The 139262-nt window shown below is 47.5% G+C and overlaps 10 protein-coding genes, 2 long non-coding RNA genes, 10 other non-coding genes and 1 pseudogene across 23 annotated transcripts; 8 read left to right on the top strand and 15 right to left on the bottom strand.

Moving 5' to 3' along the window:
- The first annotated feature begins 21108 nt into the window (after window positions 1-21108).
- On the top strand, window positions 21109-24872 carry LOC117864866 (uncharacterized). 2 transcript variants are annotated; one of them, XM_034748948.2, is made up of 9 exons: window positions 21111-21560; window positions 21687-21796; window positions 22117-22185; window positions 22665-22780; window positions 22907-22961; window positions 23396-23516; window positions 23676-23723; window positions 24139-24233; window positions 24391-24872. In XM_034748948.2, the coding sequence occupies exons 1-9, from the start codon at window positions 21476-21478 to the stop codon at window positions 24490-24492; spliced, it is 801 nt and encodes a 266-aa protein (XP_034604839.1). In that variant the 5' UTR covers window positions 21111-21475; the 3' UTR covers window positions 24493-24872. The 2 variants fall into 2 exon arrangements, with proteins under 2 accessions (XP_034604835.1, XP_034604839.1); XM_034748944.2 differs by having other exon boundaries at window positions 21109-21796.
- Window positions 24873-32259: 7387 nt separating this feature from the next.
- Window positions 32260-36664, top strand: LOC117855458 (probable WRKY transcription factor 12). The gene is made up of 4 exons (XM_034737853.2): window positions 32260-32735; window positions 32831-32877; window positions 32963-33133; window positions 36198-36664. Exons 1-4 carry the CDS (start codon window positions 32436-32438, stop codon window positions 36364-36366), a joined length of 687 nt encoding a protein of 228 aa, XP_034593744.1. The 5' UTR covers window positions 32260-32435; the 3' UTR covers window positions 36367-36664.
- A 3534-nt stretch (window positions 36665-40198) lies between these two features.
- On the top strand, window positions 40199-42835 carry LOC117846436 (cyclin-P4-1). Its single transcript, XM_034727627.2, has 2 exons — window positions 40199-40779; window positions 42310-42835. Exons 1-2 carry the CDS (start codon window positions 40406-40408, stop codon window positions 42569-42571), a joined length of 636 nt encoding a protein of 211 aa, XP_034583518.1. The 5' UTR covers window positions 40199-40405; the 3' UTR covers window positions 42572-42835.
- Window positions 42836-61213: 18378 nt separating this feature from the next.
- On the top strand, window positions 61214-64072 carry LOC117864770 (histone-lysine N-methyltransferase, H3 lysine-9 specific SUVH5). The gene is made up of 2 exons (XM_034748869.2): window positions 61214-61370; window positions 61464-64072. The coding sequence occupies exon 2, from the start codon at window positions 61511-61513 to the stop codon at window positions 63854-63856; it is 2346 nt and encodes a 781-aa protein (XP_034604760.1). The 5' UTR covers window positions 61214-61370; window positions 61464-61510; the 3' UTR covers window positions 63857-64072.
- Window positions 64073-64857: 785 nt separating this feature from the next.
- Window positions 64858-66275, bottom strand: LOC117864779 (uncharacterized). Its single transcript, XM_034748877.2, has one exon. It carries the CDS (start codon window positions 66007-66009, stop codon window positions 65224-65226), a length of 786 nt encoding a protein of 261 aa, XP_034604768.1. The 5' UTR covers window positions 66010-66275; the 3' UTR covers window positions 64858-65223.
- Window positions 66276-70205: 3930 nt separating this feature from the next.
- On the bottom strand, window positions 70206-70324 carry LOC117841819 (small nucleolar RNA SNORD14). Its single transcript, XR_004637400.1, has one exon. It is a non-coding gene; the product is annotated as a small nucleolar RNA SNORD14 (small nucleolar RNA).
- A 96-nt stretch (window positions 70325-70420) lies between these two features.
- On the bottom strand, window positions 70421-70541 carry LOC117841815 (small nucleolar RNA SNORD14). Its single transcript, XR_004637396.1, has one exon. It is a non-coding gene; the product is annotated as a small nucleolar RNA SNORD14 (small nucleolar RNA).
- An 87-nt stretch (window positions 70542-70628) lies between these two features.
- On the bottom strand, window positions 70629-70747 carry LOC117841817 (small nucleolar RNA SNORD14). The gene has a single exon (XR_004637398.1). It is a non-coding gene; the product is annotated as a small nucleolar RNA SNORD14 (small nucleolar RNA).
- A 58-nt stretch (window positions 70748-70805) lies between these two features.
- LOC117841801 (small nucleolar RNA snoR2/U65) lies at window positions 70806-70956 on the bottom strand. The gene has a single exon (XR_004637383.1). It is a non-coding gene; the product is annotated as a small nucleolar RNA snoR2/U65 (small nucleolar RNA).
- A 54-nt stretch (window positions 70957-71010) lies between these two features.
- LOC117841783 (small nucleolar RNA Z112) lies at window positions 71011-71199 on the bottom strand. The gene has a single exon (XR_004637367.1). It is a non-coding gene; the product is annotated as a small nucleolar RNA Z112 (small nucleolar RNA).
- Window positions 71200-71280: 81 nt separating this feature from the next.
- Window positions 71281-71363, bottom strand: LOC117841798 (small nucleolar RNA snoR77Y). The gene has a single exon (XR_004637380.1). It is a non-coding gene; the product is annotated as a small nucleolar RNA snoR77Y (small nucleolar RNA).
- Window positions 71364-71496: 133 nt separating this feature from the next.
- LOC117841791 (small nucleolar RNA snoR31/Z110/Z27) lies at window positions 71497-71598 on the bottom strand. The gene has a single exon (XR_004637374.1). It is a non-coding gene; the product is annotated as a small nucleolar RNA snoR31/Z110/Z27 (small nucleolar RNA).
- A 58-nt stretch (window positions 71599-71656) lies between these two features.
- LOC117841800 (small nucleolar RNA snoR31) lies at window positions 71657-71751 on the bottom strand. The gene has a single exon (XR_004637382.1). It is a non-coding gene; the product is annotated as a small nucleolar RNA snoR31 (small nucleolar RNA).
- A 75-nt stretch (window positions 71752-71826) lies between these two features.
- LOC117841822 (small nucleolar RNA R30/Z108) lies at window positions 71827-71924 on the bottom strand. Its single transcript, XR_004637402.1, has one exon. It is a non-coding gene; the product is annotated as a small nucleolar RNA R30/Z108 (small nucleolar RNA).
- An 89-nt stretch (window positions 71925-72013) lies between these two features.
- LOC117841795 (small nucleolar RNA Z107/R87) lies at window positions 72014-72122 on the bottom strand. Its single transcript, XR_004637378.1, has one exon. It is a non-coding gene; the product is annotated as a small nucleolar RNA Z107/R87 (small nucleolar RNA).
- Window positions 72123-74952: 2830 nt separating this feature from the next.
- On the top strand, window positions 74953-78300 carry LOC117841637 (protein ORANGE, chloroplastic). Its single transcript, XM_034722088.2, has 8 exons — window positions 74953-75451; window positions 75852-75966; window positions 76599-76715; window positions 76800-76886; window positions 76992-77068; window positions 77188-77315; window positions 77672-77808; window positions 77951-78300. The coding sequence occupies exons 1-8, from the start codon at window positions 75222-75224 to the stop codon at window positions 78026-78028; spliced, it is 969 nt and encodes a 322-aa protein (XP_034577979.1). The 5' UTR covers window positions 74953-75221; the 3' UTR covers window positions 78029-78300.
- Window positions 78301-85190: 6890 nt separating this feature from the next.
- Window positions 85191-87217, top strand: LOC117844649 (uncharacterized). The gene is made up of 6 exons (XM_034725386.2): window positions 85191-85391; window positions 85472-85555; window positions 85871-86120; window positions 86282-86378; window positions 86468-86533; window positions 86910-87217. The coding sequence occupies exons 1-6, from the start codon at window positions 85241-85243 to the stop codon at window positions 87111-87113; spliced, it is 852 nt and encodes a 283-aa protein (XP_034581277.1). The 5' UTR covers window positions 85191-85240; the 3' UTR covers window positions 87114-87217.
- Window positions 87218-88906: 1689 nt separating this feature from the next.
- On the bottom strand, window positions 88907-94375 carry LOC117845339 (SNF2 domain-containing protein CLASSY 1). The gene is made up of 4 exons (XM_034726352.2): window positions 92079-94375; window positions 91759-91899; window positions 89791-91645; window positions 88907-89289 (listed from the first exon to the last, which is right to left on the bottom strand). The coding sequence occupies exons 1-4, from the start codon at window positions 94302-94304 to the stop codon at window positions 89252-89254; spliced, it is 4260 nt and encodes a 1419-aa protein (XP_034582243.1). The 5' UTR covers window positions 94305-94375; the 3' UTR covers window positions 88907-89251.
- A 23029-nt stretch (window positions 94376-117404) lies between these two features.
- On the bottom strand, window positions 117405-117941 carry LOC140223024 (uncharacterized). Its single transcript, XR_011898408.1, has 2 exons — window positions 117803-117941; window positions 117405-117627 (listed from the first exon to the last, which is right to left on the bottom strand). It is a non-coding gene; the product is annotated as an uncharacterized lncRNA (long non-coding RNA).
- On the top strand, window positions 117897-120764 carry LOC117864660 (probable serine/threonine-protein kinase PBL19). The gene is made up of 4 exons (XM_034748782.2): window positions 117897-118721; window positions 119180-119440; window positions 119720-119842; window positions 119963-120764. Exons 1-4 carry the CDS (start codon window positions 118257-118259, stop codon window positions 120515-120517), a joined length of 1404 nt encoding a protein of 467 aa, XP_034604673.1. The 5' UTR covers window positions 117897-118256; the 3' UTR covers window positions 120518-120764.
- Window positions 120765-121284: 520 nt separating this feature from the next.
- LOC117855918 (uncharacterized) lies at window positions 121285-126605 on the bottom strand (annotated as a pseudogene).
- A 740-nt stretch (window positions 126606-127345) lies between these two features.
- LOC117855908 (uncharacterized) lies at window positions 127346-128921 on the bottom strand. Its single transcript, XR_011897260.1, has 3 exons — window positions 128721-128921; window positions 128361-128606; window positions 127346-127934 (listed from the first exon to the last, which is right to left on the bottom strand). It is a non-coding gene; the product is annotated as an uncharacterized lncRNA (long non-coding RNA).
- A 1799-nt stretch (window positions 128922-130720) lies between these two features.
- LOC117864206 (iron-phytosiderophore transporter yellow stripe 1) lies at window positions 130721-134826 on the top strand. The gene is made up of 7 exons (XM_034748263.2): window positions 130721-131431; window positions 131526-131695; window positions 132246-132343; window positions 132458-132592; window positions 132685-132874; window positions 133351-133468; window positions 133570-134826. Exons 1-7 carry the CDS (start codon window positions 131041-131043, stop codon window positions 134505-134507), a joined length of 2040 nt encoding a protein of 679 aa, XP_034604154.1. The 5' UTR covers window positions 130721-131040; the 3' UTR covers window positions 134508-134826.
- Window positions 134827-139262: the final 4436 nt, after the last annotated feature.

Below are 139262 nucleotides of genomic sequence, written 5' to 3'. Positions count from 1 at the left end.
TCGAAATTGCTGACAAGTTTGTGCTGAACTTGGAAATAAGAGCTAGGGGTAAAAGCGCCTTAGCTGTTCTATGTTCCAGGCGTTGCTGAAGATCTGCCCGTCGGGAGTCGCCAGCTTGTAGGTTCCTGGCCGCAGTACCTGCGCGACGATGAAGGGGCCTTCCCACGGGGGAGTTAGCTTGTGCCGACCCCTGTTGTCCTGGACGAGGCGGAGCACCAAGTCGCCGATGTTGAAGGCTCGGCCTTGCACCTTACGGCTGTGGTAACGTCGTAGGGCCTGCTGATATTTAGCCGAGTGCAGCAGGGCTACGTCTCGTGCCTCATCGAGTTGATCTTGTGCGTCCTCGAGTGACGCTTGGTTTCCTTGTTCGTCGTATGCCTTGACCCTCGGCGATCCGTACTCTAGATCGGTGGGCAAGATGGCCTCGGACCCGTAAATCATGAAGAACGGGGTGAAGCCTATCGCCCGGCTGGGGGTCGTCCTCAGGCTCCAAAGGACTGCGGGGAGCTCAGCAACCCACCGTCCGCCAAACTTTCTGAGGCGGTCGAAGATCCGTGGCTTGAGGCCCTAGAGTATCATGCCGTTGGCTCGCTCGACTTGCCCGTTCGTGCGGGGGTGTGCCACGGCCGCCCAGTCCACTCGGATGTGGTGGTCGTCGCAGAACTGGAGGAATCTCTTCCCGGTGAACTGCATGCCGTTGTTGGTGATGATGGAATTTGGGATCCCGAAGCGGTGGATGATGTCGGTGAAGAACTGTACCGCCTGCTCGGACCTGATTTGCGCCACCGGTTTTGCCTTGATCCATTTGGAGAACTTGTTGACGGCGACAAGTAGGTGGGTGAAGCCCCCGGGCGCTTTCTTGAAGGGTCCGACGAGATCCAGCCCCCAGACCGCGAACAGCCACGTGATGGGGATGGTCTGTAGCGCCTGTGCGGGCAGGTGAGTCTGGCGCGCAAAGAATTGGCACCCCTCACAGGTGCCAACTACCTGAGTAGCGTCGGCGACCGCGATCGGCCAGTAGAAACCTTGTCGGAAGGCGTTGCCAACGAGGGTCCTTGGTGCGGCGTGGTGATCGCAGGCTCCGGCGTGGATATCCTGGATCAGCGCCTTTCCCTATTTGATCGGGATGCAGCGCTGGAGGATCCCAGTGTGGCTTCTCTTGTAGAGCTCCTGGTCGATGACGGCGAAGGACTTGGCGCGGCGCGCGATCCTACGGGCCTCCGTCTTGTCTGCCGGGAGCGCGTCGCGGACGAGGTAGTCGAGGTATGGGGCTCTCCAGTCGGCCGGGGAGTCGGCCCCCACCGTGGGGTCTGCCGCGATTTCCATGACCATGGGGCCGGAGGAATCGGCTCCCGAGGCCAAGTCAGGCAAAGCGGTGTCGACCCCCTCGGGACTGGCGCCCGGGCCTAGGATAGGTGGCGTGCTGCCGACCTCCCTTGAGTCGGGGCCCGACCCCGGGGCCGGGGGCGCTTCGTCGACCCCTGCCGGCTCTGGGTAACGGATTGAAGGCCTCAACTGGTCGCTAACGAAGACGCCGTCGGGGACGGGCATTCGGCCGGATGCCGCCTTCGCTAGCTCATCGGCGGCTTCGTTGAAGCGCCTTGCGACGTGGTTGAGCTTTAGCCCGTCGAACTTGTCTTCGAGCTTACGAACCTCGTTGCAGTAGGCTGCCATCTTGGGGTCATGGCAGCTCCACTCCTTCATGACTTGTTCGACGACTAGCTGGGAGTCGCCCCGGATGTCCAGCCGACGGATGCCCAGCTCGATGGCAATGCGGAGCCCGTTGAGGAGGGCTTCGTACTCGGCGACATTATTGGACGCAGGAAAATGGAGGCGGATCATGTACCTGATGCGCACACCTAGAGGAGAGACGAAGACGAGACTCGCTCCGGCGTGGGCCCTCATCAGCGACCCATCGAAGTACATTGTCCAGTACTCCTGCTTCTCCGGCGCCGATGGCGTTTGAATCTCCGTCCACTCCGCCACGAAGTCAGCGAGTACCTGGGACTTGATGGCGGTGCGGGGGGCGTAGGTGATGCCCTGGTCCATGAGCTCGAGCGCCCACTTCGCGATCCTTCCTGTGGCGTCCTGGTTCCGGATCACTTCGCCTAACGGGAATGACGAAACAACCGTTACCGGGTGGGAGGTGAAGTAGTGGCGCAACTTCCTCTTCGTGATGAGGACGGCGTAGATGAGCTTCTGGATCTGTGGGTAACGCGTCTTGGACTCGGACAAGACCTCGCTGATGAAATACACCGGGCGTTGCACCTTGAGTGTGTGTCCCTCCTCTTCTCGTTCCACCACCAGGGCCGCGCTAACCACTTGGGTGGTTGCCGTGATGTAGAGCAGGAGGGGCTCGCCGTTGGTAGGTGGGACTAGGACCGGGGCCTTCGTCAGGAGGTCAGTTGGTCGAGTGCCTCCTGGGCCTCGCTGGTCCATTCGAAGCGGTCAGTCTTTTTCAGGAGTCGATAGAGAGGAAGCCCTCGCTCACCGAGGCGCGAGATGAAGCGGCTCAGGGCCGCCAAGCATCCCGTGACGCGCTGGACTCCCTTTATGTTCCGGATTGGCCCCATGTCGCTGATGGCCGCTATCTTCTCCGGGTTCGCTTCGATGCCGCGCACGGAGACGATGAAGCCTAACAGCATGCCCCTTGGGATTCCGAATACACATTTTTCGGGATTGAGCTTAATACACTTATCCCTCAGCCTTTTGAAGGCTAGTTCAAGGTCGGGGACGAGCTGATCGCCCCTCTTGGATTTGACCACGATGTCATCGACGTACGCCTCAACGGTTCGCCCGATGAGGTCCCCGAAGCACTTTAACATGCATCGCTGAAAAGTAGCCCCCGCGTTTTTGAGACCGAATGGCATCTTAACGTAGTAGTAGGGGCCAAAGGGGGTGATGAAAGAGGTGGCGAGCTGGTCGGACTCTTTCATCGCGATCTGATGGTAGCCGGAATATGCGTCGAGGAAGCTGAGGGTTTCGCACGCGGCGGTTGAGTCGACTATTTGATCTATGCGTGGCAAAGGAAACGGATCCTTTGGACACGATTTGTTGAGACCGGTATAATCAACACACATCCTCCATTTTCCGTTCTTTTTTGGTACAAGGACATGATTAGCCAGCCACTCGGGGTGGTGCACTTCCTTGATGAACCCGGCCGTCAGAAGCTTCTGGAGCTCCTCGCCGATTGCCTTGCGCCTTTCCTCGTCGAAACGGCGTAGTCCTTGCTTCACTGGCTTGGAGCCGGCCTTGATGTTCAAGGAGTGCTCGGCGACTTCTCTCGGAATGCCAGGCATGTCCGAGGGCTTCCACGCGAAGACGTCGCTGTTCACGCGGAGGAAGTCGACGAGCGCGCTTTCCTATTTGGGGGACAAGGTCGCACTGATCCGCACGACTCCTCCGTTGGAACAGCTGGGATCGAGGGGGACCTCCTTGATGCCTTCGGTGGGCTCAAAGGAGGTGGTCGGCTGCTTGGAGTCGGGCCGGCCCTCGGTGGCCTCCGCGAGCTGGATCGCCAGGTCGCTCGTGACGGTGATGGCCGCGGCGTATTCGCAGCACTCTACGTCGCACTCATACGCCTTCTGAAAGGTCGTGCCGACGGTGATGACCCCGTTGGGCCCCGGCAGCTTGAGGTTAAGGTAGGTGTAGTTGGGGATGGCCATGAACTTTGCGTAGCATGGCCGTCCCAAGATGGCGTGGTAAGTGCCGCGAAACCCTACCACTTCGAAGGTGAGGACCTCCTTCCTGTAGTTGGAAGGGGTCCCGAAAGTAACGGGCAAGTCGATTTGCCCGAGAGGCATTGCCTGCTTCCCTGGCACGACGCCATGGAAAGGTGCCTTGTGTTGGGATACGAGGTAGGCTACGCTAGCGCAAATCAAAATTTCTACCGCGTATAACCAGGAAGAACTACCGTATAAGGATCACGGGATTACCACTCGACGCACTACTGGTGCGGAAGATGTAGATATGCGTCGATGCAGTGAAGACGATCACGTAGTCGTACGTAGTCGATCACGTCCAGCAGCTCCTCAGCAGCTCGTCCACGTGCACAGCAAGATCGCCTCCGGTACCGCGGCTCGTCGTCGGCTCGTCGTGGCTCGTCGGCGGCTCGTCGATGGCTCGTCCAAGTGCTGCAGGCGCAACACCTCCAAGGTATCCACACGTGCAGGGAGGAAGCATCGCAAGCCGGATTGCTAGATCCGCGAGTTGCAACAGGCGAGGGCGTGGGAGGCGCGGCAGGTGTGTTTCGCCAAAAAGGTGTAAACCCTAGGGCGCCCCCACCCCTCTATTTATAGGGGTTCCTGACGGGCCTCTGGATCCGAGGCCCATTAGTACTCCTAAACCTAATCCAACTCGGATCAGATCCGAATTGGGCTTCCAGCCCCTTAAGTGTGTGACCCTATGGGTTCAGATACGTATAGACATGGCCCGAGTACTCCTACTCGGCCCAATAGTCGGTAGCGGCCTCTAGCAAGACGTGCCAACTCCTATACGCACACGAAGATCATATCAGACGAACCATCACAACATAATATACATGCTATTCCCTTTGCCTCATGATATTTGGTCTAGCTTCAAGCCGACCGCTCTTTCTCGATCCTGTGATTCGGAATCCCTTTGTAGGTTAACTCTTAACCGTACGTAGCATGGCCATGCATTTTCGGATCCGATCACTCGAGGGGCCCAGAGATATCACTCTCAATTAGAGAGGGGCAAATCCCATCTTAATTGACCATGTCTCATAGCATGCTTCTTGACAAACTCGAAAGCTACCTTTATAACTACCCTGTTACGGCGTAGCGTTTGATAGCCCCTAAGTAGGTCGATCCACATCTAGAATACATGCGACAATCTCAGGTCTAAGGACAAAGCGTATATGTTGTTTAAAGAGAGAACTACTTCTCATGTTGGGTCAGTTCTAACACATGTCTTCACATGTGTCCACATTATTAGTTCAACATCTTCATGTCTATGACTTGTGAAACATAGTCATCAACTAATACATGTGCTAGTCTAATATTCATGTGTGTCCTCACATGAACTCCGACTAGGGACAACTTTAGAATAACCATACAAGTAAAGAGTTTCACATACAATTCACATAATTGCAAATCAATTCAAGTAGCCTTTAATGGATATTCAATGAACACAATATACAATTCATGGATACAAATGGAATATCATCATCTCTATGATTGCCTCTAGGGCATACCTCCAACACCTTGCTGGGACGTAGGCGGGAACGGTTGATCCCCATAGCGTCGAGGGTCTCGGCGTAGAGGATGTTGAGGCCGCTGCCCCCATCCATGAGCACCTCGGTGAGGCGCGTCGTGCCGACGATGGGGTCGACGACGAGGGGGTAGCATCCCGGATGCCGGACGCGTCCAGGGTGGTCGGACCGATCGAAGGTGACGGCTGGTCCCAACCAATCCAGGAAGGCCGGAGTTGCTGGCTCGGCCGCGTAGACCTCCCGACGCTCCAGCTTCTGCTGGCGCTTGGAGTCGTACGCCACGGAGCCGCCGAAGATCATGAAGCAGCCGTCCACCTTGGGAAAGCCATCTTCCTTCTCTTCGTCGCCCTTCTTTTCCTCATCGAGCTTTCGCTTCTGGTCGCCTTTCACCGGATTGCCCACGAAGTACCTCTTCATGAGGTTGCAGTCTTTGTAGGCATGCTTCGCGGGGAACTCGTGGTTCGAGCACGGTCCCTCGAGCAGTTTGTCGAAAAAGTCGGGAGCACCCTCAGGGGGCGGCTGCCGTCGCTTACGCTCGACAGCAGCCATGAGGGGAGCCTCGCGCCGCTGTTTGCCCTTCTTCTTCTGCTGGCGGTTGGAGGTGCCTTCGTTAGCATCCTCCTCCCGCTTTGCCTTGCCTTTGGAGCGGTCGAAGATCGCTCCAACAGCCTCTTCGCCCGAGGCGTAGCTGGTGGCGATGTTGAGGAGCTCCTCCGTGGTTCGCGGGCCTCGGCGCCCCAGCTCGTGGACGAGGGGCCGGCAGGAGGTTCCCGCTAGGAAAGCCCCTATGACGTCGGCGTCCGCGACGTTGGAGAGCTCGGTGCGCTTCCTGGAGAAGCGCCGGATATAATTCCGGAGGGACTCGTCCGCTCCTTGGCGACAGCTCCGGAGGTCCCAGGAATTGCCGGGGTGCGTGTACGTGCCTTGGAAGTTCCCTATGAAGACCTCCTTCAGGTCGTTCCAGCTGCGGATCCGTCCCGAAGGGATATGTTCCAGCCAAGCTCGCGTTGAGTCGGCTAGGAAGAGGGCTAGGTTGCGGATGATGAACAGGTCATCATCCGCCCCGCTGGCTTGACATGCAAGCCGGTAGTCGCTGAGCCATACCCCAGGGTTCGTTTCCCCTGAGTATTTGGCCATATTTGTGGGTTGCCTGAAGCGCGGCGGAAAAGGCGCGTTCAAGATACGCGCAGAGAAGGCCCGGGGCCCAGCCGGGCCGGGGCTCGGGCTGCGGTCTTCCCCGCTGTCGCAGCGCCCGCCGCGGTGAACGTGGTAGCCTCGATCTACCCCGTCCTCCCTGTCCGCGCGGGAGCGCCTCCGCGCGTTTAGGGTGTCGCGGGCGTCACGGACGGGGCCGATACGCTGGTGGACGGATCGAGCCTCGCCTCCCGCGGGTGGTGGCGTCCGTCGGGCGGACGCGGCCTGATTTGCCCTAGGAGGGGGTTGATCGACAGACTCCCCCCGTCTTTCCGGGGGCGCGTCGGGCATCGCCCTGCTGGCGTTCTGCCCGCGTCGCCGGGACGCGGAACTTTCCGCCTGCTGGACGGCGGCGCATTCGAGCAGGTTGCGCATCTCTCGGCGTGCCCGTCGCTCCTCGGGCGTCGCCGGTTCGAGGAGTTGCCGGAGCAAGACCGCCGCGGCTGCGACGTTTTGGCTGGCACGGGCGAAGAGCTGTGGACGCTCTTCATCCGCGCAAATGCGCTGCTGGACGTCGCGCGCCCGTTGTCGTGCTCCGCCCTCGTGGTGGGGATGCTCGATTTCTTGGCGCGCGCCTGCGCGCGCCTCCGGCTGCTGAGAGCACTCTGGTGCCCTTGGTAAGGCTCCGGTTGTAGCCGCGACGTGCGAGGGGGGAGTCCTCTGTCTCCCCTCGGCGCCGTTGCCGTTAGACCTCTCGGAGTGCGCATCAGCCATGAGACACTCACGCGAGGGGTGGGGGCTCCCGCTGCTGGAGCCAGTGTTGGAGATCGTCCTCGCCGCGCCTGCGAGCTCGTTGTTCGCGGGCGACGCGGTCATGGACCGTGTTAGGAGGTGGCCGTAAGCCCCCGTGGCGTTGCGTAGCCCAAAGGGCCGTCCTCCTGGTAAGGGCCTTCTGGTATGTGATCGGTCGCTCGCCGTTATCCTAGCGGCGGGGCCGAGGACAGCAGGACGAGCGGGCAAGATGAGGATAGGGATCAGCTCGATCCCTTCCCCGGTGGCGAGGAAGTCCAGGCTCCCGAAACGGATCAGGGAGCCCGGAGCGAAGCTGTTATCGTAATTGGCCATCTTTGGCCGGAGATGTACGCGCAAAGGTCCCCTACCTGGCGCGCTAACTGTCGTTGTCAAGATTTACGGATCAAGACTTAGACTAGTAAATTTGTTTTATGCGCGTAAGGCTTCAGATGGTGGCGTGGGAGACACGGGTTTAGACTGGTTCGGGCAAGGGAAGCCCTACGTCCAGTATCGAGGATGCTCGTATTGCCCACGCGGGGTTCTGTAGTAGGGGTTACAGATCGACGAGAAAGGGACTGGTCCCAAGTCTCTTTCGTGCTTGTGCTCTCAGGGAGAGTAGAAATGTGCTGTGGCTTGTGCGAGAAGAAGCCTCCCCCATCTCTGTCTCCCGATGCCCCCTTTTATATCGGAAGGGGGCTGCCGGGGTTACATCTTGAGACCGGGTGATGAGGGTAGTAAAATGTAGTACGGTAAAAATACGGCAAGAAGGGAGAAAACAAGTTCCTAGGCATCCGGCGCCTTCGCCGGCCCTTGACGAGCGCCGGCGTGCATGCTGGAGAAGGAGGACGGCCGTGTGCCAACTGTCGTTGCGCCCTACAAGTAGCCTCTTCGGTGTCCGTAGGCGTCGGGTTATGATGAAGGCGTTTCGTCGTCACTTCGGTGTCCGTTGGGAGGGACGGCGGATGCCACTGTCCTGATGATGGCTTGTGGAGAGAGGGCGTCACATCCCCGCTGCCGGGCGCGCGGGGCCCGAGGACGGGCGAGTCTTCCCTCTGCTCCGGTCGGCGCAGGCCATGAGTACCCTGCGGCGAATGGAAGGAAGCCGCCAGCACTGTAGCTTGTACAGTGTGGTCGTGCATGGGTACTTGTAGCGGGTTGCGTGAGGAGCGCGGTCATCCTTCTCCCTGCCAGGCCTGCGGCGCATTTATGACGAGGTCAACAAGGGGGGCCCACGGGATCGTTACCTTGTCCACCCGGTCCGCACCCGAGGGGGATGTCCGTCCTGGAAGCCCCAGTGAGTCCGACCCCTGTGCTCGGGGTCAGACGAGGTGGAACCTTGTGGCGAGGGGTCGGGCGCCCCCGGTCCCGGGGTCGCGGTCGGACAAGGGGGAGCCTCGTGGCGGGCGGTCGGACGCTCCCGACCCCGAGACCGCGGTCGGGCGAGGCGGAGCCTCGTGGCGGGAGGTCGGACGTTCCCGACCCTGGGACCGCGGTCGGGCGAGGCGGAGTTTTGCTCATGCTGGGCTTGATGGTGAGTTTGTTTATCCTGGATGGACCTGGGCCTTTGTGTTTGTTCTTTTAAGCGATATTTAGGAGATCGTTAATATTTCCCCCCAACACGACTGCAGGAGCTGAAGCCGAGAGCGTCGAAGATCAGTTTGCTTCCACCCCGCTCGAAGGCAAGCCCCGGAGCATAACCCAATCTTTCTAAACTTGCGCATGCCTTCATTTGTATGTATGTGCATTTACGTTATAGGAGTTGTTTGAAACCATAGATGCATGACTCAGTTCCCTTGATCTGAACACTAGTATGATAAGTCCGAGTAGTTGCAGTGCTTAACAGGACTCGGTAAAAGTCGAGTGATTACCTATCACTCGCGAGTTATAGGAGTTGCTTGCTCTCCTTCGAGTCACAACTATAAGGACGGTGGACGGGGCGGGGCAGGGCTCTGTGAACTATTTTGGTGGTCGGTGGATTGCCTCGTCTGTCTATATGAATCTGATTAAGGTCAGAAAGTGTTGGTGTTCGTGATCAAGTCTTTGAAAGTACTAATCTCATACCTAGTATGGGATGGGGAAGCCTAGTACCTGATTGAACCAGGACGTGAGCGGTTCGATCCACTGTCTTTGGAATAGAGTTTTCCCTTGCCGCTGCATGTGGTGACAAGTGTGGTCACATAACGGCAGACGCAGGGTCTGTGGAGCCTTGTACCAAGAGAAGTAGGCCCGACACGGGTCAGGGGATTGATGGGGACGGCCGACAAGGGAATCGACCCTCTGTGGTGCGCGGATGTCGTGAGGTTAGGTTCGCCATGCATGGTTAAGAAATTCGGATCGATTCGTCTGCCTCTCATAGCTTGAGACTGCTTGATCACTATGCTACACTGAGTAAAGATGGAACATGATGATGATGTGAACCTTGATGCTTGTTCTACACTTTGTTTGGAAACTATGTTTGTTTAGCATAAGTTGCCAATATAGATTGGTTAATGAACTTAGAATTGGAGCTAAAATATTGCAAGTAAGGACCTACTGTAGTCGCTTTTGCCAAAACAAACCCCTCAGCCAAAGAGCCTTGCATGTCTAGAAGTTGGTGGAGTAGATTCCCACCGGTCGGTTAAGTCTTGTTGAGCTTAGCAGCTCAGCCTTGCTTGTGGCACATCTTTCAGGTGATGTTGAAGCTCCCAAGTCGGCTGCTGTTGGCACTTGGCCTCCCCAGCATCCTCCTGGGTGGACGGTCGAGTGGGATCTCTCCTCGGACGGCGAGGATAGGGACCAATGATGTCAGGATCGGCCTCATCTGTGACATCCGACCCCGGCGCTAGCTTTTGCTGTTTATCTTTTCCGCTGCGTCTGAACTCTGTAAAACTTTGATTTCCGAACCAGTGTTGAAAGAAATTAATGTACTTGTTTAAGTGGATGATCTGTTGTATTCTCTGAAACCACTCACCTTCGCGTGAGCTATGCTAACTCGGTCCTGTATAGTAGTTTTATCGGATGAAATCCGACGGATTGCCGAGTTAACTTGATTAAAGCATATGATCGCATGTTAGGCGACTTAATTGTGCTTTACCTAAGTTAATCCGAGCGGTTTCGCCACACTCACGTCCCCACCCTATCTTCTTCTTCATCAGAATGCTAGTTGCGCTTGAACCCGGTGGACCTTTGCACGGGACGTGGCAGTGCTGGTCGGCGCGGGTTAGCGGTGGTCGGCACGGGTCGCACCTCGCTCCCAGCGGCTGCAGGCGACCAAGCAGCGGCGCATGGCTGGGTCTCGAGGTCAGTGCTTGGTCGTCGCAGGGAGGAAGAAGAGGGGTGAGAGCACGGCGAGGTGAGCTCACGCTTAGACCCGGCGGAACTTCGCCGGCGAAGTGGAGTGAGCGAGCTCAGGTAGCACACCGACGAGCTTGGGGCGGGCGGCGTCGGGTAGCAAAGCGACAAGCTTGGGGTGGGTGGCGTTGAGCAGCGGGGCAACGATATTGGGGCGGGTGCGTCGGGCTAGGGGACTACGAGCGTGGCGCGGGTGGCGTCGGGCAGCTGGATCTGGCAGCATCAAGGGTCCGGCCAGGGCCGGGGAGGGGGGGTGGGGGTGGGGTGGACAGCGGCGGGGGCCGGCAGTGGCGGCCTGCAGGCGAACAGAAGGAGGCACGGGGAAGGGAGTCACGGCGCGTGGGAGGGTCTCGGGAGAAAGAAGCGAACCGTTTGTTTAATCAGTGGTATCGGTGGGTAATTACCCACCAACTCTACGAGGAGGTTCATATTGGGTAGTTTTGGAGCTGTAAAAGAAATGCTCCAAAACTCCACCCTATTTGCACTACAGCTCCATAGAGTTGGTAGCTTCATGAAATTTTGGAGCTATAGTGTTTGATTGGAAAAATTAACTAAAGTTCAGCTCCAGAGCATGCCAAACACGTCCATAGTTAAAAGGAGGAAAGAGGAAAGCTACTGGAGATGCTCTCGCTACAATCGCCAATCCCTTGATTTGGAAAGCTGATATACGTGGATTTCTCGGCAAATCATTTTGTCAAAATCGTCTCGGTGCAAGAGCGGTTTTGTGTTTTGGCAAAACAATTTACGGCTTGTGCCAATCGGTCTCAGGCAACAGATTGGTTTTGTGTTTTGGCAAACAATTGCCTCATCGGATTACGTTTTCTGGCGGGAGAGACGGAAACATACTGCCGCCTCCTGGTGCTTGGAAAAAGGGCAAGGCGCGAAGCTTGCTTCTCGATCGAATTCTTGTCGGACTCGGAACCATCCGGCGCATCGGAAGCGCGTGGCGGCGACCATCTCCGACTCGAATCACTCGCCCGGGGACGATTAATAGCACCCCACCATGCCTCCACATCCATCCTCCCTCTCCCACCGGTCCTCTTCTCTGAGTTCTCCCTCCCGGCGTCCGGCGAGACCCGCGAGAGTTTGCTCGCCCATTCGACGTGCGGCCAACCATGGGCGCCCTTCGTCGCGCCGCTCCCGCTCCCGTCGCCCGCCCGTTCTCGAAGCGTTCGCGGGCCGCCGCACCCGCGGCTTGCGGCGCCATGGCGCGGCAGTCATCGTCGACGACCCGCGGAGTCGGCGGCGATCAGAAGCTCTCCGCGCCCTGCCCGAAGTACACCAAGGTCGTCCGTAATGGCGTCGTCGTCGAGATGGAGGTCATTCCTGTCGGCGGCGACGGCGAGGTGCCCAACGCCCGCCCGTTCGTCAAGCCGCCGCGGGTCGTCGAAACCGCTACTTGTGGCACGATGGTGCGCGAGAAGAAGTCGGCTCGCCGCGCCGGCGCAGACGAGCAGTTCTCGTTGCCCAGTCCGAAGCGTACCAAGGTGACCCGCGACGGCGTCAAGACGATCTCCGTCGAGCCTGCACTGGGAACCATTCGGAAGAGGATGGCCGCGGAGCTCGACGCCCTCCACGCCCTCCTGAGGAAGGCGGAGCTCTTGTCCAGCGGCAACAACGGGCGGTCCATGGCCGCCGCCGAGCCACGATCGGAAGCGCCGGCGGAGGCTTCCATCAAGACGCCACCGGCGCAGCGGACGAAGGTTTCTACTCCCGCGAAGATCGTTGAGTTCGAGAGCGCGGAGGACAAGAACGAGTTCGTCGACATCTGCGGCGGCGTCTCCCCTGCCGTTCCCGTTGAGAAGGCTGGCGAATCCGGCAATAGCCCGATCTCAAGCAGCGATTTTGGAAGCTCGTCTTCGAGCGATTCAGATTCAGACAGCGACTCCGGAAGCTCATCTTCGAGTGATTCAGATTCGGACAGCGAATCTGACAGCGATCCCGACGAGACCGTCGACGTCCCGGTTCCACTTCCACAGGCGGTCCTTCCCCAGGAGAACGGAACATCTGTGCAGCCGGCACCGGAACCGGCATCGGAGGTGGTGCAGAGTAAGGAACCAGAGAAGCACTCTAAGACCGATCTGATCGCCAAGGCGAAGATCCGACGGCAGCTTCTGGAGATGGAGAGGGCGGTGCTGCCCGACGAGAGCATCCACGCACGGGACCTGCGGCGCCTGTGCATAGCCGAGTATGGCCGTCCCGGCATCATGCAACGGCTCGGACTCTTCCTCAAGGCCGACGCGTAGAGCGGTGCAGATTGGGCTGGAGTAGGATAGTTTGTCTGAATGGACATGTCTGAAGTCTGCTGCAGTATGTGTTGTGGTGTCAAGCATGTAACCTGAATCAAATATCACCTGAGAGTAAATGTCTGATAGATGTATGTTGTGCCATGTAGCTTAAATCAGTTGTCACCTGATAGCAAAATGTGCTTCAGGGCTGGGTATGCCAATATTTCAGCATGTAACATGTAAACTTAATCTGTCCCTTTTAGTTCTGGGCAACTTTTGATGCTTTATTTGTAACTATAGATCGAGTTCTTGATGAAGTCTCATGTGACTCTCACTGATGCATAGATCTTTCATTGTGTATCATCAGTTCATCACAGTGGCTCTGAATGTGTCTGACGCCTCCGGACAGCAAATGTGTGTTATGGATGGGCACGTTAACTTTACTCGTTTCTTTCAGTTCTAGGCTTCCAGCCTTTCATGCAAGGTTTGATGCCTCATTTGTCTGCACTTTTAGCTACACTTCTTGTTCTTTCTTCATTCATTTTCTCGTACTGTAGCTCAGTTTCAATCGAGGGGAAACAAAGGTGCAGCCTTACACGTATTACAATCAGAATACAAAGACTTTTGCAGAATCATGCACTTTGTTTCCACTTCCCACACTGGATGCATCAACAGGTTCACATACAAGTTTCTTGGCACACGCACATGACAGCTCTGCCTAAGGGTCACTTATTAGAACACATATTTTGGCAACAATCAACCAAGCTCCTTCAGCCTTCGATCATGTTATTCCTATATCTAAGTTTTCAGTCCCCAACTTTTGCGACAAGGAGGAATAACCATTAGCAGCTACGGAGTAGTTGCTTGAGGTGAGCATGGCGCGGTGGGTTCGAAGTTCTCTTTTCTACTCAAGAGATGAAGAGAGGATTCTGTTTGACTGTTTCAGGCTTCACTGTTATGCACCAGAACCGTCATCACTACATATAGGCCTGGGGCTTGCACGATTTGGAAAGCTGATAGTTGGCTAAGGGGCTGACCGGTTTTTAACGTGGGCCTAAATAAGCATGTTTCGGCCACAAATCATATTCATAACTTCATGTGTGGGCCAAAACACTGGCGCACTTTGTTGTTGTACGCAGTTGTCTGTCAAGACTCGAGAGGAGCCCATATAGAAGTAACTTAAGCCCAGGAAGCACTGCCACTACCGCCACCAGGCTGACACTTGTTTTCTTCTCTCTTTTTTCATGTCCGTGTCGGTGGCACGACACACAAAAGCAATACGCAAACACAGACGCACGTGACAAAAGTGCTTGACCGTGTGATATACTTTAGGGTAGCAATATGGTTTAAGCCAAAATACCATCACCTTTATAGAAAAGGTGAAATCTGTAATGCAAGTACATACTCTCAGCATCCATACACATGTTAATGTTAGAGAAGAAGATTGGAGAGACTATCGCTCTCGTGGGAAACGTAACGCACACGTGTGTACCCATAGCAGCTTAGAAATAAATTCGGCCCACCAGGGATCGAACCTGCGGCCTCTTGAGCCAGGGGTGCTACTAAGATCCTGACGACCAGCCCGGTCACGGGCCCGTTCGCATTGTGGCTGCTTGTGAGTCTGACGAGTGACGAAAGCCCATGGAGTATACGCGAAAGCTGCGGAGCCCATGACAGAACCCCAGCAAGCCGGAATGCCGGATCGAACAGCCTGCTCAAACTCCCAGCCCAATGACGCGGTCGTCGTGTGCTCGGCGCGCACGAGTGCAGCTCCTCCGCTCCCATTGAGCTTGGCTGAACAACACACGCCTCGGTCAATTTTTGGTGAGCCAAGTGCGCGCCGCAGAAGCTTTGCCTGACGCCGGATGCTGGGCAGCGGACACCAGACCTGGAGCCGTCGTGTTCTGATCGCTGAATCATGAGATCGTTTCACCCGCCCGTCGGAGCTTGTTGGCACGGATGGCCAACGACGCTGCTGGGCCTAGGACCCTCCCTGGCGGTGGATTTCTGCTGGAACCACGGCAGCCTAGCTTTAGCTTCCACGGCCGCGCACCGGGTTCTAATCAACCTGATCAGTGGATGTATCTTCGTTGACGCAAAATTTAGACCTTCAGGCTTCTGCGTTGAACAATATGGCGGACCTAAGAGATCTGCTTAACTTCAGTGCAGGCTCCAAATTGACTCGTGAGTGGTGCAAGGCATACCAGTCAATTTGACCTGAAAATTGATAAGGTAGACATTAAATTCCTGAGCCGATCGACAACAAAGCCTCTCAAACTCATGTGTAGATGTTTTTGGAATAAACACCACAACAGATAGAATATTAAATGTAAACATGCAGTGTAAGTAAATAAAACCTTAATGACAAGACCATCGGCTACGTCAGCCGATGGGCTAAGATAAAGTATTGTAACACAACAGCTAAAAAGGTAGTCAGATAGGCCAACAGATCTAGCCAATGTTTTGATAAGTGTATTAAACTCAGACAAGATAACATGAATGAGAGGGTATTGGCATCAACCCATTATCTTAGAAGATTAGAACATAGCAACAAGGACCAGCTGATGATAACCGTATGCTAGCTAGATACGTTAATCAGATCTCATTTAATGTCCTGATAAGTGTATTGAACTTAGACAAGGTAACACGAATGAGAGGGCATTAATCACGATCTAACAACATAAAAGACTAGAGCACAATCACCAAAGACCTTTTGCCTACTGCTTACAAGTCTATTAAGGTAACAAAGTCTAATCATGTCATGAGCGTGTATTGAACTTAGACAAGGAAACACGGTGAGAGGGCATCAACTTTGACCCGTTAATCTTAACAGACAGGCTCGCGGCAGCAAGGCCTCATACGCGCCCCTATCGGCTCAATGACGTCATCGTACTCCCGTGAGATACAAATAAGACCCGACTGAATCATCGGCTCTCGATGGTAGCACGCCGACGTCAGATGCATGATGGTTAATAGTATGAGGGGTAGGAATAAAGATCTATTGGACCTAGCATATGTAAAGCATTAAAAGCATGCGAAGTCTATCAGCCGATACGATCTGATAACTATGAACGTTTAAACAAGGCAAGGGGGCCGATAAAGACAACGCTAACCAGATCTAAGCCGTTCGATAACTTGAGCACCATCGAAGACAAGCAGAATATTGAACAAAACCTAGAAAGTTCTACTTGCAATCTAAGATAACTCAATAACTAGCCACACAACCGAATATCAGAATATAAGACTTAACTTAAGAAGTTCCGATAGAGGTCGTAATGACCGGGTGATGGTACTTACAAGCTCACTCGAGATCGAAGTCGATGCAGCCTTGCGCGCTAGAAGGAACTCGTCGAATCTACTCTACTCCTACTTCTAAGGTTTTGACGGGGTTGCGCCGAAAGATTATATTGATTGATTGTTGATTATTCTATAATGACCGGGTACATATTTATATCCTGAACTAATGACTGGTTACATAGTACAAAACTTACCTAAAAAAATATCTAAACAAAAGGAAATACTAGATACATAGACTCTAATTTCTCTTGAGACCTTGCTAACACGTGTTGTCCTGCCATCCTTGCCTTTCTTTATTCTAATTGCCTTTCCTTGCTTAACCAATCCGATGAAGCCAGCCTTTGCATTAGAGCTCATCGATTCCATGTCTTGCACGAGGATGACTTCCTTCTTTGCTTATCTGGCCAAATAACCAATTCTTGTAGGCACGTACAGTTGATTCGGCAGCCCCGTCAATTACGCAGATCTTGCATGCTTGCCCTGAAGGAAAGAATTCACTGCACCTGACGGTCTTTGATCCTAACACCGCTTCGTATTCCCTCACTCCGAATTACTTGGATTTGTCGGCCAAAATCCGGCGTCAACAATGTTGCCTGACGCCGGATGCTGGGCAGCGGACACCAGACCTGGAGCCGTCGTGTTCTTATCGCTGAATCATGAGATCGTTTCACCCGCCGGTCGGAGCTTGTTGGCACGGGTGGCACGGGTGGCCAACGACGCTGCTGGGGCCTGGGACCCTCCCCGGCGGTGGATTTCTGCTGGAACCACGGCAGCCTAGCTTTAGCTTCCACGACCGCGCACCGGGTTCTAATCAGCCTCTGTGGACCGCAGGTGATAAGGATGGCATTTTTTTTCAAGCTCTGTGAAGTGAGGTGAGAGGAGCCAACTACGTTTGTTTAGCGAAAGGAATCAGGACCACAGCTGATTTCGGCTGCCTGCCGGAACACCATGATGCTCTGATTTTAGGCGCTCTGATGGGCGGCGGCGGCGGCAACGCTTAGCTGTTTCATACGCGCCGCCTGTCTTGCTGCACGCCAGACTGCCCTGCCCCGTACACTGCCACGTGCTCACGGGCCTGGAGATCGCCGCATGGAAGGTTTAGGAATGGAGGCACGATGCTCGGCTGCACACACACGGTCCATCGATCCCGATTCTCCACTGATTCAGTATCCCCATTGCATGGGAAGAAGTACTGACGTACTGTGTCAAACCGTGCTACACGCTACCAGCATCAGAATTGTGAAAATGGAAGCCTAGCCACCAACATGCATGTGACTCCGAATTCGTGATTACGATGTTCAGGTATACTCTGATATGCACATGTTCCCCCTCGCACCAAAAAGAAGAAGAAGAAGAAGATGATATGCACGCCGGCACGCCCGATAAGTCGATCGGTGACATGGAAAGGAGTTCCCATGCCTCGAAGAACAGTGACCGGCCGGCGCCGTGGTGCGTCGCACTTGCGCGCACTGCACGCGCACAGCGGCCACACCTAGGCATCTCTCCTCCCCTTTCCCTTTGCATGTGCGCTGCCAACAGATCCTGCGCCCTGGGATGGCTCAGCCGGGAGCAATAATTTAGGCCGATCCGCCATGGATTTGCACCTAGAATCTTTCGGAACACACGTCGCGCTACCTCTATGCATATCGAGATCTAGGAGGTCAACACCTATCTGTGATGACCTAGGTATGCGAATTAACAATGCCGTGCTCGCTTGGCGTTTCAGATGAAGTCGTCTTCTTTGTTTGCCTCGCCCTGTACTCTTGGACGAGATTTTCTTGTTGCCCAACTCAAGTAGGTGCAGAGCTCTTTGGCACACAGCACCGTTTCACACGAAATTCTCCGGTAGAATTGGAGTCTAGCCACAAACTAGCGACAGTACGTTGCGCTACAAACAGCAACGTTAACTGTTAAACAGTTAGGTTCGGCTCGTTGGGTTTCTCCAGAACGCATCACAATTCACACGTCACGTGAGGCGCACGTGCGAGGCACATCAATAATGCGAAAACATATAGGAACATCCATATAGTACGTGGATAATGCTACATGCATGATGATCTGGATTCTGAACTGATTATATTTTTCCAAAAATAAAAAAAACGAATTGATTCCTATTGCACCAACGGGGTATAAAAGATACCAGTCTTGCCACCTGTGTTGATAGGAATGAGGTTCCATGCTCAGCAATGGATTTGTTTTTGCAAAGGAGATGCGGCAATGCAGTTCCACTCCATTTTTTTTAAAAAAAAAATGTCGGATCCGCAATGCAGCTTTACACCAAGATCGTCTTTGTATTAAAATTTTCAGAGCGCAATCAATCGGATGCTTGCTTGGGCACCAATAATTAGCGCAATGCTTTTGTTCACTTAGGTTTGGTGTACGTAACAACTCGGACGTGCATATTTCTGACTTGAGCGATTGAGCGTGATAGGACAGTATCATTTGCGTCGCCTTTCAACCTTTGCCCGCTAAAAAAAAAACTTTGATGACTTCTTTTTGTAGGTTAATCGATCGCTATTGAGTCACTTTAGAGCTTTAAACCATGATCACACAGTACCGTAGCGTGGGTGATACTATGCTATGCTCCATCAAAAGAGGCGCCAAGCCGCCGAGCACGGTAAAGTTCTTATCATCCTACTTAATCCTGAAATGATTGACCCCCGTAGGATCTAATCATGCCGACTTACTCCTTAATGATACACACTTTTTTCACCAACCGTTCCAGCAAAAGATAATGGAATAGGACCATTAAGCACCGTCACCTACACTACTATACAATAATGTCATTCGGTCATGCCCACACCCCACATGTTATTAGATAGAAAAAGTTACTACGCACACTTCTTCGCTTCACGAGAGCGTTTACGCTTAACCTTCTTCTGTTGTGAGGATCTCCAAACGAAGTTACAAAAGGATCTGCATACGAAAAAATGATAGGAAATGAAAATTCAGCACTCATATGTCCTCGCTCGCCATTACTATCTGTTCCTTGGACTCAAAATGTTTCCGTTCCAACCGCAAAGCTAGCCCATACTTGATGCGGCGGCCCTACGATCTGGTGACCAACTTGCTCCGGTGCACCGGGACCGGGAGGCGCGCGCGTCCCGGCCGGCCCCGGCATCGGCCCGACACGCCGGACGCCTCGCGGCGACCTCACACAAAGGCTGCGTCCCCGCGCGCTCGCGCCCTCGCTCTCACGAGCCGAGGCGTAGCGCGCCGCGACACCGACCCATCCGATCCGCGTCCCCCCCTCCCCGCATGTGGGCGACCCGCCACGCCCCGAGCCCGACCCATCGTTTTCCGCCTCCCGCGATGGGGAGCGGCGGCCGCGGAAAGTGGGGGCACGCGGTGCCCCAGCGCGGCCGTGTCGGCCCGCGATTCGATCGTCTCCCCCACGCGGCAGCGCTCCTCCGCGCCTTTTCCCGGCCGGGGTCCGGGCGCTCGCCTAACCGTCGCGGGATTAGGACGGCTCACCGCACCGGCTCCCCTCGCTCTCGTATCGGCCGGTTTGCTCTGACTTCTGAGTTGGAGCGCGTACAGTGCCGGGAATCTGCTGCTGATACATTAATTAATTATTCGGCCATGTAGTCAGAACATCGGTGTAGAAGATGATTCGTTACTAGTCGTCTTTCGCTTGCAGGTGCAGCAGAGTTGCAGAAAATACCCGTCTCCATTTCATAGCTTTGTTCGCGGCGCATCGGTTTGCCCGGCGCTGGTTTGTTACTTTGTTCTGGCCGCCGCTGGGCGTACTACACCGCACCTCTACGGCTCTACCGTCTTATACGCTTCTTTTGTTTTCGACACGATCTAGGCTTTTACTTTGTCTGTAATTGTGAACAAATGGAGTAAAGAGGCCTCCCCTAAATTTAGCTCCTATCACATCAAATGTTTAGATACTAATTAGAAGTATTCAATATAGACTATTTACAAAACCCATTACACAGATGGAGGCTAAACAGCGAGACGAATCTATTAAGCCTAATTAGTCCATAATTTGACAATATGCTGCTACAGTAACTATTTGCTAATTATATATTAATTAGATTTAATAGATTTGTCTCACCGTTTAGCCTCCATCTGTGCAATTAGTTTTATAATTAACTCATATTTAGTCCTTCTAATTAGCCTCCGAATATTCGATGTGACACGGACTAAACTTTAGCTCAAGAAACCAAACGAACTGGTAGTATAGTATGTCGGATCCCTGCTACTAGCAAATATGAAAAGGTGCCGACGAATGAATGCATTACTTTAAGCAGATTGAACAGTGTTTAAGCAAATGATTAGCCTGACGACGAATTCCCTGCCTTTCGAAGGAAAAAGGGTGGGTAGGATTAGGTCAGTTGGACAGCGTATGATGCACCTGTTCGGTCCAGATCCACTGACCGGGTGGTGTTCGACTGCTAGTCACACCTGTCACCGGACCAAACTGCTGCCTCAAATCATCCTGATGCATTTGTGACAGCTGCGCCAGCTGAATCAGCCGACACATAAGAAAGTCATCGGTAACTTCAGAAAATGACAGCTCAAGTTATCGGATAGTACAGCCTGCCTGCTCTCCTTGATCTTTTCAGAAGCTCAAGAGGCTGAGGTGGTTCAACAGAAACAGATTGCCCACCACAGTTGACAGTCCACAGGAGGTGGATCATCTTTACCTTATTAAACTATAAAGATTGCGCCCCTCTGCCTGCTCCGGAATGCATTTGAGAATACCATACGAATGCCTCCCTTAACGACACATATTATCACTAAAACACGCCGATCAAACTCGTATAAATAAACATTAAGTTTCTCGCAATATAAAACCCATATATAGGCTCCAAATCAAATCAAAGGAAGTAAAAGGGAGTGTTCCCTCGGTCCCATAATAAGTGCATTTCTAAAGTTCAAAATTTATATTTAAATAGTTATCTTTTCTACTTTCTCCTCCCAATGTACAATGATTACATCTTTATAGAGTATATATGTAATTTTTCACTAATATTGATCTCTCCCCCAATTCTGGAGGGAGTAGAAAAAAAAGCGAATCGAGCAAGCAAAGCAAAGGCAAGTACGGCGGCATTCCCTATTGATTTATCTGCAGCGGAGCAGCAGCCCAGCGCAGCGCGGCGGCCAACCAGAAAGACGAAGCGTAGCGGAGCCAGCCAACCAAGAACCAACCAACTAACCAACAACGGACGGAAGAGGCAAGGCAAGGCTAGGCCGCTGCGAAGCCGAGCCAATCCGGCCACCCCCTGCCCTACCCCGCTCTGCTGTTCCTCTCCAGCCATCTCGGGATCCGCTCGCCGCCCGCCCGCTCGCCCGGTGTGACCTCGCCGCCCCGCCCGCGGTTGTGACTGCGGCTGCACGGCCATGGATCCCCGCGCGGATCGCCGCGCGTAGAGGCAGGCAGGGAGCGCGTGGGGGAGAGAGGGTTAAGGGGGGAAGCGAAGCCAGGGTAGGGTTGCCGTTCCGCGGCAAGATGGACGGGAGCGCGGGCTCCTTCGTCGCCGTCCGCCGGCTCTCCGGCTCCGACCGCGCCGCCGCCTTCCACCACTCCTCTTCGGGTGCCTCACCTCGCCTCCTGTTTGTATATCTGTTTGTTAGTTTTCTTCTGGAATCTGGATGCTGTTGCTGCTCCTGCCACGGGGATTGTGCTCATGGTCTGTGCTGTCCGTACGCTGGTGCTGCAGCGGAGGTCGTGACGGGGTCGACGGCGTGGATCGGGAGGGGGCTTTCCTGCGTCTGCGCGCAGAGGAGGGACAGCGATGCGCGCCTCTCCTTCGATTTAACGCCTATGCAGGTGGGATTGGCCTATTTCTCTTTGGATTGATCCCCAAATTTGCTTTAGCGGTTCTAAAGCTAAATTCTCGAGCCTGTCTGTGAAATTCGAAATTTCTCACTGTTTAGCCCCCGAATTCACCCTGAACTTCGGACCATCCTCTGATCTCGCATTGCTTCGCGCTGTCTGCATAAAATTTGCTACGTCTCTGTTAATTCACTTCAGTGCTATTCTGCACATGAGTATTTTTTCTTCTTAATTTCACGAATTTTGTAGTTTAACTGTATGCTGCGGGGATAGTGAAGTTTATGTGCAAACTAATTCTCAATTTCCTGTTTCAGGAAGAATGCCTACAGAGGTTACAGAACAGAATAGAAGTTCAGTATGATAGTTCAAACAGAGAGCATCAGGTACTTGTTTCGGTTGCTTTTGACAGCAAACTGTTCTTATAAGGTTCATCTTGTGGTACTTGTGGAATTCCATGTTCTCTTGCGAAGTGGGTGTGTGCTAGTGTTCCCATAATGTACATTCTAATTATTCAGTACAAGATGATGAACATGAGACGAGATGTTCAGTTGAGTGACCAAGAAATTTGACATGACTGTAAAATTGGAAATCTAGCGTGTCTACATATCTGAGCAAACCATAAGGAATTACTTGTTGTTAACTGTGCAGCAAATAGATAATCTCGTGTTCAAGGACTTGTTAAGATCAGTTGTTATGTTGCTGCTGCTGTTCCTTAATGAGTTAAAACTTAACCTGCTGAAATAGAAATCTCAATCCAGATCATCATTTTGATTTTTCTAGTTCTGTTCATTTGTCCTTTCAAATGAAATTTGAGAAAGCGTAGCTAGTTACTTAATGTGTTATCTCATTTATCTTCTATTAGGAAGCACTTCATGCTCTTTGGTGTGCTTCTTTTCCTGGAACCGAGCTTCGGGGTCTAATATCAGAACAATGGAAAGAGATGGGTTGGCAAGGGAAAGACCCATCTACAGATTTTAGGTAATTGATCCTTCTCCTATGTTCCAGTTGCTAACTGTTACCTGTTTTGTCAGTAGTATCCTTTTGACCTAGAGAAGTAGACAGTAGTGATTGATGATCCTCTGGTGTGGTGTGTTGGCATTACAGAGGTGGAGGCTTCATCTCCTTGGAGAATCTGTTGTTCTTTGCTAGGAATTATCCAGTGAGTGCAAACCCTTGTTTTCAGCGCTATTGCTCTTGTCACATGCTTTTCTGTTATGATTTATGGGAACTTATAGGCTTGACCGCTTGAGGCTATGATGTACTCCAGTCTTCATCACTTCTGTTTAGAGTATGACAAGCATAACCTAGATGGCTTGCTGAACTTACTATTTGCAGAGTTAATAAATAAAATGTGGCATATATTGCTATTTTCTGGCTATGGATGTCTAATATTTCGTTGTTAAACCCTGCAAAAAGGAGCGGGAAAAAAGAAAAACAATCACAGAGTATATCTTGTACTCTGATGAAACAGTACAAACCCATCTAACAGAACCAAATGCTGAAACAATCTGTTTACACATGTAATTTATTAAATCTAAATGTTCATCATGTCATAATTGCCACAAATCACTCTTAACAGACTTTTCTGTGCAGAAATCTTTTCAGGAACTTCTTCGCAAGCAGAATGGTGATCGTGCAATCTGGGAGTATCCATTTGCTGTAGCTGGTGTAAATATAACCTTCATGCTCATCCAGATGCTTGATCTTCAAGCAGGTTTGTCAACCATGAGTCTTTTGTGCATTAAATAGTGCATCTGTTTGCAAGATATTAACAGTTCCTGCAGAATTTCAGAAACTTTGGAAGAAATTTTTGACCTGGCCCCTTTTAGTTCATTTTTAATTTACATTCAATCTTGCTGTCGTGCCTATGCAGTTAAACCGAGGTCATTGTTTGGAGCGGTTTTCCTAAAGTTTCTTTCAGGTATAACCTTTATTTCAGAACTCTATTTTGGAATGGGGATGGTAATCTACAAGAGTTGTCTGCCGCTAATTTCTTTCATCTCAATTCTCAACTATTCCTTGTACTATTGAGGTGTTATCTATGTTTGGACTTAGGTTGTTTTCTTGTGATGATAGCTATGATTAAATAACAGAGTACAATAGTATGCATGATTTAAACAAGTTCTGTGTGTTTATGTGTCCAGAATGAACAGTTAATGGTCCATATTTGCTAAGTTCAACTCAATTATCTAATAAGACTATAATATAGCAATACAATCTTTTAGTTTTACACTTGTACTTCTGAGAGGTAGTAAACACTAAAAAATGTGAGCTAACTGAAAGATTTTGTTATTGCGCTCCCAAATATTAATTCAATGTTTTGACTTTTTGTTCAGAAAATGATCAAGCTTTTGACATTATCTACTGTATAACCTTCAAGCTGATGGATCAGCAATGGCTTGACATGCATGCTACTTACATGGACTTCAACGTATGTTCTTTTTCCTCTAAATCTTTAAATTCTCCGGGTAGCAACTTCTCCTTTCTTGACCTATTTATGAAAAATCCATAGATATTAAATAATCCACACATTGGCTCTTGTCCTCGTGGGAATCCTTGCTCACTTGTCTGTACTACTAAAACTGCAGACGGTCATGAAATCTACGAGGCGTCAGCTAGAAAGGGAGCTTTTGATCGAAGATATTCAGCGGATTGAGGACTTGCCATCATACAGGCTTCTGGCCCGGTAGCAGAAGAAACTGAAATCTTAACATGGTACATGTTGCAAGGCTCGAGTTGCTAATGGATTTGCAAATGGCACCCACAACTAGCGAGAATCTCGGAATGTAGATGCATCTGTATCCTTGTGTTTAGGTACTCTGGTAACCTGATCTCTGAAATTTACAAGGTAGGGTTTTTCTTGATGATAGAACGCCACGTAGGGTAACTGAAGTGTCTGATCAGCTGCCATGGCAAAATATTTGTAGGGTGTGTTATTACAGTCGGGTTGTTGCCCATCATACCACGAGAAAGGGAGTGTTCCTAGAGTTTTCGTTGTAAACAGGAGGATTTTGGGAAAGCTGATCTGAGTTGTCTCCCATTTGCATAAAGATAGAGGCTAGTTCTTTGAGTGCGCAGCAACCATGCTGTTCGTTGCTTTTCCAAGATCTGTTGGTGCTAGTCCTGCCCTGTGCACCAGTTTGCAGTTTCTTTCCATTGGTTCATTTCTTTGATGATGCATGCAGTTTTCTGTAAGGAATTACTTGATAATTCATGGCTAATACTGCATCATCATTCGTGAGTTGAGTACAGGAAAGCTGTTCTTTAACTGCTTTCTATTGGGAGGCAGAATTTGTGAACATATAATTGGTAGATTATTGCTTTTATGTGATCTGGATGTTGATCATCTGACTAGACGGTCCGCAGCTGAATGTCTTGCGACTGGCAGAATGGCAGGTGCGCTCCATGTTGGGGCAGCAAGAGGGGACGCGATTGGCAAGCGGGCAGGGGGGCGCACCACGAGCTGCCTGCTGCCAGCATGATGCATCATCATCCCGGGCCAGTCCTGTTCCTAGTGGGTGGTGAGGTTGCCTCGGCCCTGGGCCAAGGGGCAAACAAAGCTGCTAGGCTGCATTCAGAAGATATGCCAATAAGGCCAATTGGATTTCGCCCCGGGCATCGAAGCAAACAATCTCATGCATGGCACGCGGTGGCTAAGCTTGTTGGAATTTGTCAGTGAGCACTTGGACACGCATCGGTCCTCTGATGGATCGACAATCGACGACCAATCGACCATATTGCTGCATGCGGGCATGTGTTGGGTTGATAAACCTCTGGTAGCAGTGATGGCACGGTGCCTTCTGCTCATATATATTATATGCTCACTCCGTTTTAAATTATAAGTTATTCGAACTTTCTAAGAGTCAAACCATCTTAAAGCTGACCAAATTTATACAATAAGATAGTAATATTCATGATACCAAATAAGTACTATTAGTCTCTTCATTAAATATATATCTATTCGATGCCATAAACCTTTGTGATCGTTTTTTATAATTTTAGTTAAAAATAAAATGGTTTGACTCTAAAAAAATTAGAATAACTTATAATTTGAAATGAAGAGAGTAGAATCTAACATTGCTTAGCCTCCAGGGCTCCGACCGAATGAATATCTCCAATCTTCTGATATGACTCGCGTACATGGATTACTCTCACGATATAAAAATGAAATTTCTTCAGCCCAATGGCACACTCTAGATCTGTTCTAGCTAGAGCCCTAGTTTATATACGCCTCATGATCTTGTTTGCGGGCGTGTCGTCCTGCTGCGATCTCATGGCGTATTTGACGTGCGTGCGGTCGCGGGGGATCAGATGAGATCTTCCCGTGTCGTCTCGTCCCCTGCTTCGACCGATGACATGAAAGGCTAGCCATCATGGTGAGGAAGAATCCTGTAGAGTGTTAGGTTGCTGTTACCGCGCGCCTTTCCCATCTTATCTGGGGATACCGTTGCCTAGTCGACCTTCCGTGTTTTACCAACCCTAGACCGAGGTTGCAAAAGTGTGCGATGACAAAGACAGTAGCCGCAGCAATCAGGCCCTACAGCCATCCCCACCCAACTATATGATCATCTCGTCGATATTGTTGCACACATCATTCCGAGAATTTCCCAACACAGTACAGGTAACGGGCAGTGTTTTTTTTCCATGAACCCTACACATCATACGGCAGCCTTCCACATCCACAGTGTCGAACAAGAAAACGAGCGCACACGACACGAGCAGTGTGTGTGCCCTGCCGGCAATGGTACGCCTCCAATGGTCGTCGGTCCGAGAGGAAGCCGAAAGGGGGCCCAGCCGTCCAGGAGGCACGAACAAGCGGACCAGCAGCCGCATGCATGCTTGTGCGCACGCGGTCGGGGATGGTGCTGCATGCCGCTGCCATCCCTCGTGTCCGCGCGTAGCGGCAGGACGGGGGGCATTATGCCGCCGGGAGACCCGCGTGATTTGACAACGCGAACGGGACGAAGAGGGAGCGGGCGGTGGCAGAGAGGAGAGGAGGAGGGCGGCGAGGCGAGCTGAGGCGGCGGCAACGTACCGGCCGGGACCGCGCGTGCTGTGGGGGTAAGGCGCGCAGCTGCAGGCCGGCAGGTGCAGCGCGTTGGAGGGGTGGTGCACTGGTGCTTGCATTGGTCTCGTTTTTTTTTCTTTTTCCGTGTGCGCGCTCGCTGGTTTTGTCGCCGAAATGATGCGGTTCCTGAGGAAGCCATATGGGGGGCGCCGAAAGCCTGGCAGCAGGCTTGCCAATGCCACCAGCATCAGCGCTGTGCGTCCACCGAAATTCTACTGCACTTTTTTAGAAAAAAAAACATTGGAACTCTATTCCAGTTTATAGGTCTTTATATTATTTTTTATGTGGGCGTCCATATAAAATTTCATGCATACTCATCCCTGTAAATGGATGCACACCATACTTTTATAAGAAAACTAAGTCAGGACGAGCACACATCACTAAAAATATATATATAAGCAGGATTAAAGTTCATACAGACAAGATACAAATGCTAAAAGGCCTTTGGAAGAAGATATCTTCAAATTTGTCCATCAATAGTGAAAAGACTACAATTTGACTAGGGATTCTAAAAGCAAATTTTGTCAACATATGTGGTAATCTAAACAAGTTCTGTCGGTATATGTGCGTTGAGAAAGGTAAATATATTCCAAAAATGTAACTACAAAAAAAATGAATAAAGAATGTAAAGGGTAGAATACAAAACTTAGTACAACCACTTGTTCTGGGATATCCAAGAGCTCCCGCTATGTTCTAGTCCTTGTTGGAGCCATAATTGGGCCAAGCCCTTTGACCAATTCTTATTGTCTTGGGTAGTCCACTCCTCCGAAGTAAAAGGCTTTTGACCTTCTCTGCAAACTTGTTTGGAGGGTCTTGCAAGACCACACGGTTACTGAGGTATCTTGGTGTCGGGAAACACTTAGGGGGTGTTTGGATACGAGGTGCTAAACTTTAACATTATCAAATCGGATGTTCGGATGCTAATTAGAAGGACTAAACATGAGCTAATTATAAAACTAATTGCAGAACCCTGTGCTAATTTGCGAGATGAATCTATTAAGCCTAATTAATCCATCATTAGCAAATGGTTACTGTAGCACCACATTGTCAAATCATGGACTAATTAGGCTTAATAGATTTGTCTCACGAATTATACTCCATCTGTGCAATTAGTTTTGTAATTAGCCTATGTTTAATACTCCTAATTAGCATCCAAACATCCGATGTGACAGGTGTTAAACTTTAACAGGGTGTTCTCAAACACCCCCTAAGAGTATGTGTGCGGATAAATCACTTGATTCAGCTCTATGCTAATGGCCACTAGATAGATGCACATTTGCCTAAACTAGAACTAGCAAAAATCCTTAATCTTCTTCTGTTTCCTCGATCTTCCATATCATCATTTTGGTGGCAAAAAACCCAAATATTTGTTTGCATTGAACCTTGAGCTCTAGCACTCCTGAATGGCCGATTGGAGTTGTGTTTATGAAATCCACCCTAAAAACTAGTCGTTAGAACCTAGTGAACACGGTCGATGAGCTTGGACCATAGAAAACCAATTTATTGTGAGGATGGTGGGGCACCGCTAGTTCCGGTAGGAGACCACTGCTGGTTCCAGCGACCTTGTTAGCCAAATCCTTGCTTTGAACTCCTATTTCAATGACTTGGACTTAATAGAGAGCTGAGGAAGGGCTCTACAATTCTTATTTTGGGTGGATGGGCTCAATAAGGTTGGGAAAGTTCCAAGTAGCACTGCCGGTGCTGGTGACATGCGACAGTTACTGTTTCAGTCCACTCCATCATGCATAATTTTCCTCTAAATTCTGATTTTATTGATCTTATGTACTGTTTGGAAAGTTAGTGAGGTCTCTACATGTTTATACTGAAATCTTGAGTCCATAACCGCAAAAAAAGAGAATTCTTGAGTCCATAGTTCCAAATCCATTCGAACAAATTCAAATTCATTGAACAAGTCTAGTTTAGTTTCCTTTGTCCTGGCTTTAAATCTTTGAAACCTTCAATCTTCCTTGATATATTAGAGATGGACAACTCTACTGTACATCATCAGTTAGGTCACTAGCCAAAAGATTACTCCAAAATAGCCTTCTATACAAATCCTTCTTCGTGTATAGTCCAATCAAAACAGACGGGCTTGTAGCCTAATGGTAGTCCGCCAAGGGACAGGTGAAGGCACCCGGGAAGGGTTCGAACCCGTTCCGTACCTGGCCTCCTTAGAAGGTCACGCAAGCGTGCGTTGTTCAAAAAAAAAACTACAATCAAAGAAGACAAGACCTAATTACTCCCAAGTGATACTCTATCAATTCCACAATACTTGAGCTAGGCATCATTTTGATCTCTATGTTCACGACATACTTTTTCTTGATCTTTAATTATTCTTCCATTTTAGGTGTTTGGATACCACCAAATTGTCATGTCGTATCCATGAGACTAAAGGCCTGCATACTACTAGTTAGCTAGCAAAATCATGCTAGTCTTATTGATTATGTTGATATTAAATACCCAAAAATGCATGAATCATGCATAAACCAGGGCCATTCGGCTTACAAATAGTGTCTCGTGTCTGACCAAATTCTTTGTGCTATGAATAGGACCTTTGCTTTATATCGCTTCATTGAGCTCAAAGGCAAGCGAGACTCCAAATATACAGGTGACCTCATGCATGTCCAGTGATTTCTTGAGGCTGGCAACAAGAACAGAAAAGAAGAGATAGCTGATGACCACATGCATCATCTATGGCTATGGGTATATGGAAAAACATATGCATGAACATAAGAGCGGATGAAGCCAATACCCTGCTGCATGCCTTCCCTGCTGGCCTGCCATGATCTAGCAAATACTCAAATAGTACTGCAGATATATACTAGGCCTAGTAAGCTAGCTATAGCTACTAGCTACCTGAAGAACGCAATGTAGCTAACTGTTTTCTTTTCATCAAGACAAGAGGTTTCTTTGGCAACTTGCGAAAATGCATATGACACCGAAAGCAACAAGCTATCTCTACAATCCAGGACAGCGGACAGCCCGCAAAAGCGAGAGAAAACAAGGAGAAAAAGGATCAGTGCTACGCGCACACGGACACACATGCATGTCCGGCGACCAGCACTCCAGCTGTACTACGTGCTCCATCATCATCATCATCAATTCGTATACGTGCGTATTTCTCGTCGCGTTTTCCCCTTGTCACCATGCGTTTTCGCTCCTTCTCCACGCACGCATGCTAATCATCTCCCCGCGCTGTCTCGACATGCGCAGACGACGCAGTGTGTGCTAAGCTACGCCGCCGCCGCCACTTTAGGATTTCTATTCTTTTCTTGCCGCTGCCGCCGCTGATTGTCTGGGCAGTATGCGGCAGAATATACGTACGCCCCTGTTCCTGCTGTCCTGTACCTGTTCACGGTTACCAAATCCTTGTGCCTCTCCCTTTCTAGGGCACGCCATGCGATGCGAGGTCTTGGGGATTCTGCTCAAGCACAGCCGCTCTACCGATACGTACACTGGCGCTAGCTCTCACATGCGTGCTGTACCTCCGTCTCTGCGGCTTCATCATTGACCAAATTTTTTGGGCGTATATAGGCCAATGATTTCTGCAATTTCCATGGAAAATATGCATTCATGTTGTGAAGAAGACCCCCGGTGACTAGCTGGCCTAGGCGCCTAGCTTCGCCCCATTCATTACATTAGAAATGCGTAATATGCAGTTGATGACCACTTATTAGCACGATCCTACAGTTAGCATTATTGGGAAAAGTTCAGACTTAGTACGTTTGAACTGGGGATGAATGATAGCAGTATTTGAAACGGATCACCTGAGCGCATTGGGGAGCAGTGGCCCAGGGGGGGGGGACCTGAAGAAGAGGCTTTTGCAGCAGCTCGCAATGATAGGGATTCACCCTGCCCGCTGCAAAACCGTGGCTCAATCTGGAAGGCATCAATGTGCGTGCCTGCAGCAGCAGCTGCCCGCAGCAATGTGTTTGGTTTGCCAACATCTTTTGCAGCCCCACTTCCGCAGCAGTAGATAGCAAAATTGACTTATACTACTATATACTATATGGTCACAATGATTTCTCTGTGCTTTCCTTTCTATTTCTCTTTATCCTGCCCCATTTCAGCATTTTGAAAAACATGCAACTGACCAAAATTGTGATGCATCACTTGTATGTAATTTGTGGTAGATTACTCTACCTAGCTATAACATTCGCTCTGCTGGTAAACATAGCGTTTTTTGTTTTTCTAATGTAGTAGAAATCACCAGAGAGATGTCTTGAAATCATCTGCATTTTTCTGACATTCAATTCCACTGTGGATATGTGCTCACATATTGGTGCCATCTTATTCTCCAGCAAGGTGTTATTAGGGCATTGTTTGATCTTATTCTGAAGCATGTTTAGGTCCCAATGCAATTGCTAGGTGCCTAGACACCCGAGGGTACTACGGTGGTGCCACTGCCAAAACCCGGACAGGGACAATGCATTGGAAGGCAATCAATGGAAGCATTGGTGTCACCGGAGACCACAAAGTAGGCAAGGGCATATATATATACACATGAACGATGCGGTTCATGGCGATTCGGCACGGAGAGGGTGACATCCATCAACGAGACAATTATAATGAAAGAGGGGTGATACGATTAATTGACGCACCCGTATAGCATCGGGCGGCTGTAAATGCTATTTTGAGTAGCAAAATTGCGTTGTACTGAAACAGTGCGTATGCCTAGATATTTTCCCTACAAATCAAGAGCGCCAAATGGGAGGTTACATAGTGGAAAAGCAAAACCTGCCCCCGACGACCCATCCTACTCTGAACACGTACCCAAGACGGTGATGATTCCAGGGGAGACCGGATTCAGATGTGCGCGCTACAGAAATACTGAAAACGAGTGAACCAGCAGTGCTCTTTTTGCGAGGAGGCCGGCCGGGCATCCTGAAAGAAACTGCAGATCGGTCGATTGGGCAATCGATCGCAGGAGACAAAAGGTACAATCAGTGCTAGCTATCCCTCTGTACGCCGAACAATCGCTGCAATAATACATGCCCCGCCTGAAAAAGCTCTGCCGCGGTTGAAGCGCCACTCAAGACGCGATTAGCTTGGAAAGCTGCAGCACGTAGAAGCATAAGCAACGACTGATCAGGGGTTCAGGGGAACCACACGGCGCAATTAACATGACAACCAGCGGATTTCCCCCGTGCTTCTGGCAAACACAAAACGTGATCAATTACAATTAATTTTCCTTTACACCAGACGCATCTACTGACTACTATGATAGACGAGCTAGAAAAAAAAGAGGCAGATCTCTGACACCACATGAAAGCTGCTGATGAATTAGCACGCACTAGCTGGGACAGGGCAACAGCCAGTACTGAAGCAAGTACTGTACACACGGCACAATATAGCTAGAGGCCCTTTAAAGGGCTGCCTAGGCCAGCTCCAGTGACCATAGTCCATACCCCATTGCAGTACTCGATCCTCCAGCATTCCAGAGGGCCATAGCCCACACCACCACCACTTAACCTCAAAGCATCATCGTCACCAAAAGGAGATCTATCCTGTGTGAATTTTCTGCCCCAAGAACCACTTTGATCCATCCATCGATCACTAGCACATATGCAGGCATATATGGAGGGAGGCCAGCTGGGGGCTTGCCTTCCTAGCTTCCTCGTGCCGGATCACTACGCCTTCCCTCTTCCTCTCCCACTTCAACTACCGAGCCAACCAAACAAGCTTCTCCAGATGCCGTTTGACCAGGAAGAGTCCGAGAACCATGGCGTGATGCTCTCCTCCGACCATTGTGGCCTATATCAGCTGCCGGCACTGCCGTTGGGCTGCTCTGGAGCTGCCTCGGCCGTCGCCTGCGGTGGGAAGCCTACTGCTGATTTCATGCCCAGTACTGTTGGTGCTGATGAGGTGAGGTGATCTTTCATGATTTTTGTACATGTACATGACTGCGCATTTTTTTTTATCTTTGTTCCTTATTATGAGCGGTTTTGTTTCTTCTACAGGTGTGCACCTCGTTGACAAAAGGTTGCAACGATAGTGCTAGCACATGGTATGCTCTCTTGTGATGTTTCTGAGATCTCTATCTGTCTATGGTTTAGGGTTTGATGGTGTGCATGTGTTGTGTGAGTGCGTAGGTGGAAGGGCTCGGCGCCTACGATGGCGGATAGAGGGAAGATGAAGGTGAGGAGGAAGATGAGGGAGCCGAGGTTCTGTTTCCAGACCAGAAGCGACGTGGATGTGCTGGATGATGGCTACAAGTGGAGGAAGTACGGGCAGAAGGTTGTCAAGAACAGCCTCCATCCGAGGTATCTGCAATTTTGTACCAATCTACATCATATTTATTGAATTTACGTAGAAGCTGTCCTTCGGCTCGATTATACACTCCAAGCATGCCATGCCTTTGCTAGCAAATTAGCAAGTAATCTCAGATTGTTAATTTTATGTGGTGGTGATCTAATAAGTTGCCTCTTGATGACAATATATATAGAAGCAGGTCCATCGTGTTGTAGCTAGTTGAGGCGATCGATTAGCAGTAGATCTGGTAAATCTTACCCGAGAGACAGTACGTAAGCCGATAGTGAAGCTTGCTTTGTGCTAGACTGCTGGCTAGCTGGTTTTTCAATTGCTTTCAGCTCTTGTGCCTATATATAAGCAATATATGTGACATTCAGAAATATATAGAAGTGGGAAGCATGCAATTGTTTTGGCACTCAATATGCTTGAACTCGAGTTATATTTTCCATTTGTTTTTTTTACAAAATCATATTGCATAGGACCAATGATCTCTACTAAATTGTATTTATTGCAAGGCTAGATCATTAAATGGACACAAATTATTTATGCTAATTAATGTGTTTACTCAACTAGTAGTTCTTTAATTTGCACCAATCGTACAATTTTTTCCACTAACTGGTACTAGTTTGTGTTCTACCGTACCAGATTTTTTAACTGAGTGTACAACGGATAAGGAGTGAAATCATTGCAAGCATATGTTGAAGAACAGAGAGTAGGAAAGATAAATGACGCGGAATTGCATCTAGCTTAGGTTCACGCTTGAGTTAGTTCTGAACCGTACATGTGTGGATATACACACACTTAGACAATTGATCAGAAGTTCAATCTCGCTCTCAGACGACCATAGGGTCTACAGGCTACGGCAAACAGACGCATGCATGAAGTGCACATGCACGTACATAGACAGGTCTTAGATCCTTGCTCGTGTTTCTTCAGAAATCCAGATGCACACAGATAATATAACGTGCCCATAAGTATGGTACTTGACTAGAGATATACCTAGGTAAGAGATATATGCACTATTCGAATCCTATCGTTTTCCTGCAAATATACATGGTTTGAATACAATCTTGATTATTAAAAAACAAAAAAATCTGTAACAATATTAGACTATATTATTAATGCTACCCTTAAATTGGGTTTTACTGTATGTATTTAATTAGATCATCATCTAATAACTCTTAACCACAGCAAGTATTTAGTCGACCAGTAAGCTATGGAAGCTAAGATATCACATTTGAAGAGTGCTATTATTTTTTGTAAATTAGTATATGAGAAGTATGTATGATCAGTTGAGAGAAGAAGAAAATGTAGCGACTCATTTAACGACCAAATATATTTACCCTCTGGAAGCTAAGGTAAATCACATATACGTTGGGGGACAGTTAGTCAATGAACGATCTGTCCTGCTAGGTGACCACAGTAATTAAACAGTGTATTAATAATTGGAGAATCTTTGCAGAAAAAAAGTTATTTGAATTTGATATATTTCTCTTTTATGAAAAAGTTGTGAATCTAAGATGACCTTGATATGAAACATACATGTAAGTATAGATGATTATAAACATTAAATTCAGTAAATCTTTACAAACATGCTAAAATATGGATGATTCAGCCTGAACCCGGCCTGAAGGGAAAAGCTAAATCTTGTCAACGAACTGCGATCATGCATAGGCGATAGAGTACCCACTAAGTTAGAGAGCATTGATTACATTGTTGCAAATAGAAAGGTGCAAACTACAAGTTTCACTGAATGTTAATGAGAGTGTCTTCAATAATGGTGGACTCAACCACACCCTATTATATATAAAAACTTACACATCTTCTAAAGATAGCATAATACTCCGTCTATTTCGAAATGCATAGACTTCCTATCGCTAAACTTTGATTACACGAAAAGTTACATGGATTGACTATGTAAGTTAGATATTATAAGATTCAACATGAAAAGTGATCTCTAAATAATTAATTATTTTTCTTATAATTTTAGTAGAATTATTGGCCAAAGTCTCAACTTGTAGACACATTTGATGTTCTCAGGAGCACTTACTTTGAATCGGAGAGAGTAAATAATATCTTATACTTCATCCAATATAAGGATTTAATTCTGAGTTTGTCCTAAGTGAAGGTATTCTAAGTTTGACTAAGATTACAGATTAATAATATTTATTATGATTGTCGGATTTAGTGACCGTCATTCCACCTAGGGAGTACCCAGATGGTTGATTTGTAGGCAGAGAAGATCGCAAGACCATGAACTTGATGGTAATGCAAGACACAAGGTGCATAGATTTATACAGTTTCGAGCCGCCAGTGTAGCGTAATACCCTATGTCCTGTGTTGGGGGGATTGTATTGCATCCTGTACTCGGGTGTTGGTTGTTGTGTTGAGGGATTGGATGTCCTCCTAGGGCCCCTCCCTCCCCTTATATACTCCGAGGGATAGGATTACATGGCAAGTCCCCTAGTCGGTTCCTGTAGATGAGATCTAGTCGGATTACAACATGTAGGGAGGTCTAGCCGGACTCTATCTTCTGCCTTCTTCATCAAGTCGAGCCGGTCCATTAGTGGGCGGCTGGGCCCTCATGAGAGTACCAGGTATCCATAGCTGTCAATGATATAAAATGAGCATCATCATATCTGTTATGAAAAATGTTTTCATTTTTACCTTTTGGTGTGGTAGATCTGTAGATGTTAATACCTTCTCTATTTTTTTCGAACAATTTAATACCTTCTCTATGAACTTGCATTGATCGATTTAGATAATCTGAGTTAGGAGAAACTCAGAAATTCTTATATTTGTGGACGGAGGGGCACATATATCTCACATTATCTAAATATAATATGTGTCCATATATTTATTAATCAGTGCATACATGTGGGAGTTGTAAGTAGATTGCCTATTAACTATAGTAGCCTTAACTTTTCGATGCCACACGAACAAAATGCTGACATAAACAACTTTGTATCGCTGATTTGTCGAACACGCCCCATGTATGATGTGTGTGATGTATATCGTTTAAATTTAGCTGATTATTGACTCCGCCTGGTTGCGCGCGTGCATTCCTTCGATCAGGAGCTATTTCCGGTGCACCCACAGCAACTGCCGCGTGAAGAAGCGGGTGGAGCGGCTGTCGACGGACTGCCGCATGGTGATGACCACGTACGAGGGCCGCCACACGCACTCCCCCTGCAGCGACGACGCCGCCTCCGGCGACCACACCGACTGCTTCAGCTCCTTCTGAATCTCTATCGTTAATATTCACTGCGCAGTCAAGTGGTCAGAAGCAGCGTGATCGAGAGCATTGCAAGAGCAGCAAACAAGAAGTGCATCGACCCGTGGTTTCTTGAAGGTCTCTTCAGTTTTGGTGGATCGGATGCATGTCAGGACGTGATGAACCAGTAGTGTCATGTGTGTACTCATCATGTAATACGATGTGATCATCCCCGACCATCATCTTGCAAATTAAAAATATAATGATCCATCCATTAATCGATGTATGCACTCATGTAGACCATCAAATATTGTGTACACTTTGTTCACTTTTGCTCCTGTGTATATGCCACTGGTACTAAAGTTCCCAACCACTGAAAGATGATCAGAAAGAAAAACAAGCTGCATGCACGCATGCATGGCTGAAATGGGTGCAGATGATGCCCAGTACGCACGCACGCACCCTGGTGATCCGGTTGGCCTATATACGCGTGTGATAAGATCGTACCTGGTAGGCATGAGCTGCTACGTGACGTTAACGTGCGCGTTCTGCGCCGTCCGGCCGGCCGGCTGACAGGGCAAGAAGAGCTAGCGGCTGCACACCTTTCTATATGCGTGTGTGTACACGTACTACATCAATTCATTATTCATGCAACGCTGGCTAATGATTGTGGAACGGGCCGGGCGGCACCCTGTTGCCCTGACGACCGAAAACGAACACGGGCTCCCAAACAAACCGCCATCAATTCGGGTGTGGTTTTTGCTCAGAGAGACCACGACATGGCTGATGGCTTTGCAGTTGCAGGGTCATGATGTGTATAGGTGCAAGTGCAACCTGGCCTAACCAGGCGCCCAGGCAGGTCACCTGAATCTGAATCATTGAGAGATCGAGCGTGTGGGCTATCTAGTAGTCGTCGTCTCGACCTTAGGATGGTCAGGTCAACAAATTAGCTAGCCTGACGAACATATACGCGCGCTACATTGAAAACGCACTAACATCAGCAAGGCCCACAAGATAATGGCCGCGCGCGAGAGGGAGGAGGGATCTGCGAGGCTCTCTGTACGTGCTCGACCATAGGAGTATGCATGGCCGCCCGCCCGGGCCGGTGGTCCCTGCGCGACGATCTGTCCGAAGGTGCGAGGTCAACTTCGCGTGGACCATGGATGGATGGACGCGCGCGGCGACATGTTGCCTCGCTCGGCGCTGAAAACGCCTGAACCACATGGCTTTTTACGAGACGTACGCGCGAGCCCCGGCACCCCGCAGAGCTAGCGTCCGCGCGCGCCGCCCGCTCGGCTCTGCAGTGGTCTGTCGCGCGCGTTGGGTGGGTGGGCACCTACGGGCCGCGAACGGTGACTTCAGCGCGCGCGACCCTGTTGGCCGCGAACGGTGACTTCAGCGCGCGCGACCCTGTTGGCCGCGCCGCGGACTCGTCGAAGAGGAAGGAGGACGCGCGGCCGGCGGCATGGAGAGCGGTGAGCAGTCGGTGGAATGGGGTTTGTAAACGCTGAGCCCCCGCGGGGTACGGGCCATACCCACGCGCGGGGAAGGCTGTCCATGGGCTGGCCTTGATAAGCCGTCCAAGTTGGTGGCTAGTAGTTTTTTGGCTGGGCTTTGGACAATGCCGCGGCCCGGAGAACACCCTTTTTTAGCACACTGGGCCGACCCGCCCGACCCCTTTCTTTTCTGGACCTCATCAGTTTTGGAGAGCTAGGATAAAAAAGTCCTTAATTTCGGATGAAAATTTGTGACCATTACATGGGGTATTGTTGGACTGTTTTTTCAAACCGAACTCTAACCTCCCGTTCCTTTTATTGAAAAATAATTAATATTAATTGCTTGGTACTAGGTTTGCGCTGACTAAACCTGGTCTTATAGCATACGTCGTGAGCGGGCCAAAACTCAACGGGCTTAGGCCGGTCCAGCTGAGTCTAAAATGCTCAAGTCTGTTCACTGGGCTGCATGATGCGGAGTCAGACTGCATACTTGCACAGCCAAAGCTTTATGTTCGTTGGAGTGCTGTTTTTGTACATATATATTTTCTTAAAGGAAAGCTTTAATAACGAATAGCAAAAAAAAGCTTCAATACTTGCATTCTGCTCCTTACTTTCCAGAGGGTGGTGTTTGGTTGGCGCAAATGTAACGTAATCTGATTACTGAAGTTAACGGATCCCATTACATATGTTTGGTTGCGGTGGTTTGTAATTAATTGACATTGTAATCGAATCCCTTACCTAAATAATATCTATACAAGCTTGTTACCCCTCCTCCTTCGCCGTAATCAGATACAACACCCACACTGTAATCTGATTAAGTTACAGAGTACAACCAAACAAAGATGTAATCACCCATTCCGTCACTAAATACACTATAATTCGGTCCCCTTTGCTTTTTTTTCCGTTAACTTACTAGGAACCAAACACTATCTAAATGAGGATGGCAGGTGAACCGTTCGTAAGAGGTTTTGACAGGGACCGCGCTGTCTCCCTTCACTCGCTCTAATACTAGGTGTTGCTCTGCTGATCAATCTCTTTCGGCTTAATTTGTCAGCGTAACGATGACAGTGCAGTGCAAAATTAAAGCACGTGGCCGGGACGCGACTACAAAAGTGGTTGCAATGACAGCCTCAACCCCCTCAACCTCCCCTGATTAGAACACAATTCAAGGAGCACGCAGCACTAGCAGCTGTAGTTACACTAATTAACAGACTGATACCGTTCACCAGCAAGATTATGAGAGTACGTAGCAACGAACCTTTCTCAGGATGTATAGTAACATGTGACGACAGGCGAAAAACTGGCCCGATCAAAGTTGAACGCCGATCTTGCCTGCTTTCTTCTTGCAGCGGCGCACACGTTTGTCTCGAGGGGAAGGGTCTCTGCTGTTGTTGAGTGGGATGTTGCACGAATCAGCACATAAGGTTGCATTCGACATGCAAAAGAAACTTTGGGCTGTATAGCGTCCTAATGTGGTGACCATGTTGGGAGCACTGCGCTGAACAAATGTGCTTGAACAAATCAGACGTGTGCCAGGTGTGTAGGACTCCTTCCTCTTATTTTTATAGAAAAAGGCAAGATAATACGAGATAGACATTATGGATACCACGTTTAGATTTGGTTTCAAAGTTATTTATTGGCTGGTAAAAAATTCGATATTTTACTGAACAATACTTCCTTCCTTAAAAAATGTACTATGGTACAGTATGAACATGGTATGAACTGGCTCCACGACGCTTCTAATTGCCTGTTGTTCTTAAAAAAGATTGTATGGTATGAGCATGGTTAAACATGGTATGAATTGGAACAAAATGAGAAATTGGCTCTACAACGCTTCTAAGTATACATGTCTCTTGTTTGTTGTTCTTTCCATGTGTGCTGGAGGGAAAGAGAAGCTGGACAATCTTCAGCAACTTCTCACGCTGTTGGTAAATATTGGAACTGGATTAAGGATCCAGGATGCCGTGTATTTTCTAACATTACGTACACATCTATGGAGACAGACAAGAATAATTCAGAAGCAGGAAGCATTACGAATAATACAATCCCGTTGACTTAACCCAACTGCTAACTAGCCTAATTTTCTCACCGAAGACGCCGAACTAAGGACTTTTAGGTTAAAACCCCCCAAAATCAGCTCAAAGAAAAAAAATACGAAAACTAATTTAGCTGTTATCCGACGTTAGGCGTCCACAATATGTTTCAAAACTAGTCTACAGGAATATTCTAATCTAGTCAATCCAGCCACCTGAACCATTACGAGGGTGGTCCATGTAGTGATCTATAGTAAAAGTAAAAGGTATCCATAAACTTACGATCTACCTATAAGAGATATAATTTATCTCTCCCATTCCACCTACTTTCCCTCTATCTCTTTTCTTCCTCTCCCTCTCTCTCCATATCCTATCACTTTACGTATTATCGTGAAGTTTGCAACAGTTACACCGTGAACTATACATTTGGAGTTGCCCTGAGGAAGGCTCCGAAGAACTCCCCCGCCTGCTCTCCACCAGCCCCGGAGCTCAACACGTGCACACCACACCCAGAGGCCAGGAAGCCGGCCGGGAGCCGCCATGGCCGAGTGCGAGGAGCTGGTGGAGAGCGGCGGTGGCGCCGAGGACATGCCGCGCGTGGTTGCCGCCCTCGCCGGCATCCTGGAGCGCGTCGCGGAGCGCAACGACGCGGCGGCGGCCGCGGAGCTCTCGGCCGCCGTGGCGCCGGCGTCGGCGTTCCGGGCGACGACCAAGCCGGGCATCTCGGTGCGCGCGTACATGGCGCGCATCGCCCGGTTCGCTGGGTGCAGCCCCGCGTGCTACGTCGTCGCCTACGTCTACCTCGACCGCCTCCTCCGCCGCGGGCGACGACTGGCCCTGGCCGTGGACTCGTACAGCGTGCACCGCCTGCTCATCACCTCCGTGCTCGCCGCCGTCAAGTTCATGGATGACATGTGAGTCACTCTCTCCTCGCCTGTCGTATCGTTATCAAGTTAACCAACAATCTAGCTGAATTTGAGGCGTACTTGCGGATGATCATCTTCTCGATTAGCTTTTTTTGTCGGTCTATTACTATAATTGGGAACACATGGGTCAATTAGCTAGGAGCGCTTCACTCTCTGTTCTTGGTCTGTTCAGACGTTCTTGATTCTGAAATTTTCTTGTACTGCCAAGAATACCTGGATTTAAACACCTTGATGGTGAATTGCTCGGAATAAATCAATTGGGCCACCTGAATTTCTCTTCTTGCGTGGTTCAGAATTATCATGGAAAATTCAAACGCTTTGGATTCTTATGCAAAGAGTGGCTGTGACAAAGTGCTTTGTTAGCCCTCAAAATAATAGGCATCTTTTGATGTCCCCATCTCTTCCAAGCTTCCCAAGTTCAGAATTCTGCTAGCCAGGAATAGTTTGGAAGTGCCGTGCAAGTAACTCAAGCATCATTTCCACCCCTACCAGAATTGTGCCTCCTTTTGTTTCCAAAAAAAAAAAAAAGAATTGTGCCTCCTTATTTTCTGGGTGTGTGTAACTGTCCAATGAGGTTACTTCTCATTGGATTCAAGAAAAGTTACTTCGCGATATAACATTCTCAAACGTCAAAGTGTCGGTGCTCTAACATCTACACAAGACTCTGTCCTTGAGTGTATAGCAAAAGAAAAATGTGCAAAACACGCATAAATTCAGAATTTCCAGGCTTCCAGCTGCAATCATTGGTGCACACATACACTGATACACCACTGTGCTAATGATCACCATAAGACAAGGAAAGGTAAAGGTGTAGGCTCTCACTCCAACAGTTGATCAACCATGCCGCAGTGAAACCAGGCCATGCATCGGGTGATTCAGGCGCCTGTCGTCCTTGCAAACAAGGCATCGTCCACGGACGACAGAGAGCTATGCTTGTCCAGCAAAGCGACCCCGGTGGTTCCACTTCCACAGTTGCTTTGCTTCCATCCAATCCAACCACACGCATCCACCGTGGACCCGACGACATAAACTAGAATTCCACCCCGCCCCGGCCCCGTCACCTTTCCGCAGCTTGGAATTTAATTCTCGGCGCCAGTTGTAGGGGATTGGGACGGCCAACTTGCCGTGGCCATCTGCTGTTGCTGCTGATGTTTGCCGCTAGCTCACTTCCTCATGTCAGGGTCCCAGGAGCATCGTCGGCCTCTTGCTGCTTTCTGGCTTTGCTATTTGGGCAACTTGGCATTCTTTAAAGATACCGTTTGGTCCCTGTTTGGTAAAATTCTGGTCGTGCTTTTTTCGGTTGCATGCATGATTACAGTGTTACTGTGCTTGTACCGTCAATCATTGGCCAAACTCTCAATCATAAGACAAGTTGAAAGAATCGGAAGGATTACATATAATATGACAAATTGGCAATGCAGTGATGCAGTATTTCTCTGTAAAAGTTAGGCCGAGAAGTAACAGTTGGAGACTGAAAGAGAGTCAAAGTGACCCGTGAGCCTGACTGTACCTGTGCAGATGCTACAACAACGCCTACTTTGCCAAGGTCGGGGGCATCACCCTAGCGGAGATGAACTACCTGGAGGTGGACTTCCTGTTCGGCGTCGGCTTCGACCTCAACGTCGCGCCGGAGACGTTCGCCGACTACTGCGCCGTGCTGCAGTCCGAGCTGCTGTGCGCGGAGGCTCCCCCGCCGCCGCTCAGGCTGCAGCACTGCTGCCTCTCCGACGACGACGACGCCGCCGCCGGATGCAGCGCCCAGCATCAGCTCGCTGCATGAAACCGATCGAAGCCGATCGATCGACGGCTGGTCGGTGTCTTGGGAGCAGGCGTTGTACGCGGGTGCACGTGCACGGTGCGTGAGGGCATGTGTGTGTCTCCCTCCGTATGTAGTCAGCAGGTAGTAGTGGCTGAGTTCTTGGTGTGCACTCTTCCTCCATTTTTGTTTGGTGTAGTGGTGGTGTAGGGGAATCATCAAACATAGTCTTGATTAAATTGTACCGGTAGTAGTAGATTGTATATACAGTGTTGGTGACTTCTGAAATCTTGTGCGTAGTCTGATGGCAAAGGTAGCTTTACCGAGCAGTGAGGTGGACCTACGTGTGTAGAAACCACCACTACGACGACGTGCTAGCAGCTATGCAGTGTCTCCATTGGATGCAGCGATGCGCCAACCACTACTTGAAAGGTGAGGTCTGGAGTATCGTAAGCAATGGGGGCAGTAGGGTTCACACCAGAGATCCGATCGTATGGCAATAATTACGTGCAAGCATCCAAATCTTTGGTACAGGGACACTGCACGCCCGATAAAGGATCTTCGCGACATTTTGCTTGCTCCGGTCACAAATTCAAGTAGCCCAAAATACAAGCACCGTGTTGAGTTGGAAGCTTTAACTCGAGTGGGGAGCTAGGTTCCATTGTAAGAAAGGTTTGTATAAATACTGAGAATTTGACTAAAAAATTCGGTCATTTTTTAAAAAGTTGACAATAGACAATTTTTAAAATATTTAGTTTGGAGACGTAAAACTCATATTTGTATCATTGTCTTAAAATGTACTCTCTCCGTTTCAAATCGTTGATCGTTTTGGCTTTTCAAGATGCATGATATGTCCAAATACATAGCAAAATCTATTTATTTAGAAAAGTCAAAACGACCTATAATTTGAAATGGATGGAGTAGTTTTAATCGCATACGCATTAGAAATTATAACTATACTATTATAATGAGAAAATTGGTTGTGTAAAAGTTAAAATTTGAAGACCATTAAAAAATTTATGGCTTCATGTATTAATAATTGGAGTTATTGGTATTCTCTCGTGGATGCGGATTGTGTAAAAAAAAATCCTTTTTCGTAAAACCTTCGTCTAAAAGAGTTGTTCCTTGGTCTACGGTATCAATGGTGCATGGTTGTTATCAGATTGTGCAATATTATATCAAGCATTCTAATTATCAATGGCCGAGCATAAAGATGGGTTTCGTTTTTTGTGACACATGATCTGTTTGTTTGATCTGCATTTTTTTTAAAAAAACGAATGAGGTAGAAGAGGTACCGATTATATTAAAAAGAAAATGGAACCTAGATTGGGTGAAACAATACTCACGGGTTGGATTGGAACATCAACGCACTCCACAAACTCCATCACACTACTCGACTCTACTCAACCAAACAACATCGACCAGTTGGATTGAGATATCAACATGTGTCGAACTCAACTCATCTCAACAAATAACTATGGGCGGTCAGATTGGGATATCAACATAAGCCGCACGACACCGTCACTCCACTCAACTCAAATCCACATCACCAACGCACCTCCACTAGCCAGACCACCGCAACCATGGCACCTGCACAAACTCGAACAACACCAGCATCTCTTTTTTTATTTCCTTTTTTAAGTAAAACTAAAATACCTCTCATTGATGGCTGTAACACATAGGCATAGCAAGAGCTTCCAAAGCGACGCCTCTAAGAAGGGTTGTGACAAAATAAGCGCCACCGTCGCCCAACCAGAAGGTCCGGGTTTACACCCAAGAAGCATGCAAGGCGCAAAAGGAAAATGGACAATTCGATGAACATTTCCAAGGAAGAGAACGGCTGTTACACCTGGTTTTAAAACAAAACCAAGTGCTACCTATATGTATGCCAGGATCAAGTTTCATACATATAGTGACATCATCAGTGAATAACAGTAACAGTATCACGTAAAGAAATATAAATAATGACTTACAAGCCTATCTAAGATATACAACTTAATCCTGGAAACGAAGGCTCCAGACTTCACAAGCAATCAACTGGAAGTCACGTACGCCTAGAACTCAGCATCATCTTCAACGAACTTCAAAGCAACCTCTTCTTCTAAGCAGCAGTTAGTAAGGGTGAGTACACTTATGGTTGGTACTTAGCAAAGCCACAAAAATAACCAGAATAACGATTTAAGTCCATCTTCAAGTTTATTAATCATGTGAGGGTCCAGACCGCTCTTGACCGTGAGCACGGTTGATCGATTAGTTTTAAACACTCTGCAGAGGTTGTACACTTTCACCACAAGTTGCATAAAAGTTCAGAAGAACTTTAGACCCAACCATGCTGTGCAAAAGTAGGCACTTATCACACTACCAAGGTGTGATTGCATAGGGACGCTACGAGACCTTTACAAAGATTCCCTAGTAAGTAGTAACCCGATAAGGTTTCAGGTCGAAGCAGAGCATAAACCTCTCTCAAGAGTGTGAAGCTACCATAGAGCAGATCAACCTAAGGGTCAGGCTATACCCCATCAACACTTCCTCTCTTGCCCTTTCGGTAAGATTACCTCAGACTAGAGTCTCTAGTTAATTAGCCAAAACTAGAGCCATGTAGTTCTTGTGGTTGCACTGTTTTTCTAGGTGGTTCTTCATGTTCCAATTAATACAAGGTATTCTTGTAAATAAGCATAAATAAGAGGATGGTTAGGGACACTTGCATTTCTCCAAAAAAAAAAGTTGCTCTTAATGCTCTTCAGCTCTTGCTCTCTTGAAACTCTTAATTTTCAAAGCTTTTGAACAACAATCCTTCTACTCGAAACAATCATGGGGCACAACCATACAAAACAAACAAGCAAGTACAACTAAGAACAAAACACCAATCAAAGAAAAGCTTTAAAAGAGCATACTGAAGGATAGGGCTCAATTCTATGGTCACGTAAACGATGAAAGAAACGATGAAGACAGAACTATGGTTGACAAGATAAAACTATCGAGAGGTTTGAATAAAAGAAATAAAAAGACTATATGCTTGATTGATTTTAATTAAATAAAATCATGCACATAGGTTATTTCAAAGAAATACCCTATTTAGAATTAGCAGAAAGTATATTTGAACAGTGAAAACGTGATAAACTTAATCATATTTTATTCATAAATATTCAAGTGTAAGTTATGCCAACTTAACAATTAACTTTAGAAACACAGAGTATGTATAAGACATCTGATCGAATAACTTTGTATTTTGTATTCAACTAAACATGTTAATACTAAAAAGGAATTTATAATATCATTAAGCATATTAACTTTATTTATGAAAACCAATGTATAACACTAGGTAGATTTTATTTAGAAAAGCTAGTTATAAATAGGAATTAATCAATTAAACCTTAGCTTATGAAAAATGGGATAGAACCTAATCAACTTCTAGTTAGAAAACTAAATGAATAAGAATTAGTCAAGTTAACACTTTGTCGGTGCGAAATCTGGCCGACTAGTAAATATTGTAGTTTTGCCGTGCGTTAGATCGGATATGGCCTAGCACACAATGACATAGGATGTATACTGGTTCAGGCAATGGACCCTACGTCCAGCTGGGGTCGGTCGGTCAACTATATTCCTGAGCCTAGGTGCTCAAAGTTTACAGTGGGGGTACAAACGAGAGAAGGATGAGAAGGAGTGTCCGAGACCTAGTCGTGCTCTGGTTCGAGTGGAAGAGAGTGATCGGGGACTCATACGTGCGCTATGTGTTCGAGAGTGTATGCGCGTATGGAATGAATAGAAGTGTCTGCTTATGGAAACATGTCTTCAGACGGGGACGACCCATTCCCTTTTATAGCACAAGGGGACGGCCTTACAAGTCAGAAAGAGAGAGAGAGAGAGAGAGAGAGAGAGAGAGAGAGAGAGAGAGTGCGGGCGCTGCCTAGTTTTGTCGAGGCCCAAGTCATTGGGTACGGTATGGCCGCTATCCTTGGCCCCTGTTCATCTTGTCAGGCAACTCCATTGGAGCGGGTAGGTTGCGGCGGCACTGTGCTAGGCATGCGTAGGGCGTGGTGCGGTACGGTTTCTCGTATGGTAGTTGACCTGGGTGCTTCCTCTTATCCATTCCACCTGCTCCCTAGGCCCACACCGAGCAGGCGTTCCCAGTCGATTGTCCCAGTCGGCCCCGGCCGTGTCGGTCGGGGAGAGTGGTGTGGTCGGTACGGTGCATCCCCGGTCGGGGGAACTTGGTCGGGGTCAGACTGTGGTCCCACCCCCGATTGGACCCTTCTGGTCGCGGCGTCGACCAGGCCTCCTGGTTGGAGGAGCCGGTCGGTGGCTGGATCTTGGTCTTCGACCTGCGTTGCGTTCCTTGGTTGGCCTAGGTACGCGTCGTCGCCGCACCTCTTGTTGGGCCAAGTGCTACGAAAGGAGGTGCTATTGGGGAGCCCGAGTCTATGGACCCGTTAGGAGCCCCTGAGCCCCTTTAGGGCTTTGTTGATGCCGTGAAGGGGCTGTTGAGTTTTGGTCGGTAGGTTGCTGCTTTGTCAAAGGGAACACACAAGGGTACTGTTCGTTTTTGTCTTGTTTGCAAGAAGGACGGTCCGCGTGCAGCGACCGGTGTTGTATCCTAAACGACAAGGATAAGCATCACACGGATCCCATACTGTTGCCTCGTGCCCTGGTACCTCCGCCTCGATTTTAGGCGCCTTTATTGCGCGGTAGCTGTTCCGGCGCCTCGATTCTAGATGCCTTTTTTAGGTGCCTTCATTACGCGTCACGGACACGTACTGTTATGCTCCCTGATGGTAGCTGGCAGCCTGGCTATAGATAGGGGTGCTTTTGCATCTGGAGTCCCCATGGCTCGGGTTGTAGCGCTAGTAGATTTTCCAGCTCTTGCTCTTCGCCAGGGGCAGCTTTGGCTACTCCTCGTGATGCCAGAAGATTTCTCGTAATAGGCACCATGTTGCTCCTTCCCTTCGCAGCCTCTTCGACCATGTCCGGGAGCCATTATGCTAGAAGAATTCTCGTAAGAAGAAGACATCATGTATCCCGGACTCCACTTGCCCCTGAGGCTGGATAGGAGGATGAGGGCATCGTTGAGGGAGGATGAGGAGCGCGGCTTCCTTATCCTTGCTCTCTTCCTAAGCAGCCAAAGATCGCACTTCGTCGTCGGTTTACCTCATTCGCCACAGAGGGAGAGAACTTTTAGCGCAGTTTTTTTTGTATCCTGAGGAGTCTACTCACCTAAAGAGTTTGACTACCCAGATGCTCCAAGTACTTGCACTCCGTAGAAAGGGGTCGCATCCTAAAAAGTACTCTACACCGTGCCTCTGAGGAGGCTCACAAGAGTAGCCTTGTGCGCAGACACTCACGACTATCAGTTATCATGGTAGTTCGCGAGATGCACTAAAAAAACACAAGTCGACAGCAATGTAAATTGCAACAAGACTTCAAATAATTTTACATTTCATTCACATCATGTTTATATTACAATAATCTGATGTTTACTTTTTTACACAAAATTACTCAAGATCTAATTGACTGGCTACTTCCTTGGCGATAGGGGCCACCTCTTGCAGGTACTGCTGAAACTGCTCATCAGAATAGTCTTGTGCTATCCCTTCCACAACTGGAGCTAGGTCTGCCTTCAGGTAGAAGCACTTCACAATAGCCAGCAACTGCTTGGAGACCGACTCGCCTATCTTCTGAATGTAGCCAATAATCTTCACAGGCACTTCCTTGAGTATCTCTGTCAGAAGGCAGGGCTCCACACCTTCGGCAGAGGGCTCCACCATGTCGGCGACGGGCTGAGCCGCTTCGGTTAGCTCCTTCAGAGCAAGCTTTATGGCCGCCAGCTCAGCCTTGCGCTCTTGGATGCTCTTCATGGCGTTCACCAGATCGACCTTCCCATCAGCGCGCATCTTCTGCTCCTTCTTCAGGCGGTGCTCCATGTTCTCGTACAGAGCAGACAATTTGTCGTGCTGTTCTGTTACTCTGTAGTAGGAGTTCTGCCAATCAGTGGCTCGGCCTTGGAGATCTTCCTTTATCTTCTCGAGCGCTACAAGAACAACGCAAAGGAAATTCAGCACTACCAAGTGGAATCAATACTCGACGACTAACAGGGGAAGGCCAGTTACCTTTCAGTTGATGCTTCAAAGTCTTGTTGCACTTCTAGAAGTGATCTTTCTCCTCCTCGGACTGACGGATGATATTTCGGTACTCGACAGCTTGACCGTCATATTTCATCAGAAGTTGGGAGGAGTACTTATGCTCCTTGGCAAGTTCCTGCTTGGGTGCCTCAGCTTGCATTATGGTGTCGTCATAGCCTCGGAGCATCTCTGACTTCTGGTGGGAGCGTGTGATCAGATCCTGCACAACAAAGCAAGTACTCGCATAAGGAACGAGTACTAAATTCAAGTTGTGGATGACGCAGGAGGAAGCTTACCGCTGCATATTCGCCTACACGGCGGTACATCACCATCATTGTGGCCTCTTTTTCTATGGTGAGCAGTGGGTCAGCGATGAGTTGGATGTCTTCCAGATTCACCCCCTCAGCTATCCATGGTTCCTCATGCTCTTCGGCGATTGTTGCACCAAGCGGAACCAAGGCGTGGCTGATTGACGGACCCGCCTTGGAAGGCGGGATGGAGGTCACGGCGTAACTAGTCGACGGACCCACTTCGGAAGGCGGGATGAAAGCCAATACTTCCAGCACTCCAGCAGCTTCAGCCTCTACTTCTAGCTCGAGAGCTACAAGAATAACCACGACACCAGAAGTAGTTGCCACTGTGGCTTTAGTGCCTACCTCCGGCTCGGAGGCTACAAGAGTAGCCACAACACCAGAGGTAGCCACCGCGATGGCCTCGGCTACTGGCAGCTTGAGGGCTAGTACTAAAGAATCATTCAGTGACGCAATTACATCATGCATTAACACGGCAACAAGGGATACAACATTTGGATTGGTTGCCAGCGCGTGTTGGTCCTGCAGCGACAGACTTGCTGGCTCCTAGATGACGTCCTGGACTGAGTGGCTACTGCCATCGGTTGCAGGCTTTGGGCTCGGGCCTTCAGTTTCCACGCTGGAGGATTTCTTGCAAAAGACAACTGTCAGAAGACATACTACACGGCAATATCAAGCTGCAATTAGTACTCGAATGAAGTACAAGTACTTAGTTTAAAGACTTCTTCACCTTCAAAGAGGGTTCCCTCGACAAGCGCTCAAGCTTAATCGTCGGCGATGGCTTCTTCGGCGGGGCTTGTTGGATCACAGTCTGGTCCTCGCCAGCCTTGGTTGCTGTCTCCGCCTCTTGGGTAGTTTGCGCGCTGACAAGGTTGACCCTAGTAATGGGAGGTTCTTCGTCATCTTTGATCTTGATGACCTCCTTAATTGCTGGCAGCTGCTGCTGCACGATTCCAGTAGTTATTCTCTCCGCCTTAGTTACCTCCCCGACTATATGCAATCCACCAGTGTCGTATTGAGTAGACAAGGTGGTAAGGAATTGACTTATGAGTACTTGATCCTCAGGATCTTGTCCTTCTTCAAAAGTTATTACCGGCGGAGGCACGTCCTTAGCGATGAGAGGCTTCTTCACCGCGCACTTCATGGTGACGATGCGCTTTTTCTTCGACGGTGACGCCAGTCTAGCCTCCAGATCATCCTCCGCCGTTTGCCTAGATGATCCGGAGGAAAACCCGACTTTGTCTAACGGTCGGGCCTTGATTACAAACTCTTTAACAAACTCAGAGTCAGAGCTGCTGAAGGATAAGAATTCCCCTAGGTCCTTTTCCTTGACTACCCTCTGCACACTGGCAATTGTGTGTACGCGCGGGGCAGCATCAGATCCACTTGATCTGGGAGGAGGAGGACCAGAGCAGAATAGGTGTACATCTTTCTGCATAAGAAGACAAGTTAGAAAATCAACACTTACAAAAATCAGTACTCGGGGGCTGCGGCCATGGGTACGTACACTACTTGACGGGTTGGCGGCGCAGTATTCCCGCATGATTGTTGGGATCTCGCTCGCATGCTTGAACAGGCACCTCAATCGCGCCATGACTTCATCCACGGTGAGGTCTTTTGATGACATCCGGGATGGATCGTTGAGGCTGGAGTAGTCGTACCCCCATGTACACTGCAGTTGCAGGTGTTGGATCTGCCTATTCATGAAACTAAAAGCCACCCCTACTCCTATCAGCCCTTGCTACTTGAGTATGGCTATCTTCTCCAGGAGATCGGGTAGCTGTAAGCTATCTTTGTGGGTAGGCTCGTCCAACCACCTGTTATTCCAGATAGGGCGGTGGCCTGTCACCTTGGGAAGCTTGGGCTCGTGATTGCCGATATATCACTACCTTTCCTTCCAGCCTGAATGCGAGTCAATTAACTCGTAATCCAAATGCAAGCCCTTAGCTTTCTCCCTCATTTGGATCCCAGCCCCGCCAACTACTTCTGTATGCTCCATTTTGGGCTGAGGCTTAACTCTGAAGATCTTGCGAAACTGCTGAAAATGTGGTTGAATCCCCAAAAAGGCTTTGCAAAGATGAACAAAAATTGCAATATGCAGAATAGAGTTGGGATTGAGGTGAACCAGTTCCCGTGGATGAAATCTGAAGTTGGTAATGCCAAGCCACGTCCAATGAAGTGGGTGAAGATTACCGTTTCATTGGTGTAGGTCTCCATCTGCCAGGGGTTGCCGTATGCAGCTATGCAGCTCTCCAGTTGATGGCATCTTGCCCTTGGACTAGGTTGGCTGCCGCCAATGCCTTGATATCCGCTTTCTTCAGCACGGATTTCTTCTAGGCGCAAGCAGGCAATGGCGGGGCCGTCTGGTCAGTCTTACCATATTTGGGAGTCGACAGCTGGATCTCCTTCTTATTCAACGACTTCTTCTTTCCGCCTTCTGCCGCCTTGCTTGAAGTTGCCTTCTTCCCCATCCGTGTTGCCACGAGGGTCTTCTTACGCATGCGCTCGGGGGCCAAGCGGTGGGGGACGGTGGCTCTCGAGCTCAAGGATCGGGCAGTAGCGGTGCTAGGGCTACAATGCGAAAGTTGAAGGAGCAGATGGCATGGGTGAAATGGAAGGGAAGTTTTTCTCCATTTTTTATAACCACAGCGCAGTTAAAATAGTGGTGATATTAACGAGAATATTCTATTTTTAAACGCCCAAAGATTTCGCACCTAACTAACGGTTTCCAATATTTTCGAAAGAGATAAGGTTACTGTTGGCGAACGGTAACGTTGACGAGTGGTTGACCCTTATACCTAAACTAGTCATGTAACGGCTCGGGGGCTGTGTGCCACGTGCCCATTGGCTAAGAAGTTTTTTCTTTGGGTTTTAAGGAAAAAGAGATGCAAAATTACAGCATTCTGATTCTTCGATTCAACCTAAGGCTCGGGGGCTACTCCATATGGAGTGCGACTTTCGTCGCACTTCCATAAAAAATTTAAGATTGAAGATTCAAGACCAAGTTAAATGAGGCTTGAGCACAATCTAGCAGCATGGCCATACTTGAGTACGTTTGAAGACTCAACCTGATGGAGTACTCGAAGAGCACCCAAAACTAGTTGGAGAAGCCTACAAAAGTACTCGGAACTGCTGCATTTGACTACAAAAAGTACTTGGGGATTTGTCGTACATTCATCTATAGGCCCACCAAAAGGTTTGGACAGTCTTAGATACAGGGCTGGATACCGAGACGTGTTAGAAATGGAGACTATGGTGCAGGACGGCGTGGTCTACGTGGCAAGATAGGAACTAGTCGAGGATTAGGAAACTACTCCTAGCAATTAGAGTAGGACTCACTAGTCGAATCCGACTAGTATTCTTGTGAACAACCGACCTGTAACCTTGCCCCGGCAATATAAGGCGAGGTAGGCACCCCTCCAAATCAATTCAATACAACCAATACACAAGACATAGTGTATTACACAATCTAGCGGCTCGAACCTATCTAAATCGTGTGTTCGAGTTTACGTTCGAGTTCCTGATCTCGGCGAGCCCTACGCACTAAACACTACCTCGGGCACCCCCTCGGTAGGTTGCCGGGTCTAAACACCGACACTCGTGTTGTAAAACTAGCAAACTTTTAATTAGAAAACTGGTTTCAATAAGTATTAGTCAAATTGATATTTAACTTTGATGTTAAAAACAACAACAGGTAATACACATGGCTAGCGCATAAGTTAAGGTGAAACAAACAAGAACAACAAAACAAAATACTCTAGAGCGTAGAAGAAAAGTGTAAATTATGGTTTAGGAAAGACTAGTCTACAAAGAGATCAACAAAGCTACAGGGACAACAGACTAGTCAAAACTAAACTGAACTAGTTGGCAGAGCAACAAGCTAACAAGATTGGCTCTAAAGAGATGGCTGCGAAAGATTTGTCCACAAAGATCTAAAAGAACATAGCTGACTCACAAAGAGACAACTGAGACATGACAGCTATGAGATGGATTATGACAAATAAGATTCTAAGAGGAATAGGGACAGATATGATAGGACTACTAGATAGGGAAATGACGCGCACATAACTACTCATGAAGGCACATAACTACTAGGCAGAACATAAAGTCTAAGATAAACTATTTGGCTCACTAAAGCACACAAACTGTGCTTGAAAAGAAAAGGCTTCATTAGCTTTATGAATGAAATAGGGTCTGAGCCTGAACCCAGACTGGAAAGATCTAAAGCTTTACATAAGACTAAATCTACAAAAGAGATATTGAGCTAAAGCTGAGAGAGGACGACTATGGAATGATTTGCATTTATGAGAGCACAAAGGACTATAAGCTAGGTTTCTTTTACTTAGCAAAATATATGTAAAGGATATTTGAGAAAGAAAATACCCTAAGTTGGAATTAATGCAAATTATACATTATTTGCAAAAAAAATCCTAATCAAGTTTTATTCATAAATGTTCATGTATAAATGATACCAATTACACACTTAACTTTAGAAATGTGAGAACATCTAATCGAATTAAAACATGTGTCGTGTTGGGCTAAACAAACTTCATTTAGAAAACACATTAATATTGGCATTAGTCATTTTATCAATAATTAGGAAAAAACAAATTATAGCTTAGCCATATTTTAATTATAAATACTGAAGTATAAATTATACAATTTAAATATTTAACTTTAAAAAGGCTAAACTATGTGAAACATCTAAACGTATACTTTATGATTCAAGTGGATCAAGTTATTACTGAAAACATATTCCCGTTGATATTAATCAAGTTAATACTTATTTATAAAAGCCGGTGTAAAAGCCTAATCAACTTTTATTAATCAAATTAACATTAGTTTATAAAAACCCGATATATAACCTAATTAGCTTTTACTTAGAAAAGCATATGAAGTATACATTAATCAAATTGTTGTTTATTATGAAAAACAGTGTATAACTCTAAGTAGCTTTTATTTACAGAAGACATGTTTAAGAGTCATTAGCCAAATTAATATTAAATTTATTTTTAAAAAAATATGTATGATGGAAAACATCACCAGTAACGTGTGGTTTAAGTTATCATGAACCTAATGCAACTTAAACAGATCTAATCGGAGCCAAAACAAAGGTTGGATGGCTTAAACAAGGTTCTAGGAATCTGAACATAATTAACCATAGATCTAAAGGACTAGTAGGTAAGATTAACAAGACACTATAAATAGTGCTTGCAAAAAGGCTAAAATATTGGGGTTAGATCTATAAAAGATCTCGGGTTGGATCTGTTTATGAAGATTGAGAACACCTACAGGGTTATCTATGAAACATGCAAGACATATGAAAGAAGCTAAAGATTACAAGATCATGCGGGGGCCTAAACACAAAAGCTTGGCTTCTTCCATGGCTGGCAGACAGAGGCTCTAGGCGATGAAATTGCCTGCGCTATGGGCTCTGCGGGGCTTGACTGAGGTTGGGAAACGGAGGAGGAGGTCGAGGGGATCTTGTGGAGGTGCTCACCAAGGTTGGATGCTCAAGGAGTCGGCCAGTTCGAGCTCCACACAACGGCTGCGCTCCGGTGAACGACAAGCCTTGAGGACCAGCAGCGAGGCTTCTTGGTGCGGGATGCTTCGGGCTACGTTGGCTTGCTCCGATGGACAAAGGAGGCGACGAATCGGCAGGTGAGCTCCGACGGCGCTCAACTCTGCTCCGGCTTGGGCAGCGGCAGTGCTACGCAGAGCAGGGCGAGGGGTGTGATGCGGCGCAACAGGAGGGCGTGGTGCAAGGGCTTAGGGGTCTTATAGGGGCGCGGGACCCTAGGGTGGCTTGGCACGCACGCCATTGATGGCCGGTGGCGACGTGACCGCGCAGGCCATGGTGGCTGGTGGCAGAGCCCTGATGGGCTCTAGTTGGGCCGAGGATTAGGGCTGAGCAGGAGCGGGTCGACCCAAGGCTCAGCCCAGAAGAAAAGGGTTCCTTTTCTTTTTATTTTCACAATCCTTTTCCTATATAAAGGAAAATCCGGATAAAGCTAGATAATTCCTTTAAACCACAAAAAATGCACTGAAAATCCAAAAAAAATATAGGAAAAATCCCAGCAATAGTTTGGAGCACGAGGAGTCCAAATAAACTATTTGGAGCTCGTGAAAAGGATTCTAGAACCTTCTAATAAATAGATTTAGCTCTAAAAAAAGAGAATAAATTTCAGGAAAAGCTGGAAAGTTCCTAGAAGAATCCGAACGTTATAGAAACGTAATTTTTAAAATGTCTGGACTCATGAAACTCAAAGATGCATCGGCCTGAATGCAACACACATAAAATAACTTTATTTAATTTAGAAAAACAATAAGTTATTTTTCCTATACTAAATTACCTGTTGTAACAACCTGGGTGATTAAATGGTGCTTTAATCTTAAAACATGTCTTTAGTGTTTAAAAAAGAACTCGGGCAACATTAAGTCAAGTGAAAGTACCCTTTTGCCCTTCACAAGCTTAAGACACTGCTCAAAACCGTAACTCGAATTTCTGCTTAGGAACTTAAAAATCTGTCCAACTAAGAGTGGTAGAACTCAACTTTCCTATCAACCTTGCTTTAAGGAGCAAGTTTTAAATCTACCCAAAAACCTTCGAAATCTTGGTCAAAGTCGGGTAAAACAGTCAACTTAGCCCTCTGGGCGTTCCAACTCTTGGCGTGGGTGTTCCTCCAAGTTTTTGAACTAAACTAGAGAGAAGCCCTTAATAGAAGTTGAAGTTCTAAGACTTAAGAGCAACTCTTTCGATAACACCTTGGTCTTTTTCAAACCAGAAACTGCCCTAAAGTCGAGTCAAGGACAGCCAAACTCCTGAAATTTCACCAACTCGGCTGAAATGCCTAAGTTCGAAAACTCTGGTTTTTGGCAAACCTTGGCTCAAGTTTTCTCCAAATCCTTTCAAAATATGAGCAAACACTTTTAATAAAGTTGAACTATGACCCAGTACTACAAGTTTGTTTAAGGTTCTTTTGAACGTTTAGTTTAAAAATCGTGAGTGGAGTGTCCCCAAAGCTGGACGGGTTTTCTGCCTGAGGTTGCCTTGACGCTAGCGCGTCCGGGCATGTTCGTCGCGCGCCGCCCGCCGCGTGGCTGCCATCCACCGGTGAGCTCGCCGTCGCCCTACTCGCGCCCACGACAAGACAGCGCGAGCGCTGCGCTGGCCAATCGACGCCGAGGTTGTTCCCCTCCCCCCCCCCCCCGCACGCGAGCCGCTTCTCCCAACCAGCGTCCGTGCCTTCCCCTCGCACGCAACGCCACCGTCGGGTACTGGCCGTTCCGCCACCCCCAATCCAGCGCTTGACGTGACCAGACGCACGCCCAGCCTCGCCAATCCTTCCACCCGGCAAAACCGCTCTTGCCAGACGCTATCTCCTTTGCCCAATGCCCGGAGGATCCTATCCCCAGAACTCCGCTTCTCTGGCCAATGGAAGCGCCAACCAATCGCCGCCACGGCAGAGCACTTCCTTCTCCCTCGATCTTATCCTCTCTCCCGTTTGAGCTCATTCCTTCCTCCGAACACTTCCGCGCATCTATAAAAAGGTACCAAAGCCTCTTGCCGGAGTTCCCTTCACCATCACCGCCTTTGCCGCTCTACCTGCTCTATTTTTCTCCACTGCACTCATCACCGCACTTGGAGCTGCCACTCCGGCCAGCCCCATGCAGCGACTGCTTCACCGTCAGCTTCACCTTAGTCGCCTAGAGCTCGCCGACCTGCTCAAGGAGCCTCTCAGGCCCCTGTCTCGCTAGATCGCTGCCGCCAGTTTCCGCGCCGCCGACCCGAGCCGCCGTTATTCCTCGTTCCGCCCTGACTTGTTTCTTCCCGACCCCAAGACCTCATCCGTAGGACCGGAGGTGAGCGGCCGACCCCTTTCCAGCTCTCCTAACCCTGAATCATCCACGAGAGCGACCTGACCCTGTCCGTCTCGCCCGAGTGCTGTTTGCCTCGCCCGAGTGCTGTCCGCCTCGCCCGACCCTGTCCGCCTCACCCGAGTGCTGTCCGCCTCGCGCGACTCTGTCCGCCTCGCCCGAGTGCTGTCTGCCTCGCTCGAGAGCTCGGTTGAGTCTTTTCTTTTGACTGAGGGTATCTGTGTAAATTTTTGAGGACTTCTCTGTGTTAAATCTGAGGATCCCGGTACAGTTTTTCCTTAAGTCTAAGGGTCAGATCGTAAGTTTTCCCTGATCCGACTCTTTTAACTCGTTTTAAATCGATAGGAACTTGGAATTTACATCTTAAATCGAGGAAAAATTAGAAAAATGTGAAATCACTTTGGTTGGAATCCTCGTTCTGAGTAGAATCCAATAAAGTGGGTTTCGCACCTTTTTCCTATAGTTTTGCTACAGTTTTGGGTTTAAATCCTTGCAAATACTATTGAAATCACCGTCTAAGTGTCTTACCCTTGCATTGCATCTTGTGTAGAGTTGAACATCGCTGACGGCACGTACGAGCTGCGCCGGATGCTCGAAGAAGGAGCAGTAGCTGAGCTGCCGCCTGCAGGAGTCGAGCTTGAGTACGCCGAGGACTAGTTCGCTACCGCCCCGCTTGAAGGCAAGCCTCGGAGCATAACCTAGTTTTTCTAAACTTGTGCATGCCTTTTGTTGTTAATGTTTGTGCAGTTATGTTTACAGGAGTTGCTTGAAAACTCTAGTTGCGTGATCTTAGGTTCCTCTGTTCTGAATACTAGTATGACAGGATCTTGTGTAGCTGCTTTGCTTAAATAGGACTCGGTAAAACTCGAGTGATTTCCTATCACTCGCGAGTTATAGGAGTTGCTTGCTTTCCTTCTGCAACAACTATAAGGAAGATGGACGGGGCAGGGCCTTGTGAATTGTTTTGGTAGTCGGTGGATTGCCCCGTCTATCTAAATAAATTTGACTAAGGTCGAGATGTGCTAGTGTTCGTGATCAAGTGTTTGAACAGTACTAATCTCATACCTAGTATGGGATGGGGAAGCCTAGTACCTGATTGAACCGGCAAGTGGCTTATCCCCCTACTGTCCTTGGAACATAGTTCCCATGGTGCATCATGTGGGTGCAAATGCGGTCACAGTACGGTAGAGACCGGGACTGTGGAGCATTGCATGCCAAAGGCGGTTTGGACCTGACACGCGCCTAGAAATTGATGGGGACAGCCGACAAGTGAAGCGACCTTTCGTGGTGCACGGATGTTGTGAGATTAGGTTCACCATGCATGGTTAAGAAATTCGAATCGATTCGTCTGCCTCTCACAGCTTTAGATTACTTGATCACTATGCTACACTGAGTAAGAAGAGGACATGTTGATGATGTTAATGCTGATATTTTCTATTAATTATTTGTATAACCATGCTTGTTCAGTATGAGTTGCAAATGTAGAATGGTTAATGAACTAGAACTCATGGCTAAAATGTTGAAAGTAAGGATCCACCACTAGTCGCTTTTGGCAAAAACAACCCCTCTGGCCAAACATCCTGCATGTCTAGGTGTTGGTGGATTAGAACCACCCGTCGGTTAAGTCTTGTTGATCATAGTCGCTCAGCCTTGTTGTGGGCTCATCTTTTCAGGTTTTGTTGTGGAAGAAGGTACCGCTTGGCCCTCCCAGCTCCATTCGGGATGGACGGTCGAGTGGGCTCCCTCCTCGAATGGCGAGGATGGAGGTTACTGATGTCGTGACCGGCTTCATCACGGTGTCGGGCGTCGACGTTTAGTTACCGTTGTTTATTTCCACTGCTGAACACTTTGCAAAACTTGTGTTGAATTTCGAACTCTTTTGTTGTAATAAACTTATGCATTTGTTAAAAGAATGGACTGTTGTAATCTCTGCAACCGCTCACTCTCGGGTGAGTCCGCTTCGCGATCCTGTAGCATGGTTTCATTGGAAAGAATCCGACGGACGACCGAATTGACTTGATTAAGGTACATGATCGTGTGTTAAGCGACTTAAGTGTACTTTAACCAAGTTAATTTGGGCGATTCTGCCACACCTGTCAACAAAATAAATGTTAGAAATTTTTTTAAAATTATGAGAAAATTATTCTTTCTAATCACATCCTGAAATCCAAAAATTTCAGGATGTGACAACAGCACCCGAAGGCGTCTCCATCATCAGCCTATAAAACAGGGAAAGCTTTCACCAAGAACCTTGATCCACAATCCAGGTGCACAGCCACGCCGCAGCCGCCCTCACTATGCCATAGGAGATTTCGTCCCCTATCGCCGGATGCAGATGACGTACGTAGGCGTCCCTACTGCCACCAAACATCACCACACGTAGCGCAAGTGTATATGGCCAAATAGGCTAGGCCCAACGGGCGTCCCGAAACACGGCCCTAAAAACACGGCACTAACATGACCTGGCCCTATGGCAATAGTGTATGTTCCGGCACGGCACTGTCATAGTGTAGTGCTTGGACCACCATGCTGACCCATAGTGCCGGCCCAGGCATGACACAATTCTTAACCAGGCACGATGTGGCACGATTACCTTGATCTACAGTGCTACGAAATAGATGTATATTACATTATTTGATGAAATGTATATATCTCTATATGAATTTTATGATGGAATGAATGAATTAATATATATATATATATGAATTTGTGATGAAACTGATGAAGTTTGAGTTGACCAGACGGCAAGCATCCTCACGTCATGTGCTAGACGGCAACGCCGAGCGCCCGAAGTCGTGACCAAACCCTCACGAAGCAGTGACGTGGCCCAGCGCGGCTGCGCCACCAACCACACCATTGTGGCGTCTCTAGCACGCCCCCGCTTGCTATAGCCAGCCATGCCACCACGGCACCGTTGGCGTGCAATCGAGCAAGCCACCGCCGGCGACATGACCACGATGTCGACAACGCACCTCCACACAGGCTTTCATGCCTGTCGCTGCCAAGACGTGCTACCGCTGGATGAAAAGGACGGAACAAGGCCCGGTCCAGGACCACGCCGCAGGAGCGGGTGCCACCGCTACCACTGCCGCACTGCGAAGTGCAACAGAAAAGCTGCCCGCCGTGGCCATCAGCTGCTCGCCGCCGCAACCCGCCACGCGGCTACCAGCACCACCACGCAAAGGACGTACTGGGCCTATCATGGACCCCGCCACAGGCGTGGAGCTGACAGCGACTGCTGCCGCACTGCGAGGTGACGCTGCCACCGCGGCCGCCGCCGCAACCACTGCCATGGCCCCGTTGTCCACTGTGAAGCAGGCATCGCCCACCACCCAAACCAGGTTGGGACTGCCCGCAGCTTGCAGATCCGGTCACCCAACATGCGGATCCAGTCGTCCTCTATGCGGATCTAGCCGCTCTCCAGCTGCCAGCCATGGTTATGACCTTAAACGAGAGAAGGGGGAGGGAGGAAGTTGTTGGGAGAGAGGAAAAAGGATGGGGGAGCAAGATGGTCCCGTCACCGCCCTCCTCGCTGCTCGCCAGGCTTCTGGCAGGGCAGCAAAGGCAGGGAGAGTGGGAGGCGGGGGTCAAGGCGAGCGGACGGAGGAGCCATTTGAGTCGCCCGGCTCGAGCGATGCGAGGATGAAACAATCTAATGCGTATGTGATTAAAAGTACTCCATCCGTTTCAAATTGTCGGTCGTTTTGACTTTTCTAAATAGATTTTGCTATCTACCTGAACATATCATGCATCTTGAAAAGCCAAAACAACCAACTCACAAACTGCAGCTTTTGAAACGGAGATATATATCTTGACATATCTGCAGCTTTTGAGCTTTTCTGAAAAGTTGTCGCTGCTTTTTTTTATTCTGAAAAGCTAACACTAACTTTTAAAATATGTGTTTAGCTTTCTGAACTTAAAAAAACTAAAAAACTCACAAAACTGAGTTTTCCAACTTTTCGTATACATTCAGTTTTTGTGCGCTTCCACCTTTCCGAAAGCTGTACGAGAAGTTTACTATTTGTTGTTTGTTTGAGCTTCTGGATTTTCACGTTAAGAAGCTGCCAAAATATTATATTATTTTCTTCTTCGTGGGCCAACAAACAACTACCAGCAACGTTGGTTACTGGCAAATGGACTAGACCACGATTAGTATAGGCCCAATATGAAAAGGGCCTTTCTGGCACTCGACCAAAAACGTTTCATCATCATAAAAGAAAATGTTCAATCGGGGTCCTGCTCGTCAGGCCCAGTCAAAATGCTCGTAAGGCCCACTGCCTCACACCATCACCGTCCATCTGCGATCTTGCGGATGGATTTGTTCACTCCCCCGGTTAATAGGATGGGGATCTTCTTCGCCGACCAAAGTACGAGACGGCGGCGCAGTCGCCCTCTGCCACTGCCGCTCCGCTAGCCGCGAGTTCCGAAACCTCGAAATTCCGTGGCCTCCCCGCACCGCACCACCATGGCATGAACTCCGAATCGCCGATCCCTCGTCCTCCTGCGGCGCCCCGCTAGGTATGCCCGCCGCTACCTGCACCGCCCGCCGAACGGCTCTCTCCCCATTTGCCCCCCTCTACTTAGGTCTTGTCTGACGATTAGCGCTTGCAGGTATCGCCGGCCGCTTGTTTGGTCTGACGGCGTGAGGAATCACTGGGATGGTGGGATCAGGGATGGAGGGTGGGGGCGCGCGGGTGTCGCCTACGTCGAGCGGCCGCCGGAGGCACAAGGCGCTCGCGCCCGGGCGCTTCCAGATAAGCCCTGGCGTTGTCTTCGATGGGAATCGGAGCGGCTTGGAGACGCTCCAGATGAGCTGCGATACGGCGGCGGGTGGCGGGCTCTCCGACTCGCTGAGCCATGGAGGCAGCGTGGATGGGGAATTGGAGAGCCCCGCAATCGACGGGGATAACGAGGTTTCCAGAGGAGGAGGAGGAGGAGGCGGGGTCGGAGGGGATTGCGGCTTTGAGAGTGTAGACGGCGATTTAGTTGCCAAAGAGGGCGACTCAGCTGCCAAAGAGGGGGATTCGCTGCCCAAAAATTGCAAAATTCATGAGGGTCTTGATAACAACGGAGTAATGGCAGAGCCACATGGGGCCAACCCTGGCGACCTGCCTGGTTTAAAATGCAATGGCACTGCCGAGCAGCGCGATTCCGTGGGGGAAGATTGCAGTTTGCAGTTTCTCATGAATGGTGATGGTACCATACCGGGTTTACGGAAGGGGCGCAAGTCAGTGGCCCAATGGAGGTTCCAGACTGGGTACAAACCCAAATGGGCACGAGATTTATTATCAGGGAATAGATCAGGAGAAATTGAAGGGCCAGTGTCCATGGTCGGAGATGGATCGAGCAAGAGTGCTCCTGTCATGGCATACAATCGCTCTCATATCAAAGGTTCAGCTACTGGTGGACATCATTCAAAAGTTCAGAAAGGAACTGGCTCAGCACCGAAGAAGAGGAAAGTTCATGAGGATGATCACAGGACTTCCTTGGTGCGAGAAAATATGTTGACTAAGTTGCGGGAGTTTCGGATAATTTACAAGAAGCTCCTGGAGGAGGAAGAGGTCAAGTGGAGTGGAAGAGGGCATGGTGTGAGACCTGATATTGCAGCTTTCAATATTTTCCGGGAGAAATTCGGTGCTGATCATGATGACATGAGGTACGATGGAAGCATTCCAGGGGTTCGTATTGGTGACGTGTTCAATTCTATCATGGAACTTTCCATTGTTGGCATACACCGTGCACAATCGTTGTCAGTTGATCACATCAAAAAGAAGGATGGGACATGTCTAGCTGTTAGTGTTGTGTCGTATGCACAACCTTCTGCCTCTGATAGTTTGGATTTCCTGTTACATGTTGGATCAGTGGCTGCCACATATGATCAGAAGTTAGGAGGCACTGACGTGGCACTCATGGAGAGTATGGAAACTGATACGCCTGTCCGTGTTATTCATGCATTTGTAACTGAGCTAGGTAATGACTGTGGACCCAAACAGCTTACTACTTACGTATATGGTGGTTTGTACTTGGTTGAGAAATTCCATAGAGAAAAAACAACAGGAGATCAGTATGTTAATACGTTTCATCTAAGAAGAATGGCAGAGCAGCAACAAATTGACATACAAGTTCTGAAAACTAAAAAGCCGGAATCATTTGATGGCACTTTCACTGTAGACATATCCGGAGGTCTTGAGAAGGTCCCTATTTCTGCTATTAACTCTATATCAAATGAGCACCTGATGACATTTCGCTACATTTCGCAAATACAGTATCCCCTAAATTTTAGGCCAGATCCTCCATCAGGTTGTGATTGTGTTGGTGGATGTTCAGTCTCTCAAAAATGTGCATGCACAGTGAAAAATGGAGGGGAGTTCCCTTACGATGATAATGGTGAAAATATAGAAGAAAAGCCTCTTATTTATGAGTGTGGGCCATCTTGCAAGTGCCCTCCTACTTGTCGCAATAGAGTTAGCCAGCGTGGAATCAAGTTCCGCCTCCAGGTCTTCAAAACCAACTCAATGGGGTGGGGAGTAAGAACTCTTGACTTCATTCCGAATGGAAGTTTTGTATGTGAATACATAGGAGAGCTATTGGAGGAAGAAGAGGCACAGAAAAGGAAGAGTGACGAATACCTATTTGCTATTGGGAACAAGTATCATGATGTACCTCGTTGGAAGGCCCAGATCAAGACTATTCCCTCCCTTCAGAATGTCCCTAGTGAAGATGATGAAATTGGTTTTGCTATTGATGCACTGAACCAGGGAAATTTTGCAAGGTTCATCAACCATAGTTGCACCCCCAACCTTTACACACAGAATGTCCTCCATGACCATGACAACATAAGTATGCCTCATGTCATGCTTTTTGCTTCTGAGGATATTCCTCCCCTTAAAGAGCTATCATATGATTACAATTATGAGATAGACAAGGTTTATGATTCTGATGGTAACATCAAGATGAAACCATGTTTTTGTGGATCTGTTGAATGCACTGGACGGTTGTATTAAATTTAGTCCCTTGGAAATCATTTGTTGTCGTTCTATTGAATGTACCTTCTTTGTTTAGGTGAGGGTTTCTCTTTCTGCATGTTACTTGTCTTGTAACTTTAGTTTGCAAGCAGCGAGTTATTTCTTAAAGTATCGGGATAACTGGTATATTCATGCAGATCTCCTGTTTTTATAACCTCAATCGGTGTTAACAAATACCTTATTTGATCTTGCCCATCCGCATAACGCTTGCTCATTGCTTTACATTTTAATATGTCTAGTATTAAATCAAAAGGAATCAAGGGGTCATGTTGACCCACTACCCGAAATAATCCAAGATTACTATTGTGCACCCTATCCATGATGCTTATCTTTGTTCATTACTTTCTTTGAGGCATTACTTTAATTCCAATACCTGTTGCTTTGTGTGGAGTGTCTACTGGATCTGAAAAAACATACATGATTTGTCAGTAGTGCCATGTTCAGCTTCTATCTAATCTAATGAACGGCATGTCAGAACCTAGAATCCAACATGGTAGCTGCTTATATAAATTCTCTTAACTCGTACTGCACGAGGTAGTACCCTGAATAAAGAATCAATTCAAACTAGCTGTTGTCCTCTGGACGTTTCTTTGTAAGCTTCCAGGAATGTCTGTTTATGCCTTTATGGGTAGTCTCCTGGATTAGGATATAGAAAGGGAATACTGTCTATTCTTGCTACCTTCATCCTGGATGGAAGCTTGATTAGTACCTTGGGCTTTCTTGAACATTAGGATATCTAGAATTCTAGATATAAGTTGCTCCTATGTCTATGTGCAAAGTCTGAAGTTCCTGAATTTAAACCAGTGTACACTGTAAACTGACATAAGTCCATTACCCTCAGCATTGTCTGCTTTTAGCAGGAACTAAGCTTACATTTTATTTTGGAACCTAAGCACTCTGCTTCAGGGGTCCAGTTATTTTCCATCAGTTCATCGGTTCTAGTGACGTTTGATGAATAATCATAATACAGATATATGATGTGCCAGTAGGGGGGAACTATTTTTCTCTGTAGCAAATTGGCAATACCTTCTCTGATGGTTTATTGTACATCAGGCACAGGAGGGATTTGCACTTGCATCAGCCAAGCATCTGTTGCATAGCCCCCAGGAGCATCATATAGCTCTGCAGCCTCTGCTGCACTAGCTGAAGCTCCTTACACCTAGTATTCAACACTCTGCATAAGGAAGCTTATGCGTTGTGACGAGAAGCACGGTTGATAACACCATAGAGGCACTATACTACATCGCGCATAGCTACATATTTCCGTGATTTCTGGACCAGACATATTTCTGCCATTGCCAGTTATCAGCAATTCAGCATACGGTTGCAGACAACGACGGGCAGCTTCAGTTGTTGCCGCCACCGTCCTTGTGCGCTGACCTTCCGCCGCGGAAGTGGCCGCGCTTGCTCCAGGCTCCGCCGCTGTAGAGTCCCTTGTATCCAGCCCCATCTCCATCGCCGCTGCCAGGTTGGCCGTGATGCGGCTCACCACCGTCTCCTGCACCGGCACCAGAGCTGCCGTATCCACCAGCGCCGCCACCGCCAAAACCACCAGCGTCGCCACCATATCCTCCACCGCCGTTGCCACCTTCTCCATGCTGCCCACCACCATCACCTCCACCGAAGCCACCAGCATCGCCACCCCCGCTGCCACCACCGAAGCCACCACCGTAGCTGCCAGAACGGCCCCCGCCGCCGCCACCACCTCCAAAGCCGCCATGGTGGCCTTTATACCCACCAATGCCGAAACCAAACGCCTTCCCACTTCCTACACCACCACCACCTCCTCCTCCGCCGCCACCACCACCACCGCCGCCTTCGCCTCCGCTGCCTCCATAACCAAACCCGAACCCGCCACCCTTCCCGTCAGGCCCGGCAGCCCAACCCCAGCCATACTCCCAAGAACCGCCGCCAGGGGTTGACCCATGCGCGGACCCAGAGTCGCCCGTCCACCCGGGAGGCAGCGGCGGCCCCGTCTGCTCCGTCGCGGGCTCTGCCTCCGCCGGACGGCCACCCTCACCCTCCTCTCCGTCGACAACACCCGCGCACTGCACGAGAGCGAACGCGAGCACGAGGAGGGCAAGAGCAAGCACCAGCTCCCGCTCTCGCCATTGCTCACAGCTTCTCCCCATCGCTTGCTCTATTCCGTCACCTCTTGTGTTGTGTACTTGTGTTGCTGGCTCGAGCTCGAAAGCTTCAAGAAATCAGCTTGTGCTTTGTTGCCGAGGAGTGGATGCCCCGTGGCTTATTTATAGCGCTCATGCGCTGCCCTGGTAATGGACGGGGTGAGAGGGAAAAAAAATCAGTGCACGAGATGGCGCGCCACCGGCCCATTCAGAGGCGATCAGCTTCGACCGGTGCTGCTGCTGCTGCTGCTGCTTTTGGCGTCCGCTTTGCCGCACCGTGCATCAGTGCATGCTCCCTGTGCTTTGCGCCGGCCGGCGTAAATACTGAATTGAAAATCTCTCACAAAGGTAGCTTTCAGGCTTATCTCCTCCGTGACCGCACTGGAATTGCATAAAAGTGAAAGCCTGGTCGTTTATCCGTTGGGGGCAGCTTATTCTTGTTTTTGTTTTGGTGTGCGTGCTGGCGCTAGTTGCCGAGACCCGAGAGCTCTCCCACTCGCCGGCTCCGAATCCCGTGAGCCCGTGACCTGAAGAATCCAGTAGCTGCTGTCCGTTGGTTCGTGTCGACATGTGCTTTGCCAAAGTCGCACAAGATTTCGATGGCGAGGTTGTGCAAGGTGGCTCGGCTACGTTCGTCCATGTAGAATTTGGCGGTGACACTGAAAGCGTCTAGGCATCTATCGTGCCCGTGAGCGCGCGCATGGTACAGAGTGTAGTTTACTGTCACGCGCCCACCATTTTGTGGCGACGTCACTGTAGAAATAGGACAGGCAGCCATTGCCATTTCTAGAGCGGAAAGTCTACATGAGTGCTCCGTTGCCGGCAAATGGATGAAGTTTCAATCAGCTAGTGCCACCTCCGAGATTAAGTTTGCTAGGCAGGAGGGTGGTCGATCTCGCTCGGTAGACTTTGGTGTTTTGTATTGTTTTATGGTTTGCAAATATAGAAGTAAGTATTACACCCCGTATAATAGAAAATGCCATAGTAGTTATTACTATAGAAACTAAGCATATAGAGGGGACGAGAACTAGCCAGCTAGGGAGAAGAGAATACGAAAACTTGACTAATTTTTGAAGATTTTTTTATATCTTGGGTGACTAAGATATTACATATATCCCAACAAGCAAAGTTTATAAAGAAATTGAGATTAGGGTTGTGTGAGGATTTACCTAAGATGGACGGATTTAGAGGACGCAGGGGAGGCTAGCCACTCATATCTCGGCGCCTCGACGGCGGTCGATGAAGTATTGTGAGCGATTGATGTCCATGAGTTTAGCTGGTGATGCCCGATCTTGCGGCAGGAGCCACCAATGACCACGGATCTGGTGGAAGAGCAATCGATTATCATGAATTTGGCGACGGGAGCGACTAATAATAGCAGATCTGGCAGCAAGAGCAACCGATGACTATGGATCTGGTGGGACGAACGATCGATTACCACATATTTGTTTGCAGGAGCGACCGATGATTGTGGATCTGATGGTAGGAGGTATTGATTACCATGGATTTATTGCCAGGAGTGACCGATGACCACGGATCTGGCGATAGGAGGGATCAAGAGTCGTCGGCGACGCCGTATTCGGCAGCAGGAACTGCTAGTTACCACAGATCTGTCGATGGAAACTACCAGTGGCATAGACTTGGCAATGGAAACCGCCACGACCATGGATTTGACGGTGGGAGCCGCCGGAGGCATGAGGCTGATAGCCAATCAGAGTGTCATTGAAGTTGAAGAGGAAGGAGCTATATGCCAGCAAAGAGGAGGAAGGAAGTGGGTACGGGGAAAAGGAGGGGTGCTAGCCTGGTCTCACCAACGACGGTAGGGTGTGGGAGACGGTCATCGGGTAGGTTACAATGTGCTTGTTGTACTTGTGGTTGCGTAGAGTCGACTAAAAAAATGAAGAGTAAGAGGAAGGAGGCGGGGTGGGGAGAGAGGAGTATATATAGTTTAAAGGATCTAGAAATATCTTCTTCCGGTATGGCTTAAATATATTTTTTAAAGGAGTTTATATGAAAATGGGCCATCCTTAGAAAATTCCCCCGTTGATGTTTAGCCACCCTGCGGTGACCTCTTCTTCTAGTTAGTTAGGGCACTGAGTCTAGTTGATAAGGTTTCTTATTTTGAGGATGGAAGCCATTGTGTCTAACTAGGTTCTTGTTTGGCTATCTTTTGTATCCTATCTCCTCAAATAGTCAATAATTGTTACCATGATTTTCGTAAATATGAAACAACTACTAAATAATCTAGATAGTTGGATTTAGATCCAATGGTTAAAAAATATGATCATTGTTGCCTTTTTAATGAAAGTGGTCAATGATGTTGACTCGTTGGGTCAGTTGCTATGTTCTTGAATCTCGGTGTGTTGTCGGTTCTTTTCTCTTAAAAGTTGAAAATGTTTTTTTTTGACTTATCGGCTCACGTAGCTTTTATCACGTCGAGCGCAACTCTTCTGCTTAGAGTTGATTCATTCAATATTCTATTATCCTTGTAATGCATGATAGGAGCCTAAGAAGAATAAAGAAATGTGAGGCAAATACAAAGTCTCACACAACTAACTTAAAGAGAGAGATAGGCCCACTTTTACACCCGTAATCTCATCCTTGCCAACACATCTCCTACGAGTTCTGTGTCATTCCATACTTGCGCGCTACTCGTTAGTAGTAGCACGTATCATCAGTCCTAAACAGAGATTAAAAAAAACAATTGTAACAGCGGTGGTAACCAATGGCGTGTTCGAAGGTCGTAATCAAGTAGCCGCGACACGATGATATGCCCGGCACGCCGCACGGCCATGATCACGGGCATCAAGTTAGTGGTAAGCACTAAAGCGCGGCCGATAAGTTTGACCTCGGCGTCGATCGGGGTGAACAAGGACAGTTCCCTCGATCACGGTCGGCACGCACACGGGACGCCGTGCCCGCGGTAGAACGCCATCGCCCATACGGAGTGGCGAAAATAAAGATTCATCCGAGAGATATCCTCGTCTTCCTGCCGATTATGCTGCGTGCATGCATGCACCTTCCTTTTCGTCAGCTTGGGGTCGTGCATCAGTGCACGCCCCTGCCGATCGGGCAGAAGAGGAAGGGCGGTGCGGGTCGTGCTTTCAGCTCCGGCTTTCCGCGCGATTTGGTGTCAGCCGGGCCGGAGGATCGGATGGCGATGTCCACCGCGTCGTCCCCGATGGATGCGGGGTCGCGCGTGGGAGGGGCGTCACTTTCGACGGATTTGATGCCGGACGGTGAGAACTCAAACGGAGTAGTCGAGGGGACATGGGGGTCACCCACGTCCACCAGACCACCACAAAAGCCGCTTGACTCGCTCTTGGACCTTGCAATGCGCTCGCGCTTAGAATGGAAATCGCGAAAGGGAGACGTGACCGGCGCGGTGCGGCTAAAAGCTGCTCCAACGGTACGAGCTAAGCTAGTAAGTGTGGAGAAGAGAGAGCACTCAGACAGTCTTGAATGTCATGTTGTGAGATCTCCTTGAACTTTTGAACTGTTTAATAGATAAAATATTGATTCTGCTAGCTTAAAACTAGATTGCATTCCGCTAACCCGTTGAGCAACGGACAAGCAACCTGACGAATTACCAAAAAACCAACAAATGATCAGGCAACCTGAAGAATTACCAAAAAACAAAAACAAATGAATTTGTGTACTCAAACACAGCTTCATTGGTGAATTAGTGTACTCAAACACGGCTTCATTGGTGAATTAGTGTACTCAAACACGGCTTCATTGGTGAATTAGTGTACTCAAACACGGCTTCATTGGTGAATTAGTGTACTCAAACACGGCTTCATTGGTGAATTAGTGTACTCAAACACGGCTTCATTGGTGAATTAGTGTACTCAAACACAGCATTACCCGTCAGTACCTAGGAAAGGATTTTTTTTTCATCACCATCAAAAAAGTACCAAAAATGCCGAACGAATTAAATACAATTTATTACGAATGCGACAACAGGCACCGATACAATTACAACAGCTAAATAATACAGCCAACATTTACATGCATACAAAGCATTTACCATTTGACATTTTAGTTAAAAATGCTGATGAAATCAGAATCCGTAGCATAAGTACCACCCCTTAGCTCCCAGTTGCCAATCCACTGATCTGCCCTGAAACACTTGTACATAAGGCCTGAAACATGATTGGCGCAAAAAAAATGTTTTTCATAATCCAAAGAAAATGCAGCAGGCCCTCAGACATCCAAGGAAGGAATTAGCAGCATTAGCTCTCAAGCCTGGCAAGGCGAAAGCTCTTAGGCGGCTACTGCGAATGTTGAGAAACAAGCCTTTGGTCTATCATCATAGGGCATACAAAATTTTCTGGTGACAAACTCGTCTTAAGAAAAAGAAACAAATAGAACATCATCAGCAAACACAAAACATTGCACAACATTGCCATTGCATTGCATCAGACATCCAAGGAAGGATTTAGCAGCACTAGCTCTCAAGCCTGGCAGGGCGAAAGCTCTTAGGCGGCAACTGCGAATGTAGAGAAACAAGCCTTGAGAATCTATCATCATTTGCAAACCACATTAGCAAAGAAAAACTAACAAACACATAACAGGGCACTACTTGACCTTGACAATGAAAACAGGTAACAATGGAATAAGTGTGGCTCAGACATCCAAGGAAGGAATTAGCAGCATTAGCTCTCAAGCCTGGCAGGGCGAAAGCTCTTAGGCGGCTACTGCGAATGTTGAGAAACAAGCCTTGGCTTTATCATCATCGCCACATACAATGTAAACCTATAGAAAATCAACTTTAAACAGAATGTAGAAGTTAAATCAGTAAATGTAATCACAGAAACCGGCTCTGTGGACAAATAGAGAAGCAGTCCCCAGGTTCCTATCAACATGTGAAATGTTGAAACAACTTTGTTTTGGCCTGATCATAGCATCTCCGGTCAATGCTCTTGGCTACCGGAGACGTGGCATCAAGCCCAAGTTTCATTCTATTACAGTAAAGGGTTAGATAAATCAACACAGTTATGTATAATCCCTCAGAGACCCGATTTAAATCACGCACCACAGCTGAATCAAAAAGCTGCAGATGGGAGCTCCAGCATTAACCAAACCACAAAGGTTATGGTCTAAGGATGGACACCTGCAGCAGAAAGAAGCAGCTGCTGTTTACAGTGTCAAACGGCACTTCCTATCGGTAGGTCTTGAGATCCTCACTGGGACTAATAACAAACTACTTCTGGCAGACACAACTGACATGACAGATACAGGAGATATAAAACAGAAGGAATATCTAAGTAAATGTATAAGCCTCAGCAAGCCAGACAATTTTCGTCACGAGTAAATCTGACGGTAATTCCAGATGTATAGCTAATCATCATTGGCTTACTATCGCGTCGTATACAAAACCATAGATGAAGGACCTGCCTACAGAACCACTGCTAAGATTCCTGGTTAAAACATGTCAACACCGAAAAACAGAATCAGAAGACAAGAGGCGACGTGGAAGAGATAAATTGCAGTATCATCAGATAAGAATTGCCTTCTCACTCACAGGGCAGGGTAATAGCACTGTGTCAGAAGGTGTCCTAAGATTGTTTCGTGGTTTCATCATCTGATACTACAAAGATAAACAACTAAAAACAATGCAACGACATAGAAAAAAATAAAACTATAAGAGATGGATTCAGATGCAAAGTTAACGCATCATTCGCACGGCAAAAGCCGGCCTCGGATCAAGTGTTGGATTATGCATCAGTTGATCTTCACCATCCAAAATCAAATCCAGGGACGGGAAAAGGCACAAAAAAGACAGCAAAACAAGAAATAAAATTGGAGAGGTATCTACAGTTACTCAGTGGTGGCAACAAGGTTATTGGTTCGATTCTGCCAGCGAGAGTCCTCAATTCTTTCAGAAGAGGGAGCTTATTATCCTCATCGCAACAACCTCTCCAACAGATGAAAAGAAAAGGAGATCGACAAACGAAAAAATTCGAAGAAAAATTGCAAATAAACCAGAGAACGAAAGGCGAAATCAGATGGCTCGGTTCAGCGGGATAATCGGCATACAGATCAATCTCACGTACGGAGAGAGACCTGTGATTTGGTCTGTTGAGCTTGAATATTACAGAGTCGTCACTGCCATCACACCTTTTGAGGACTAACCAATCGAGATAAAAACGAAGAACAAAACGAAAGAAAGATGCACCTAGTCGTCAGATCTGGCTTGGCGGCCGGAGGATGGTGGCGAGGTGTTCTAAACCTAGAGCTTGACGGCGATGAGGGGAATTCAGTGGAGGCGGCGTTTATATGGAGGGGGTTGGCGAGTTAGGGTTTAGGGTTCGAGCCGGGGTGTGTGGATGAGCGGACGTTTCGTTCGTGGGCCGTGCCGGCTGGGTGGGCTGGGCTATTGGCTGATGAGTGTTGTTGTTGGCCTAGCCCACGGATATTTGCAAGAGAATATGTTGGATATGCATTTTTTTAAAAACTCTTTATGATGAAATAAAGCAGTCTAAAGTTTACTTAAGTTTAAATAACATTGCATTTATTTTATTGTGGCTTGTTCTTTTAGGCCCTTGACTATATCATCATTAACACATATTTAAATGTCTGTAAAGTGAAGTATTGACGTGTAGAAATTTTGAGATTTGGGTACAGTGATTTAAATTTGTAATGTCATTTTTTAAAACAGGTCGTTAAGCCCGTAGTCAGTAACATTTTCACCAACCAAAACACCTTGACTAACCTGTACAGATGTGCGCGTGCGGAATTGCTTTCGACTCAACGAAAACAAATACAGAGTTGTACCTTGATCGCTTCCACATGTTTGCCCTGCCTTGAAATCCTTAAACAATCACAAACGCAGCCACTTCAGGCACTTTATTTGTTGTTGGGATTACTCAAAGTGTATTAGTCCTGCTAAGTCAGGTTTATAGCATATTGATGACAATTAAAATAAAAGCGGTAATGAGTTCATGGAGCATTTTGGACCGTTTGCATATCCTCTATTAGTTGGAAGATAATTGGTGACTCCTCTGATTCAAAGTGAAAAGGAATAAGAAGATTCATTTACATTATAGGGGATTCGAATTTGATGTCGTGCAGGTGTCGTAAGGCTTGTGTTTGGCTGGCAACCACAACATGCCGCAAACTCGCCACGCCTACGCTTAGCTCCTGTTTGGCTGCCGACTGAACTGAGGCAAAGTTTGGCAGCTTCGTAGTCTCTTCTGCTATTTATGTGGACGTAGCTTGGCAAGCTTGCCAAGAGCTTGGTGTAGAAAATGTTCACTGCAACTTGCCACAGCTTAGCTAAGCCGCGTCTTAGGCATCGCCATTTGAGTTCAACAGCCAAACGAAGCCTAAAGCTCAGAAAATTGCTAACAATTCCCTAGAGACACTCCGCACCTTGACTTGACCAATTCATCCTTTACTACATTTCTAGCACCGGCTCAAATCGGACCTGAAAGGAGCTTTTGACTGTGCGAGCCCGAGTTTAAACTTCAAGTCGGTTGATCCTGACCGACTGAGCTGATACTTGTCGTGGTTGCAAGTAGTAATTAGTTTTGGTGTTGGGTATTTACCCCTTCACCCTCTCTATTTAACTTTCTCTCGCTCCACCACGTAACCTGAGATAAACATACTCTCTAGCATCCATTCCTCTACCTCTCCTCCACTCTAGAGCATGCATTGCAAGATTTGAATTGGAGATTATGAGAGATTTCTTTGAGAGAGTTTGTGATAGCACTAAGTCCATCTTTTGTGTTTTGAAAACACCACCAAGTTTCGTTCTTTGAATTTGTTACTCTTGGAGTTTTGGACTCATAGGTGGCTATGCGTCACCCTGAAGCATCAAGTTTATGTGGTGTGTCCCGACATTTGTATTGAAGATTTCGTAGCAAAGTATTTTAATCTCGATCTTGAAAGCAATCTAGCTGTATGTTGGCTCCTTAATAGATACGTACCTTTCTTTGTTAGATCTCGTGTCTCCTTTTGTGATCGATGTGTTCTTTATCTTGTTTGAGTTGACATTGGGTTCATAGCCCGATCTACCTGCTGTGAGTAATTTTGAGTGCAAGAGATGAAGAAAAAGAATTCCAAAGAACTAGGTAGAATACAATGGAATATTCCATTTTTTCTATATAAACATCTTTTAATTGTTGTGGGACGGCTGTCAAGCATGACTGCATTCCATATCATCGAAATCATATTTTTTTTCAACTCCTACTCTACTTAATCTTTTACTTTCTCTCTCTATTTTTTTAAAATTCATTGAAAATATAGAAAAATAATAGTCATGACAAATCTGTTCGTATCTTTTCCTTGACATACTTACACTTTCGTGAATATTACTAGTTGATTCTAAAATGTTTTTTTACGAATAACACTGTACAAACGCAGACGCTTACAAACATGCACGCATACTCATCCCTATGAATGCATGCACGCAACCTTACCCCTATGACTACGAGCATCTCCGAAAGACTGAGCCAGCGAATCCTTGAGATTGACGAAGTCACTGTTGGCGTCTCGCTGTCGATGGATATGTCGCCTACCACTGAAAGAATATCGCCAATTAAATCCTGGAATAAATTTAGAAAAATGCAAGCACCCGTGTTGAATTTGAGAACTCAAATTATCAGTTTAGCTATGGTCAGTCCGATTCTAAAATATTATTTTACCAACATATCTAACTAATTTGGGCGGCACATTAATTATTAAAAAAGTTTTGGCGGTAAACGTGATAAGCTCTAAGTACCATTTTATATTTAAAACACGGAATGGAGTATATTAATCTTGAAGATAAGAGTGGTGATGCCCATCAGGTGCGGTGGTCAGTGGTCACCGGCTCACCGCCTAGCGGCTCAGTGCTCACTGCTCAGTGGCCGGTGGTCGGACTGGTTGGCCTTTGGAGGCGTGTCCTCCGGCAAGTGCCCCGCCATCAGAATCCCCTGATCCCGGATATTTTTCTTCTCCAATCCCACTCGCCATTTTTTCCCCAATAGCAGAAAATACGGCTAGAAAAAGAAAACACGAGCTCCACTCGGTGCCGCCACGCTCATCTTCCCCGCTCCACCGATCAGAACTCACAGAGCCACCGCCTCCACCCTCCGATTCGCCGTTGCCGACAAATCCAAGCTGCTATACCCATCTCACGCCCGATCCGTCGCCGTCGAGGTGTCGAATCCTCTATCCACAGGCAGAAAAAAACTAAAATCTACTTTCGAGCGAGGAGCGCGTCGCCGGCGATGCTCTGCTCCGGCCGCATGCTGGCCTGCAGCGGCCTCGGGCCCGGGCGGCTCCGGCCGCCGCGCGCCCACGCAGAGCGGCTGCGCCCGCTGCCGCCCGCACGCAGGTGGCGCGTGGCGGCCTCCGCAGCCGCGTCCGGTGGCTCCCCCGACCTGCCGTCGTCCTCGTCCTCGTCGCCGCCTACCCCACCGTTCGGTGTCGGGGAAGACCAGGCCGCTGGGTCGCCAGGGTAATCATTCTTTCTTGTCAGGAGTTGGTAGTTTTGCTGCTGCTCGTGAGCTGTGACTATGATTGAACTATGCTGTTTTTCGTGGGTGTGATTTGATTGCTGCTGCCGCGAGCACTGCTATGTTTTTTATGACTTACCGATTTAGACTCAGGCTTTTGAATCTCGATTAGTCATGGCTTTGTTGTTTAGCTGTTAGCTCGATCTTCTCGACGACCAAGTGTAATTGAATGCGTCGAAGCAAATTGTGTCTATTTGTTGGATCTAACTGCTGAAATAGCCCTTGAACTCTTGTAGTCTTGTATTGTATGTAGCAATGGCATCCTGGTGTGGTTTTCTGTTGGACGGAGCTATTTTTTGATGGCCGGAGCTAACGTTGAACCCTGCTTGGCCTGGCTTGCAGGTTTTGCATCATTGAGGGGCCTGAGACAGTCCAAGATTTTGCAAAGCTGGATTTGCAGGAGATTCAGGATAACATTAGAAGCCGCCGAAACAAGATTTTCTTGCATATGGAGGAGGTGTGTTAACTTTATCTTCTTTGTCATATACTTACTACTCCATCTAGTAGTAGCTTTGGAAGCTTGGCATCTACGGAATTGTTTGTCAAAAGAGGCAATACTGAATATCATGGTACCATCATAGGCTACGGCTACACGTTTAAGGTGGAAATGGTCACATTCAGAGCTAGGACATGCTAGTCGCGCTTTATTTGAAATTAGTCTCAAGCTTAGTGTAAGTTTGTAACTGGATGCTGTTTGTTATAGCTCATCTTTCTTCTAGGCACCTGTGTTATACTCTCTCCATCCTAAATTATTGGTCGTATTGTTTTTTCTAGATACATAGCTTTTGTTATGCACCTAGATAGATATAGGCCATGGCTAGATACACAGCAAAAACTATGTATCTAGAAAAGCCAAAACGATCTATAATTTGAAATGGAGGGAGTAGTGAACTATCAGAGAACTGGAGACATCCACTGATCTTTGCATGTGCATATCTTGTGAACCTACCTGCACTCTATCAGATTGAGTTCTACTAGTTACATCTTCTAGTGACTTCTGGTTGCAATGTTGCCAAAGGTTTATCTACTAGTATCATATGTTTATTTTTGGCATCTTATATCCTTGGTTTTCATTTGTCTTGTTCATAGATTCGCCGGTTGAGAATACAACAAAGAATAAAAAATGCAGAACTCGGAATTTCAGTTGACGAACCTGATCGGGAGCTTCCTGATTTTCCATCATTCATTCCATTCCTGCCTCCCCTGGTATGTATCCATGCCTTTTCTGCATTTGATGCTACTATGCATGGTTGTTTACTTAGGTACCAAAATTTTACTTCGTGTGAACAGAGTGCAGCAAATCTAAAGGTCTACTATGCTACGTGTTTCACCCTCATTGCCGGGATAATGGTGTTTGGTGGTTTTCTTGCACCAATCGTAAGTTCCAAATTCTCAATTTTAGAATCGCCAATGTTGCCTTTATTGTCTATATTGCCATACAAAATGCATAGATTCTTAACAACTTGGTTTGCTCTTGTGCAGCTGGAACTTAAACTCGGTCTAGGCGGAACATCTTATGAAGACTTCATCCGCAGCGTTCATCTGCCCATGCAGTTGAGGTACGACCACTATTCCATCACCCTTTAATCAATTATAAGGAACATCTAACTGGGGAAATTAAGACTGATATGCCACAACTCTAATTGTCTCTCTCTTCTTTTGTCTACCTGTACTGCAGTCAGGTAGATCCCATTGTGGCATCGTTCTCAGGTGGAGCAGTTGGAGTTATCTCCGCCCTAATGGTTGTTGAGATAAACAATGTGAAGCAGCAGGAGCATAAACGGTGCAAATATTGTTTAGGAACCGGTAAGTTTTCCTCACCAAAACTTTTTCGTGCCCATATAACTTTAACACAGTTTCTAGGGAAGATTGCAAATGCCACTAAGCTTTGGCAGCTCCACAGTCCAATAAGATTATCTATCGTTGCCTGAAGCTCACATGAGGTCTGAAATGGATTGTTTTTAGTTCATTGATGTGAAGTTTTAGTGCAGTTGAAAGATGTAGACACTTGGATGATAATATTAGGATGATTTTGAAGGGCCTGCATCAGAAACCTTTTGTGCATTATTTACCAAAAATATACTTTTCATAGCTATATAATGTCTGTAAGCTGAATTTACTGTTTGTTTAGATATTGAGAGTTCCATGTTCGTGGCTTGTAGGATACCTGGCCTGTGCCCGCTGTTCAAGCACAGGCGCCCTTGTGCTCACAGAGCCGGTTTCAACGTTCAGTGATGGCGATCAGCCTTTATCCGCTCCAAGGACAGAGAGATGCCCGAATTGCTCAGGTGCGGGAAAGGTAAGTTGGTCTCTTACACCCTGATCCAATTCTTTTTCTCAAACACGTAGTAGAGCCACATATCTTTGTACGAAGAAGAAGACGTTGATCCAATTCTCAGTGCTGATTCTGACCGCAAATCAATCTCTTGTGAAAATTTCAGGTGATGTGCCCGACATGCCTCTGCACTGGGATGGCAATGGCAAGCGAGCATGACCCCCGGATCGATCCCTTCATTTGAGGCACGCCTTAGTCCAGGAACTCTTGTACCGTGTGGAAGCTGCTTGTAGATAATAGCACCGACAATTGAATCACGTATAGGCCGGATCTGAATCGACTGTTGGCACGCGTAGCACCACGCCCATACTCGGTCCTTGTACGGTAGTCGGTACGAATAGGATGAACTGAAGAATGCAGAGAGGTGTCCAAAAGGAATAAATTGTGTTTGTATAGCACTAGAATTTGTATGGTTTATCAACGCTAATGATTCAATCTCACGAATGGATTCGGTTACGCATGTAGTAGTACGTGTTTACAGCCTCAATGTGATGGCCGATGCCATTGATGCGCTCTTGAGCTGGTGTTTCAGCGAAGCTCCGTTTGAACTCGTGCATGCTGCTTTGTAGCTAGTCCTTCGTTAAATTCCGAAAAGCTTGCCAGCTGAGTCACAAATCCTGCGAATTTGAGTCCCATATTCTGAAATTTTGTCTTCCGGTCTTCCCAGTTCAACCAAACACAGGTCAAGAGGTTCAGCCGGCTCCGGTCTTCCCATTCCAACAAAAAACACTGGCCAAGTGGTTCAGCTCCCCACGGCACACGCCAGGAGCCGGTCTACAGGGAGCGGGACCGCTCCCCACGGCGCCACCAGGGAGGCTATCATCAGGGTGGCCGCCGCAGGGACGCCTCCCCGCCAGCCGCTGTTGCCAGGCTCCCAGAGTCGATGATCTGAAGGCCCGGCGCACGGCTGAACTGCAATTCCTTTTCAGGGCATAGGCGGCCTCCATTCAAGATGTGGTGAATAACTTATTGAAGCATCACTCTGTGCAGCTGAATCATGATCTCGTCGTGCCGGCGGTGGAGGACTACATCCTCAAGGCGACGGCCCTGGCGGATCGGCTCGGCATCGATGAACTGTCCCCGCTGCCGGGGCGGGGGAATGAAGTCCTGTCCGCTTCAACAGAGGCGATCGAGCCTCTGGACGGCGGCCACGCCAAGGGCCGCGCAGCACCACCGGACATCCCGGTGACCGCCGCCTTCGGGCGGCTCAAGCACTCCCTCCAGGTGCCGCTGCCGGGAGCGACCAACATCGACCAGGTGGCGGTGGCACTCGACAGGACGCACGTCATGGCTGCGCTGGTCCCTGAGGAGCACACTCCTATCGGCTCCCTAGGGTTCCCGGCCTCGCCGCGCTCGCCAGGCGCCTGCCGGGCGCCGCCTCAAGTGATCCACCACGCAGGGAACCCTCCCAGCAGGGCGACACGACGACCAGGGCAACCCCGGCTGGTCGTGGAGGAGACAGCCATGGGGCTGGACGTCTTCTTCGCCACGCCCCCTCCGCCGCTGATCGACGAGCCGGAAGGACCGCGCCGGGCCCAACCTCGACGCCGCAGAACCTACGACATGTCCAAGGTCCTGCGCAGCGCCCACCTGACCAAGAAGCCGGCCATTCCGGCTATGAAGAAGGCCCAAATCAACCTGTGCCGGCAACTGGGCCTCACCGACGACGAGCGCAAGCCGATCGAGCAGGTGCTGATCGACTACATCACCATGTACAGCGGGCCGCTGCCCCGCAGGTCATCGACGCGCTCTCCACGTTCTTCGGCATCCACGACGAACTCACCACCCAGCTGGACGAGGTAATGATGCAGCTGGCGGGTGTCGGGATCGACGACATCAATGCAGGATTCGCCGATGATGATGTATGATTGCCCGATGCTGCTGCCCCTGTTCCACAGGCGACCCAGGGCCTGTTTGGTTATGGATGCTTATTTATAAGTTGCTTATTTGCTTAATTGTAGTTGCTTATTTATAAGTCTAGGTGTTTGGTTTGGGTTGCTTATCTGATTGCATATGACATATTTGCTCCTGCCATCCCATTTCCCACTACCCCCAACCATTACCAGCTCCTAGTACAGAGGCGGCGGCGGCGGGGCGCGAGCGGCGGCGGGCGGCGGGCGGGAGCGGCGGCGGGCGGCGGGCGCGAGCAGCGGGCGGGAGCGGCGGCGGGCGGGCGCGAGCGGCGGCGGGCGGGAGCGGTGGCGGCGGGCGTGAGCGGCGGCGGCGGGCGGAAGCGGCGCCAGAGTAGTTCCGGGAGAGAGGAGAGAGAAAGGGGAGAGAGGAGAGAGAATGAGGGTAAGAGGAGTAAAGTGCCCCATAAGCAACCATAAGCAACTCAAAACTTGCTTATTTGCTTATGCATAAGCAACTCTATAAGCAAGAGTGTTTGGGTTATAAGCAACTTATTTACTTATTTTTAAGTTGCTTATGGATAAGTAAAGGAAACCAAACAGGCCCCCAACAACTCGCCTATGTATCACAACCACTGCGTTCTTTTCTTCTGCTGCTTGCTTGAGACTTTGCTTGTTGCTGTTGTTGCTGAACTTCAATATGTGTGGCTCTTGAACTTCATGTCATCTTCGTCAACTGCTTCTGCATCCCGGCTGCTGGGGCGGCGGCCTCTACTTGCTGCGACGCAAATCTGTTAAATGACAACTCCAAACCTCGAGGTTATCTGCTGGAATGTGAGAGGGCTTAACAGCCCAGCCCGTTGCATAACTGTACATGAGATGATGACAGAGACCTTCTGTCACCTCGCCTGCTTCCAGGAAACAAAATTGGCTTCCATTGACGGCGCAATGGCCTCCTTTCTAGGAGGATACAAACACAACTGCTTCACCCATAAGCCTGCAGAGGGAACGAGAGGAGGCATCCTGTTGCTATGGAATGATAACCATGTCGAACTCCAGAACATTAGCATTCGTCGGTTCGCCATCACGGCCACAGCAGTTTTAAAGGAGTGCGGCACCACCTTCCTCGTCACGGGCGTGTACGGCCCGGCACGAGACAACCGCAAGCAAGGTTCCTGAGAGAGCTGAGGCGCACCAAACCGAGCGGCGACACCAAGTGGTTGGTCTTAGGCGACTTCAACCTGATTTACTGTGCACGAGACAAGAACAACCGAAACCTAAACCTGCATAGAATGCGACAATTTCGAGCGGCACTGTCCTTCTGTGAATTACGCGAAATCCACCTTCAAAACCGCAAGTTCACATGGAGCAATGAGAGGCGGTGCCTCACCCTGGTAAAGCTAGACAGAGTGTTCTGCAAGGAACATTGGGATCTTGCCTTCGAGCACCACGGCCTACAAGCTCTGGTCGCTTCCCTCTCCGACCATTGCCCTCTGCTACTGTCCAACCTGATGAGCCCTCGGCGGCCGCGGCCTTTCCGCTTCGAAAATTTCTTTTCTGGACAAAGATCCCAGGGTTCATGGACGAAGTTCGGTCGGTCTGGCAGCGGCCATCGCTACACACTCAACCCATCCGTAGGGATGAAAACAGTCGGGATACGAACCGACCGCTTTCGTTTTCTACGATTTCATTTTCGACCGTTCCCATTTTTAGCAAAATATAAAAGTTGTCATATTCAACTAATTTTAATGTCATTCTTCACCAGTTTTGTAGTAGTTTATTTTCATAAATGTGGAAAAATCCCGATCGTCCCGCTTTCATTTTCTACGTTATGATTTCGTTCCAACCATTTTCGACCGTTTTCATGCCTCCTCCACCACAAGCTGGGAGAAACGGCTAGGCATTTGAGGAAATGGAGCCAATCAATCCTTTCTGACGCCAAGATGAAACTGCACATGGTCCTAGAGGTGATCCACCGCCTTGACATTGCTCAAGAGGACATGAAGCTCTCCACTCTGGAGTTCCTCTTGTGGAAAGGGCTTAAAAGGAGGGTGATGGGGCTGGCTATTATCGAGAGGGCGAGGAAATGGCTGGCGTCAAGAATCACCAACCTACACGAGGGGGACGCGAACACGAGATTCTTCCACCCCAAGGTCAATGCGCGAAGAAGAAAAAACAGCATTCACTAGCTACAGAAAGAGGCCGGCTGTGCCACCTCCCATGATGACAAGGCTGCATTAGTAAATGATTACTTCTCCTCCATCATGGGCACTCCATCGCCACGGACGCGGGACTTCAACTGGGAAACCATAAACATTCAGCGCTACAACCTCGAACACCTGGCTGCCTTGTTCTCTGACGATGAGATCCTAAGGGCAATCTCCCTCACGCCTTCGGACAAGGCACCAAGTCCAGACGGATACACGGCAAACTTCTTCAAATCCTATTGGGAGATTATTCAAGGAGAACTTGTCACAGCTCTCAACACCATCCACGACCTGAGATGTCTCAATATGGACCTGCTCAACTCTGTGAACATAGTGTTAATCCCAAAGAAAGATGGGGCGGACAAGATCACTGACTATAGGCTGATCAGCCTAATTGTGACTAAATTATTTGCCAAGACTTGGCACTATGCTTGGCGCCGACAATGAATGAGACCATCTCCAAAAGCCAGAGCGCATTCATCAAAGGACGCAACATCCACGATAACTTCATCTACGTACGCAACATGGCAAAGCGCTATCACATAAACAAAACCCCAATGCTACTCATCAAGTTGGATATCTCGAAAGCTTTTGATTCCGTGCGGTGGGACTACTTGCTGTCCTTAATTCAACAAATGGGATTCCCGGCCCAATGGAGGAATTGGGTGGCTGCGACTTTCTCTACTGCTACATTGCAAGTCCTGCTCAATGGGGTGCCAGGGCCACCAATCACTCACGGTTGTGGGCTTCGGCAAGGCGACCTGCTCTCATCGCTCCTTTTCATCCTCGTCATTGATTTGCTACAACGGCTTCTCAGCCTGGCCACTGCCGCTAACTTTCTCAGTAGGGTGTCAAGGGACAGAACCAGACTGCGTGTCTCCATGTACGCGGACTACGCCATCATCTTCCTAAAACCGGCAAAGCATGAAGTGGAAGCGCTCAAATCCCTCCTGCATTTGTTCGGGGAAGTAACAGGCCTGAAGACAAACGTGCACAAAACATCGGTGGTGCCAATTTGCTATGAGCAGATCGACCTCGACGAAGTGTTTGCCGGCTTCCCTGCCGTCAGAGTGCACTTCCCGATCAAATACCTTGGGCTCCCGCTAGCTGTCCAGTGGTTACGGAAAGTTGACTTCCAGCCCTTCGCGGACAAAGCTGCAACAAAGTTGTCGGGCTAGTGGGAGTTGCAACGTGATGCAGGCAAGACGGGTAACGCTCATGAAATCAATTCTATCCTTAGAGCCCGTCTACCTACCTACGGCCTTGAGCACTACGAAAGAGGTCCTCGAATCAGTTGATAATTACATGAAAAAGTTCCTATGGACAGGTGATGCGAACATCTTTAGGGGAAATGTAAGGTTAATTGGCCGACTGTCGCTCGACCAACGGAATTGGGTGGTGCTGGCCTATTGGATCTTGAAAAGTTTGCAAGGGCTCTCAAATTGCGATTGCTTTGGCAGGAATGGACGGTGCAGAAAAGCCTTGGGTTGGCTTGGGCACGCCGTGCTACGAGACAGACAAGCTACTATTCGCAGCGTCCACGGAAATCCAAATCGGGAATGGAGCCGAAATCTCGTTCTAGCACTCGGGCTGGGTGGCAGGCCGTCGGCCCAAGGACATTGTGCCGGATGTCTTTGCTATCTCCAAGCAGAAAAACAGATGCCTACGGGATGCTCTCATAGGCAATCAATGGATTAGGGATATCAATACCAACTCGAACATCACTGTCACCCACATCCAACAGTTTGTAGAGCTCTGGGGCGTCACCCAAAATGTTCAGCTAGACCCTAACTCTGCGGACACCATTAGATGGAGATGGACCACTTTGGGAGAGTACTCCGCGTCCTCGACCTACTAGGCTCAGTTCGCTGGGTCGATCAAAACGAAGCTCAAACTCCTCATTTGGAAGCCGTGGATGCCGTAAAAATGTAAGTTCTTTGCGTGGCTGGTGACCAAGAATAGAGTATGGACCTCAGACAGATTGGCGGCTAGAGGATGGCCGAGGAATGTTGTATGCCCGCTCTGTCGTCACAAACCGGAAATGGCACACCACCTACTGGTCATATGCCGGTACACGGCGAGGTTGTGGAGTCTCATTAGTGCGTGGATCCCCTACCCGCAACTCAATGTGGCAAGCTGGCAAGCCACCCAATCGGTCCGCGACTGGTAGATGGGCCATCAGCAAGGTGTGTCCAGGAAGGCGCTCAGATCACTGCTCCTTTTAGTCAACTGGGAGGTCTAGAAGGAGAGAAACGCGTGAACTTTCGCTAGGAAAGAATTATCCCCAGAGGCATTGCTGCGCAAAATCAAAGAGGAAGCAAGAGCTTAGGGCTTGGTCGGTGCTCGGCACCTGACAACGCTAATTGACAACCCTTAATGTATTGTCGTTCTTTTGATTTCATTTTTTCGCCTCTCCTTTTCTTGTACAAGGCCAACTTTGGCTGACTTTTTGACTCTCCTGCTTTATTAATAAAAGGTAAAATAACATCTTAGTCCCTCAACTTTGCCTAAGGATTCTCAACTTTCAAATCGGCCAATCTAGTCCCTCAACTTTTTTTTAAGTCAAACTCGTCCTTTGTACTGTTGTGGTGCTACATGCTGCCATGAGAATAATGCAAATAGTCATTTTTGCCCTTAGCTTCTTCCCCTTCTTAATTTCCATAATTATGCTGCTACCATCAATCAATCATAGGATGCATCGATCCATGGTTTCATCTGCTGGCTTGTATTGTCTCTCGTAGGTGTTGAAGTATCCTTTTATTTTAACTCTCTGAGCGTCCGTGATACAATGCAATGCATGGCCCAATAAAATTCTACGTTCCAAATTAAACACGGTTGTGATGTACAACTTCCAAATACATGCATGCTACTACACTGATTTGCTTGCAGCAGCCAAATATTGGTTTTAAAGTAATTAACAGGAAATTGCTGAGAAAGATGGTGCGCATCCAACAAAAAGTTGAGGAAAGAAGAAGCCAAGGGTAAAACGGACTTTTTATGTTAGTCTCATGCAAATATGGAGCACCACATCAACACATTGGACAAGTTTGACTTAAAAATAAAAGTAAATGTTGAGGGGGCAAAATGGACTTTTCATGTTAGTCTTGGCAAATATGGAGCACCACATCAACACAAAGAAGGATAAGTTTAATTTAAAAATAAAAATAAATATTGAGGGACGAACTTAACCCTCGGATAAAGTTGAATGACAAAATGACTATTTTACGTTAATAGAAACGGCACAAACACTGTTCGCAAATAGTTCCTGCCTTCTCCAATTAGAACGCGATCCCCGACCCGACCAGGAAGCCGTTGGTGTGGGTTCCATCCCAGGCACCGATGGACGCGCTCATGGCGAACTACGCGTCCGACTCCGACTCTGACGGCGGCGAGCCGGCGGCCGCCCCCGCCGGGGCCCCGGAGGTTCCAGAAGCCTCGGCCTTGCTCCCTCCACCTCCCCTCGACCTCCTCCAGCCCCCCAACTTCGTAGGCATGGTTCCTCGCGCCCCCTTCTCTTCGAACCTTTGCTGCTGATTCGCTGACGGTATCTGGGGATCATACCTGTTGCAGATTACTCGGCGATGGCGCAGGGGAGTCGTGTCCGGAGTTTCCCACATGTGGAAGGCAACTACGCTGTACATGTCTATATCCCTGGTATGCGCTTTTGCTCTTTGGCCGCGCTACAAGTGCTGTCGTCCTTTGATGCGATGAATGTGCAATAAGATATATAAGATCAAATTTATAGGATGAATGAGGTAACATATTTTGTTACTGAGACGTCTAGGACAACATTACAATTACAACAGGGAGGTCTGCTATTAGTCACACAGTTTGGCTCAAAATTGTGCTCATCATATGGTACAACTGCCGCAACGTTTACTGAACGCACTTGTAGAGCTAGGATTGCAACCTTCATTTTTAAAATCTAGAAACTGCTCCTCGCTAATACATAAGCTTTGTCCTATGCAGTTGTCATACCTTCAGATGCAAAGAAACAGCTAGCCCTTGCTATGAAAAGAGCTGCATCTCTTGTTCCGGATCTTTATGCTGTTGATGCAGACTATGCACTTTCTGAATTGTGCAAGGATGAACAGAAGCTTGAGAAAGTGCTTTTGAGCAGGGAGTTTCATGTAAGCTTAGGAAGACCTGTTGCAGTTCAGGTGCATCAAATTGACTCCTTCGTTGCAATGCTTTGCCAAAAGTTCCAGTCGCAACAACGGTTTGTCATTTCTAAGAACTTTGCTGCTTAGTGACTAATAGCTTGTCCCTTCTGTGGATAATCTCCTGTGCAGAATTATGGTTGCACTCGCACAGTATTCTTTTTTGTGCTTATTTGTCTCATTGTCACTTATGGAGATGCTTTATACATTTGGAATGAAGGTACTGGATGGAGTTCAATAAGTGGGAGCACTTTGTCAATGACGATTGTACGCGGTCATTTCTTTCATTAGAAGTTACAAGAACTGGTTTGCCAGAGGTATTTACAGTATATATTAGTACCATCTTGTGTTTATATGCATAATGCTTCAATGTATCTTTGCTCACTACCCTCAATTTTCTTTGCAGATAAGTAAGCAGATACTTATGGTAGATGAAGTATATCGATTACATGGTCTTCCTGAGTTTTACAAGGTAATGGATGTAAGTTATGCGTTTTTTGAGTGTTTAGGATGAGTGATAAGATAATATGGAACATGCAGCTTTCCTTGATTTCACATAATTTCATACGAACAGATAAATCTAGCACCTTGCTTCAAAAGAAAGATTCAATTGCCAATTCATCCCTACGGTGGAATTGTCTGAAATTTACCTAAGGCTAATGGCAATGGAAAAATGAAGCTGGTGCTTTTTATATGTATACTAATAGTAGTTACTTTGAAATATCAGTAATGAAGAAGTAATCAGGAATCTCTCTGAGACTAAAATGACTAGAACTTTATATTAACACTTCTAATTTTGTCACCAAATTTAAACAAAATTATTTAATTATCATTTGATCATTTGGCAGAATCCACGGCCACATATTTCTTTGGTGTGGGCATTGGGTGATATCAGCAGCAAACTGAAGCAGACAATAAAGGACATTGAAAAATATCAGAGCAGTCAGAGCAGTATGAGCTCATTGCAAAAGTGTAATGTTCGATGCAAGTTCAGTCGTGTAGTCTGTAAAGTAGGTAAGAAGGTGTACGATATCTGTAATGTTGCAGACTGAAACACACATGAATTACAATTTATAAAGCTCTGAGCTACTGACCTCTGTTAGTTTGGGTCAATTCTTGTGATTGGAACAGTGAAATATAAAGTTATGTTTCAGCACATTGCCATTACTGTTAAGTTTTCTCATCCAACTTACACATTGATCACAATGATAGAGCTCTATTAGAATCTGGTAAAATGGTTTTAGCTATGGTACAAAAAAGACCAAACTGTGTAATTCTTCTACCTTTCTTAGCTTTCCCCAACTAGAATTCCTTCTATAGCACCCACTTCTGCTGAGTTCACCTAAGCAAATACAAATGGTTATAATATCTGATCATCCCAAGGTTGCAGCTTTGAGATTTGCATATGGTCTTGATCTGCCAAAAAAAATACATATCACATACTTCTGAAGGTCCTTGTTCACCTTCATCCACTTGAGGCCTTGCTTATTCTGGGCCATTGGCATTTGGGGTTTACACAAAGATGCCAACAGAGCCCTGGGGCTGGGGAAGCCCGACATGTTTTAGCCAATTACCTTTACCCACTCAAAACAGCTAATGATCACACTACTAAATGAACAAAGAAATCCAGAATAGGTTCACTGGCGCTGTTGAACAATTTTCTGCAAGAAATTCAGGTTTTGGTTGCCCTAGGGATGGTTCCATGCAGAAAGTCTTGCAGATTCTGCAGTATTCCAATTGACTGAGAAAGGTAGTATGCTTAGTTTGAGGTTTACATTATGATTAAGCGAAATAAGTTACACCAAGTCAAGTAAATGGTAAAAGAAGTATTTGTTCTTGTAAAAGAAATATTTGTTCTTGCACATTTTTAAGAAGTGTTTGTTCTTGTAAAATTTTTAGTTTGCTGACAGTCCATTGGGAGTCACTGCTTTCTCCTGTAGCTGCCAGCTTGTTGATTCAGAGAAAAGATGCGTTCGTTCTAGAGCGGGAGCTCAAAAAAATGGTCATCCTATCAAGTCGGCCAAATAGCCAACCTCTCTGGAGACTGCAGTTGCCACAATTAGATGAGCAAATGGGTTTTGGTTAAAAGCAGTCACCTTCACCCAATTATTTGCAAAGGCTCCGTCACTCTTAACTCAGGAGGTGCTGAAGGGAGCCCATGGGTCATCCCCCAACCCTGTCATTCAAAACACATCAGGTAGATATGCACTAGACAACTTAGCTCTCTGAATCTGCTTCCTTGACTGTTCCTAACGATGGCCATGCATGTGGTTGTGGCAGCCTGTGACTTAATCAATGCTACAAATGCTCAATAGTTGATGTCCACGAAAGAGCAATTCAGGCAAATTAATTTGGCAAATGGAACAGGCAAAGGAGACAGGCTAATTCTTATTGTCGGATATTAAACAGCAGTTACCTGCCCCATCGCAATTAACTGAAGATATTTGGCCACCCCAGTCTGGCTGAGGTCTATGGCACTTTGTATACTCTAATTCATAGCTAAATGAAAGGCATTACTCATGCCAATATCTCAACAAAAGGGTAACCATTGAGTGCAGCCTTACTTATGAAGACCTTGATCTGGTTCAACTTAGCTCTAATCTTGCCCGTACATTGTAGGCTCTACATTTCGAAAGCTTTTTCACATGATCAATCTTCACGCTATCTCTTGCCCACATGCCATATATTCTACCCCATATGTTAGTTTCGAATTTTGTGCTCAATTGATATAAGAATTTTCAAGTAAGTGGCATGTGATTGTAAAGTTTCGTTACATACCAAATCATAAAAATCAAACTAACACATATTAGCATCATCCAGACATGTAAAAGAAATGCAAGAAGTATTAAAACTACAGAGGGTACTGCTTGTTAAGTAGACATTGAAAATGACCAGCTAGCATAGCTGTGTTCTATGCATATCAGATTCATCAATGCACCAAATGGAAAATTAGAACAAAGGAAATTGCAAACAATCCAGTACAAGAGCGATTCAATCAACATAATCCATTTCGCAGGTTTAGCCACAGATCTAATGGTGCTGTGTCATGATAAACTTCTAGGTCATCCCTTTTGACTCAGCCTGGAACACTGGTAGAAATCCATCAAATTTCCCTGGTAGCAACAGCATCTCAATAGTCCGTCATCTGCTTTAGTGTCTTCATCATTTTCTTCCATCCTGTTTCATATTATTAGGCATGTGCACATGTAGTGTTCTTCTCCGTCTCTCCTGCATCCACATAAAAGAAGACAATATCATCATAACTGGTACTTTTGAAACAATTAAAATTAAGGTTTCCAAAGTACTCCAATAAATATGGAATGATGTAGAGAAGATTACTAGTCATCTATATCACCAATATGCCTCTGTACTGCACGTAATTATCAATAAAAGAACACTAAAGGATGAACGGGGAACACATAAACAGCATAGAACATTATCTTTTTTTTTCGTGAATACGCAGGAGAGCTGCATATTTTTGTATTAAGAAGAAATTTTTTTTTATACACCGCGGGCCTTTTCGGGCGCACGCACACGGGTTTAGGCATGTTTTAGCTTACATTACACCACCACAACGACAACACAAATGGCACAGAAAGGCCGAAATCAGAAATGCTGATCTAAAAGCATAGAACATTATCAAAATGTAAGGCAAATAACAAGACGTGCACAAAAATCAGAATCTATTGCACAAACAATAAGATTGCAAATCCCAGAAGCTTCACTTACCAGGTGAACCATCAGTTTGATTATCAATGTAAATCTTTACAAACAATTTTTTGAGGTCTTCACGTGCAGTCATTTCTTCCAAAATCCTATCATTGAGTGTTAGTTCTGGTGGCAAGTCTCCATGCTCCACTTCTTTTGAAAAGAGCAATTTAGACATGTGCTCCTTCTTAGCTTGCCTGTCATATTTGCTCTTCTCTGCTGTGCCTTCTGCAATTAGATTGTACGTGTACACAATCTTCTCCTGACCGATTCTGTAAGCTCGGCCGATGGCTTGCCTTCCAACTGAAGGGTTCCACACAACATCAAGTAGAACCACACGTGATGCTCCAATAAGCGTAATGCCTTCACAGCATGCCTTGGTTGATGCAAGCATTACCTTGGCCTTGCTTTTCATGTTATTAAAAGTTTCCATCATGGTTTGGCGATTTTTAACCAGGACATTTCCACTCATTAGCAGGATCTCTTTGCCTTCAGCCCAATTGAACCTTGCTTTCAGCTGCTCCATGATCAAGGACAATGGATCAAGATATTGGCTGAATACTAGTACCCGCTCATTTAATGCTTCACAAAGATTGACAATTTCCAAAACAAACCTCGTCTTAACCCCTTCCGATGGAGAGGATCGTAAACTCTCTAGCTTAGGCTTGTCAACCATAGACTCCTCTTTCTCAGACAATTTTGCTCTGGCAATGAGGGATGGATGTATTGATGCAAGTGAGATCTTGTATTCCGCATCAAGACCCATTGCTATAGTCTTCTCCATACTTGTGATGACTTCTTTCTGATAAGGAAGAGGATTCAGAATCACAACGGATTCTCTCAGTCCTGGGAGAGACTTCTGAAGAAATTTGCCACTATGGATGTGCACTACAGGGTCCAATTTTTTCCTTACTTGATCTATGTTTGCCTTTGTGATGTCATTCAATCTCAACGAAGTCCAGAAATCTTTGCCCTCGTCCTTCTCCAGAATAATTGCATCCTTTGGCCTGACAAGACATAGGGTGTTATAAAGCTCCTCAAAGTTGTTTTGGAATGGAGTCCCTGATAGAATTATTCGCTTTTCTGTGCGGACCTCGCTAAGAACCTTCCAGATCAGACTTTTCTTGTTCCTTGGTGTGTGCCCTTCATCAAGGACAAGCAGGTTGGGTTTCTCAAGGAGGAGATTTGTCACCTTATCCCCATCCATGCCTTCATCATTCACTAGCTTCCTGAAAAGCGAGTAGCTCACACCAATTATGCTGGTACCATTCATCCAGGACCCTAACTTCACCAAACGCCTATAATTTTGATCCATTTTATCTGTCAATAACCTCCGATGAAAAGTTCCATTCTTTGCAGCCTGTTCACGGATGGTCTTGTCTTCACTCCAGTTGATCTCAGTGGAATTCAGTACATGAAAAGGGAGCTTCACCTTCCATTTCCTGAACTCCTTCTCCCATGTTGCTAACATCCCCCTTGGAGCAATGATCACTGGACTACAGTGCGGGAAAAGCTCAAGGTAGGATTGAACAAATGTGATTGCTAACCGGGTCTTTCCCGTCCCAGGGGCATGAGAAATAACACAGCCACCTCCAACATCAGTGTTTGCGGTGTGCTTTAGCTGTTCAATTGTAGTACCTCCTGCAAGCTTGGTCCACATGAACTCAAATGCATCCTGCTGGTGTGGGAACATGTCTTCCTTGACTCCAGGAATGAGATCCCAGACTGAACCAGCTCTGCGACCACCAAAATTGCATGGCACTCCATGTCCATTTGATACCAGCACATCATTTTCTTCAAAAATATTGAGCATTTCCTTAAACATCGAGTCCAACTCAGGTTCAATTGCCAATTCCCTTTCCGCAGAAATCTTCCCCTGTTGGACAAGGAAAATAAATTTGATCTTAATAAGGGAGTTGGTGCAACCTAGCAAGCATAATCAGGTCTTTGTGAAACATGTTGTACACTTGTATTGAATATTTTGCTTACCATAGCAGGCAGTACATGTCTGATCTCAAGATCGACAACATGACAATGCTTGCACCGAACTCCTATTTGTTCATCGATAATGAATTCATGCTTCCCGTTTTTGCATGAAGCTTCTTCCGCTGGAGGAACTGCTTGCCCATCCTGAGCACAGTAATGTAAGCATTAGCTTTTTATTTGGATCAAATTGCATAAAGCATTTTTCTGAGAGGAATTTAAACACAAGACAACTACTCCAAACTAAATACAATATTCATAAAGTTAGAAACACATTTATTAGAAACAAAAATATAAACAGAATGACATAACAGAACGTTCAGTACCTCTTCATGAGAACCAATATTCATGGATTCGAAAGCAATGCCACATTCCCTCCACAAATCTTCCTGATACTTATCATTTTCTGTTTTTTCGTATGGTTCATCTTCATCTCCGAATGAGAACACCAAAGGCAAACTATTTCCATTTTCTGCATGATCAGGAACATCTATATGATTCTCCCATCCGGCAAACAAGGTATTGAGTAGCTCATCATAAGCGTCTTTTGCTGCTCGACCGCGCTTCTTCATCCTCATCGTATGTGCCTTTCTTTTGAAGGAAATACCATCCTGTGCATTGGCCATGTCCGTTGGATTCCCGCCATTTGGACCATTGTATTTAGCACGGCCAGGATTTGAACCACTCTTGCCAACCTGCAGATTGGACGCCCCCTTCTTCAGCCTCCAAAAAGCCCCCCCGGCATCTCTTGCATATGCTCTGTACTCCTTAGACTCATCACTACTGGTACTCAGTCCCTTGCGCCATCTCTTGTTTCTTGCTCTCCTGCGCTTTCTTTTGCCAAAAATCCTGCTGTCCTCGTCACTTGATGACATTAGCCCTCCCTGCAGCGCTGGTGGCACTATATCCTCTTCAGATTCTGATGTCGAATCTGGAATATCAATATTGTAAGGTTTACTGAAAGTTCCACGTTTGAGCAGTTTCTTGTCCTTGCATTTTCGCTGTGATCGTGTCCGCCCTTGGATACCCTTGGCAACATATCCAACTGAATCAGGGTTCTCAAGCAAACATATCCCCTCAAAAATCCTCCTCTTGAAGACTCGGGGGCCGTCGCCTCCTGACCTGACACTGCCACCTGCCATGGCGTTGCTGGACGTTAATGGTTGCACCTCCCCTGTTTCACCCAATTCATGCCCATCATCTTCGGATTCACCATCTTCTTCTTCGTCTTCGCCATCGTAGATGCTATGGCTGTCTTCTTGATTGTCACCTTCCTCCTCCAACATTTCCTTTTCCCCCACCTCCTCCTCATTATCAGCAACAGCAGCAGAATCTTTGCTTTCCTCGTATCCGTCCTCACTATCGCCATGGCCATTCTGTCTGCTCCTTCGCTCCACAGACTCTTCATTCTCACTCGCTTGGGATATTTCATTGCCAGACCTACTGTCCTCATCCACCTCCACATCTTCCCCTGTTTTCTGCTCCTGCTCCTGCACCTCCTCACTATCACCATGGCCATTCTGTCTGCTCCTTGCCTCCACAGCCTCTTCTTGCTCACTCTCTTGGGATACTTCATTGCCAGACCCACTGTCCTCCTCCTCCATAACCTCCATATCTCCCGCCGTTTTCTGCTCGTGCTCCTGCACCTGCACCTGCACCTCCTCACTATGGCCATGGCCATTCTGCTTGCTCCTTCCCTTCGCAGCCTCTTCCTGCTCACTCTCTTGGGCCACTTCAGTATCAGACCCACTTTCCTCCTGCTCATCCACCTCCATCACCTCCACTTCTTCCCCCTTTTTCTGCTCCTGCTCCTGAACCTCCTCTGCATCTTCGTCCTCCTCTGTTTCCTCGGACGGCACTCGAGCAGAATATGTAGCATACTGCACTCTCGCCTGCTGACGCGACCTTGAACGGATCCTCGAACCGACCGTGGTCCCGACCCAGCCCGCCGGTAAAGCATTATTGCTCCTCTCGCCACTTCTCGTACTCCCTCCACGCCTCGCCTTCCCGGGGGCACACCTTGATTCGCCACTTCTCGTACTCCCTCCACGCCTCGCCTTCCCGGGGGCACACCTTGATTCGCCACTTCTCGTACTCCCTCCACGCCTCGCCTTCCCGGGGGCACACCTGGATTCGCCACTTCTCGTACTCCCTCCATGCCTCGCATTCCCGGGGGCACCGCTGGATTCCTCGCTGGGCACGAAGCTCTTCTTGGACGAAACCGACCGGCCACCCGCGCCTCCCCTGCCTGATTCTCTGCTCTTCACACTGTTCCTCTCCCTTGAAGCGCTCGAACTCCCCATCGCGCGACGCCCAGTTCCTGAAGCGCTGGAACTCCGGTCCAACGCGCGATTGTCGCCACGCGCATCAGGCTTGAGTCTACTGGGCTCCCTCTTCCGTTTCCTCTTCGCGTAGGAGGTTCCTGGGGGAGCAGCCGCCGCCGCCAAGGCTGGCGGCGGTTTTGCTGACGCTGAACGAGCCCAATCGCCGCCGGAATCGTCGAAAGGCTCGTCCTTGATGAGCCTCAGGCCACTGCCGCCCCCCTCGACCATCCGGAGCGGCAGGACGCCACGGAATCCGGCATCAACTCCGTCTTCTTCGTCGGAGATGTTGATAATCTCGGGCTGAGGCCGGGCGGGCGCGCGGGCCGCGGCGACCGGCGGCGGCGAGGACGGCGCCGCGCGCGGGTTCTGTGCCCGCGGCCGCGACAGCGCGCGGGGGTTTTCTTTCCGCGGCGGGATCGGCACCACCGCGAGCCCCAGCGCCCCCGGACCCACCGGGTTGAGGCCCACATCGTTGACGGGCTGCAGGGCCTCGCCGCCGCCCGCGATCGCGGCGCCCTTCCCAAGCACGCGCCCGGCTTGGCCGCCGCCGCCTTCGTCGTCGTCGTCGCTGTCGATGAAGACGACCACGCGCGGCATGGTGCGTGGAGCCCCCGTGCCCCGCGGCCGGCGGCGAAAGGACGTCGCCGGCGGTGGGGAGACGAAGCGGCTCGGCGGCGGGAGGGGAGAAAGAGGGTTTTTGCTCTGGTCGTCTGTGCGCGCGAGTGGAATAGGAAACGGGAGCTGGGAAGGGAAAGATTTCTCGTGCGCGCTGGCCCCCACCTGTCATCGGCGTTACAGCGTGTGGTGGCTGGACGAGAGCATCACGAGGAAACGTCCCTTGCTGGAGGCTGGAGCGTCCAGCGTCCTGGTGGTGTTCCCCACAAGCACGCGCGTGGACTGCGGGCTCCTGTTTGCTCATTCGAGTAGTGGGCTTCAGTTGTCAGTGAGTGAGGGTTAAGGCAATCTAAGTGAGGGTAGCATGCGAGGACCTATGTTGTGGCTTTATTTTGGGTTTCTAGTTCCGGTGAAGGCCAGAGCATTTCCTCCTGGACTCCTGGACCCCTGGCATATGTTCATAGACCCGCAGGCTAAGGGTCTGTTTGATCTAAATGCTAATGGGTAAAATTTAGTCTGTTTGTATCCAAGTGTTATTGGATGAAAGTGCTAAAATTTAGTACTTTTATGTATTAGCCCATCCAAATGGGAGGACTAATGGGAGAGCTAAAAGCCCATCTAAAAAAGTGCAAAAGTCATTAGCCGGTGGGGAGGAGCTAATGGGTGCTAATACTTGTGAAAAGACAAAAAGGGGAGAGAGAAAGGGAAAATGTGAGGAGATAAAGGGCAAAAGTGATATTTCATGGACTTTAGCTCTATCAATTAGCCATGTCTCTAAACGGGAGTACTAATGGGTGGAAGTGCTAAACTTTAGCAATAGCACATCTAAAAAAGACTCTAACAAGTTTTTGGGTGAACTATTTCATTGGAAAGCATTGTATCCAGGTTCAAATGTAATCTACATATGTCGTATATACATCTATGGGCATACCGGAAGGTTTGGACAGTTCTATATACAGGGCTGGATACCGAGACGTGTTAGACATGGAGACTATGGTGCAGGACAGCGTGGTCTACGTGGCAAGATAAGCACTAGTCAAGGATTAGGAAACCACTCGTAGCAATTAGAGTAGTACTCATCTAGTATTCTTGTAAAACAACCGACATGTAGCCCTGCCCCTGGCAATATAAGACAAGGCAGGGACCCCCTCCAAAGAAATTCAATCCAACCAACACATAGGACGTAGGGTATTACGCAATCTAGCGGCCCGAACCTGTCTAAATCGTGTGTTTGAGTTCACCTTCGAGTTCCTGATCTCGGCAAGCCCCACACACCAAACACTACCTCGGGCAACCCCTTGGTATGTTGCCAGGTCTAAACACTAACACCTGGCACGCCAGGTAAGGGTTCTCGCTGAGAATCCAATGGTGAGCTCGATGGCCTAAGTCATCATCAAGCCAACTGTTGCATTTGAAGAGGGCGCGATGTTCATCTTTGGCTCCTAGGTTTGTGTCACAGATTGCGCTGGAAATTTTCACCGTCACATTGCGCCGGCCCCGGAGAAGAAGCAACATGCTATGAAGCTCCAGTATCAAGCTCTGGAGGATCTCATCGAGAAAGTCAGCAAATTTTCAATTTCTGAACTAGTTAGAGGCTGGGGGGACAAGTTTGAGTACAACTCGACTTCTCCCACCAGTTAGACTGGTTCTCATGAGCCGGCGCTTAAGCCATCGTGCGAATCAGACTACGACCCAAGTCGATTCCCGTTCGGACTCCGAAACACGGGTGCTATTTACCAAGCTACCCTATCTAGATCATAATCCAACACGGATATGATCGAGGACCCCGACTACTTCTCAGATCCGGGTGAGGAGACCCCTTTATTAGGTCCACAGTAGGACCTAGTAATCACATCGACTCCACAAGGTAGATTCATCTACTAGCCCAACATGAAGCCACCTGCTCTCACCAAGAACGACGACTCACATCTTATTGCCTACCTTGATACCCTCTCGAACCAGGAGGGAACTCCCCTATCGTACATCTATGAAGAAGACGGCTCCACGGAGGTAATCACGTTAAGTTTGGAAAGCTATTCTTCGGAATGAGAACTCTTCGCTCTCATTGCTGCACAAGAAGTGAAAAAGAGGAGCAACCAGAGAGAAATTCGCGGCATGAACATCACCCGGATGATGTCTCACAGGATGAGCTCACCGCCAACATTGTCGGAGAAGAAACTGAAGCCCAAAGAACTCGACGGTGAGCAAGAAACATAGTAAGAGCAGAGTGTCATCGCCACCTTGCAGCAAACCTGCCAATCATGAACTTGGATCGCGCATTTGAAACAGTTCAATCGCGTCAACATCGTACTCATCTTGCCACCATCGCATCCATTGATCTTATTACCCTCGCAATATCACAGGACAAGTACACTAGGCAACTGGCGGAACTAGCGGAGCGCGCGTACGAACAACTCGATCAACAAAACCCGATACACTCAGTTCCACACATCCTATCCCAACATGGCAGTAGCCATAGGCGCACTCCATCCAGATTAAGCCAAGCTGGAGCAGAGGGTAGTCGGGCGGGACCCTTGGGAGGCCGTGGCCACCGTGGGCCCAACCCAGAGCCTGAACGCCCGGTACAGGATCTACGTCATAAGATTAACTCTGATCACGACGCCCGTACGATCATTGACGGACGCCGCCGCGAGCATGACCAGGAAGTCAAGTACCCAGGAGATAATTCCGACGGGTACCCCACCTTCTCAAGACGAGTAAGGAGGACAATTCTACTCGAGAAATTCAAACCTCCGGGTATCATCAAGTACGATGGCAAGATCCAATCCAATGGCTACGGTGCTACTCACTATCAGTATAGGCAGTAGGAGGAACGACGATACCAAGGTCATCTACTTCCCCATTTGCATGGAGGCAGCGCCACTTACATGGCTCGAGTCATTAGACAAGAACTCCATCGATACGTGGAAGAATCTCAAGGTGACGTTCACCAACAACTTCGCAGGGGCAATGCAGTGCCCTGGCAACAGAATCGACTTGTCTCAAGTCAAACAGCAACAACGCGAGACCCCGCGCAGCTACCTACGTCGTTTCTTCGATAAGAAGGCCACAATCATGGATATCACGGAGTGCGATGCCATAGATTGCTTCCAAAACGGTCTCAATGACTGTCGGATGTTCCAGGATTTTGGCAGAAGATACCCCGAAGATATCAAATCTCTCAAGATTATGATACATGCATGGGCAGATGAGAAAGACAAGGAGATCGAGAGGTTCGAGTCTAACCCCAACAAGGGCCAGAACAGCAGTAATCAGAATAATGGCTAGCGCAACTATCACAACAACAATGACAACTGAAATAACTACTCAGGAGGTCAGAATCGTAAGAGGAAGCCAAACAATACTGTCGCGGCAATATCAGAATCAGCCAAGAAAGGCGGCAGGAGTCAAGACAGGACTCCGTTCAGCGAGCTCCAAAAGAAGCAGTGCTCATGGCACCTGCATCATAAGCACTCTGCGATGGATTGCTACAGTCCATGCAGAGTCATGAAAGACTTGCCAGAACCTTCTGGGAAAAAGAACAAGGGCAAGACCAAGGAAGACGAAAATTATGGTGACAAAAAAAATTCCAGAACCCTTCCAACACCATCAACGTCATCTTTGGCAGCACACCAGGTACTGCTACTAAGCAGTCCCAGAAGTTGGCCCTACGAGAGATCATGTCCATTGAACCAGCAACACCTACGTTCCTCAAATAGTCCGAGGTGCCAATCACCTTCTGCAGGAAGGACCAATGGACTAGTTTCTCAGACCCAGGATGGCATCCTCTCGTCCTAGATCCAGTAGTCGTTGTTTTCTGACTCACCAAGATACTCATCGATGGCGGTAGTGGTCTCAACGTACTCTTCGTCAAGACATTAAGAAAGATGGGCCTTGACATTACTGACATGCTCACCCCAACAAACTCTCCATTCTACGGGATTGTCCCAGGCAACGCGGCTGTACCCCTCGGGCAGGTGGTTTTGCCAGTTACCTTCGGGACTAAATAACACTACCAGATAGAGTACATCCGGTTCAATGTGGTAGACTTCAAAACATTGTATCATCCTATCCTCAGAACACCTGGATTGACCAAATTTATGGTGATCCCGCACTACATGTACCTAGTACTCAAGATGCCGGGACCCAAGGGAGTACTCTTCGTGCGCGGAGACTTAAAGAGATCATACGACTGCGACACCGAAACTGTGGAGCTAGCAGCGACTACTCAAGTGCCAAATTCGATCATGCAAGTCTTTGCCGCCTTCAAGAAACTGTCCCCATCAGAACTCAAGATCCTAGAGAAGAAGTTGAGAGCAACCAAGGTCAAGCCGACAAGTGAAGTAGACATCAAAGCCATTGACATTGATACCGGTGATAGCTCCAAGAAGCCCTAATTGGCTCAGGGCTGGATCCTTAATAGGAAATCGCGCTCATCAGCTTCCTCCGAGCCAATCGTGACATCTTCGCGTGGAAGCCATCGGATGCCGGGGGTTCCCAGAGAGTTGATCGAGCACTCACTGAATGTGGACCCAAAAACTACACCAAAAAGACAACGATTACGGCGGTTTGTCCAAGACAGAAGGTAAGCAGTCAAAAAAGAGTTGGCCAAACTACTTGCAACAAGTTTCAAAGTGAAGTTTGACATCTAGAATGGCTAGCCAATCCCGTCCTAGTGCGAAAGAAAAACAACAACGAGTGGAGGATGTATGTCGACTACACAGACCTCAACAAGCATTATCCAAAGGATCCCTTCGGACTCCCTAGGGGATCACTAGATAGCTCTCAAGGAAGAAGATCAAATCAAGACTACGTTCATCACCCCATACGGAGCTTTCTGCTACACAACAATATCCTTCGGGTTGAAAAACGCAGGTGCCACCTATGAACGGGCAATCCAGGAGTGCTTCAAGAAATAGCTACACTGCAATGTAGAGGCGTATGTAGATGATGTGGTTGTAAAGACTAGAAATCCCGATGACTTGATTGCAGATTTGGAAGAAACTTTCACAAGCTTGCAAGAATTCCGGTGGATGCTAAACCCAACAAAGTGCGTTTTTGGCGTACCCTCCGGAAAACTACTTGGGTTCGTCATCATTCACCGAGGGATTGAAGCTAACCCCGAGAAGATCTCCGCCATTACCGATATGCATGTCCCATCGTGTGTCAAGGACATCTAGAAGCTGATTGGGTGCATGGCGGCCCACAACATATTCATCTCTAGGCTTAGAGAATGGGGACTACCCTTCTTCAAACTACTCAAGCGGCAAAATAAATTCCAGTGGACCGAGGAGGCAGATCAAGCACTTCTACAGAAGAGGTACATTATCAGGAGTACTCATGAAGTACATCTCACGACAAGATGACAGGACATACTGGAGGAAATTCACAAAGGAATCTGTGGAAATCACGCATCCTCACGAACGACTATGGGCAAAGCTTTCAGAGCAGGTTTTTGTTGGCCTATAGCTCTCACTAACACTGAGGAACTAGTCCGCCGGTGCCAAGGATGTCAATTCTTCACCAAGCAACAACACGTCCCTGCTTACAAGCTGATCACTATACCACCCTCTTGACCCTTCGCATGTTGAAGGCTAGACATGATTGGTCCACTGCCTTCGACGCCTGCAGGATTCAGCCGAGTACTGGTGGTGATCGACAAGTTTACTAAGTGGATCGAGGTGAAGCCAGTAACCTACCCCAAAGCAGACAGGGTACTCGACATCCTCGATAAAATTGTCCATCGCTATGGCTTCCCCAATCGCATTATCACAGACCTAGGCTCCAATTTCAACAACCTTGGAGTATTGCGAGATAGCGGGATTGACATCTGGTACATCTCTGTCGCTCATCCGTGGGCCAACGACCAGTTTGAGCGCGCCAACAGGATGTTACTGGAAGCTCTCAAAAAAAGACTACATGATATTAGAAATACTAAAGGGGGCAAGTGGCTCAAGGACCTACTCAATGTCCTCTGGGGGCTTCGCACCCAGTCGTGCAAGCCTACAAGGCAATTGCCCTACTTCCGGGTCTACTGATTAGAAGTCGTCCTTCTCGCTGATGTCATGTGGAAATCTCCAATAGTCGAGCAATATGAGGAGGGCGCAGCAGAAGTAACAAGGCGTCTAGATTTAGACAGCCTTGAAGAAGCTTGCTGTGTAACACTTGTCCAGTCTGCAAGGTACATTGAAGGAATCCGCCACTATCACGATAGCAATGTTAGAGAACATTCGTTCAATACTGGCAATATGGTCCTCAAGTGTATCCAAGACACCAAGGGACTGCACAAGCTAAATTTGCATGGGAGGGACCATTCATCATATCCAAGGTCATTGGACTTAGGTCGTACAAGCTCCAACTCTCTGGCGAAGACGTCAACAACTCGTGAAATATCGAGCAACTTTGTCGATTCTACCCTTAGTTTACATATTCATGTAAATTGGTCATCGGCCTCAGTTGTATAATTATAATTTAATAAAGCAGATTTATTTTTCGTTGTAAAACAACTACTTATTTCTGCCTGATTGCAACTTGCCAAAGCATGTTCATAGAGCTATTCAGCTCTCCGGGTACTATCGCCCAACTCGTAGCTTGTAATCACAAGTCTGTACAAAGCTACTCAGTTTCCAGGGGCAAAATTGCCCACATACGGCTTGTAATAACAAGTCTGCAAAGCATCTTCTAAGTTATTCAACTCATCGGATAAAAATGTCCAAACGCGGCTTGCAAGATTAGTCTGCAATTAAAAATCATGAGTTATTCAACTCATTGGACAAGTTTGTCCTCTCGGTGGCTTCCAGAAAAGAAGTCGTCAGCAATTTGGGAGTTACGTAGACTACTCAAAATATTCTTATCTAGACAAGTCTGTCTAGTCGCAACTTGTAATAATAAGTCTGCAGTTCCAGACTTTTGAGAGTACAACATCTGAACAACCCAAAGAGGTTGCAAAGATAGGCTCCAGTTGAAGAAATCCTGAAGAGTCTACTCGCTTGCAAGATCTGACTACCCAAATACCTTAAATACTCGCACTTCGCAAAAAAGAGTCGTATCCCAAAGTACTCTACACCGTATATTTGAAGAGGCTCATCAGAGTAGCCTTGTGCGCAAACACTTACGGCTACCGTCCGAACAGCTATCAGGGTAGTTCGTAAGATGCACTAAAAACAAAAAAGTTGACAGAAGGAAAAATTGCAACAAGATTTCAAATAATTTACATTTCATTCATATTATATTTATATTACAAGGAACTGATGTTCACTTTTTATAGAGACTACTCAAGGTCTAAGTGACTAGCCACTTCCTTTGTGATAGGGCACATCTCCTGCAGGTACTGATGGAACTGCTCATTAGAGCAGTCCTCTGTGATCCCTTCCGCAACAGGAGCTAGGTCCGCCTGCGGGTAAAAGGACTTCACAAAAGCCAGTAACTGCTTGGAGACCAACTCAACTATCTTCTGGACATAGCCGGTGACCTTGGCTGGCACCTCCTTGAGTATCTCAGACAGAGGGTGGGGCTTCACACCTTCAGCTGCGGGCTTCACCATGTCTACAATGGGCTGAGCTGCTTCAGTTAGCTCCTTCAGAGCAAGCTTTGTAGCCTCCAGCTCAGCCTCGCGCTCCTGGAGGGTCTTCATGGTGTTCACCAAGTCGACCTCCTCATCCACGTGCATCTTCCTCTCCTTCTCTAGGTGATGTTCCAAGTTTTTGTACACCACAGATAATTTGTCATGCTGGTCCATCACCCGGTAGTAGGAGTTCTGCCAATCAACAACTCGCCCTTGGAGATCTTCCTTTCTTTTCTCGAGCACTGCAGGAACAACATAAAGGAAAATTCAATATCACAAAATGGAATCAGTACTCGAAAACCAAAAGAGAAGATCAATTACCTCTCAGCTGTTGCTTCAGGAACTTATTATGCTTCTGGAGGTAATCCTTCTCCGCAAACTGCTGGATAGTGTTACGGTAATTGGCGGCTTGGCCATCATACTTCATCAGTAGCCGGGAGGAGTACTCCCACTCCTTGGCAAGTTCCTGAGCAAGTGCCTCAGCACGTATTATTGTGTCCCCGTAACCCTGGAGCATTTGGGACTTTCGGTGGGAGCACTTGATTACATCCTGCAAAAACAGAGCTAGTACTCGTGTCAAGGTGCGAGTACTAATTTCAAGATATGGGCGAAGCAGGAGGAAACTCACCACTGCATATTGGCCTACATGGCGGTACATCTCCATCATCCGGACCTCCATCTCTATGGTGAGCAGGGGGTCGGCAATCAGCTGAATGTCTTCAAGGTTAACTCCTTCAGCTATCCATGACTCCTCGTGCACTTCAGCATTCGCTGCGCCAAGTGGAACCAGGGCACGGCTGGTTGACGGACCCAGCTCGGAAGGTGGAATGGCTGCCAACACTTCCAGTACTTCGGCAGCTTCGGCCTCTATCTCCGACTCGGGAGCTACAAGAGTAGCCACGACACCAGAGGTAGTCGCTGCTACAGCCTCAGGTACTAGTGGGTCAGGGGCTGGCACTAAAGCATCATTCAACAAAGAAATCACATCTTGCATTAATGCGGCAATAAGGGATACATCACCTGGATTCGTTGTCGGCATAGGTTGATCTTCTGATGGTAGACTTGTTGGTGCCAGGACGATGTCTTGGATCGAGTGGCTACTACCATCGGTCGCAGGCTTCGAGCTTGGGCCTCCAAGCTCCACGCTAGAGGATTTCCTGCAAAAAGACAAGTTGTCAGAAGACATACTACAAGTCAATAACAATTTACAATTACTACTTGAATGAAGTTTCAATACTTACTTTGAGGATCTCCTCACTTTCAGAGAGGGCTCCCCTAACAAGCGCATCGGCTTGATGGTCGGCGACGGCTTCTTTGGTGCGGCTTGTTGGGTCACAGTGTGATCCTTGCCAACCTTGGTTGCCGCCTTCGTCTGTTGTGTAATCTGGGTGCTAGCAGGGTTTGCCCTGGCAACGAAGGGTTCTTGGTCGTCTTCGATCTTGATGACCTCCATGATTATTGACAGCTGCTGTTGCACAACTTCGGTAGTCGTCTTCTCTGCCTCAGTCACCTCCTCGACTACTTGCAATCCACCAATGTCGTATTGAGTAGACATGATGGTAAAGGACTCACTTAGTAGTACTCGATCCTTAGGATCTTGCTCTTCTTCGAAGGTTATTACCGGTGGAGGCACGTCCTTGGTGGTGCGAGGCTTCTTTACCGCACGCTTCATGGCGATGGTCCACTTCTTCTTTGGTGGCGGCACCAGTCCAGCCTTCAGATCATCTTCAGCTGCACATTTTGATGACCTGGAGGAAGACCCAGCCTGGTCAGACGGCTGGGCCTTAAGCATGAATTCCTCTGCAGCTTTAGAGTTAGAGCTGCTGAAGGACTCGAAATCGTCTTCTTCCTCCTCTTCAACTTCGCTCTGCACGCTCGCAGTTGTGTGTACGCGTGGAGTGGCGTCAGAACCTTCTGATCCAGGAGGAGGAGGAGCGGAGCAAAATAATTGTACATCTTCCTACATAGGAAGACAAGTCAGTGCATCAAAAATTAACAAAAATCAGTACTCGGAGGCTGTGGCCATGGGTACTTACACTGCTTGGCAGGTTGGTAGCGCAGAATTCCCGCACAATCATCGGGATCTCACTTGCATTCTTCAAAAGGTGCCTCAATCGTGCCATGACTTCATCGACACTGAGCTCCTCTGGTGACATCCTGGATGGATCATTGGGGCCCGAGTAGTCGTAGCCTCATGTGCACCGGAGGTGTAGGGGTTGAACTTGCCTCTTCATGAAGCTGAAGGCCACCCCAACTCCTGTTAATCCTTATTGCTTGAGCTTGGCGATTCTGTTTAGGAGCTCGGGTAGCTGCAAGCAGTCCCCATGTGAAGGCTCATCCAACCACCTATTGTTCCAAGTTGGGCAGTAGCCTGTCAACTTCGGGAGCTTAGGCTCGTGGTTGCCGATGTCGTACCATCTCTCTTTCCACCCAAAATGTGAGTCAATCAACTCGTAATCCAAGTAAAGGCCCTTCACCTTCTCCCTCATCTGGATCCCAGCCCCACCGAGTACTTTAGTATGCTCTCTCTTGTCTGAGGCTTGACCCGGAAAAACTTGCGGAAAAGTTAAAAATGTAGCTAGATCCCCAGGAATGCTTCGCACAGATGAACAAAAATCGCAGCATGCAAAATGCTGTTGGGGTTGAGGTGCACAAGCTCGATTTTGTAGTAATCAAGGAGGCTGCGGAAGAAGTTGGAGGCTGGCAAAGCTAATCCACGCTCAATAAAATGAGAGAAGATTACCGTCTCATTGGTGTATGTCTCCAACAGCCACGGATTGCTGAAACCACACCTCCAGTTGATGACATCCTTCTCTTGGAGGAGGTTGGCTGCTACCAATGCCTTGATGTCCTCCTCTTTCAGTCCAGGCACACGCAGGCAATGGTGGGGCAGTCTGGTCAGTCTTGCCATACTTGGGAGTTGGCAGTTGGATCTCCTTTTTCTTGTATGCCTTCTTCTTCCCACCTTTCGTCGCCTTGCTCGAAGTTGCCTTGTTTCCCATCCTTGTTGCCATGAGGGTTTTCTTTTGCATGCGCTCGGGGGTAAATGGTAGGGGACGGTGGCGCTAGAGCTCAAGGATCGGGCAGCAGCGGCGCTAGGGCTACAGTGTGGAAGTTGAAAGAGCAGATGGCATAGGTAAAATGAAAGGGATATTTTTCTCCGTTATTTATAACCGCAGCGCAGTAACAAGCAGTGAGATTAAAGGGAATATTCTGGTTTAATGGCATGGGGATTTCGCACCTGGTTGACAGTTTCCCTTATTTTTGGAAGAGATAAGGTTACTATTGGCGAATGGTCACGTTGACCAGTGGTTAACCCTTATACCACCAAACTAGTCATGTAACGGCTCGGGGGCTGTGTGCCACGTGCCCATCGGCTAAATTTTTTTTGTCTCAGTTTTAAGGATAAATAGATGCAAATTACAGTTATACAGATTGACTCTCAGCCTAATTTTTTGATTCAACCTAAGGCTCGGGGGTTACTCCATATGGAGTGCGACTTTCGTTGCACTTCCATATAAAAATTCAGGATTGAAGATTCAAGATCAAGTTAAATGAGGCTTGAGCACATTCTAGCCGTATGGCAGTGCTCGAGTGCGTTTGAAGACTCAACCCGATGGAGCACTCGAAGAGCACTAAAACTAGTCGGAGAAGCCTACAAAAGTACTCGGAACTGCTGCATTTGACTAAAAAATATTCGGAGGTATGTCGTACATACATCTATGGGCCCACCAGAAGGTTTGGACAGTGCTAGATACATGGATGGACACTGAGACGTGTCAGACATGGAGACTATGATGCAGGACGGTGTGGTCTACGTGGCAAGACAGGAACTAGTCGAGGATTAGAAAAACTACTCGTAGCAATTAGAGTAGGACTCATCTAGTCGAATCCGATTAGTATTCTTGTAAAATAACCTACCTGTAGCCCTGCCACCAGCAATATAAGACAACGCAGGGACCCCCTCCAAAGCAATTCAATCCAACCAACATACAGGATGTAGTGTATTATGCAATATAGCGGTCCGAACCTATCTAAATCGTGTGTTTGAGTTCACCTTCGAATTCCTAATCTCGGTGAGCCCCACGCACTAAACACTACCTCGGGCACCCCGCTCGGTAGGTTGCCGGGTCTAAACACTGACAACATCCAAAGTATTTTTAAAAAAATAAACATCCAAAGTTTTCATTGGAACACCATCAATCCAAATAAAAATAGGTTCTTATAAAAAAAGTTTTATTGAAATAGGGTTTTATGTGAATACCATCCGGTTAGTAGATGGCATTTTCTTGAAAGGTGACAACAATATATCTTGTCTCATGGTATTCCACTAGATGTTATAAATATTAAATAATCTTCCGTTATATCTTGATAAAGTAAGTGGCAATAGAGGCAAAGTAGGAACACATGAACAATTGAACATAAGAAGCATATGTGTAAACGAGGAGATATACAATAAAAGAGTAAGTGGAAAAGGCGCTATATATTAGAGCAAAGATGTGACCCGAGGCAAAAGCGTAGCTCAGCTAGTAAGGTTCTTGTGGTGCAACCTGCATACCAGGGTTCGAGTCCTTGACTCGGCACCGGTGTTCGCATTTTCCTGGATTTATTCCAGGATTTAACTGGCACTATTCTTTCAATGGTAGGCGACGTGCCCCTCAACAACGAGACGCCAGTGGTGACTTCATTAATCTTGAGGATTTAGCGCCTCAGTCTTTCGGAGGTGCTCATAGGGTTAGGGTTGCGTGTGTGTTCGTAGGGACGAGTGCACGTGCGTGTATACGAGTGTCTGCGTCTGTACTGTGTAATTTGTAAAAAAAATGACCCAGGGCATAGAGCAAATGAATAATTTTAGTTGGCGCAACTAAAACTCCAAGTGCAACTATAAACGAGATTCTTTTTTTGAGCCCCTACTTTAAGATAGGAGGGCGCTCATTCACATCACAATTCACACCCCTATTTCTTAGCACGTTCCAACTCTTCTCCTAAATTTCATTACTTATTTTATTGAGGGTTGGGGAACGATTGGAGTGCTTTTTGGCATACAAGTTAGTACCTGTTTGGATTAGATAGGATTAATTTTTAGCCAGGGAACAGTTAGTTTGGTAAAATCTCTGAGGTTGTTTGAATATATTGGCTAATAGTTAGTTGGAATCATGACAAAAATCTATTTTGCCCTTAGTGAGATGGAGACAGTTATAGGTGGGAGGGCAAAATGACTTTTTCTAACCATTAGCTTATTTTAGCCGAAATTAGCTTTTTTTGCCAACTAATACATTAATAGTTACTTGGAGCTTAGCTAACAAATAGCTCTCTTGTTTAGATCAGTAATATCTAACTTTTAGCAGTTAGTTGGAGTACTGGAGTGGATGAGTTCACGCATATGCCAGCCCATCATCCAATCTGGTTTTTAGTTTTTACAAGGAGAAGGTCGATTTGGTTTCTTTGCAGCTGGTAAAGCCTCCCATCTGCCAACAATATCATTTATCACAGTAAAATTCGACGACCACGCTAGAAGCCATTGATTTCACACCACCACCTACATTTATGGTTTGCCAAAGTTTCTTTTTAAGGGCTTACCAAGGATTCATACGGCATGAAACAAACCATCCTAGATGTTGTTGGTCTCTCTTTTCTTAAAGAGATTTGCTATTTATCTGTTGACAGATTTTTTAGAGAAAATCTTCGAATTTTTTTTATGTTGCAGATGCTATTTTTTGATGTTGCAAACATTCGTGATGTTTCAAAATATTTCATGATTTTAGGGGAGGAAGCATAAAAATATTTTCTAGTGTTGCAGATTCTATTTTACAATGTTTCAAACATTGTTTTGTATACTGCATAGTACTTCATGTTCCAGCCACATGAACATGGGAGGATAATACCTGCAACACTGCATAACAACATTCGCAACATTATAAAATTTGACAGATCTTACCCTTAAAAATCTGTCAACACATAGATATACATTCCCTTTAAAAAAATAATTCTAAACGTGAGCTCAAACTCGTGTAGGATGGTTAGATAGAATCAATTCGGCTATCACATAAGTAATTTTGTGATATGGCAAAAATATTAATAACAAAGAAAGAGGGAAATAATTCCTAATTCAAAAATGGCATCGATGTGCGCACCTGAGGGCGAAGAACAACCTGTTTCGCGTTGAGGCAAGCATCTCCTTCCATCTGCATGAGGCCCACCCTACAGCCATCGCCTACCGCTGTCATGGTCTTGCCCGAGCTCCCCACCCCTCACCTGCAACCTTGCCACTACCACCAAGGAGGAGCTCATCACCACAACCACCCTACCGCTGTCTCCTGCTCGCGTGCCCACTTCGCTCTTCGCATCCTAGGCCCCTGCTGCTCATGCGTGCTCACTCATAGTCAATCGCCCCCTCACAAGTGGTCATCACAGCGTTGGCCACAGCATGCATGGATCAAGAGACCCGCCACCTAAGCCCACCGCCACTAGCGCGTAGCCACGCCAGCCTGCGACCACCAAGTGGCCACCACCCCGTCGACCATGACATGCGTGGATCTAGAGACTCACTACCACTCTCATGTCCTCGCACGTAGCCATGCTGACCCGGCCTGTGGCCTCCGACTCCGAGTGGCCGCCGCGGTGGCGACCGATGGATCTAAAGATCCAAATCCATTGCTACTCACGCGTGACCACGATGGCCCGTGGCCCCCCGAGTGGTCAACACCGCGAAGGCTGCAACAGGCATGAATCTAGAAACCCACCACCGCTCACGTAGCCCCGACGGATAGCGACTCGCAAGTGGTTGTCACCAACCAGCCACCGACAACCAGCATGTATGGATTTGGAGAACCGTCGCCTAGGCTCGCCATCGCTCGTGCATAGCAATGGCTAGGCCACGGCCCCGCCATGGCGGACCTTAACCAGCATGCGTGGATCTGGAGACCCGCCACCGCTCGTGCATAGCAATGGTTGGGCCGCAGCCCCGCCATGGCGGACCTTGAGTGTCCACCACCGTGGCATGCTGCACCCCCTCCCCCCTCCCGAGTGGCCACCGCCTCGCTAGCCGCGGCATGCGCAGATCTGGAAACTGCTTCCTAGGCCCGGTGCTCCTTGCCCTTGGCCAATCCATAGCACCCCAATCGCCGTCGCTGTGCTAGCCGTGGCATGCGTGTGGATGTGGAGAGAGTGAGAGAGATGAGTGGAGGATGAAAGAGTGGTCGAAGGGGAGAGACCGGAAGAAAAGGAGATTTATTATGGGCGATTTCTTGGTGAGGCAGCGGCTACATAACGTTTTGTACTACCATATACCCTTCAAACGGGTATCCAAAGTAGTCCTACATGACTACGTGTAGAGTAGAGCAAAAGGAGGTTCGAATTTTGTCGAAGTGGTGTCACTGTAGCTGGTATCTGCTACCTTGGAGACTCAACATAGACTTAATTAAAACCAGATTTGACTTATCTGTCGAATGAAAAGTTTATTTTAGATAAATAATAATAATATCACTAGTTTAACAAAAACTATGTTTAGCATTATTGTCGTATTGTCTGAGTATAACGAGCCAATGAAACAGCTCACTGACTTGTTAAGAAAACGAGCTGTTTGAATCGGTATGTTCAAGAGATCAAGGCAAGCTGAACTAAGCCCAACCTATGAACAAGTTGAGCTGGCTCACGAGTCTCAAGTTTTTCTGCTAACCCTATATCCAATAGAAATTTTTCACTCAAAGGAATGAAAGGATGCTCGCAATTTTAGTTTACAACAATATTTATATTGTAGAATTTAATAAAATGCATGCTACATTTTTAGACAAGTCTTAATCTTTTCTTTAATACATCAATTATAATAGAATATATGTAATTTTAGGAGGAGTGAGTTTAACAATAAATTAAAGCAAAATGTCTACCCCACTCAGTCAGGTAAAGTTCCTTACTCCTTGCATTGGGGGCTTCCCCTTGGACGTGGAGTAGGAGGGTGGCAACAGTAAAGCATACCTAGCTATGAGGGATGGTGGGGTGCACAATGGTCTTCGTGATGCTAGTGTATGTTGCTCGGTTATGGTATTTTGTTTAAATTGTTATCTCTTCAACCTGTGCAAAATTTTGGGCATTTATCCTTGAAGTGTTGCGTTTCTCTTGTCTCTTGGTTGTATCTTACTCGTGGTAGCTAGCTAGTGACAACTTCTGATGTAACTCATGGATTTGCCATATTTTTAAGGAGAAGTTTGTGTTGGCAATCATCTGCAATAGGTTTCTCAAAAACAACAAAACAAAATGAAATATTTTTGATAGAAGTATATGATTATCCATCTTTTTTTCTTACTAAATATCCTAAAAAGGTAAAAAGTACTAGAACAAAACCAATTGTGAGGGGTAGGAATAAAAGCATATGCTCCCTTCCATTCAAAATGCTTGTTGTCTCATCAAAGTTTACTACCTTAAAAATACTCGCTGTTTTACATCTTCTAGATAACTTTGACCTATTCCTCCAGTAACATTTAAACGAGAAGATCTTCAGTAAAACACCACTTATAAAACCTAGCGCTGAATTCATTTGAGAACAGTAGTCACAATTCACAAAACCAAAGGTTCCTAAAAAGACACCTATTTGAGAACGAGGTTGCTAACACTTACTTTGGAATTCAGGCTCGCAACTGCTTGACCAGCAGCATATGCCAATTAGGCAATTAGCCACGTAATTTGAAATTTTGCCCCGTAACCTGACTGGCTGCGAGTTCTCGCTCACGTTTACGGAGAGAAAACTGGAAGAACGTAGGCCCTGTTTAGTTGCCCGATTTTGGACAACCAAAATCAATGTATCAGCACTGTAGCATACTGTAGCGTTTCGTTTGTATTTGTGAATTATTATCCAAATATTGACTAATTAGGCTCAAAAGATTCGTCTCGCAAAGTACAACCAAACTGTGCAATTAGTTTTTAATTTCGTCTACATTCAATACTTCATGCATGTACCGTAAGTTTAATGTGATGGGGAATTTTTTTTTGCATAGTGGTAAAGTTGGGATTTTGGGGTAACTAAACAAGGCCGTACTCTGCCTGCAGATTCCTGAAAAGTCACGTTTACGGGGCGTTGATTCCTGCAGCAAGCCAGCAATCATCGATTCGCCATGACGACAGGAGACTCTATACAAGTCAGCAGGATGTTCATCAGACGTTAGATGTCCACGATCTGAACTGAAAAGATCGGTCGCTCAAGCCGCCTGTGAGGTTCAGGTCTCAGGCATTATTATTTGTAGCTCGGGAAATGGGTTTGCAAGGAAAATACGATTTTCTAGAGATAGATAAAAAGAGATAGAGGCAGTTTTTTTTTCCAAAAAGTTGCACGTGCGGGCGCAAATACTCTCCAGGACTCTAGCACCAGCAGTCCACTACTCTCCAGTCTCCACTCGCCAAGGGTCGCCACTCGCTAGTCACGTCGCCGGCTTTTGGTCGGGGAGGCGTCACGCATCGGCAGCAGGGAATCATCGGTCGCATCGATCCCCTGACGCTGGCAGCAGGCAGCAGCACTGTAGCAGCGTCGTGCGCAGCACATGTCCCGCAACAGCGGAGAAAACAGGATTGTGTTTAGCTGCCGAACTCCCAACTTTGACACTATACAAAAAGGAAGATTCCATGTCACATCAAACTTGCGGTACATGTATGGAGTACTAAATGTAGGCGAAATCAAAAACTAATTGCACAGTTTTGTTGTACTTTGCGAGACGAATCTTTTGAGCCTAATTAGGGGTGTTTGGATCCCCGAGCTAAATTTTAGTCCTTGTCACATCGGATGTTTGGGCACTAATTAGGAGTATTAAACATAGGCTAATTACAAAACCAATTCCACAACCCCTAGGCTAAACCGCGAGACGAATCTATTAAGCCTAATTAGTCCATGATTTGATAATATGGTGCTACAGTAAACATTCGCTAATGATGGATTAATTAGGCTTAATAGATTCGTCTCGCGATTTAGCCTAGGGGTTCTGCAATTAGTTTTGTAATTAGCTCATATTTAGTCCTCCTAATTAGCATCCGAATATCTGATGTGACACAGACTAAACTTTAGCTCCAGGATCCAAACACCCCCTTAGTCAATATTTGGACAATAATTCACAAATATAAATAAAACGCTACAGTGTGCTACAGTGCTACAACAGTGATTTTGCATCTCCAAAGTTGGGCAACTAAACAAGGCCCAGGTATAGTAGGGTGTACTCTTGGGACTAGGGAGGGCATTCGCTACCGTCGCTTCGGGGGTGTTTGGATACTAGGTGCTAATAGTAGTGTCACATCAAATATTCGAATGCTAATTAGGAGGACTAAACAGGATCTAATGATAAAACTAATTGCAGAATCCAGTGCTAATTCGCGAGATGAATCTATTAAGCCTAATTAATCCGTCATTAGCAATGGTTACTGTAGCACCACATTGTCAAATCATGGACTAATTAGGCTTAATAGATTCATCTCGCGAATTAGACTCCATTTATGCAATTAGTTTTGTAATTGGTCTATGTTTAATACTCCTAATTAGCATCCAAACATTCGATGCGAAAGGTACTAAACTATAGTGGGGTGTATCCAAACACCCCCTTAGTCCAAAGTTTCAGTTACTATCACGTCGAATGTTTAAATACTAATTAGTAGTATTAAATATATGTTAATTATTAAACTAATTGTATAGATGGAAACTAATTCGCAAGACAAATCTATTAAGTCTAATTAGTTCATGATTTGATAATGTGATGCTACAGTAAATATATACTAATCATGAATTAATTAGACTTAATAGATTCATCTCGCGAATTAGTCTCCATCTGTGCAATTGGTTTTGTAATTAGTCTAATACTCCTAATTAGTATGTGAACATTCGATGCACCCGCTTTCGAATCGGTAAAAACCGAACGGACAGAGTTTTTTTTAAAAAAATTGGTGAACCGGCTGGTTCCACACGAACCGGACTGGTTTTTTGATTTTCACCAATGTTACCCTTCTGTTGATTCAACGAAACCACGTCCGCCTAGGGGTATAAAGAAAGATTGAGTTTTTCTCACGTTCGCCGTTCAGGGTCAAGAGAAACACTTGGGGCCATCGGGGATTTTTTTTTCACAGGCTTTGCAGGCGGCGGCGCATCCGCCGCTTCTTCTCCGGAGGTGGCTGCTCCACATCGCCGGCTCGAGCTCGTCCCCTCTCGTTCTTCGCTGGTGGTGACCCCTCGATGGCGGCTCCTTAATCTTCGTCCCTTGCCGCCCTACGTCTTGACAGCTTACTAGCGGCGGCCGTGGGGGCTGGCGGCCAGCGGCGAGCTCCAGTTCTTCCTGTCCCTGCTCGGCGCCTCTCCAGCCATCCACCACCTCGTCCTCGTCGTCGCCGTCCCTTCCAGCTTCTTCGGTTCTCCCTGCCTGATATGGCTAATGGTTAGGAAGTAGTAACTCAGTACCCAAAGGTCCAGGCTACAATGATGATTGAATTTATATTGTGATTAGAGTTCATACTTCACGGATCTATAGGGTATTGAGTAGGATACTGAATGACAGAGCACACTTGCAGTTGCAGTACAACTTTGAGAAAACTTGCTATTTGAATTTGTGGTTTGCATGTTGAATACTTCCACAGTTGAACTTGGAATAACGTAAGCTCTAACTACTATGGTTATGTAATTGTGTTATTTATGAGCATAATTTCCTATTGATTAACTATGTAATATAATTTTTATCTGTAGTGTTAATTATCACTGGTATATGGTATATTAGACAGGTTCAAAGTATTCGTGGCCAGTTCATTTCAACGGTCCAAAGCCCGGCGGTTTAACCGGTTCCCAACGGTTGAACCTGTGAACCATTGAACCGATGGGTTCACCGGTTCAATGACCAGCCGGTCCTAATAACTATGATTCCAATTTCATCCTTTGGTGGTGAATGCTGAATGGTGGTGATGGATCTTTCATATTTCCTACAATTAATGTTATACGGATGGAGTTGCCGGGTAAAAAAAGAAGAAAAAAAATTCATTTTACTCCCCTCACCATTTACTTTGTCCACTTAACACCCTAAGCAAAATTTAGGCTACTTTACTCCCTCGAACTATTTCATTTGGTTCAATCTACCCCTAATTAGATTTCTCTTTTCTGTTTCTTTGCGTACAAGCTGAGTTTTGAGTTCAAATTTTACCAGTTGACTTATAAGATGATGCTCTATGTTAGAAAAATATATTATCATTTTTCATGATTACTTTTTTACAATTTCGTATATCTAAGATCAATTTCGTATTAAATATTCCTGACCTATGAAAATAACCATGAAAAATTCTTAGTATAATTTTTTAACATAAGGCATCATGTTTCGTATCTGATCACAAAATTTGAACTCAAAATTCAACTCGTATATGGAGAAAAAAAAGAGAAATTTAATTAGGGATCGATTGAACCAAATGAAATTACTCAGGAGAGTAAAGTGGGCCTAAATTAGGAATTAAGCGGACAAAGTGGATAGATGAGATTCAAACAAGAATCGATGTCTCGCAATGCGTCAGCATTTTTCGTTTGTGATTCCTGTAATGACATAAACGTGTCGGTTGCTCCTAGGAAACGAGCAAACTTCATGGCATGGGTGATAGAAGATGAGGCGTTGAGCCGTTGACTGGTGTTAACTGGCACGAGTCTCCTTTAACGACTTGCAGGCCACACCGGGGCACTGTCGTGACTCGTAAGTCGTGTGACGGACGGAGGGACGTGTGCAGGTCAAAGAGACAAAGACGGCTATGATCTCAACTTCCCAAGTCAGCCTTGGATGTCTTCGGCCACCACTCCACCAGGCACGTAGACAGGAGCACAGGACGACGGAGACTGATCTGGATCAACAGGTCGCCGGTGCCGCGCCTTTGTGCTGCCACCTGCCAGCAAGCAAAACTGCCGGACGTGCAGGGTTTGCTGCTATCCGGCTGCAGAAACGAGGACGGACGAGCAGCAAGGAACCAAGGGCTAGGTGCACGGCTCTGATGCAGTTTGCTTTCATAGGGCTCATGATGTGGTATTCCTTTCTTACGAATCCTTCTGACATGAGGTGCCATTTATCGCATCGGCGTCTTTGTTCTTTGAGCAATACACATTTTCTTTTCATGAGTCACGGATCGACGGCCATTTTGGTAGCAACGAAAAGAGCCGTTCACTTTTATATGCAAAGCCAAAGCAATGCAGCCAGCATGTCCAGAAAATTACATGTAGTTTAACCTCAAGTCCTCAACACATTCGTTTCAGAAAAAAAAAGTCCTCAACACATAAAGTGCACAGATGAGCGAGTGTAGGTCAACAGGGCTGAAATGATGATGAGAGATTGTCTAGTGTCTAGTTTTGTGAAATTTCTTTGCAAAAATAGTCAAAATTGGGCTTAGCTTATACGACTAAAACAAGTTACGTCTCGAATTAGACTAACATAATACTAGTTTAAAGCAGTTTAGTAGAAAACACAGAGGAATAATGCACTTTTAAATCATGAGTAATTAACGAAAGACAAATAGATAATTTATTCTTACCAAACCATGGCCAATAGACAATACGAGTTTCTACAAAAGGCCACACGAGTCTACAAATTACCCCGTTTGGATACACAATGCCAAACTTTAGCATCCTCAAATGGAGTGCTAAAGTTCAGCACTTGGGGTTGTTTGGATACAGTGCTAAAGTTTAGCACATTGGATGATAAATGACTACATTGTCCTCATTTATGATTAGCTTGGGGAAAAGTGGAGAGGAGAGAGGGGGGGGGGCAGCAGGGGAAAAAATAGATTTGGAATCACTTTTAGCACCTTTTAGCACCCCTTGGGTGTGCTAAAGAAAATAAGGGTGCTAAACTTTAGCACACCCCACTCCTGTTTGGGAGCCCAAGTGCTAAAATGTGCTAAAAAGTGGGGTGCTCACCCTCTCCAAACGGGGCCATAATCCCGTGAGTACACCCAACGTCCCCACTCATCTAGCTCTGCTTTTGTCTTGTTCTTCAGACTTACTGGTCCCTGAAATCCACAGGGGACAATTCTTCACAGTTGAAACTCTTCTCACCTTGTTAATTAAACTTCATTTTCTAGTTCTTGACAAATGACAATATGCCATCTAATCCTTAATCAAATGTTCAAAATCTAGAAAACGCTACAAAACAAGGGCTAATTATAGAGAGAATTGCATTTGTGTACCCAGGTACTTCAGTACTTGGTTGATTTCTCCCAAACTGGTGCTGCGCTGCTGCCACCTGCCGGCCTGCCGGGCTCTCCGGCGATATTGATTGGCTTAGGGTTTATCGCAGACATCCATCGTCAAAACTCATCAAAAGGTTCTATTGCACCTTGCTTCTTCCGAGACGTCTACGACTTCTCTCCCTTAAAGTACTCGCCAGAATTTCAGTAGGCCAGTCGTTCAATCGCAAGAAAATAAAGCATTCAACGAGAATCGACATAAAAAAGCACTAGCCGTAAGAAAATGAGATTACCCCTTGGTAGGGTTAGGACCACCCGACCCGATAAATTCAACTCAACCCATCCAAAAAAATCCAACCGAACCCGATCAATGTATTGGATCGGACGGGCGTGGCTTAATATTTATGACCGATCAAAAATACGATATGGGTCAATTTTTTTACCCAAAATCAAAAAAATTCAACCAAACCCCAAGATTGCACACAAAACGTGGATCTAACTCGACCTGAACCTAACCTGACCTGACAATGTGATGGGTCGGGTAAGGGCAAAAAAATCCGACCCGATAGTCAGCTTGAGCCGAGCACGGGCTAAAATTTTTTATCCAAAATCTAAAAGAACCAGATCCAACAAATGATCAGGTAGGTACGAGTGGCTTTTCAGCCTTCTATTCGCTTCTCCCCTCGAGAAACTTGCCTGCGCCAGGCAGAACACCCAGGCGCTTGATTTCGGACCTTCTTTGTTTGAGTTGCAGCTTTTGAGTTTTTTTGAAAAGCTGTTGCTAGCTTTTGTTTCTGAAAAGTCAACACTAACTTTTAGAAGACGTGTTTAGCTTTCTGAGCTCAAAGAGCTACGAAAAGCTTATAAAACTGAACTTTTCAGCTTTTCATATAAACTCAGCTTTTCTGAAGGTATAGGAAGATCGCTATTTATTTAGCTAAGCTGTTAGGAAGCTCATGTTAGGAAGCTCAGATAAACAGTACCTTAGTAAGCTTGGGGTTGCATCCAAACGGGGCTTCCGCCGGAGTGTTAAACACGGGACCCAAATGGCAGCCAACCGGGTCAGCTGCACAGCGTGCCTATACAGGACTGAATTCCTTTGTTGTGGGAAAACGCTCTCGTCAGGAGTTGGGACCTCGGAGGCACAGGTCGTGGTTGAACTGTTGAACACTTCAGAGTTGGGAGCCACTAAACAATTTGATAACCCTGCAGAAACACTGTAAGTCTGTAACTATATACCATTAGAGATTGGATAAGATAAGACGACCATTTGCTACGTAGACCGTAAAAGAAATCAAGAGGAAGCAGGTGGGAGGCGAGAGTTCATTGCAGTTTGCAGTTGCATCCCCACCAATCTCCTCTGCCGTCGCTCTCAAAGTACCTTCGGTTTGACTCGTAGATTTTCTTTATCATTTCGGCACGAGCTTACGCGGGTAATCCACACTTCAACCACCTCCGTCTCTCTCACCTTCATTGCTCCTTACGCCTAGCCGCCTAGGACAACAAGAACTCAAGAAGCGTGGGTGAAGCGAATTCCTCTGTGTTTCCCAGCTTCCTGTTCGCCTTGGACTAGCTGGCGTCAAACAATTCTGCACAAATCTTTTGACGTCTCTTCCCCAGGCTCGTGTTGTCTCCCCGACGCAGTTCTTCGCTCGCTGCGCCGTCAACCGAGAAAAGCTTCGTCTCTCAAAAGTTTCGGTGCCTTTGATCGGCTTGATTTCCAGGAGCTCGTGTCGCTCGTTCCCGTCGTGATTTGAGCTCTGTGGAGGCGATGGAGAAGTTGAGGCGAAAAGCCACCGCGAACTGAGCCCCGCCGCCTCCTTCTGCTCCAAGCGATGGATTGCTTCCGCTGCTTCAGCAGCAAGGGGAAGAAGGGCAAGGTCGAGAAGAGGCGGGAGGGGACAACGGCGCCGGCGTCCCCGGCGGCCGCCTCGTTCCCCTCCACCGTCTCCACGGGGGCGCGCTCCAACCTGTCCTTCTCCACGGCGTCGTCGGCCGTTGGCATGAGCCTGTCCGAGGACTCGAGCGCGGCGGTGCGGGCCGCGGCGAGCAAGTCTTCGGGCTCGGCCTCGGTCTCGTCGGCGCGGAGCATCCCGGAGCTGTACGAGGAGAGGGGAGCCAACAGCCTCCGCGAGTTCGGGTTCCGGGAGCTCCGGGCCGCCACCAGCGACTTCAGCCGCCTGCTCAAGGTCGGCGAGGGCGGCTTCGGTAGCGTCTACAAGGGCGTCGTCCGGCTGCCCGGTGGGTCCGCCGGCGGCACGGTGGTCGCCATCAAGAAACTCAATCCCAATGGCCATCAGGTGCCCATCGGTGGCTTCTTGGCTCATCGTATCACCTTGTCTTGGTTCATCATGAATTTATTTACAGTCTATTGCTTTGTGCCTGCCATTTACATAAACCTCTCCGTGTGATTACTACAAGAATTACAGTGAGACTCTGCTTCTGATTCCTGAATTGATACATAGCTTGCATGACTGTGTAATTTATAGTATTTCACTAATGGCTGCAAGCCTTACGGTGGCATGCAATCTGCTAAAACAGCGTACTAACATGTATGATGAGCATGGTAATGTTAGTATTTCATTTTAGAACTTCAAAATCATTCATTGGCATATTCATCTGCGTTCTGTAATGAAGCAAATAGTCGCATATTCTCAATGTGACTAATTTGTACCAACGGATTGACTTGCTACATTGCTAGGACTGTTTCGGAGTTTCAGCATTTGAGTAATTAGGTTTCTACTCCTGACTTGATCAGGGGCACAAGCAATGGTTGGCAGAAGTTCATTTTCTGGGAGTTGTTGAGCACCCAAATCTCGTCAACCTCATTGGGTACTGCGCCTCGCAAAGTGAAAGGGGCCCTCAAAGGCTGCTGGTCTATGAGTTCATGCCGAACAAAACCTTGAACGACCATCTGTTCAATAAAGCATACCCTGTCCTCCCATGGGACACCAGGTTGGAAATAGCACTGGGTGCTGCTGAGGGATTGACGTACCTCCATGAGGGATTGGAAGTTCAGGTATCAGCTTGGCAGCTCAGAATATTTCTGCTATGAGCTATCTGTTTTTTCATATTATGAAACGTTGGACTATGTTTTTTTTTGTATTCTTGGATGAGTGATCGTGTTGATTGAATGGAATATGATTAAGAGAACCATGTGTCGTAAATATCGATTCTTGCTCATAGACGTGTTCAGAAGGAATTGTGCATCTTCCCTTGACTATTTGTCAATATGATTTGATTCGTTTCCAGAAAAATAATGAGAGATGTTTTGTGTTTGGGCATTGAAAATTTGCAGGTCATATATCGCGACTTCAAAGCTTCCAATGTCCTGCTGGATGAGGAGTTTAGAGCAAAACTTTCAGATTTTGGATTGGCAAGGGAAGGGCCATCAGCAGATCATACTCACGTATCTACAGCGGTATGTGTTGATTTTATTTCATATATCAAGACAATCTAACTTCCTCATGCATGGTCATCTTAGGGAATTTTCCATATTGAACTCTGACTCTATACTGCATTGAAAACAATTTGCAATCAGGTTATGGGGACACTGGGCTATGCGGCTCCAGATTATGTCGAGACAGGCCATCTCACTACAAAGAGTGATGTTTGGAGCTTTGGGGTAGTTCTATATGAGATCCTCACTGGACGGCGCTCAATGGAGAGGCATCGTCCTAAGAATGAGCAGAAACTTCTTGAATGGGTGAAGCAGTATCCTGTCGAAAGTAAGCAGTTCAGCAGGATTATAGATACAAGGCTTGAAGGCCATTACTCTAAGCAGGGCACTAGAAAAATCGCCAAGTTGGCCAATAGTTGCCTTGCAAAACACAGAAGGGACCGTCCAACAATGAGAGAAGTGGTTGAGAGCCTGAAGCAAGCAATGCAGCACAAGGAGTTAAATGGGGACGCAGGGGCTTTGGGTGAGAGTTCACCACCTGATGAGGTGTCAGGGAAACCAACCACAGAGGATGTTGCCGTGGCATCAGCAAGGCGGCGGATGCTTCATCTGGCTGCCCTAGGTGAAAATGCAAACAGCATTGCGAGGAGGAGATTCATGCTCATGAGGGCTGTGGCTGCTCCAACTCCTACGTAATCTTCAGTTTAGTTATGATCGTTTCTTTTGATCCTGTACTTTCTTATGTGCTTATGGATATAGGGTCATTGGTGACGTCCCCCCTAGTCAGTGACTCAGTGTACATCTATTAGATGATCAAACATTCCTTTTTACTTATGATCTGTACTGTACTTTCTATAGGTAGGGTGGGTGTGAGACTAGAGATTCTCTATTGTAAAGGTTTCTTTGCCGTAAGGATTCATAGGTATGAGATGCAATTCTGTTATCTATTGTTGCCTGCAACTTTAAACTTCGTATAGATAGTGATAAAGGTGCCAAATTCTTCCTTTTCATACTCGATTTCGCCTTTTTTCATTGACTAATAATTCTATAGTCACTAACTATATTTTTAAGGCCCTCTGTTTTAGGTATGAAATGTACGCTGAGCACTATTTTTTACTGCATGAGCTCAGCTTGTAAAGTTAAGACCATAGCAATATCTTTTTTTACTCGTATAACATTAATTATAAGGGAGTAATATGCACCAGGAGTTACTACATGTAATAGTTTCTGATTTTTTTAAGACCATGTTACAGTTCTTTGTAGAATCATACGTGCAAAATATAATTCCTATAACGTTGATCCACAATTTGTATGATGTTATTTTAAACTTAATATGGTGAAATATACCTTCAGAGTTTCGACCTATTAGGAAGGTTGATTTCATCCAAGTTCCCAAAGGAAGGGGAAGATAACAGAACCATCTATTCTAGGTATGTTTGATTTCTTGGATTCATAAGAACATGTGAGGAAAACATACTACTTTAAATTAAGATGCTGTAGTTATATCTTCATCAAGAGCTACATCATACAGTGCATATTACAACAAATAAAGCCACATATTCTTGAACAATACAATGTATTTATGCTGACAGAAACAAACTTGAGACCCAACTGACCTTCAGTAGATGGCCACCATAAAAATCAGTTTTCTGCAATTGGGAAAGCTGAACCAATCTTGTTATCCCCCAACCTGCAGCACTTTGATATTCACTGAATATGGGCCAATATCTACATGGTTATCTTCTCCTCCAGCAAAGAAGCAGAGAGTGTAGAGTGCAATTTCAAACTCGGGACTGACACAAATCAATGTGCTGGACACAGATTTTAACACCCCATGCCACTCAAACTGAATGGTGAGCAGCTGTGTTTCAGAGTCTGGCTGCAGAACAACCCAAAAAGTTTAGCTGTGATATATTATGATATATGCATACCACAAGTATGTTTGGGATGATACTCACTAGCTCCCCACGCCTCCTTGGGAATATGTACCCTTGGTAGTCAACATTACCATTGGATTCTTCAAGGTAAAACTGCATATTAGTCAACAATACCATCATGTTCAAAGGTTTTTAACTTATGGAAACGAACAAAATTATGATGCCGTGGCACTACGAGAAGTCAAGAACTTGCCTGAATCCACTTGTGAAAGCCTGATACTTCATTCTCACCTTGCTTCTGCCCCTTGATCTCTCCCACAAACACATGCTCAAAGGCAGAAGAGCTACTAGAGCAGCCACCTCTTCCACACAAATCAAACCACAGGGATGTCAGCATTTTCTTGAAGTCCTCATAGTCCTGAGACGTGGCCTCCTTCAGTACCAAATACCGGTGCAAGTACTTGATGGGAGCACTCCTAGAAATCTCCTCGATAAAAGCAGCTTCTTCATGCTTGTCGTGCTGGGTAACTGATTCTTTGTATCCTTGGTGGAGGTTGTAATTGTTAAGGAGTACACAGAAACGGGAGTACGTAGGCCTCCTCAGTACACTGTCTTCCAGCCAGCTGAACAGGTTTTCGGATGCCTTATCACCCTTATGATAAACCTTCTTCCCTTCACCACATTCAATTGTGTAGTCCTTGCCAGGAGAGAGGCGGTTTAGATCAAGTTCCCATAGCCGAGCGCACGCTTTTGATAAATTATTGAGTTCCTCCCCTCCCTGGTGGGCTCAACATTTAGGCCATGGTGAATATGACTGACATCCTCAGAGTACTCTTGTTCAGATGGTAGTCTTTTGTATCCCTTTCAGTCTTCAGAGTGCTTCACAGAGTTAATAGAAGTTCAGAATTAACAAAAAGAATATTTAGAAACTATTCTTCTAGCCACCACTTACTCAGACTTCTCAACACAGGATGCAAGTTTCGGGTCATGTTATACGAGTAAAATGAGAAGTTAAAATAAAAATGTATATAATTAGTTGAAAACGAAAATAGTCAAAACACTACTCCCTCTGATTACAAATAAGTGTTGTTTTGTACATGACATGGTCAAAAAATATTTATATTTTTTATAATACTCAGACTCTCAAGTAGGGTGTAACTTTCAGTTCATACTATTATATCAGTATAATGAGAACTTCAGAATGAAAGTACATACATGTGGTTGAAAAACGTAAATATTTAAAACACTACTCATCTGTTACAAACAAGTGGTGTTTCATACATTGACACAGGTTACAAAATAGAATTTCGATTAGCATGTTCTATTGTCTACTTGCAAACCTAATAAAATTATAATATAATATTATTGTGTTAGTATTTCTTTAGGCAAGTCCAATATTTTTTCGTGTGGATATAATTCTCCATAAAGATATTGCTAGTCAGAGTAAAATGTTTGACTGCATAGATATCCACACACATTCTTTACCATAAGGTGAATATGAGATTGAGGGCCAAACTTTGTAGCATTGATCTGAGGATTTTATGAACCCATATGATATGTACTTTATTAAAACCAAACAGCACGATGAGCTGAACCAACAAAAAATCAATATAGAAAAACAAAGGAGAAATTATATGACCTAGATGCAAAATTTTCAAGTCCAATATACTTATGAACAATGACTCACAGTAATTTTATGTTTCGAGGAGAAAACAGAGAGAAAGAAATTGCCGGTGGCATGAAGCTGTTCTAATTTTCAGAAAAAACTGAAAACTAACCTGATGTGGTCTTCTGTGATGCTTTCTTTCCCCCACGTTCACCTAACCTCCACTGTTTCTCTCTTGTACATCCTAAAATCTCAAACCACATAGCTATAATTAGATTCACGACAAATAATAGGGGCAAAGTGACAGTGAGCAAAGATAGTCATGAGAACACAATCAGCACACATATATGAACCTGTCGCTCTGTTCCACAATGCGGAGTCTGTAGCTGCGGCCAGCAGTTGCCAATGCCAGTGGCGCCATCTGATCCCCCACCCATCATTTCACCTCCCTCATCCTGCAGTGAGGGAGATGGCACGATGCAATCAGATGGCTTCAAAACACAAGATGCTGAAAAGCCATAAGAAAGCCCAAACCCCTGAACCTGGTTGTGCCGTTGAGTGGCCTGCTGCTTCCTGCCATGCTCAACGCTCTCCCACCTCCGCTCCTGCTCCCCTTCTTTCTCCTCGGAGACAACCTGCAGAGCAAACACCCCTTAGGCGCTGAGACCCATCTCTAAAGCTCCCTTCATTCCTCCACTGCTGCATAGTGTGGAACAGGTGACGAGCAACCTCGGCCCACGTCGACCGAGCCCTGTCCTCCCGGTCCCCATCCACCGGAGCCGCACCCGCACGCCGGTCCTCCTCTCCTCAGCCCTCTCCACCCCGTCGTCTAGCGCGACACCCTCCAATCCCTTGACGAGTCCTTCCATCGCGCGGAGTCTGGTTCTGCTCCTCCAGTGCTCCTCCCCGTTATCCCGCGGTTGGCAGTTGACACAACGGATTTAAACGGGAAGTGACGCGGCGGGCGGGAGATCCGATGGTTGCTCGGGATCTGCCACGCGGGGAGCGATCGACCGGCGGGCGGCGGATCCATGTGGTGGCGTGCGGGATTCGGAGTTGACAATTCGGGTTGGTCGGTGGGGGCGATTGACCTGAGAAGTGAGAAATCGGAAGGAGAAGCAAGCAGAACGCGCGAACGCCAGGGCAGCGGTCAACCGCCGCCGCTGCGGGGGCTTCTCTATGTCTAATGTCTACGGGATAAAGCTCGGCAAGGTCCAGCTTTTCCGTTCCGTTTCGTTCCAGGACGCGCGCTTCGCACGCCGCGTTATTATTTTTTGAGCGCCGCTGCCTTCGACCTTTTTCAGCGCGCCGCGTTATTATTTTTTTCAGCGTCACTCCAGTTCTTAACTGCTGCTTTTTTTTTTCTAGGTACATGGTTTGAAGTGGGATACAAACGGGTGGAAACTTGCACTTAAAGTTTAAAGTTTAATATAGTGATATGTAATTTTACATATAATCGACATGATATGTCCAACTAAAAACACTAGTGAGAACAAAATTGTTATTATACAAATTTGAGAACTAACGAATCAGTAATAATTAACTAAGTAACTCCTGGTCTACTCGATCCTCAACTAAGAAACATCAACCACCCTAAAATAAATCATCTCTTCGTGAAAAATTGGAGCACATGTTAATAAAAAATATAGAATTATAGTATGTTTTAGAAATGTTGGGATGTGGAAAAGAAACTGCTAGAACTGTTGAATATCATAATGACTTTGACAAGATAATAGTTGAATAGTAAGAGGTTAAGTTTCTAAAACTATTGAACCTGATGGAGAAAAATTGTTGAACAATACGAGGTTGAATTCAAAACAGTTGAACCTATTCGTGTAAAATTGTTGGACCTTCGTATTAACTAAAAAATATTGGAAACATTCATCATAAAAGGTGAACATGCTGTTAGAAATATTGAAAACATTTACTAGTCGTGTAATGGTAATAAAATGTTAGAAAGATGCAATTTTTTACCATAACATTGAAAGTATAAAATATAAATAACCATTGATAGGAAACTTGTGACAAACCTGGAAGCAAAAGTACATTTGAATTAAAGTAGCTGAACTTTTCATGAAATTTATTGTACTTGGAAGAGAGGAGTTGGAACAAAAATAAGACGAATAACTACTGTCCTCATGGAAGATCATAAGTGAATTTGTCATAAAAAGACTTTTGAGCTTCTGTTTCGAAAATGACTAGTGCATTAGGATCACACTACCCTAGCCTGCAAAGTGGGGTTCCTGATTAATGTTGGGTGCATGTCAAAAAAAAGTTGACTATTATTGGGAAAATGTTGGAGTATGTAAAACAATGTTGGGAAAAAAATATAAGCATATATTGGTATATGCTAAAAAAATATTGAATTATGTAAAGAAAATGTTGGTCTATCGAGCAAAATGTTGGTGAATGTCAGATAAATTGTTGGTCAATATCAAGAAATGGTGCTATGTGTCCAGGATAAGTTAAAGGAAAATGTTAGTGTATGTCAATGAAATGTTAGATAATATTAAAAAATAAGTTCAAGAAAAATGTGTATGAAAAAATTGTTGATAATGGTCAAGAAAATGTTGGAGATTGTGAAAAAATGTTGGGCAATCATCAATAAATGTTGATTTAGAAAACAAATGTTGAGAAATATAAAGGAAATGTTGGAGATGTGTTCAAAAATAAGTTGGACATATTCTAAAATGTTAGTAAGAGTTTAGAAACAGCTTTAAGAATATATTGGTACATGCTCAAAAAATATTGGCAGCCATCAATAAATGTTGAATTATTTAAAGGAAATGTTGGTGTATTAAGAAAAATGTTGGTTTATGTCAAATAAATTGTTGGAGAGTGTGGAAAAATATTTTGCAAACATAAAAATGTTGATTTATGTAAAACAATGTTGTTCAATATCTAGAAGTGTTGGTGTGTGTCCATAAATAAGTTAAAGGAAAATGTTTGTGTATGTAAAGAAATGTTGGTCATTCTCAAAAAAATGTTGGTTAGATTATAAAAATTGTTTGAATAACATAGAAAAAATGTTGGTGCATGTCAAACAAATGTTGATCAATATCAAGAAATGTTGGTGCATTTAAAAAGATGTTGGACAACTTAAATAAACGTTGTGCAAGACATGAGTTGAAGAAAATGTTAGTGTGTTAAAAACTGTTGAAATTAGGCATTATGGCTTCGCGGATAACAAAATTTCCGTTCATTGCCACTCCATTCAAAGAAAATAGCAGAAGCTACATACCTTATTAATCAAGCTATCATCAACCACGATGCCGCTTATCGTTTTGAACAACTCATACATATTTCATTTACATTAACTGCAAAAATGTAGAAGAAAGTAAGCAAGGAAAGAATCCAATTATCATTTGTTCCTCAGAAGCATAGTTAGCAATGGAAGGTGTAAAAAGAAAAACTATTAGTTGTAACCATCTACTTATGAGTTTTGATATAGTTTTCAAATTCAGCTGGTTCTCACAAGATATGTGCCCTTAAATAATTTGTCATAGCTAGGGGCATGATGATTTAGAAGGGTAAAGGAATTAAACTATTAGTTGTAACCCAATTTGGTAGGAAGATGTCACATGTTTGATTCATAGATTAAGTGTTTATCAAGGTCACGAAAATTAGTATAATGAAAAATTAATGAATTTAGTAAGTACTCGAGGTAGTACTTAGAAATGTAGAGAGACAAGATGCCTTACTATAGTATAATAAAAGATGTATTGCTTCATGTATTATTTGCCTGCTTCTCACAAAGAACTCAGAAGAGCTGAGCGCCACCTTTATTTATGTAATTAGGATTTATGTAACTCTTGTAAACTCTCTTCTCCTTCTTATATGATATGGCAATGCTCCTGCCAATTTAATGGTTCAAAAAAAAACAAAGAACTCAGACATTTTACTTAGCATTTTTTTATTTTTGACGATCAACCGGGGGGGGGGGGGGGGGGGGGGGGGGGGGCGAGCCCCCACCTGATTTCATTTCGTTGAGGACCTGTTGCAGGCCAAACGTCTTACAAGTAGTTTTTCAGCAGATCAAAAGAGAGCAAGGCAGAGAACATCTGCTTTTGGGATTGTTTACATTGAAGCAAAGACAGTACACCAGGAGTCGGTTATTGCGCGATCCTCTATCCGAAACCGTTCACGCCAAAGTCGGGCTTCATCTCGGCATGCCGACCAGAAGCGTTGAGCGCAGCGCTGGAACACTAGGTCATTCCGGTGCTTCCCATAACATCCACGGCAGGAGGAGTAAGAAGCTGTTATAGTGTAGCACAGGGATACTTGCCGGACGTTCCCCGTCCAGAGAAGCTCGACCGAGGAGGTTGCTGTGTCAGAGCCCAGCGACGACCAGATGCTTGCCGCGAAAGGACATCGGAACACGATGTGATTCCTCAACCTCGCCGCAGAACTCACATGAGGCGTCCCGTGAGATGTTCTTCTTCAGCAAGTTCGCACGGCACTTGACAGATACAAAACGAATGAGACAGAGCCTGCAAGACTCCTCATGTGGGCAAGACAGCAAGACAAGCCTGCAAGGGTCCTCATGAACATCATAGTAGAGCCATGAGTTCGTCTTTCAGAGAATCCACGATCCTCGACAATGAACGCTACTGCCTCATGAGTCATGTCACTAAAGAATAAAAATAAGATGAGCTTCTGACAATAACAATCACGAAATAACTAGAACTGACAAACATTAAGATACAAATCCACGGTAAACTTGAAAAGAAATAGAGCTCAGCTCAGATCGACAAAGATTTGATCCGAATCCAACGCATGCATCCCTTGGAAACACGCTCCTATTGTTGTTATGCTTGTGCCAGGAGAATCGGATCGATCATAACAGACAACAGCAGCTCACTGATGAACTGCTGATGGAGTGCTTCTGAATTTGCTTGATTTTAAAATGCTACTGGTTGATGGGAAGGCAGGCTCGAGACAGCAGCGGAAAGGCAGAGAGATTCGAAATAAAGGATGCGAAAGCATCACGAGGATTGAGAAGGGGACCCGACCCGATGCAAGAAGAATTTAGAAATGGAGAAGAATGCAGCATCACCTCGGAGACGATCTTGAACGCGACCTCCGCCTTGGGGAGCCTGTTCTTGTCCGGGTGCAACTGCAACGATGCATGCACCCACAAATCACAGAACAAAACGAATCGTTATTCAATCATATCCAGCTGCGATCGTGTGAGGAAGCGAACCTCCAACCAGTTCAGTGCCATGGCGGCGGCGCCGCCGCGTGCCTTACCGAGCTGCCGGTACCGCCGCCGCACGGCGTCCTCCGATGCAGCCTCGCCGATCTACACGCCAATGCCGCGCAAGTGCGAACCATTCATTCATCACCATCGAAGGGAGTAACACTGAGCCATGAATCGGAGGATTAGGGGGAGGGATCGAGCAGCGGCGCTACTCACGGCGAGGACGAGGTACCAATCGACGAAGTGCGGCCTGCTGCCGGCGCCGCGCGGGGAGCGGCGGCGGTGCTGGCGGGCCGCGAACACCGCCGACGCCGCGCACACCTCCCGCGCCGCCTGCGCCTTGGCCGCCGCCACCGCCACCGCCACCGCGTCCGCGTCCCGCTCCCGCCCCGCGCGGAGGAAGGAGAGCTTCAGATTGGAACGGAACGGGAAAGAAAAAGTCTATCCACCGAGCCTGGAAGATCGGACGGCGGATGGAGGCTGCACCAATCTCAAACATCGGAAGTAGGAAATAATCTTCGGAAAGATGGAGCACTTGATAAATCGCGTATGTTTTGGGCTCAAACTATATTAGGCTGGTCGCAGGATATTTTCCATTGGGCTGGATCTCCGTCAGTTCTTCTGGGCTTTTGCATTCCAAACATGCATCGGGCCACAAGACAGCTAAATTAAATGGGCTGTCGACCGCCAGTAAAACTCTACCGATGTGATTTTATAAAATAAAATAATTTCAATTTTTTCCCTGGAAGTCATCTCACGGTTTTTCTCATGGAAAACAGACACGGTGGTGGTGCCTAGCTAATCGAACATCATGGACTTGGCGGATGGCCCGAACGTGGAGACATGACCAGTTCCCTAGCATCAAACAATGATACAAATTGATCGTAAATTATTCCCGATTCTCTATGCTCCCTTGCCGGTCCTGCTTTCTTGCTTAAACCGATGAATTCTATCTTTACTTGGGCGAAGTCAACGGATTAAAGCACTGATTGCCTTGCTGCAATACTGAAAAAGTCAGCGATCCAAGGTAGCAAAACGGCATGAAGTAGGCCCGTTGCTCTAGTCTATTTTTATCCTCTGGGAGAAAAAAACTGCACCAACTTCTCAAGCTGTGGTTGTGCACTTGTGCTTGCGTGGCACTCCCTCCATTTTAAATTGTAGATTATTTTAGTTTTTTAGTCCATAGGTATTTGTATGCATGTAGACATACACTATATTTAGGTGCATCCGTGAATACAAACATCTATGCACCTAAAAAAGCCAAAACAACTTACAATTTGGAACGGAGGGAGTATCAACGTACACAACATTTTTTTCATCAAATTAGGATTTCCCTTGTTGCTGATTCTGAAACAGGGTTTTCAGTTGCAGCAAGGCGACGCAGGCAATCAGTTTTTAGGTTTCCACCTTACTCTTTCTGGGATCGTGTAGAAGGGCTCCTTTTGACTTCGAAGTCGGTGAAACTAAGATAGTGTTTGGTTCGTGCTAAGGTAATGTAAACGTAAAGGGAATCGGATTACAGTGTATTTGAAGGTGGAATAGGTGATTGCCCTCTTTGTTTGGTTGCACTCTGGTAACGTAATCAGATTACTGTGTGGGTGCTATATCTGATTACGGTGGGGGAGGAGGGGTAACAAGCTTGTATATATATTATTTAGGTAAGGGATTCGATTACAGTGTCAATTGATTACAAACCACCGCAACCAAACATATGTAATGAGATTCGTTACCTTCAGTAATCATATTACGTTACATTTGAGCCAACCAAACACTACCTAAAAGAAAATAGGTGAAGCCGAAACCTCCATAAACCCTATACTTAGTATCTATAAGACCTTGTATAAATTGAGATTCGTTTAGGATGCATCTTCTTATGCCTGCTACAAAATGCAAACGAGCACTTATGAGTTACTGTATGATTACAGGCCTATCGGGGATAGGACATTATTCCCCGAAAAATATCATCAGCTCTGCGTTCAAAAGGTCATGATCCATCACTCTCCAATATGAATTATGCAGACAAGACGGCGAGAAAAATGCTGCCACCGAATGGTCATACTCGCACGAGTCCCTTTCACCCTTCCCCCAACAACTTTGTCGACAGCTAATTATGCGACGACTTGAAAGGTTCTTGATACATTTTTCTGCGACGAAAAAAACTTCTAGGTTCCGATTAGTGATTGTAAGTGGGATGAACCGAGATTAGAATACAGAAGAAGAACTGCCCATTTGAGTATCTTCTGATGAGACGAACAGTATGACCTGCATGAAGAAGAGTGGACAGGCAACATTCGATTGCCTGCACCATTCATTAAACTACTTGGACATATGATTTTGGAATATATTTTCCAAAGGAGTTGACATTTTAGCAAAGATTTCCCTATATAAAGCTCCGATACTATTGGCATCCCAATCTCATCCGTCTGCTAGTGCAATTCGCTAAACCTCCGTAGATCACCAGCCTCTGCGCTTCTCCTCGGTTAGTGGCTTCCTGCTGCCGGGGAGGTAGGCAAGGCAAAGCAGCAACGCCGGCGCCATGGACGTCGACGTCGTGGACCGCGCGCGCAACGGGGGCGGCGACGAGATCCAGAAGCACGAGCTCGTGCCCGAGGAAGACATGGAGTCCGACCCGGCGGCGGCGCGCGAGAAGGAGCACGTGCAGCCGTGGCGCGAGCAGGTGACCCTCCGCGGCATGGTGGCGGCGCTGCTGATCGGGTTCATGTTCTCGGTGATCGTGATGAAGATCGCGCTCACCACGGGGCTGGTGCCCACGCTGAACGTCTCCGCGGCGCTCATCGCCTTCCTCGCGCTCCGCGGGTGGACGCGCGTGCTGGAGCGCCTCGGCGTCGCGCACCGACCCTTCACGCGCCAGGAGAACTGCGTCATCGAGACCTGCGCCGTCGCGTGCTACACCATCGCCTTCGGCGGTCAGATGCTCTTCTCGCATCCTCTCCCCCCGGACAGGAATGTGTGCGGTGACGGTTCGTCGTTGACTGATATGATTCGCGCGTGCGCTTGCAGGAGGGTTCGGCTCCACGCTGCTGGGCATGGACAAGAGGACGTACGAGCTGTCCGGGAACTCGCCGGCCAACGTGCCGGGGAGCTACAAGGACCCTGGGTTCGGCTGGATGGCCGGGTTCATGGCGGCAATCAGCTTCTCGGGCCTCCTGAGCTTGATTCCTCTCAGAAAGGTGCCAATGCTTAGTTTCTCTCACAAATTGCTCTACATGCGTGCATCGAATAGTCTTTAGATAATACAGTAGTAGTGAGGGGTTTTGTAGTCATTTTGTTTGCCTTTTCCTTTGGTCTATCTCCAAAGAGAATGGAGGGAGAATTTTCCAAAGGAGGTTTTTCCTCCTTCAGACCGCTATTAAGCCTTTCAGCGACTAAGGTGACATACATGTCAATAGAGGACACATATAGGCTCAATCGGAACAAAGTTGGATGCCCATATATAATTTTTTAAGCTTTTTCGTCATTATTATTGAAAAGGTACTAACCCCAAGCGTCAAACTCAAGTTATAAATGAGGGGCCTTTCTAAAGACTATGGGCTGTTTGTTCCATACCGAATTAGCTACCCCAAGTCAAATCTTGCCACCAATTGTTGGCCAATGATTTGTTTTACCAACTATCCAAATTCCGTGGCAGTTGCAATATTTACAAATGTAACACATTTTTTTGGGGGGCTTGGGTGAATTTTCTTTATCAATAGTGTCACTCATTTTACATGTCATTTTCAGGTTTTAGTCATTGACTACAATTTAACTTACCCGAGTGGGACTGCAACTGCTGTTCTCATAAATGGTTTCCACACCAAGCAAGGGGACAAGAATGCAAAGTATGGATTTCATCACCCCACCTCTCCTAGGTTCATCTTTAGGCTGCCGATAGCTCAAGCATCCCTTGATGAGTAACCGATCCAAATGGGCTATTTTACTTCCCAAAATGACAGGATGCAAGTCCGTGGGTTTCTGAAGTATTTCGGGCTCAGCTTCATATGGAGTTTTTTCCAATGGTTCTACACAGGTGGTGATATCTGCGGATTTGTTCAGTTCCCTACATTTGGTCTGAAGGCTTGGAAACAGACGTAAATATACACACTTTGCTTATTGTTCATCAAATGTCTCCACAATTCGCAGCATGCAACGCAATCTAATTCTCCATTTCTGCTGGTGTCAGGTTCTTCTTTGATTTTAGCATGACATATGTTGGTGCGGGGATGATTTGTTCGCACCTTGTGAACATATCCACTCTCCTTGGTGCGATCCTGTCATGGGGGATATTGTGGCCACTCATCAGCAAACAGAAGGGGGAGTGGTACCCTGCAAATGTACCAGAAAGCAGCATGAAAAGCCTATACGGTTACAAGGTCTCTCTTTTCTCATCAACTAAGAGGGCGTTTGGTTCCCTTTGCTTATTTTTAGCAAGTGTCACATCAAATGTTTAGATACTAATTAGGAGTATTAAACGTAGGCTATTTACAAAACCCATTACATAAGTGGAGGCTAAACGGCGAGACGAACCTATTAAGCCTAATTAATCCATCATTAGCAAATGTTTACTGTAGCAACACATTGTCAAATCATGGACTAATTAGGCTTAATAGATTCGTCTCGCCGTTTAGCCTCCGCTTATGTAATGAATTTTTGTAAATAGTCTACGTTTAATACTCCTAATTAGTATCTAAACATTCGATGTGACGGGTGCTTAAAAATAAGCAACCGAACCAAACCAGGCCTAACAGATTGGTAGTAGTATTGCTTTTCAGATGTATAGTAAAGTGCTGTAGTTGCGTAGTAGTGTATACAGGTGTCACTGAATAAATGTCAAAATTTTGCTTTCCAGGCCTTCCTCTGCATAGCTCTGATCATGGGAGACGGTCTTTACCACTTCTTTAAAGTCCTTGGTGTCACAGCTATGAGCCTGCATGAACGACTAAACCGGAAACGTGCTAGCAACAGAGGTGAGGAAACAGGAACCCTGCAAACTCAATCATGATGCATGAGTTTTGAAACATTTCATCACTTTCTGAAATTGACTTGCCGTTGTTGATTGAATGGACAGTGGCAAATGGAAATGGGGACGAAATGGTCCCACTCGACGATCTGCAACGTGACGAGGTCTTCAAGGACGGTTCTTTCCCCGCTTGGGCAGCTTACGCCGGATATGCAGGGCTAAGCGTCATTGCAGTGATCACCATCCCAATCATGTTCCGGCAGATCAAGTGGTACCACGTCATTGTGGCCTACGTCATCGCCCCTCTCCTTGGTTTCGCCAATTCCTACGGAACAGGGCTCACTGACATCAACATGGCCTACAACTACGGCAAGATCGCGCTGTTCATCTTCGCAGCTTGGGCTGGCAAGGACAACGGTGTCATTGCTGGCCTCGCCGGCGGCACGCTGGTGAAGCAGCTGGTGATGGCCTCCGCCGATCTGATGCATGACTTCAAGACGGGTCACCTGACCATGACATCTCCCAGATCCTTGCTCGTGGCACAGTTCATTGGGACGGCCATGGGCTGCATAGTTGCGCCTCTCACGTTCTTGCTCTTCTACAACGCGTTCGACATCGGAAACCCCACCGGTTACTGGAAGGCCCCATACGGGCTGATCTACCGGAACATGGCGGTCCTTGGCGTGGAGGGCTTCTCCGCGTTGCCCAAGCATTGCCTTACGCTCTCAGCAGGGTTCTTCGCATTCGCATTCATCTTTAGTGTTGCAAGGGATATCCTACCACGCAAGTATGGGAGACTTGTGCCCCTCCCAATGGCGATGGCGGTGCCATTCCTTGTTGGTGGAAGCTTTGCGATCGATATGTGCGTCGGGAGTTTGATCGTCTTCGTTTGGAACAAGATGAACAAGAATGAAGCGGCCTTCATGGTGCCTGCAATGGCATCCGGTTTGATCTGTGGAGATGGCATATGGACCTTCCCGTCTTCCCTTCTCGCCCTTGCCAAGATCAAGCCACCAATCTGCATGAAGTTCACACCTGGAAGCTAGAGAATTTGGAAAATAATCCAGGAATGGAGAACGGGAGATACAGTCCAGGGATCAGTGGTGATTTGGAATTGTGATGCAGTAAATTTCTCAAGCCAAGTTTCGGTGATTTGCAGCAATAGTCGTTGTTTTCCAAAGGTGTAACTCGAGATTACTAGAGCTGACGTGTTGTTGTGCATGACCCACGGTTGTGTTTTGAAAGGGTGACGATTGCAGTGCGGCTAACCATTCTAATTGATTTGGTTGTGCTCGTACTTTGTAACCACGTATGTGTGCATATCCTGGGCGAATATTATGTTCGTGCACTGTTTGACATTGTGAAGTGATATTACTTGAAAGGATTTATATGCGTATTAGTATTGACACCAAATACATTACGGAATATCTTTTGGATTAGCTTACTCAAATCTCCTTCCCTCCTACTAATTGGGCTTTTCCATTTGAAGCAACATCAAAATGTAAATGGAAAAAGGTTAATAAAATCATCAAAGAGGCAAAATGAAGTAAATCAATGTGTCAATAATTTGGGTGTCAAATTTGTGAAGCCCATCTTCCCATCTTAATGGTGTCAAATGTGCGAAGCCACGTGTTTGGAGTGTCAAAAATCTAAATTTCTCCAAGCTTGATAAAGTCAAAAGCATTCCACATTTGCTTTGCCTTCTGCATCGTGAGTCAAAACTACTGATCGTGGCTAAACACATAATCCTACGCCTTGTCTTCCTCATCGTCCGCCATCTCCCATTGGAACTCCGCGTACCCCTTGACGTCGTAATGGAGGAAGGCATATGCGTGAAACTCAATCCTAGCCTCGTACTTAGCGACACCTTCTTCAAGGATGTTGAAGAGCAAGAGATTGCAGCTAGGGATGGGTAAGGGTGTTGGGATAGGGGTTGTTCTTCATGTCCACTAGGATCTCCTAGCTCAACCCCACTGTCTTTATCTTCTTCCTCCTCACCACACACTGTCCGCCACCCTCGCCTTCTCCTCGTCGGGCTTGGGGTTCTCCGACAAAGGACGGCAACAAGTCGAATACCTCCTCTCTTCCTCCTTGGACTTGGCATCCACCAATATCTCCTTTTGATAGGGCTTGGGCATGGCGCACTTCTTCAACACCCAACCGCAGCATGTCGTGCACTACACAAACTCCCTTGTCGGCCTCATCCCATCCCTATCCGTCGCCCTAGCCCGTCCTTCCTGTCGAAACCGGTTGGACTTACCGATGGACACTTACTAGGAAAATCTTGATATACCGATCGACGGTTTGCAATGATCCTTTACCGACTAATGTATCATTGTTTATTAATGAGTTTTAGGGACTGGGTCCGGTGGTAATTTAGGGTTGTAGTATAGCGGCCACGGCTTGTGTCGTTGTCAAGATCGGCGGATCAAGACTTAGACTAGTGAATTTCTTTTATGCGCGTAAAGCCTCAGGTGGTGGCGTGGGAGACACGGGTTAGACTGGTTCGGGCAAGGGAAGCCCTACGTCCAGTATCGAGGATGCTCGTATTGCCCACGCGGGGTTCTGTAGTAGGGGTTACAGATCGACGAGAGAGGGACTGGTCCCAAGTCTCTTTTGTGCTTGTGCTCTCAGGGAGAGTCGTTGTGTGCTGTGGCTTGTGGGAGAAGAAGCCGATCCCCCCTCTGGCCCTGGATTCCTCCTTTTATATCGCAAGGGGGGTGGCCGGAGTTACAGCTGGGATTGGGTGAAGAGGACCGTAAAGAATAAAGCGTAGAATGGTAAAAAATACGGCAGGAAGGAGGAGCAAGTTCCTAGGCGCCCGATGCCTCCGCCGGCCCCTGGCGAACACCGGCGTGCATGCCGGAGGGGGAGGCGGCCGTGTGCCAACTGTCGTTGCATCCTACAGATAGCTCCTTCGACACTCGTAGGCGTCGGGTCATGATGAAGGCATTCCGTCGTTATCCTGGTGTCTGTTGGGGAGGACGGTGGATGCCACCGTTCGGATGGCGGCTCCCAGAGAGAGGGCGTCACATCCTTACTGCCGAGCGCGCGGGACCCGAGGGTGCACGGGGCCCGAGGATAGGTCGGTCTCTCCTCCGCTCCGGCCGGCGCAGGCCATGAGTACCCTGCGGCGAATGGGAGTCAGCCGCCGGCACTGTAGCTTGCGCAGTACGGTCTTGCACGGGTACTTGCGACGGGTTGCGTGAGGAGCGCGGTCATCCCTTCCCTCCGCCAGGCCTGCGGCGCATTTATGGCGAGGCCAACGGGGGGACCCACAGGATTTTGTCTGTCTTGCCCACCTGGACCGCATCCGAGGGGGGTGCCTACCCCGGGGGCCCCAGCGCGCCCGACCCCTCCGCTTGGGGTCGGACGAGGCGGAACTTCGTGGTGAGGGGTCGGGCACCCCCGACCCCGGGGCCGCAGTCGGGCGAGGTGGAAGCTTTGTCGAGGGAGGTCGGGCGTTCCCGACCCTGAGGCCGCGGTCGGGCGAGGCAGAGCTTTGATCATGCTTAGGTGGGCCCGGGCCTTCGTGTCTACTTCTTTGAGCGGTATTTTAGGGGATTGTTAATATTTCCCCCCAACAGTAGCCCCCGGGCCTGTGGTGGAGCAGGAGTGCTCCTCCGGAGGCTTCTTTCGCTGTTTCATCGCGGGCTCTGTGTTATGGCGCGCTCGTTTTATCTCAGCTTGGCCGGGGAACCTGCGAATTGTGACCACACGCGTGGTCGTTGGTTGCGATGCTGGCCCCCGAGCTCCTGCTCGTTTCAGGAAACCGATCGGGAGGCTAGGTCGACTTTTGATCGTTGTCCCTCAAGCGTCCGTTCGCTAGGACGGAGGAGTTGAGCCGGGCCACGTTATCCGCGTTGGACGAACCGTGGTGCTCGTTTGAGCTGCAAACGGGTAGGTTTGAGTGGAGTCCCGATCCCCGTTCGGGGGGGTCCGGCTCGGGCCAAGCTGGTGGCGCACTCCGATTTCCCGCCGGCCAGTTCATATAGTTCCCGGATCCGTTCGACTGGATCTGGGGGCTCGTTGCCTTTCCCCGTGGAAAAACCATGAACTTTATACCGGGCGGGACTCGAACGTGAGGTCAGGACGCCCTTGGCTTTTGCTCGCCTGGGTGTTGGCCGCTAGCGGACCCGTCCCTACTCACCCCTTGCTCAGGGGATGTCCTGAGGCAGCTGTCGAACCCGTATCGGGCCAGCTTTCGAACCTCTGGACCGTAATGGGCCGTAGGGGCGTTTTCAGCCCCGTATCCCTTTCTTACCTCCCTGTGGGCCTTGGGTCGGAATGGAGCGGTCGTTGCGCCTGGGCCGAACGTGGGGGGCGTCGTGGGCACGCCATCCGGGAAGTGGAGTTATGGGGAGCGCCGTCCCGTGAATCGAGGAGGATAGGATGTTTTCGCGGCCGATCGTGCGCGTGGTTTTCGAAAAGGAAACGGGCGTGGCAGGGGCGTACCTGGCGCTGCATTTATGGCGGCCAGGGCGTCGATTTGGCTTTCCCGGTACCTTTCCTATAAAAACGGGAGCTCGCCGCGCCGGTTCCGCCTTCCTTCCGCATTCGAGCCTTCTTGCCTTCCAGCCTCACGCTCAGTTCATCCGTGCCTGCCTCGTTTCCTTCGCTCCAAGCCGCGCCCTTTCTTCCCGTCTCCGTCGATCTCCTCCCTCCTCCGGCGATGGGTTCTTGGGGGGTCTCCCATTTCACCTCCTCGCGCGCCGAGGGCCTGGTGCGGAAGGGCCTCCTCTGCGAGAGGACGGCGGCGGGCGAGTGGGAGCTGCCGGGGACGGAGCAAGTTCCAACGCCTCCCTCCGGCTATGTCGTCTCCTTCGCTCACTTCCATGAGCGGGGGTTCGCTTCTCCCCCAAGTCGCTTCTTCCGCGGGCTCCTCCACCACTATGGGCTCGAGCTCCAGCACCTCAACCCCAACGGGATCCAGCACATTGCGGCGTTCGTCACACTGTGCGAGGGATTCCTGGGCATCGAGCCCCACTTCTCGCTGTGGAAATACTTTTTCACAGTGAGCTTGTACCAGAAGTCGGGGAAGGCCGGGAGCCAGCAGCGGTCGCCTCCGGTGCCGATCGGGTGCGCCGGGATCCACCTTCGTCATACTCGCTCCAAGGAGTATATGACGATGAAGACCTCGGCGTCCCATAAGGGGTGGCACAATCAGTGGTTCTACGTGAAGAACTACCCGAACTCCCCCCTGCCGGCTTTCACCGGCCGTACCATCGACGCGGCGCCGGATGTATGGGCGTACGGGCCGGTGGAGAAGGAGAAGAAGCGGTTCTCCGACCTGCTGCAGGCCATCGAGCGGCTGAAGAGGAACGGGCTCACCGGCGCCGGGGTCATCGGAGCGTACCATGCCCGACGGGTGGCGTCGCTGATGCTCCGGATCCGACCGCTTGGCGCCATGACCCCCGACGCGCCGACCGAAGGCACCACCTTGGCGACGGGCGCGCTTGCCGCCTCCGAGATCCGGCAACGGATTCGGGAGGCGCTGGAGGACAAGGACGTCGAGTACCCGATTCCCGGGCACCCGCCGATGCGTCCGGAGGCGGGCTTCATAGACCTGGTAAGGAGTTGGGGCATCGTCTTCCTTTCTTTATTGTGGCGGAACCGCCCAAATTAACCTGACTAAAATGCATTGAAGTCGCCTAACATGCGATTATGCACTTTAAGCAAGTCAACTTGGTCGACCGTCGAATTTCCTCCGATAAACCACGTAAACAGGATCGAGAAGCATCGCTCACGCGAAGGTGATTAGCACAGAGATTACAACATTCCATACTGACAACATAGTTCAA

Source organism: Setaria viridis, chromosome 1 (genome assembly GCF_005286985.2).
Source record: "Setaria viridis chromosome 1, Setaria_viridis_v4.0, whole genome shotgun sequence".
Taxonomy (NCBI): Eukaryota; Viridiplantae; Streptophyta; class Magnoliopsida; order Poales; family Poaceae; genus Setaria; species Setaria viridis.
The sequence above is the reverse complement of the archived record's forward strand: the minus strand, read 5'-3'. Positions and strand labels throughout refer to the sequence as shown.

Excerpts from the sequence above, each read along its gene's own strand:
- LOC117844649 (XM_034725386.2), top strand. The coding sequence starts at position 85,241 with ATGGACGCGCTCATGGCGAACTACGCGTCCGACTCCGACTCTGACGGC. Across the intron at positions 85,392-85,471 it reads CCAGCCCCCCAACTTCGTAG|ATTACTCGGCGATGGCGCAG; the intron begins GCATGGTTCCTC and ends TACCTGTTGCAG. Across the intron at positions 85,556-85,870 it reads TGTACATGTCTATATCCCTG|TTGTCATACCTTCAGATGCA; the intron begins GTATGCGCTTTT and ends TGTCCTATGCAG.
- LOC117864779 (XM_034748877.2), bottom strand. The coding sequence starts at position 66,009 with ATGGGGAGAAGCTGTGAGCAATGGCGAGAGCGGGAGCTGGTGCTTGCT.
- LOC117864770 (XM_034748869.2), top strand. The coding sequence starts at position 61,511 with ATGGTGGGATCAGGGATGGAGGGTGGGGGCGCGCGGGTGTCGCCTACG.
- LOC117864660 (XM_034748782.2), top strand. The coding sequence starts at position 118,257 with ATGGATTGCTTCCGCTGCTTCAGCAGCAAGGGGAAGAAGGGCAAGGTC. Across the intron at positions 118,722-119,179 it reads TCAATCCCAATGGCCATCAG|GGGCACAAGCAATGGTTGGC; the intron begins GTGCCCATCGGT and ends TGACTTGATCAG. Across the intron at positions 119,441-119,719 it reads ATGAGGGATTGGAAGTTCAG|GTCATATATCGCGACTTCAA; the intron begins GTATCAGCTTGG and ends GAAAATTTGCAG.
- LOC117855458 (XM_034737853.2), top strand. The coding sequence starts at position 32,436 with ATGCAGGCATATATGGAGGGAGGCCAGCTGGGGGCTTGCCTTCCTAGC. Across the intron at positions 32,736-32,830 it reads GTACTGTTGGTGCTGATGAG|GTGTGCACCTCGTTGACAAA; the intron begins GTGAGGTGATCT and ends TTTCTTCTACAG. Across the intron at positions 32,878-32,962 it reads AACGATAGTGCTAGCACATG|GTGGAAGGGCTCGGCGCCTA; the intron begins GTATGCTCTCTT and ends GTGAGTGCGTAG.
- LOC117864206 (XM_034748263.2), top strand. The coding sequence starts at position 131,041 with ATGGACGTCGACGTCGTGGACCGCGCGCGCAACGGGGGCGGCGACGAG. Across the intron at positions 131,432-131,525 it reads CTACACCATCGCCTTCGGCG|GAGGGTTCGGCTCCACGCTG; the intron begins GTCAGATGCTCT and ends GTGCGCTTGCAG. Across the intron at positions 133,469-133,569 it reads GAAACGTGCTAGCAACAGAG|TGGCAAATGGAAATGGGGAC; the intron begins GTGAGGAAACAG and ends TTGAATGGACAG.
- LOC117846436 (XM_034727627.2), top strand. The coding sequence starts at position 40,406 with ATGGCCGAGTGCGAGGAGCTGGTGGAGAGCGGCGGTGGCGCCGAGGAC. Across the intron at positions 40,780-42,309 it reads GTCAAGTTCATGGATGACAT|ATGCTACAACAACGCCTACT; the intron begins GTGAGTCACTCT and ends GTACCTGTGCAG.
- LOC117841637 (XM_034722088.2), top strand. The coding sequence starts at position 75,222 with ATGCTCTGCTCCGGCCGCATGCTGGCCTGCAGCGGCCTCGGGCCCGGG. Across the intron at positions 75,967-76,598 it reads TTTTCTTGCATATGGAGGAG|ATTCGCCGGTTGAGAATACA; the intron begins GTGTGTTAACTT and ends TCTTGTTCATAG. Across the intron at positions 77,809-77,950 it reads ATTGCTCAGGTGCGGGAAAG|GTGATGTGCCCGACATGCCT; the intron begins GTAAGTTGGTCT and ends TGAAAATTTCAG.
- LOC117864866 (XM_034748944.2), top strand. The coding sequence starts at position 21,476 with ATGGACGGGAGCGCGGGCTCCTTCGTCGCCGTCCGCCGGCTCTCCGGC. Across the intron at positions 21,797-22,116 it reads TCGATTTAACGCCTATGCAG|GAAGAATGCCTACAGAGGTT; the intron begins GTGGGATTGGCC and ends TTCCTGTTTCAG. Across the intron at positions 23,517-23,675 it reads GATGCTTGATCTTCAAGCAG|TTAAACCGAGGTCATTGTTT; the intron begins GTTTGTCAACCA and ends GTGCCTATGCAG.
- LOC117845339 (XM_034726352.2), bottom strand. The coding sequence starts at position 94,304 with ATGGTCGAGGGGGGCGGCAGTGGCCTGAGGCTCATCAAGGACGAGCCT. Across the intron at positions 91,646-91,758 it reads GACATGTACTGCCTGCTATG|GGGAAGATTTCTGCGGAAAG; the intron begins GTAAGCAAAATA and ends CTTGTCCAACAG. Across the intron at positions 89,290-89,790 it reads TCAAACTGATGGTTCACCTG|GAGAGACGGAGAAGAACACT; the intron begins GTAAGTGAAGCT and ends ATGTGGATGCAG.